The sequence below is a fragment of the Chiloscyllium plagiosum genome, unplaced genomic scaffold, assembly GCF_037043375.1.
Source record: "Chiloscyllium plagiosum isolate Xiang-an unplaced genomic scaffold, Cpla_swu_hap1 HiC_scaffold_17, whole genome shotgun sequence".
Lineage (NCBI taxonomy): Eukaryota > Metazoa > Chordata > Chondrichthyes > Orectolobiformes > Hemiscylliidae > Chiloscyllium > Chiloscyllium plagiosum.
This window is the reverse complement of record NW_028270155.1, coordinates 26,484,899-26,629,077: the sequence shown is the minus strand read 5'-3', so window position 1 is coordinate 26,629,077 and position 144,179 is coordinate 26,484,899. Positions and strand designations below refer to the sequence as shown.

The following is a 144,179-nucleotide window of genomic DNA, read 5'->3' as shown; positions in this document are numbered from 1 at the left end:
TTAGTATGCTAGACATTTCTCTACATAAAATGTTGGAAGCATTAATGTAAATTTATAATCTGTTGTTTGATTTACAATCTTCCCCACATGTGCTTTAATCTTCAGAGTACCCAACTTGTTTTCAACTTGCACCAAATAATGTTTTCAACTACATATTGACTTAAGCTTTGTACTTTGTAAAACTGTTACTTACGTCAGCCAACCTAGACTGAAAGAACATAAAACTGAATACATGTCTTGAAAAGGAACTCATGGCTATCTATAGCCATTGATTAACTCATGCTAATGTATGTTGTGAAGCCACATTTTTGCAGTTGACCCACATTTTCTGAGAATGAAATTAAAAGTGCACAGAGGTATTTATCTTCGGACCATGAACAAGGAGCTAAAGCAAGTGACCTTTACTTTTGTTTAGGCTAAGGTTCACATAAAATCCCAGAGATCCAAGCAAGCAAGGATAACGTTATAAAATAGAAACCAGGACTGTGCAGGCCAAGTGGATTATCCATGGTAGGGTGGGTGGATTTGGGTTTGATGCTGTTCAAAGTGTCAGTGCAGACTCAATGGGCTGAATGGTATCTTTCTGCACTGTAGGTATCCTAAGATTCTATTATTATGTTCTACTGCTGATGACCGTTAAAGAAATAGTCACCAATATTGATTATATTATTTTGGGTGCTAAATAATATCCATACACTCAGCTGCATGCTGGAGGCCTAATCCCTCTGTGCTGGACTTTTTATATACCAGATTTAGTACTATGGTAAGTGAAGCTAATTAAAGGAAATGATTACATTTCTCACCTGCTGATGCTAGATTGCAGGCAATACTTTTATATCATAATGGATTTTATTGTCCCTATAATATGAATGAACGGAAAACTCAACTGGAATAACTCCACATAAGCCGGTATCCTGACTCCATTTTCACTCATGGAGAGTCCTTGACACTAATCCAGCTCCCTCAGAACCAGCTCTCAGAATGCACAGGATGTCTGACACTTTTGTTTTTAGCTGTTAGCCAGGGCTCCCTGATTGGACCAGACTAATAGCCCCAATCAGGGAACTCATATTCTACAAGCTCCACCTGGCTTACCTCATTACAATCCTGAAGAAGGGCTAATGCCCGAAACGTCGATTCTCCTGTTCCCTAGATGCTGCCTGACCTGCTGCGCTTTTCCAGCAACACATTTCCATCTCTGATCTCCAGCATCTGCAGACCTCACTTTCTCCTCATTACAATCACACACCAACAAGTAATTTTTAGCACAGGAAACACAATAGACTGGAATTTACCAAAAGATCAGCTAAGTGTCAATTTCAACAACTTTCATAGAAGGTTTCTCTCTGTAAGCTCTAGCAAGTTATCACATGCAATTTTCAGCAGTTTATTTTATTGTGCATGAACCATGCCTCAATAACACCAGTCTCGTGTGTTCTTGAAATCAGCAGATGTTGAAAGGACTCACTGTTCCCAGGAGCTTCCAGGGTTCATTCCACCGGTACAATATTTAAACCCCAGTTGTATACCAGCTGCAAGCCAGGAACTGCTATCCAAGTTAATCTGTGGGAAGCATTTCCCTGGAAGAGGCAAGATGGTAATCCAATATATTAACAAGAACTTGGAGGTCCTGGTGGAAAAAGTGGTGGAGAGGTGAGCTCTCTTCTTTTCTCAAAACTTCCAAACAAGACCTGCCAACCATGTCTGAAGTTGCCACCTGGGTCAGTGTGTTTTTAATGGTCTGAAGGAATGCCCAGCAATGTAAGAAGAAGCTCCTTGAGGGTAAGAGTCACCTCCTTCTCTCTGAAACCTCAATCTCACTCAATCTCCGCCATTGTGCCCTCTCCCATTGAGTCTAATGGTCTATCACTCTCACAACTATATGCAGTATCTTCTCTCACTCATTTTCTCCCACCCTATTCCTCGCACCCCACATCCCTCTGCACTGCCTACTCACTCGAGATACCGACCACTACTTGTCACCACTTGCACTTGCAGTAAAGCCTGTCCCAGCCACTTTCATCACACTCAATCCTTCCCTTTGTCTCATTCCAGAAGATGGTTACGGAGTGCCCACTATTTCTCTCTCTCCCCTACAAAGAAAGAATCCTCACCTACAAGGAAGATAATCCTGACCACTCATGTGGTGATGATAAGAATTCCATGTCCCAGCCACCAATTTAGATTAATTGTCAAATACTGCACTGCTCTCCCATTACCAACACAGTGAATGTATCTTAACTTGTCTAAACTTCTACCTCAATTTCACAACTCAATCTCTCTCTGGTCTCCTGCAAACACAAGCAACATTCGTATAGTCTCTGCCTCCAAGAGATATGCCCCTCACGGCAACATCTCCCCAGGGCACCATCTCTTCAGGGCATCATCTCCTCAAGATACCATCCTTCCCTCCACCTCTGAGGAAGAAGCCAAACTTTCTTGAGAAGAAGCACCAACAGGCTACCATCCACCAACCCCAACCAGCTCAGATACTGACACCATGTTGGGTATATTAGCTAGATTAGTCAGAGACACATTCTGGTGAGTGTATCATTGCCATGTCCCTTCAGCTGACAGAGGAATGCCGCAGCTTGCTGGCCTTCAGAGATGCCCAATTCCTCCACCTCCACTGACCTTGCACCTCTCAGCCCTGTGGAAGTTTAAGCTGAGTAGGCTGAGCCTGCATCTGGGCAAGATGCCCTCAGCATGTCTGGGTCCTCTAATCACAAAAGTGCCCCAGGTTGCATTGGAATCTCCAAAGTCAATGGGTTTCACTATAGGACCGCCTCCCCCCTTTCATTTGTGGAACCTAGGATTACATATGGTGTAGTGAGAGAGAAAAACAAAATCCTTATAAGGGTACATGGGTAACATAACTGAAACTTTGTTGAAGGTACCTTATCACAATTGTTAATATATGTCCACATTACATCACCATGTCTGCATGTGGCTAATACTTAGCTGCAGCTAAAAGAATGAATGTAGGAAGAGTCACCATTGTTAGCACTGGACAATGTTCTCATCCTATCTGAATGATAGCCATTCTTTCCATAGTACCCACAATAGCTTGAAACTTTGCCATGATTGAATGAGGGATCATCAGAAATTGTGAACACGCCGTCCATTTGGCAGCATAGCATTTAATGAACAACAGGAAAAGCAATAATAAATCAAACAGATAAGCTACATTTGAAGTTGAGATTACACAGGAATGCTGGCCTCTGCAGTACCCCAACACTTACACTAACTGTGAGATATTTTCATGCAAATGGGGTGGGTGGCACAGTGGCTCAGTGGTTACCATTGCAGCCTCACAGCTCCAGGGACCCAGGTTCAATTCCAGCCTCGGGCGACTGTCTGTGTGGAGTTTGCACGTTCTCCTCATGTCTGTGTGGGTTTCCTCCGGGTGCTCAAGTATCCTCCCATAGTCCAAAAATGTGCAGTTCAGGTGAATTGCCCATGCTAAATTGCCCATAGTGTTAGGTGCACTAGTCCAAGGGAAATGGGTCTGGGTGGGTTACTGTTCAGAGGGTCAGTGTGGACTTGTTGGGCCGAAGGGCCTGTTTCCACACTATAGGGATTCTAATATAATCTAAGATGTAGGGAATGTAATCTAGTCTAAAAAAGACTCAGTTCCAGTGAGATTCACGAAGAGTCCTGCCTACATAGCTTTAGCCAACCCTGCTGCATACTACTGTGGCTTCTGGTCTTACTCTGAAAAGTGCTAGGACACTCCCAGATCCTCATTCTCCACCACATAGCTTCAGATGGACATTCTTCAACTGCCTGTTGCAAAGAATCAAAAGATTACATGTAGTCCCTGCTTATAATGTACTGCAATGGACCCTCAGACTTTACCTGAATGGAAACCACATATGAAAGAGAGATCATATTACTGAGGGGCTGCTTTGTTTCTGATATTGTCCACATCTGCCACCTTCTTGCAGACTTGCTTAACTTGTCTAAACCCCTCTGAAGGCTGTTTTTCTTATCCTCACCACTTGCCTTTCTACCTATTTTTGTGCCATCCACAAACTTTCCCATTACATATTCACTTTCCCCATCCAAGTCATTAATATATACTATAAATATGGAAACATATAAATAGCAAGAAGAAACACAGATCAATATCTAGAATGATGATAACAGCAATTCTTAGACTGCATCCGTTCCAATATTTCTTCTCTCATGGTTCAAACCAACATAAGTATAAATATCAGAGGGTTAAATGGAACAATCTAGTTACAATCTATAACCATCACATAAAAATAATGCTGCTAACATAAAATAATCTGACTTTAAAACAAATACATTGTTCTGTTATAAATGTGTTGACTAGCATAATTACCATATGAGGATGGGTGAATCAGCGATTCAGGTCTGTGATTCCATTTTAAAGGATTATCTCTTCACACTTCAGTTGTACATTTCTCCTTTAAATTTTGAACCCCGTACTTTGAGATTTTGAAATTTCCTGCCTGAGACAGCACCCCCTTAGAACATCAGCTCAGCAAAATAAGGTCTCCAAGGCAAATCAAATGCCGTATGCCTGTCTCCTGGAAGTCCAAAGGACTTTTACATTGACTCATATATTATACATATTATACAGGTCTAAGTCACCACTTTCCCCTCAGTAGAAAACACAAGAGACATTTGTGACTTTTAGTAAATCAGGAAAGTGGATTAAATTGTGCTAACTTGCATTTCAATTATGTACAAGAAGACAGTTAAACAAGTCAATGAGTTTCTCACTGCTAACAGGCGAGTATCCTGCTTTGTACCTTCTATTCGTTGACTTAATCACTGACTAGTTTCTTGCCACCAGAGGTCTGGTGTGCACCCTCTCGTACAATTCTCTCTGCAAGTCCATCATCCCAGCAAACTCCGCAATTTCCTCCTCTTTGTCCTGAACCAAACAGAACCTACCTGAATGAACTTGAGTACAATGAAATTAAAGTGAGATATGTTGTGTCATGTCTCACAGCAGATGTGTGATATACCTTTAACAGACATGCTCAAAATATCATTGCATATCATGCATGGCATGTGACATAATGGTAGAAAGCTGTCAATCTCCATTGTAGTGAACTCGGTTCAGTTGCAGTATGACATGCTGAGAGAAGTGTGCTGTAGTACGTATGAATTGCTTGGTTTGAGTCCAGACATGCAAATGCTTGACACTGTAACACATGTATGCAAGTACCAGAAGCTGGAATAAAAGTTCATTGAATTCTTCAGCTTTACATGACCCATGTTGCACATTTATGTTACAGAGCTAAAATAGGTATCATAGTGGAACAGTTGCGGATCATCAGCTATCATGCCTTGCATTCATGTCAAGGTGAATTAAAAATAATATCTTATTGCATGCATCCCACATAATGTACAATTTGTTACCTGTCAAAATGGCCTGCCATTTGCATTCACAAACACAAATTGAAACACAAATAGGAGGGTATTACTTTAAGGAAACTGACATGAAGCCATACCGCTGCAATTTCAATATTCAAGCATGTACTGAGTTTGCATGCATTTAATTTCCACATAATAAACTTTGTTTCATGCCAATTTGTACTTCAAAAAGATGATAACCTTTACCAGGACCTTGTGCATTTCTTGTAGAGATGGCATTCAAGAAGTTATGTTGTTTTGGTAATTCCTTTGATGATGTATGTGTAGATGACCTGGAGGAGAATTTTGAGGTTTATGGTCTTCTTAACATCTGTGCAATGACCTGAATTAGACTTTGAGAAACAGCAGATTAAAATTTTCCACTCAGAACGTCTGTCTAAAATTGCTTGTAACCTCTTCTGCAATGCTTGTTGCATTATATTTTGGTCTCACCATGATTAAAGATAAGGATATTGATGAAGCACTAATTCAGATGGTAGTCTTGTTCTCTACTGTCATGTTGGTATGATGCATTATGTCTAGAGAGTCTTAGAGTCGTACAGCAGAGAAGAGAACCCTTCAGCCCATTGAGTCTGCCTTGACTTCGCTATACTAGAACTTTGCTCAAACCCATTCAATTTTATTCCAAAATAATAATTCAGATCATCACTCAAGAATTTCTCAGAGTCATATAGTTACAACAACGCAATCATGAATAATTTGCAACACTTGCATATGATTTCTAACTTGTTGAATACCCAAATGTCTAAAGAGACTAAATAGTCGAAATGTCTAACTCTCTGCAGAAGCTGTCTAACCTGCTAAATGGTTTTAGTATTTCTTGCTTAAATTGTTTTCTTTTTAAATTGTTAGTAACTTATTTCAAAAACTGAAGAAAATTTCTAAAAAATCTGTTTTAATAATTGAGTTAACTTATTAGAATCTGGCATACGGACAAAAAACAATTAGTGATTTTGAAAAGATTCATTTTAAATGGTGCATTTTCACTTCAGAAGGAATCCCGCTTGGGGATCGTAAATGCTACTGATATAAAAGGTAATGTAAATTGCAATATTTTAAAGTAAATATATTATATGGTGCATACCAACAGCAGGGTTCTGGAATATATCATGAAAACAATTGTGAGAGTTTAATTCATGGAACAATTACACTAAAAATACGCAGGATGGACTTTTAGAAATACTCCAATGCTTGAAAAAGTTTAATGATGTAATTGTGCTTTGAAAAAAACAAACCAGGACAAAAGTGTCACAATGTTGACATTTCTTTTTCCACGAGTTGACAGTGCTGCTTGTACTTTGTCTCCAGTGGATTTATAATTGCTTTTGTTTAGCATCAGATTACCCCTGAAGGGGACTGGAAATATAACAATTTAAGCAGTATTTAACATTCTATGTTGCAGACTGTTGAAGTCAAAATTGTTAATGTACATTAATTTCATCAGAATATGGAAGGTAAAATATTACTTTTTATAATATTTACATATTTCATTGCATTCTAATGCTAATTATAATCTCAAAGACAATAGCGTGAAATTTGCAGTTGATATGGTAACGTAACTGTCAGCACTTGCCATCATTGCTTTGTAAAACTGAGAGCAACTTCTAGTTACTGCACATGTGCAGTTAAACCTCAGAATCAGATGTTGTGATCAGTGATAACTTGCTCCCCTACAGTCTGCACTGTTGCTGTCTCCATTGATACAATTAGCACAGTGTTATGACTGAGGCTGAATTAGGACATTATCTTCCTCTAGTTCCAGTACTCCACCGTTGTTTTAAATTACTCTATCCAGTTTTTGGTAAAGCCAATCATTTTGTTTTCTGTATTAGATTTAGATTAAGTAAATCAATCAGAGCTCTTAACTGAACACAATAATATTAATTTATTAAAAAAACAAAATATTTTTCACAAAAATGCAGAATTGATTATTGTCCACAGTTTGTGCTATGATAATGTACCTAAGTAACACAAAACAAACACATGCATACATCAGGCAAAGGAAGTCAAAATTTATTTCTCACTGAAGAAATGCACTTTAAAACAAAAATTCTGGCTAATAAGTAATAGTACTTGAAGTCAAAATGGATAAGGTTTCAGATAGCTGTGAGTCTGACATTCTGGCACCCAAAGCCAAATGTTGCTGAACACAAGCAGTTGTCACTGGAGACCTTTGCTGGCCTAGACTTTCAGCAAATACCAATGAACGCTTTCAGAGGTTTCTTATGCATGTGCAGCTGGACCAAGGCTCCAGGTACCTCACTGGACCTATATGTAGGCCCAGAAACAGGTGAACTGAACTGTGAAGCTCTTTTCCTTCAGAAGGCTGGTTGCCATTTATTCCTAATAATATCCAAACAGGCACTACAACCTGACAGTCCAAAATCCCATTGTAAAAGCAGTCAGTTTTTTTTCTGAAGTGAGTTAAAATAAATAAAATAAGAAATTTTCTAGAACCATGTCATCTCCAAGAAATGCCTGGTAAGCAAAAGTTATAATCTGTCCTTTCAATGAGCTTTGAAAAAATCCAGGTAACTCCACAATCATTCAAACTGCAGACCAGAAACATATTAAATATGAAGACCTCATAACAAGATTTCACATGAGATTCAGTACTTTTTCCACTCAGTTCTCACTATGAAAGTCGTTAAATGTTAAGCTCTGTTAAATGAGGTGTAATTTTTTTTAAACATGAAAGTATATCATAATTACCAGGAGAAAGTGAGGACTGCAGATGCTGGAGATCAGAGTTGAAAAGTGCGGCGCTAAAGGTCAGGCAGCACCTGAGGAACAGGACAGTCGATATTTTGGGTGTAAGCCCTTCATCAGGAATGGGAGAAGGGATTCCAAGGGGGCTGAGACATAAATGGGAGGGGATAGGGCTGGGGGGAAGGAAGTAAGGCAATAGGTAGATGAAGGTGGGGGATGATGGTGAGAGGTCGTAGGGGAGAGTGGACCGGATGGGTGGAAGGAAGATGGACACGTAGGACAGTTCAAGAGGGCGGTGCCGAGTTGGAGGGTTTGATCTGGGATAAGGTAGGTGGAGGGGTGATGAGGAAACTGGTGAAATCAACGTTGATTCCGTGTGGTTGGAGATGAATTTTGCTTTTAAAGAAGCTCTTACAATCCTGAAGCAAATTTCTGAGATATAATGACAGTACTGGCAAAAAGATTATTGAAAATGGTTCCAAGGTGGAAGATGAGGTTTTGGGTTGGGTTCATGTTGTTGAATTTCTCGAGAATAGACTTCTGGCAGTATGTAACATGTCAATTTGATCCCACTGTCTTCACAAAGTTTGGCTGCAGGGCCTGTTAGTCTTTTGTGAATACATGACATCTCTCTTCCTCACTACATCCTGTATCTCCAGTGCAGTTTTGAAAAGCTCTCTCATTCTTGTACCTTTCCCATGCCAAAATCGCTGTTAGAATCAATCCTAACACCAGCTCCAGCAAGCTGTATGTTATGCTCAAATGTAAAAGCATTAGAATATAGGCCATTTGCCCGTTCTACCATTCATTATAATCAAGGCTGATCATCCAGCTCAGTACCTTGTTCCTGCTTTTGTTCCCCTTAGTCCTACGAACTATATCTACATCTCTCTTGAAAGTCTTCAATGTTTTGACCTCATCAGTTTCCTGTGGCAGTGATTTCCACAGGCTCATTATTCTCTGGATGAAGAAATTTCTCCTCATCCCTGTCCTAAAAGACCTACCCTTTATCTTTAGACTGGGACCCCTGGTCCTTGACTCCTCAATCATAAAAGAACATCTTCTCTGCATCTACCCTGTTGATTCCTGGTAGAACCGCGTCTGGTTTTCATGAGTTCAGGTTGTCTTTAAATCGTGGTAGCTTCTCATGATTTGTGGCCTTGCTTCGGAAGCTGGGTTAAATTAGCTGGCAGGAAGATGTTTGTGTGCTGTCTACTGTGGAAGCAATGGGTAAGGTTCAATCAGGAATTCTGATTTTCAAGCTCCTGTCAGTGGTTAACCAATTCTGCATTCAATGCACGAAAGAAAGATTTTTATAGAACACTTTTCACGTCATCATGATGTCCAAAACCATTTTTACTTCAGTGAAGCATTTTGTCCACAAATAGCAATGAGATAACAATCCAACAGAACAGCATCTCCTCAGTATTTCAGTTCTGGTTGGACCACACTCTCATGATGAACAAGTAAGAATGCTACCATTTTATGTAAAAGTAACAATGTGGTCGAAGAAAAGTATAATGTAAAAAGCCAAACTTCAAACAAGAAAGCGACAAACAACAGGAGTGTCTTTTCTGGAGTATTTTTAAATACACTTTACATTATCAACACAGTCCATAACAAACTCAGTGCTTGTTTTACATGGAAGAGTGACAGATTTGGGACTTTTCCATGTTAATTGATTGAAACTTGCATGACATCTAAATAGCTTAAACAAAACTGAAATGGCTGGAAAAACTCAGCAGGAATGGCAACATCTGTGGGAAGAAAGCAAAGTTAATGTTTCAAGTTCAACTTTATCAGAACTGCTGTTCAACTGATGGAACCATTTTCAAAGGCTGCACAATAATCTTTTTGCCAGTATTGTCATTATATCCCAGAAATTTGCTTCAGGATTGTAAGAGCTTCTTTAAAAGAAAAATTCATAAACTGAATCTACAGAGTAACTTCCATTCAAATCTTCTTAGCTGGGAATTTATGTCCTAGCTTACAGTTTTACCCATAGCCCTTCTCTGTGTATGTGAGATGAAGATCCATTGAAATGAGCACTGTGGGATTTGCATCAATTTAGGTAGACCAAAAGAAAAGGAAATAGATTAAAACTGCATTACCCTTTTTCAGTTCTCTATATGGGATGAATTTTAAATTGACCTAAACATGATTTACACAGCTGCTTCATATATTCCAGGCTTCATGCTCTGAAGTTGTAAGAAATTTATTTTTAATATAACCATTCACATTCCTTAGATTTTAAAAAAAATCCATTTCTAATATTATTGTCACAGGTCATCAAAGTATAGGTACTTCAACATGCTTGTAATGACATGACAAGCAACATATCAAGCACAGCAAAAATGAATGCAGCATTTCAAAGTGGAAACTGGTCACATTTCATTTTGTATAGTTCATCACATAATTATAAAAAGTCAATGAAAGTAAAACCTGCAGTTTCTTCACATCAGTGTTTGTAATGAAATTCTCATGCATCTGAATTCCCTCTAACTATATTAATACAATGCAGAAACTATATTTTTCTCAGTCTAATTTAAGAGTTTATGAACGTGTAAACGGCAATTTAGGTGATGGATAATACAAACATAAAAAAAAGTTCAATTTTGTATGTTAGTTTATTTCTAACCATGAAGTTTAACAGAATTAGAATAAAAATCTGCATAAGACACAACAGATCTCTGGTGATCCATTCCATCATCATCCTGCTATTTTGTAATTCCATTCATTGTACACTTTCCTAAAATGAATCATCACATTTTTAATCACTGATAAATTAACAGCAATGCAGTATTGTGTTTTTTTTTCTGGATTATTAATTGAGAGGCTTGGACTAATGATCTGGAGACATGATTTCAAATCCCATAATGTTAGTTGTGGAAAATAAGTTCAGTTGATTCAATAAATTTGAAATCTTTTTAAAAATTACTAACAGTAAAGATGACCATGAAATGACTGAATTGCTGTAAAGTCCATCTGACTCACCAATATCCTTTAAGGAAGAAAATCTTCAGTCCTTAGCCAATGTGACCAATGTATCACTCCAGACCCACAACACTTTGCTTGGATCTCAATTCTGAAATGGTCCAGTAATATGAAAAGGTTGCATCAACCTTCAGCAAAAGATCAGATCAACCACACTTAGCATTGAATATTGAACTTTGCAAATACAATACCAGTACACTCAACCCTGCAAGATCCCTCTCATCTGGAGGCATGTGCTAAAATTGGGACAGTTGTCCACCGGATTTTCATCAAGTGGCAGTCTTTCAATGCCATACACGTTGGGTAGAATCATAAATGGGCTACATGTACAGGATCACTACAACTCGTCGTCTTAATCTTCAGCTTCCTGTCTTACCAAACACTCCAACTAAGCTAGACTTGGAGACTTCTTGGTACAGACGTCAGAGCAGGTACCTTGTGATGTCAGCTCACCCGCTGGCTGGGAGGAGCCTCCCCGCTGCTCAGCAACAGACATCACCTCATGGTATGATCTCTAGGCACCAGCCACACATATCCAACAGAAACCTGCATCTGGCATTTGCCAATCCCTCACGACCATTATGGTACTTCCCCAATCTGCTTGCAGGCTGCTTAGGCAGCACAGACTTGCATTGCAGAACCCACTGGCTTTGAAAGGCTTATTGCACTCCTAGAGCAGGCTTCATCTTACAGCTGCTTGTATACTCTCTTAGTTCATACTCACTTAGTGCCTACCTGCATGCTCACTGCATCCATACCATGCTGTGCCATGCTGGGCAACACATTGGTACTTCAGCCAGAGCCTATTAGTTGTATTGCTGTGTTGATGTTCTCTTTGTTACAGACACATAGAAAGACTGTTCGTCAGTGGGCATTTGTCAGGGAGAAGATATTTTGCTGTTTAGCATCCAAAGATGTCAACCTAGCACATAAACCATGTGCCAGTTGCCTGTGAAGCAAACACACTGCACTGAGTGGGTGTTGGTCCTCTGTCCAGTCAAGGGATGGCCACTGTCAGTCAGTGATACCAGTCTCATCAGTCACAGGTACGGTCCACATTCAGTCTGGTGGCTTGACCATGGTCATTTATCTGCTTGGACTGCTCATGGTGAGGTGATATGTACGCATGCAGTTCAGGGAGTGGGCAAAGGTTAATCCTGCAGCGCAGGCAGCAGCCAGTGGATCTGTATCATCAGTCAGGGAGTGACAAAGTCAGTAGTCAGAGGCCTGGTCAGTCAACTCTAGCGTTTGTTCATCAAATCAGTCAGAGATCTGAGACAAAGGGGAACCTGTAGACTCTGCAGGGTGATGAGTGTGGGTGTGTGGTTAGGGAAACACTGCCAACAGGATGAGGAAGTCAAGGTTTGAGGGTATAAAGAAGAAGTTTGCAGTGGTAGTGATGGTAAGGGGAAACTCCAAGGTGTACAGAAAGTATGCAGAAGAGTATCAGAATCATGTAAGGCTGAAGGGTGTGGGGTGAGGTGTTTTTGGCAGTTACTACTTCTCTGACCTCCACAAGGACCAGGGTGGGCATCATTACAGGAATAATGTTGAGGCTCAAAAGGCAGGGGGGAGAGTTTGAGTCAAAGTTCAATATGGTGGGTCTCCACATGAGGTGGTGTTGGATGGAAATGGCCTCGTCAAGGTATTATGAGGTTAAATGGGTCATGGAGAACTTGGAGCAACCTGGTGACAGGTAGAGCTGTGCTGATGGTGAACTGTGTTCTGTACCACAATTTGCTGTTCTCTAGATGCAAAATGCATATAGAAATTGACCAGGACAACCCGAGTGATGGACAAAATCAGTATCAGTTTGATGGAAGAAAGTGTGGGATCCACAAGAGGACACTGAAGTATCAAATACAGGAAGCAGAGATTCGAAAACCTCAGCTACATTTAATTTGCAATCATTTCATTTCTCATTTGCAATGCATGCAGAGTGAAGGTGGTGAGAGATTGGATGATGGTCCAAGGTGATTTGCACCATTGCATTGGTGCTTGAAAATTGAACATGGGCATCTTAATGATGGTAAAGATAGCAGCAATTATATAAGAATAGGCCAAAAGCAAACCAATAATATGTAACTTTCAAGGGAGCAGCAAGAGGATGAGGAAAAGGATATTGGGCAGAGGAAGTTCTCATTGTGTATGACCAAGCTTAGCTGCTTCAGGAACGACAAGGCATACAGCATCGGATTGCCATATAGCGATATAGTTATCCATTCTGATAAACTGCTATCTTTCTGATATTCATTGAAATCCTCTTGTCTTCATTTGTTAGACCCCTACCTTTTGGTTATCAGCAAATCATTGGCCTCTCATTCCCAGGTTCAAATCCTCCTTCCAGACAAAATAGAATGAATCAAGCACTGGCCCAAAAATACACAATTCGCATCATACCTTGAGACCAAGCAACATACATTTATTCAAAATCAGGTTGTTATTTACCTGTTAACTCAACTCCTCATCCTTACAATTACAATTTCTTTGACACACTGAAGCACGGTGGCACAGTGGTTAGCACTGCTGCCTCACAGCGCCAGAGACCCGGGTTCAATTCCCGCCTCCGGCGACTAACTGTGTGGAGTTTGCACGTTCTCCCCGTGTCTGCGTGGGTTTCCTCCGGGTGCTCTGGTTTCCTCCCACAGTCCAAAGATGTGCAGTTCAGGTGAACTGGCCATGCTAAATTGCCCGTAGTGTTAGGTAAGGGATAAATGTAGGGGTATGGGTGGGTTGCGCTTCGGCGGGGCGGTGTGGACTTGTTGGGCCGAAGGGCCTGTTTCCACACTGTAAGTAATCTAATCTAATCTAATCTAATCTAATCTAATCTAAAAGCAGATATGATTGGCAGCACGATGGCTCAGTGGTTAGCACTGCTGCCTCACAACACCATGGACCCAGGATGTAATTCCAGCCTTGGGTGACGGTATGTTTGGAGTTTGCACATTCTCCCCGTGTCTGCATGGATTCCCTCCGGGTGCTCTGGTTTCCTCCCACAGTCCAAAGATGTGCAGGTAGGTGAATTGGCCATGCTAAGTTGCCCGTAGTGTTCAGGGATGCGCAGGTTAGGTGCATTAGTCGGGGAAATGTAGAGTGATGGTGGGGGGAATGGAGCTTGTTGGGATATTCTTCAGAGGGTGGATGTGGGCTTGTTGGGCCAGAATGGCCGGTTTCCACACTGTAGGGATTCTATGATTTTAACATAATAAGCAGCATTTGAAAATGTTGGTTAGATCCCATATGATTTAATTCTCCATCAAGGGCAAGAAAGAGAAAATCAAACAGGCTATAAAACAGATTCTAGCTCTCAACCGATTTTGTTTCATGTGGGTTACATTCAAGAAGTGAACTCTTAAGTCTAAGCCTTTTGGAAAGCATTTGAGATGCTGTTACGTGCCATTTGAAAATCCTGACTCACAAACCCCTCAGTATTTCTTGAATTATCTCTTCAATTTGCCAAATGTGATTTGTCTTTAAGAAGTTTGTAATGTTCATCCCTTGTTTAGTCTACCCATGTCCAAAGCTCATTTAATTTTACCTCAAATCATAACATTTTCCAGTAACTCAAACTAGGTGACCAGTTCCGCAGCTTCCCAGTCTAACCCCTCTCCAGTCCTATGGCACATTTTGGGAAAACCAAACTAACGGTCCCCAGTTCTTTTCACAGCCATTCATTTCAACATCCCGGGATGCATGTCACCAGGGTACGAAAAAGCACATAATTTCATGAGAAAAATTTCCTTTCTGTGGTTAATTTGATCAACTTGGATGAGCACTTTCTGTTCACACACAGATTCAAGTAGTTATCTTGCACATCTTGATGTTGTATTTTGTTTGATTATGCATTTGTGAAGTATTGTGAGATGTTTTACTCCAGTAAAGGTCATAGAATCCCAATAGTGTGGAAGCAGGCCATTTGGTCCATTAAGTCCACACCAACCCCCCGAAGAGCACTACACCCAAACCCACCCAGCCACCCTAGCCAATTTAGCCTAGCCAATCCAACTAACTGCACATCTTTGGACTGTGGGAGGAAACTGGAGCACCTAAATGAAACCCACACTGACACGGGGAGAATGCGCAAACTCCACACAGATAGTTGCCTATGGCTGGATTCAAACCTGGGTCCCTGGTGTTGTAAGGATGCAGTGCTAGCCATTGATCCACCATGTAAGTATTTATATAAATGCTTATTGTTAAGTATAGGTAGCATAGTACCACCACAGTAACATTATTGTTACATCTGCATTCCTGCAATTATCTCCAGCTTGACAATTACAATATCTAGGTCATAAATGTAAACCATTTAATAAAACATGCATGCTCTGTCTGTCAGAGGTCTTGCCATTTTAAATATTAAAATACCAGTTGCTTCAAATATCTGCAGCACAGATATTGATTAAATACAATATATTGTACATATCAACTTTGCTTTTTTGTGCTATTTATGTGTCTCATCCCTAGAAGGATTCTTTTCCTTTAGAAGGAGACCTTTTTTCCATTAAATGCCATTGATACTTAAAAATCAACGTCAAGACACTAAGGCGATATTAGAGCAGATGACATAAAACTTGGTCAAAAGGTAGATTTTGAGAAGATGAAAAGCAATGTCAAAAGGCAATAGTTATGGCAAGAAGTCCCAGAATTGAAGGTATCATTGCCAATAGAGATTACTATAAGGCCAAGTCCAAATATCTCAGGGTTGAAAGAGATTACATAGCCAGGAAAGACCAAACCCAAGGAAGGATTTGAAAAATCTTCCACAACATTTTAAAATATTAGAGCAATTGTAAGACAAAATCATGTCATTGTCCAAATATGAATTAAAGGTGCATGCCATCCTGAGAGCATAAAAGAATCTAGCTAATAGTAGTAAGGCAGAAATATGCTAGGAAATGCAAATTGACCCAAATGACTGAACGCTTTGCATTCAAACAGTAACCAGATCTCACCACAGGATTCAAGAATTTGTTGGATTGGTAACTGTAACATGCACACAGAAAGTTAGAGCAGGGAGTTCATGATATACAAGTCCATGAGACTCCTGTAGTGCCACTCAACATTACCAGTTCAGAAAATGAACATATGAAACAATGGAGGCTGACTCATGCTGACAGTCACTTGGTCCTAGCAATTTTAAAATCATGTGTTCCCTTTCTCTCAATTCAATCCTTCTTTCCATCTCTTTACTTTCCTTTTTGTACCCCGTTTAATTCAAATTCCTTCTCCATCATTTGCCATTATTTTCACTATCCTTTAATTTTATTTGCGATAGATAGGGGTCAATGCTCCATTTACCTCATTGTGCAGTGGTCAAGAACATTTGAAGGAATTTGCAAAGCAAAATTAATCAGAGTTGAAGGGGAGAGGAAAAGATCCAATATACACGACTCTATGACACAGTTAATGCAAAATGCTGCGTTCCAGCTAATTCTAGGCCATTATGTCACTGCCTTATCAAGGTGTGTATCCATGTGAATGGAGTATTACGAGAAAAGCAGCCAAAGGATAACAAAACATTACTGATGATTTATGATCACTATCAAATGCAGTTCAGGCAAGAAAGGATATTAAAGTAATACACAATATCAACTTGTATAAACACACACAGTATAAACTGCAATAAATCTACATTATTTTCAAATGTTCACTTCTCTGAGAAATCCCATCAGGAGACCAAATTTTTTTTCAGTACTTCAGTAATGGAGCTAGATTATAACCAGCACACAGAAGTAAAAACTCTCATCTGCATTAACTTTCCTAATTTAATTTCAATGGATGTAATTTAGAGAATTCTGTTATTTATTAGCAAGTATCTACAGCATCCTCGAATGGTAATGATATTTGTGGATGCCAAGATGAAGAGGAAGGACAAAGGGGAAATTACTCATTCACCAAGCATTATCCATCAAATGAATAATTTTCTTCTGCTATCTTGGGAAAATTTTATATTGAAGCAGGTTTAAATGCAGGGTCTCAAGCTATGTTGTTTTTCATTTCTCTTGCCCCTGAAGAATCTGAAATTTTACACATTCTTAAGGGACTTTGCCTTAACAGGACTCATAAAATTTGTTTATATTTTACAAAGGTTCCTCCAAACACCTCCTTTAATTAGTTTTGCATGGAATGGTGGGGGAAGAGACAATAGGGATTTGGATCAAATCAAGTAACTTAAAGAAATTACTTTATTGCATTCAGTGGAATACAATCTTCATAATTGAATGCAAACCAAAAAAAAAGTCAGAAAAAATTTGTTTTAGTTGTTCCTGAGTTTGAAATGGAATTTTCCCAAAATATCTGACATATATTATTATAAAGTGATGCTGCATTTTAATTTCTTGCAACTCTTTTTCTTGCCACCACTCAAAACATAAAGTAATTCAGATTAGTTCCTGTTTGTCAATATCTGTGTTCATTTCAGTGAACCCGCTTTCATTTCTGTAAATTATTCTGTCTGTGCAACTGTTGCAGACTGCAATTCTATGCCAAAAGGTTTGAAGTCCAATTTCAGTCAGTTCACTGTGTTGGAGTTGGTGAAGTGCGTTATGTAACAGTCTCTTTTGACAATCTCAGCATGGCAATGAATGGAGAAAAGGAAATCACCTCATACACTTTGAAGATTTGGCATTATTGACTGTACTATAGAGTATTTTGGACATTTAAAATTAACAAGCCTGTTAAGTTTGACTTCTGTGTCAAAAGGAGAAGAACCATAGATTTTAAAGCGCAGTCTGAAGCTATTATGTTTACACTGACTGCTTGCTGGAGCAATCCAAAATTCATCTTACTGTCCTGATCTCTCCCCACAGTACAGTATTTTTCAAAATGTTTCCCTTAACACAAATTGTTATTTTTCCCTCAATCATTTTCTGTGGCAAAACATCCCAAAGCCCCAATATCTCTATGTAGAGAAATTTCTTCTAATCACTATTCTCATTCCCGATGAGAAATTTAAATTGATAATTCTTCAGAAATGGTCTCCCCAGCCAAAGCAAGCAGTGTTCCGTGTCAAAATGCTGTACGTAACCAAGGGATTTGTTGATGAATCCACTTTTAAATCTGTTTATTCTTTCAGAAATAATGGTTTTTCACTAACAATTCCTTTCCTGGTATGCCTCATATTCTCACTTCACCCATCAGTTAGTTATTGGCCATACAAATTCTAAACCTACTCTATCGAGACTGCAGTGAAGGAATATCAAGTAATAGAGCTCTCACAAACACTGTCTTCTTAGGACTCCCAGAAAGCTCTTAATAAAGTGCCTCACAGAGGCTTCCTCTTTACAGAATTGGAACCTCATGCCTGAGTGGTGGGGGAAAATGGAGTTGAGGTTGATGAGTTAAGGCCATGATCTCGATGAATGGAGGAGCAATCTCAATGGGCTAAAAGGCCTATTTCTACTTCTTTGTTGTATGGTCTTATTGTGACAATTGCACTGGATTGAAATCCAGCTCAAGGGACAGTAACTGAGGGAGATAGATTTAGGTCTGCTTGGTGGTCCAGAGCCTTAAGAGTTAGGACCTTTACTCATGATCATGATATCAGTGTTGGAGGAATCATCCATAAATTTGTAGCTGATAGAAAATGTGTGTGAAACTCAGGACTATATAATTTTTTTTTAAATTCATTCGTGGGATCTCTGGCTCAGCCAGCATTTATTGCCCATCCAGCTGTTAAGAGTAAACTATGTTGCTGTAAGTCTGGAGTCACAAATAGGCCAGACCGAGTAAGAATGGCAGTTTCCTTCCCTGAGGCACATTAGTGAACCAGATGGGTTTTCCTGACAATCAACAATGGACTCATGGACATCATTGACCCATAGTTCCAGATCTTTATTAAATTCAATCCACCCTGGTGAGATTCTAACCTGGGTGCCCAGAAAATTACCTCGGTTCCTGGTTTAACAATCCAGTGATAAAACCGTTAGGTCATCATCTCCCCTTTGCTAATCTGTAACATACTCACCAAAATAAGATGCAAGATTAGATTTATGACTGGAAAGTAATGTGTTACCAAGAGAGTTATTGTGCAAGGTTAGATGAATATTTAAGACATGTACACACTTCAGCAAAAGATTTTTAAAAAGCCAGCAGAGTAATGGTTCTCCCTCTCCCGGTAGGTTACATGGATTTTTGATGAGCTGGTAAATAGGACCACAGTTGTGTTGGAGAAGCAGATGCAGCCAGCACTGGGAGCAAATGATCTGACCAGAAATTTATCAAGCACAGACATCACCACATTTTGCCCATCAACTTTGAACAACACCACAACACTTCTGCAAACTACATAAAAGCTAAATACTGTTGATTGCAATTCTGAAACAAATGCAGGGAATGCTGGAGAGACTCAGTAAGAGTGGCAGCAGTAAGTGAACAGAGAAACAGAGTTAATGTTTTGAGACTGGGACGAGTCTGCTTTAGAAAACTCTGAAACTACAACTTCTACAAACTACGCCCAGGCCAGTAGAAACAATCAGCAATTAATCAGAAGGGAGCTAATCATCCCTTTAAATAGTGCTACTAGCATTTGCAAAGCGGAGGGAGAGGATTGAGTAAGGGATTTGAACTTCTCAAATATTAATTTGGATAGACAAAGTGTGAAAGGTTTAGCAGGTGTGGAATTCTGAAAATGTGTCCAGGACAGCTTTTAAGCCAGTGTGTAAAAAGGCCATGAACAGACAGGGCAATGCCGGACCTTAATTAGATCATGACTGATCTGATCATCTTCAACTCCAGTATCCTGTCCTTTCCACATAACCCTTAACTTTCTCACTGATTAAAAATATGTCAGTCTCAGCCTTGAACATACTTAATGCCCCAACCTTAAAAAAAAAGGACCAGAAATCAATGTTCTGAATTGGGAGAAGGCTGATTTCAATATGACGGGGCAGGGCCTAGCCAAAGTGGACTAGGCGCAGTTACATCGGAACAGTGATAGTCTTTCAAAAAGGAAATAGTGAATGTGCAGGTCTAGCCTGTTACTGCAAAGGTGAAGTTGTAGATTTAAAGTTCCAGAGAACGTTCGGTATTGAAGAATGTAGAGGATTGACTTTGGAACAAAAGGATAGTTTATGATAGACATTGAGGGCTCAGAACACCAGGAGTCCTGAAGGCAGATGGAAAGTGCGGAGGCTTAATTAAAAAAATAAATTAGGAAAGTTAAAAGGGGGCATGAAAAATCCCTGGTGGGAAAATAAAGGAAAATCCAAAGATATAACTATATCAGGGACAAAAGGATAATCAGGAAAAGAGTGGGACCTAAGTGGAAAACTGCATGTGGAGACAGAACATATTTTTAAAAAAGAACTTTACATCTATATTCATGACAGAGAAGAACAGTGTCTGGATAAAAATCAGGGAAGTTGACTGTAATGCTTCTGAACAAATTACAGTTGAGATGAAGAAGATGGTAACAGTTTTAGCCGGCTTAAAATTGGATAAGTCACAAGGTACAAGGCTTTCTCAAGGGAAGCAAGGGAAGAGATTGCAAGGGCCCTGATATTCATTTTCAAATCCTCTCTGGACACAGAGAGGTGCCAGTGGACTGCAGCACAGCTAATGTGGTACCAGTAGTAAAGGAGAGCAATAGGAATAAACCAGGGACCAATAGGTCAGTGAGTAGGGAACTGAATAGAAAAATGAGTAAAGGACAGTATTAATCTCCACTTGGCAAGAAAAGAGTTAATTTTCCTGTCTGTCCATCTTTCTTCCCACCTATCCACTCCACCCTCCGCTCCAACCTACCACCAACACCCTCTCACCTTCATCTACCTATCACCTTCCAAGCTACCTTCCCCCAGCCCCACCCCCTTCCCATTTATCTCTCACCCCCCTTGTGCCCCCTCCTCATACTTGCCTGATGAAGGGCTTAAGCCTGAAATGTTGACTCTCCAGCTCCTCAATGCCACCTGACCTGCTGTGCTTTTCCAGCGCCACTCTTTTTGACTCTTACTCAAGGATAGTCAGCATGGCTTTGACAGGAAGAGATCATATGTCACAGGTTTGATTGAGTTTTTCGAGAAGATGCCTTAATGTGCGAATGAGGGTAGCACAATGGATATAGTGTACATATACTTTGGTAAAGCTTTTAGCAAGGTCTCATATGAGAGACTAGTCAAGAAGATAAGAACCAATGGGATCCAGAGCAATTTGGCAAATTCGGATCCAAAATTGGTTAGTCGCAGGAGGCAGAGAATGATGGCCAAAGGATGATTTTGCAGCATTTTATGACTAGCATCCTCTATCCAGAGGATTTGAAAATGAATAGTGCTGGGTCCTTTGTTGTATGTTGTGTACATAATGACCTACACATGAAATAAAGTTTCTTTATCAGTATTTTGGCAGGTGACACAAAAAATTGATAAATAGTGACGAGGAAAGGTTTAGACTACAGGACAATATTGATTGGCTGATCAGCTGAGCAGAACAATGGTAAATGGGATTTAATCCTAAAAAGTGTGAGGTGGTGCATTTTGGGAGGACTAACAAGGCAAGGGGGTGCATGGTCAATGGTAGGAACTACAGAGAATTAGAGAGACTTTGGTGTGCATATCCACAAATCTTTGAAGCCAACATGACAGATGCATATGTTGGTTAAGAAGACAGATGAGGTATTTACCTTTATTTACCTTTATTAGTCAAGGCATTGCAGGAAGGTTATGATGGAATTATATACAATGTAATTTTGACCACAGTCGGAGAACTATGTGCGGTTCTGCTTGCCACACAATAGGAAGGATGTGATTGCACTAGAGAGGATGTACAGAAGATTCACGAGGATATTGCCTGGGCTGGAGCAGTTCAGCTATGAGATAGGCTGGGGATTTCTTTTGAGCAAAGAAGGCTGTGGGGGAAGGCGAGGAGGAGGCTGATTGAGGTGTACAAAATTATGAGGAGAATTGATCAGGTCAACAGAAAGAAATTTTTCCCTAAATGAACCTCCCCAGCATTTTCTGTTTTTTTTTCAGATATCCAGTCCCTGCAGGTTTTTGTTTTATTCCACTATTACTGACAGCTGGGATTATAATAATAGCAATGTGACTGACAGTTGACAAGGTAAAACATAACTTCGCAAAACATATGTAAAACTTCCAGTAATAAATTTATGTTCTTAATTAAAATCAAATTGAATCAATGCAAATAAGTAAAACTAAAATAAACCATTTCAAGTTGACAATTCCCACAAGAAAGTTTTTGTCAGTGTGATGCATTGTCTAATGGAATATATTATAAAACAGTCACTTTTCAATTCATACATTTCCTTGGTGCGAAGCAAAATCTGTCAAATTCTAACAAGGAGGTCACTGTGATGCTGCACGGACATCCATTTCACACATGGGCCCAGACTTCCCAGTCTCCTGAGGGTCTGGACATACATGGGATTTCTGCTAAAATCCTGACACAGTGAGACCCTCAGTATTGCCTGAGAACTTTACTCCCTGTAACCTTCCAGGATTGGGATTTAGCGTTGGATATTTTGGAGAATTCATACTTACTTGTCCAGGTAGTTATCCAGGAAATATTAGATAGTAAAATCCCAGTTAAACTCAACTGACCACCCCAATCACTCAGACTAACCCGAGTCCCCCGAAGGTACCCCAACTCTCCCTCTGGCCCCTAACTTTCCACTGATCTTCCACCTCCATCCCAATCCTGACACGTCACTTCCTGCCCCAACACCAACCCCCAACTCCCCTGACATTCCACTAAACTTGATCCCCAACTCTCTCCCTTCCAAGATGGCAGCAGAGTAGGAGGTTGAGGGGGTGCTGAGCCTGGGCCTCTCTGCTCCCATCAGCTTCCTTTGTTTATTTTTCTTCTTTTCACTTTTGCTCTTTTTTATCTTCATTTTCTGGAGAGTGGTGGGTGAAGGAGGAAGTCTCTAGCAGCAACACCGGAATGAGCCAGGAATGCCTCCAGTCCAGCACAGGGTATACTGCCAAGTGAGAAGCAGGTCCCGGACTGACTCTCCAGGCTAGGCCAAGGCTCCAGGTCCATTGCTTAGCCTGAATGTCTGAAGGAGGAGAAAGGTAGTCTTGTCCTGGTGTGGCGCTTTCGTTCCAGCTGTTCCTTCAGGATATTTCATCGTTTCTTAATCTGCTTTCCCCAAACCCAGGAGCTGTCAGTTGAACTATGAAGAACTCTGTTTTAACTTTACTTTTCTTTATTATTATGCAGACTTCTGTCATTGAAGTAAGCGCTGTGGTGGAGAGTTATGAAACTTTTCACTACATTTTTAATGTAAAAATACATGTGGCAATACATTTCCTATCCTCTGATCTCTAACACTGTTACCCCAACTACCTCCCAAAAGCCCAATAACCCACCTGACCCTTCAATACCCTTCCAATGACCCCAGACCCCTCTATCCCTCGTTGAATTTCCCCAGAACGCACCTGAACTAATCCGGCCTGACCTCACTACCTGACCTTCCAATTCCATACACATCTCACCACCTAACCTACCTGCCACCCTATCCTCTTGCCCACTTAACCCACCCTACCCTTTTTTTATGCACTTACACCTCCTATCCTACCCACTTACGTACTCAAACACCGACACACACACACACTGAAACACTGAGAAATTCTCCAATATTTAAACTTGATTCACCAAAATAAAGCAGCCAGTGCAATAATAAAAAGGCACAGCTTCTGCACAGATTCACAATCAGACACATGTTGAATGAAACACACAATTTGGTTTTCAAACTTGCAGCTGAGAAATTAATACCAAAGTCCAAATTAGAGTGGTGCTGGAAAAGCACAACAGGTCAGGCAGCATCTGAGGAGCAGGAAAATCGACGTTTCGGGCAAAAGCCCTTCATTTGTGATGAAGGGCTTTTGCTTGAAACGTCGATTTTCCTGTTCTTTGGATGCTGCTTGACCTGCTGTGCTTTTCCAGCACCATTCTAATCTAGACTCTGATTTCCAGCATCTGCAGTCCTCACTTTTGCCAAATTAATATCAAATCCTCATCAATCCAACTATGTGCCTACTCACCAGATTAGCTCATGTTATGTATCAAAATCAAGTTTAAGAGCAAATCACTGCAAAGGCAGGAATCTATACTGAAAACAACAAATGCTATTGATCACAGCAGGTCAGGCAGCATCTATGGAGAGAGAGAGAGAGAGCATGCTAACGTTTTGAGTCTAGATGACTCTTCATCAGAGCCAAAGCTCTAATGGAGAGTCACCAAGACTCAAAACACCTCTTCAAATTCCCTCCTAATATTTTGCAAATGCCCCATCACCTGGAATGTCGAGCAGTCAATCCTACCCCAACTCTCAGTCAGGTTTCAGCTGCAATATCAGTGCAGTCTGTACGTCAGTGAGGATACTCTAATCCAATTGCTACCGCTTGCAGTTAATTGGATAAAAGAAAAAAGCTGCCGCAGTTCCCTCAATCCAGTTGAATTAAAAAACAACAAGGAGCAAAGAACAACACAGCACAGGATCAGGCCCTTCAGCCCTCCAACCCTGTGCTGACACACTTTGCCCTTCCATATAAAAATGAACTTTACTTACCGGACCCATATCCTTCTATTCCCTTCCTAGTCATGTATTCAAATTTGTGGAATTCGAATGAACATCTGCGTAACAAATCTGTAAAACTATATATGGCTGTCTGACCCTAAGTACCTGATCTGCATATACTGTCTCCAAAACATAATAAATGTCTAAGCTAGTTTATGTTGTGAAACTGTAGTAATTTCCAGACGTTTTTCCATTAGATCTTACTTGGTAAACGTACAGCAGCTTTCTTCTTGATCTTTGCCCTTTGTGTGCCTTTGTGTATAAATTATCTTTAAACTCCTGGCAGAATTGTGAAACTCAAACAGAATTGTTCGCTGATTTTTTACTGTTTTGTGAACAAATGCTTCCAAATGCTGATGTTGTGTGGCTTAGAGGAGAACTTGCAGGTGCTGGTGTTCACTTTTATGTGTTGTCCTTTACCTTCTCGCCCGTAGAAGTTGAAGGTTTGGAAGGTGCTTTTAGCTGAACCTTGGAAACTTGCCACAGTGCATCTTGTAAATATTGCACAATGTGCATCTTCAGTGGAGGGAATAAGTGTTTAAAGTGGTATTAGTCAAGCAGAATACCAGCTATGGGGCTTCATTATATTCTGTCTGGCAAATTCGGTAAAATAATTAAATAGTGAACACAGTATTTGTATATGATGTGATAGCTCATGATCTGCAACTGTCACACTATGATATTTGGATTAGTCCCAATAATGTAAATATGAGATATAGGTAACTTAGTGCTGAAACGTTCAATGAACTTTGACGACAGCTCCTTGTATTTGAATGTGTGCACCATAATCATAGGCACTTGCATGTCTGGGCCGAAGCAAAGCACTACAGCATGCGTCATTCAGCATGTAATGCTGCAAGAGGACAGAGCTCAGTAAGATGGCGATCGGGAGCTTTATACCATTAAGTCAAAAGTCATAGTACAGCGACGACATCATGAGCGTGTCCCTTAAAGTTCGATCTCAAATCTGCTGTGTGCCATTACACAACAGTAAAAAGATCCTCCACCTATTAAAAATATTAAGGCTGACTAGAAAATAATCAAGTTTGGTTTTGCATGCTCTGGAGAAATCAAGTTTTATAAACGATTGAAGGACATCAAACCACCTAAGAACTGCTTTCAGCAGCAAAGTCAGTTTTCTATAGCAAGATCACTCTTGGTGGGTTCTTTCAAGACAACAGCTCATTTCCACACACCTGACCAGACTTTATCCCCATCCTTATTTCCAAATGTTGGGTCATGGACTTACAATAAACTGGTCCATGCTTATGGGTGAAATACTGCAGATTTGGCCTTCTAAACGTTCAGTACAATTTCGGTGAGGTCTCAATCTGTGCAAGGAGGCTGTTTCTCACAACAGTCAAACCAAAATTTATCATTAAGAAGAGAATTTGAAAGCTGGTATCGGGCAGTGGGTACATTTGTGGTACAAGCAAAAGCATTCCTGCTGAAAGATGATTCAAACCATTTTCTGGATTAGCCTCTGGCAGCGCCTTCAAGAGAACATTCCAGCTATTTTTCTGCAGTAGTACCTGGCGTATTTCAGGTGGCCAATGTGTGTGCTTATTGTAGATTCGTATGTCAATGAGTTGTCCAAGTGAAGCCTTAGGTGCTACATTCCTGCTGCTGTCCCACTGTCAGCCAATTATTATCCACAATGGAAAAGGCTGATCTGCATCTGAAAAGCACCTTCAACGCCTTCCATAATGAAGTATCACGCCCCTGTGCTGTTGATTCACTAGGCTGTACTTCTGTAAGATAAAATCAGCCACAGATGTACTGGGTGAATTTTAAGAATACTAAACAAATAAGCAGTGTGGACAATACAAAGGTTTCTTTTTTAACCTTCAACATTTATGTTTTCTCATTCATTAACAGAACAGAATGTCTCTGAAGTGATGTTACATTGGACTGTGTCCCAGAAGCATTGCACAATAGAAACTGGTGAAATACTGTAAATATAAACTGTGTTTGCTAATCTTATTGCCAGTTCTGAGGTTTGTTCATTCTTTATTAAGAAATTGTTCAAACTAACTTTTTCTGCAGTTTAAAATGAGACGCCACCTTTCTAACAAAAGTCAAGTAGGCTACGTGAAGGTCTATCACATATTCATTAAGATATAACATTTAAGTTAACAAATGATCCATTGTTTTATATACAGAAAAGTTGTACAAACAATGTTATCAATAATGCTAACTATCACAAACATTTCCCTAATGTCCCCAGGAATACTAAATAAATTTAGAGCATACTATCAGGATATCATTTGAAAATATAAACATTTTGTTCTACAGATTTTGATAATTAACCAAGTCAGTTTGACAAACAAAATCCTACTCTAAATACACAATGTTTAAAGACAGCTGTCATACTCAACTGAGGCTACTAAATTCAAACTTCTTAACTATTTACTTAAAGCTGACAAATAAACTGAATAAAATTAAAACAGATACAATAGTATAAATAAAACAAAGAAATGCGGAGGGTGGAAATCTGAAACAAAAACAGAAATGTATCTGATTCAATCCTCTCCCTCTCAAACTATAGAGTGAATTCTATCACATTATGGTCATTGGTCCCTTGAGGTTCCTTCACCTTCAGCACCCTAATCATGTCTGCCTCATTACACATTACTAAATCCAGAATTACTGTTCCCTATTGGGGTCTATCACAAGCTGCTCAAAAACCCATCTCATAGACAGTTCATGAATTTCTTTCCTTGAGATCTGCTCCAAACCTGATTTTTCCCAGTTCACCGGCATATTAAAGATGTTGTGATTATAATATTTGTGCCTTTCTTGCATGGTTTTTCTACCTCCTGTTTATTTTCTTCCCCACATCCTGACTATTGCTATAAGAATGTGCACAATTCCCGGTGTGGCCTTTTCTCCTTTTAGCATGAACATTTCGTGTCCAGTTCTGATGAACCATCACTGGACTTGAAACATAAATCTGCTACCTTCCCACAGATGCTGCCAGCCCTGCTGAGTGTCGCCAGCAGTTTATGCTTTTGTTTCATAATTGCTTAAATCCAGACACTTTGGCACCTTTAAGACCGTTTAAACCAGTAAGACCAGTTAAGCAGCTGGCTATTAACCAATTTACTAGCAGAAATGCAAATTCTTTGAAAATGTCGCAAAGACAGAATCCTAAAATGTTAATTCAAATGCCCAAATTAACAGTGTTAAAATCTTACAGTAGAGAGTGTTCATTGGTTTCACATTTGTACTGGGAGGTGGGGGGGAGAGAGGAAGTGGAGTTACAAGATCCAAGACTGGAAAAGGAGAAGGATGTCTTTACGAATTCATGCATATTTACTGTGCAGGGGCCATGCATTTGAATTTTACAACATAGTCATAGAGACCCTTCGGTCCAATGCGTCCAGGCCAACCATGAGCAATTCAGTCAAGAACTTAAAGTGCCTTGACATCCACGCTGACAGAAATTAAAGGAATTCTGCTTTCCATATTGGGATACTGATCATGATGGGTCTGAGCAATCTGCTGAAGAGGAATAGAATATGTTAAACAATAAATATTAAAACAGTGAAACATGAAAATAAATAAAGGGTACTTTTCCTGCACATCAATTGCATTTGAACAAGTTATTCATTTAGGCCTTCCATGAATTAAACAGAATACTAAAGTATTAAGCAAATTGCTCATGAAAGCAGCAACTAACTTTGGCTTACTCTGCTTGTGACAAAAAACAAAGTTGATAAGTCAAGTGATAAGTAATGAGAAGGAAAATCTAAAAATGCTGGATATCTCAATCAAGAGGTCTAAAATGCCAAAAATAACAAAAAAAAACATCAATTGATAACAATCAAGCAGCCTCATCTTTCAGTTTGAACTTTTATCAGAAATGGAAACTGGAAAACACAGTGTCTTCGTGTTTGGGGCTCAAAATGTGGGAGAAGCAACAATGGGAGAAATGTGTTTGGAATGTTCATCTTAGAATGGCTACAGAACATAAAGATGTCATCCAACGCATCATGATCCTGCCATTCTCTAGAAGAGAAATTAAGTTAGTCCCAACTCCCTTCTCTTCACTGTAATCATCTTTTCGCTTCAGGTGATTATTTGGGGTTGAATGGTCAAATATGGTTAGCTCAAAATAAAAGCAAAGTACTACACATGGTGGACATTTGAAATAAAACCGGTAAGTGCTGGAAATATTTCTTGAACAGGAGTCATACTGGACTCGAAACTTTAACTCTGTTTCTTCCTCCAAAAAATGTTGCGGGACTTGCCAATTTTCTCCAAACTTTTCTGTGATTCAAAATTCCAGCATTGGCAATAATTTGCTTTTGTTTGAGACAGTTTGATTCTTGATGAGTGGGGAAATGGAATGTTATGGGGAAATGGCAGGAAAATGGATGTGAGGAGTGCTGAATTAGCCATGATGCTGGCAGCATAGGCTCGAGGGGCCAAACAGCCTACTCTGTTCCCATTTTTAGGATTGTATGTAGATTAGTTTAACAAGTGAAAACTGCTCAATGGTACAAAAGGATTGTCAATAAGATGTGCCACACATCTCCAGCACTCCTGCTTCCAAACATATGGTCAATGTTTGTACTGCACACTTTGGAAAGCTGAGAATCAGAGACTTGGTTGGAAGCTATGTGCTGGCATCTGCACCAATCAACCAAACCGCCCCGTGGCTCAACATTTCAACTCCCCCTCCCACTCTGCCGAGGACATGGAGGCCCTGGGCCTCCTTCACCGCCGCTCCCTCACCACCAGACGCCTGGAGGAAGAACGCCTCATCTTCCGCCTCGGAACACTTCAACTCCAGGGCATCAATGTGGACTTCAACAGCTTCCTCATTTCCCCTTCCCCCACCTCATCCTAGTTTCTAACCTCCAGCAAAACTGTCCCCTTGACTTGTCCGGACTTGTCCGATCTGCCTAGCTCCTTTTCCACCTATCCACTCCACCCTCTCCTCCCTGACCTATCACCTTCATCTCCTCCCTCACTCACCCATTGTACTCTATTCTACTCTATCCCCACCCCCACCCTCCTCTAGCTTATCTCTCCACGCTTCAGGCTCTCTGCCTTTATTCCTGATAAAGACAGAAACGTTGATTTCGAAGCTCCTCAGATGCTGCCTGAATTGCTGGGCTCTTCCAGCACCACTGATCCAGAATCTGGTTTCCAGCATCTGCAGTCATTGTTTTTACCACCTTGGCCTCTGGCGATCAGACGCAGTTCTTATATCTGTCACCAGAGGGCAGCGCTGAATGCTCCACGCAGCCTATGCCCCGCAGCGTGCCGCGGGCTTAGGTGTCCGGGCTCCCAGCCGTCCCGTCAGACGTCAACCTCCGGGTAGTTCCCAACACCCCGCACCAAAGGTTCCGGCCGGCGGCGACATGGCGTTGACAGAGTCGGGGGCGAACGCTCTGCAAAACGCCATGAAGTTGGCGAGAGCCGCGATCCAGTTGGACACGGAGAGCAGGCAGAAGGTAAGAGGGTGGGGGAGGAAGTCAGGTGGAGGCCGTGTCCGGGGATGGGGTGGCGAGGCCTAGACAGAGCGGGAGCCGGAGTGAATCCCCGGGCTCGAGTTGATATGAGGGGCGGGGGCGGGGGCCTGGGGCGGGCTCGGCAGCTGCAGCGTCAACCCCGTCCCCGGGAAGAAGGTCAAAGGTTTGATGTCTCTCCATCCTTTTAATCTTTAATATTAGAAAGCCGAGACTTTAGAACACAATCCATATTTAAATTGTCAGCCCTAACTGCACCAAAGTTGACATCTTTCAATAATTTTATGTGGCGATGACCAGTGTTCGACTTATTTTTTTTAAAAAAAGCTATGGGTTAATGTTGGTCATGTTGGCCTCACTCCCTGTGACAGGTCTTCTCCCACCCAGGGGAATGTGGATGCTCAATGGAAGACAAACCCAGGGAAGTCTGTTGGCTGAGTTCAGTTCATCTTGTTCAGCTGACAGGCTGCAGAGCTTTAGGATCTCAGCTCGAATCATCAGGTATCACGGTTCTGCAGAAGGAGGCCATTCGGCCCATTGTGCCTGCACTGGCTCCATGAGGTCTTGTGCCAACCTCCTGTCCTTTCCACATATCCCTGCACGCTGTTATTATCCAAAAGAAAATCCAATGACCCCCCCTCCCCTTAAATGCGTCAATCAAACTGGTCTCCATCACATTTCCGTACCCTCAGAACTTGCTGCGTGGGAACATTCTCTCTCACATTACTCTCACTTTGTTTGCACGTCACTTGACTGGTAGATCTTGAGCAATGACTATTTTGACTATTTAATCCCAGCCTACGTATGTTTTCACAGATGCTCCTTCTTGAAGCTACAATAACCCTGTAAACTCTCCAGAATGCTTGGGACCGTGACATTTATGGATTTTGCAACCTACTAGATAATCAATTAGGGTAGAATTCTGCAGCTCGAGAATGTGAATCCGAAAACAGTGTAGATATAAACATTTACCTGACACACTGCACTTTGATGAAACATATAGTAGTTAAAAAAGTTCAAAATATTGTAATTTATATCTTCAAGATAATTTACTAAAAAAATGCCAGGAGTTGCTAGGATCTGCTGAAACAAATTCTGGACAAGTGAATTTTCTGAACAGTATATTTCCAGAGTGGAGGGGTTACATCTGCAGTATTTTTCTTTTATCATCTTTAGTTGTAGAATGAGACACCATGGGTAACTGGATTGAAATATGAAATGTACTTAAGATCCAGTGGTACACTTTTAGTGCTCTTACTTTTATATTTCCATTATAGTTTCCTGTGTCCTTACTTATAATGGAAATTGCCTATGTCAACTTATCACTCCGTAAAGAACAAAAAAATTCTTGAAATGTTCAATAACTTCTCTGCCCATTCCATGAACATTAATGTTAACATCACTAAAGTAAACGTTTCCAAATCTCTGTTCCTGAAAGATTAAATACCTGTTCTCTCCACAGAAACTCTGTCTTGTGATGTAGAATTTTTAGGGTTTTTTATTTCAGATTTGCACCATGTGAGGTCTAGTATCTTGTGTTCTATGAGACATTAAATCTTTCCCTCATTGGTGGTAGGTATACTTCTACTGAGGGAGATTGTATGTAGAGGTCTTTAGGGTGGAGTGGGGTGGAAGTCCAGTTATATTTGCAGTTTGACAAGCTAACATGGCTGCTTTCATTGCAAGTATGGGCCAAGAATGGTGTAATGGTCGGATATTCAGTGCAGATACAAGAATTTTAATATGAATTCAATATGCATGTTTTTAAATGCCAAAATACAAAGGTTTTGAGTTTTGCCAAAATTGAAAAGCAATAATTGACTTTTTTTGAGAAAAGTACAATAATCTGAGTTAGTCCATAGTCAAATAATGCAGAAAACGTGAGGTAAAAGAACTACTTTCACAACAGGAGGTAATTTGAAGCAGATTTAGAATCTTTTGACACGATTGGTCAGAAATAGAGAACTTCTCCTTTAGCATTCCAGGTATTACAGAGCTCACTTGCAGCTGTCTCCAGGAATGCAAACAGCATTGTGAAAATTTTAGAAAACTTGAACTTTAACTTTCAACTAAAAGTAAACCAAATGTTTAAGTAGGAAGATCAGTGACAAATGTAAAGAATTGAAGTAGAATATCTGTTTGTACTCAGAACAGAAGGTTACTGATCATCGTCATTACACTTATTATTCAGAATAGGTTCAGAGTGAGATCAGGAAGGAGAGATCCCAGCTCAAGTGAGAATGTAGTTCGGTGAATTCAGTGGCAATGCAGGAATTCGGTGTGGAGGTGCTGTTTGGTTGCTTTTTTTGGTTCATAGATTGTAAGGTTTTTTAACAGGATAAGTTGAATACCAGGTTCTGGGGCCCAGCACAGAAGAATGGCATCACAGATAAACCATAATTTCATTGTTTGGTAATAGATATCAACCTGACTATCAGAATAAAAATAAATTGGAGAAATATTTACAGACCATTAGGAAATGTTCAAAAATCATTAAAGTCATTAAAATAGATGATTTGATTTATTGTAGTTACGTTCACCTAAGTACAGTGAAAACTTTTGTTTTTCAAGCAGTACAGGCAGATTATAGCAAACAAGGACATATGGATCATAAGGTGCTTAGGCTGACTGAGGCATATTAGGTTACAGCTGCACAGGAGGTGCACAGAGCAAGGTCAATCTTATTTAAAGTTAGAGAGGTCCATTCAGCAGTCTGATAACTGCAGGGAAGAAGCTGTTCTTGAAAGTGTTGATATGTGTTAAAGCTTCTGTATCTTCTGCTTGACAGAAGAGGTTGAAAGAGAGCATGACCTCGTTGAGAGGGGTCTTTGATGACGTTGGCAGTCTTTCTGCAGCCAACAGAAATAGAGCCCATGGATGGGAGGTTGGCTTCTGTGTTAGTCTGTGCTGTGCAGACAACTTTCTGCAGTTTCTTACGGTCCTGGGCAGAGCAGTTGCCATTACCAGGCTGTTATGCAACCAGTTAGAATGCTTTCTATGTTACATGTATAAAAGTTGGTGAGGCTCCTTATGGAGATGCTGAATTTCCTAAGCCGCCTGAGGAAGAAGAGGAATTGTTGAGCGGCCCTGACTGTTGCATCCCTGGGAGCGTTCCAAGACAGATTGTTGGTTATTCTCACTCCTAGGAACTTGACGCTCTTGACCCTCTCCACTCAGCTCTGTTCATGTAGATAGGGGCATGTGGAGGTGTTGAGCCAGGCAATCTGTTGTACCTGCATGATGTGGGAGCTGGGGGGCCCTATTAGTGATCACATCCGTAGTATTGATTGCTTGTGGAGGGTTGTTTTTCAGGCTGGAGGCCTGTGACCAGTGGAGTGCCACAAGGATCGGTGCTGGGACCTCTACTTTTTGTCATTTATATAAAGGATTTGGATGCGAGCATTAGAGGTACAGTTAGTAAGTTTGCAGATGACACCAAAATTGGAGGTGTAGTGGACAGCGAAGAGGGTTACCTCAGATTACAACAGGATCTTGACCAGATGGGCCAATGAGACGTGGCAGATGGAGTTTAATTCAGATAAATGTGAGGTGCTGCATTTTGGAAAGCAAATCTTAGCAGGACGTATACACTTAATGGTAAGGTCCTAGGGAGTGTGGCTAAACAAAGAGACCTTGGAGTATAGGTTCATAGCTCCTTGAAAGTGGAGTCACAGGTAGATAGGATAGTGCAGGAGGCATTTGGAATGCTTTCCTTTATTAGTCAGAGTATTGAGTACAGAAGTTGGGAGGTCATGTTGTGGCTTTACAGGACATTGGCTAGGTCACTGTTGGAATATTGCGTTCAATTCTGGTCTCCTTCCTATTGGAAAGATGTTGTGAAACTTGAAAGGGTTCAGAAAAGATTTACAAGGATGTTACCAGGGTTAGAGGATTTAAGCTAAAGGGAGAGGCTGAACAGGCTGGGGCTGTTTTCCCTGTACCTTCGGAGACTGAGGGGTGACCTTATAGAGGTTTACAAAATTATGAGGGTCATGGATGGGGTAAATAGGCAAAGTCTTTTCCTTAGGGTCGGGGAGTCCAAAACTAGAGGGCAAAGGTTTAGGGTGAGAGGGGAAAGTTTACGAGGCAACTTTTTCATGCAGAGGGTGGTACATGTATGAAATGAGCTGCCAGAGGAAATGGTGGAGGCTGGTACAATTGCAATATTTAAGAGGTATATTGAATAGGAAGGGTTTGGAGGGATATGGACCGGGTGCTGGCTGGTGGGACTGGATTCGGTTGGGATAACCGGTCAGCATGGACGGGTTGGACCGAAGGGCCTGTTTCCATGCTGTACACCTCAATGACTCTATGACGACTGGTATCTGAGCTTTGATGCCTGTGACACATCAGGGAGGGGGGAAGTTACCTGGATGCTGAGTGAAAAGAGGCAGTCACACCCCTTAGATTAATGAGCTCGAATTCAATCAATGGTCAGGAACAGGAGGATGTGACCACAAGCGAAGCAGATGGAGGATCTGGGAGGTAGTGCTGAAGGAGCTTCAGCCCTTGTGTTTGTCTAACAGATTTGAGATTCTTGCTCCCTGTGTGGATGAGAGTGAGGGCTGTAGGGAGGATCAACAAAATGACCATAGCACTATGTTACAAGGAGCCATTTAAGAGGAGGGAGAAAAGAGAAAAGTGGTTGTAATCAGGGATAGTATAATCAGGGGAATAGAAAATTTTCTGTGGCTAGGATTGAGAATCCCGAAGGCTGTGTTACCTGCCTAATGCCTGACTTCAGGATACCTCATCTGAGACGCAGAGGAACTTGGAGTGGGAGGGGAAAGATCCAGTTGTCGTAGTCCACATAGATACCAATGATACAGGTAGAAAGAGGAAAGAGATCCTGCTGAGGGATTATGAGCAACTAAAGGCTAAAGTAAAAAAACAGAACCCAAAAGGTAATCATCTCTGGATTACCACCTGAGCCACAAGAAAACTGGAACAAAATTAATAGATTAAAGATTAATGTGGGTGAATTCATGGGAATTGGCATCAATACTGGGGAAGGAGGGAGCTGTTCCAATGAGACAGGCTCCACCTGAATCACGCTGGGACCAGAGTCCTGACAAATTGCATAACTTGGGCTTTGGATAAGGCTTTAAAGTAAATAATGAGGGGGTGGGTTTAGTTGCATGGAAACTTATGGAAAAGGTTGAAGGGGAGGGAGGGCTCAGTAGCAGTTGAAGTTTCCAGAATAAGTGATAGGACAGAATGTATGGAAAGGATCAGGAACCACAAAATGAGAGAATTCACCCTGCAGTTTAAGAGGGAAAAGCTGGAATCAGATGTAATGGTATTACCATTGAGTAAAAGTAACTAAGAAGACAGGAGGGAAGAGCTGGCCAGAATTGATTGGAAGGGGAACCTAGCAGAGGAGACAGTGGAGCAGCAATGACAGGAGTGTTTGGGGGTAATTCAGGAGGCACAGCAGAAATTCATCCCAGGGAAGAAAAAACATGCTAAGGAGTAGAAGAGGCACCCATGGCTGACAAAGGAAGTCAGCGACAGCATAAACATGAAAGATCAGACATACAATGTAGTGAAGGTTAGAGGGAAGCCTGAGAAGACTTTAAATACCAGCAGAGGCCAACTAAAAAAGTAGTAAGCGAGGAAAAGATGAAATATGAGAGTAAGCTTGCAGATAATACAAAAGTCAATTGCAAAAAAAAATTTTGATATCTGAAAAGTAAGAGTGAGGCAAGGGTGGATATAGCATCGCTGGAAAATGAAGTTGAAGAAGTAGTAACCATAGAATCTCTAAAGTGCAGATAGAGACCATTGGTCCATTGCATCTGCACCGACTCTCCAAAGAGCAACCCCCACCCTATCGCTGTAATCCCACATTATTATGTCTAATCCACCTCACCTGTACAGGTTAGGCCTTTATCATAAAGGGCTTGTCTTTCTGAGGGGTAGTTGAGAACTCGGAGTCTGTATTCGAGGGAGTTTAGAAGGATGAGGGGCCTAAATAAAATGGACATGGAGAAAATGTTTCCACTAACTGGAGATAGTTGGACCCAAGTGCATAACCTCAGAGTGAAGGGACGACCCTTTAGAACTTAGATGAGGAGGGATTTCCTCAGCCAGGTGGTGGTGAATCTGTGGAACTCATCACCACAAAAGGCTGTGGAGGCTGAGTCAAATTGTGTATTAGAAACAGAGATACATAGTTTCTTGATTGGTAAGGGGATTAAGGGTGACAGGAGAAGGCAGGAGCATGGGATTGAGAAACATATCAGTCATACTCAAATATTGGAGAAGACCTGGTGGGTTGAATGGCTTAGATCTATTATTTCTTATGGTTATACACGTCAAAATAAATTATCATTTTGAACTAATGTATCTGAGAATCTGCTAAATTATTCTACACTCAACCGTGGTCTTAGTGGTCTATTCAGTTTGTGAGTTTCAGTTAGATCCTGTTGATTTGCCTCATGTAAATCAACATTGCAAGTTAATTTGGAAAAGCTTCTCTTTCAGTGCCTTCACCAGCTATGTGAACTGCATTGAAACAAAATTATATTCTAAAATCAGTATGCCATGGTTCATTTTCTTTTGTCATTAACAGGAAGCTTATTGCGAATACCTGAAGAGCATAAACTTTATTTCACAAGCGTTATTAGAAGATGCCCAATCAAAAGGTAACGGTGCTTGTCAGATTTGCAAATTGCACATTTTCTTTATGATTTTCTTTGAAAGATATACCTCCCAGTTAAAGGCTACATCGGTATTGTTCTTTGTGAATACAAAACACCCAAATAAAGCAAATGCTGAGGTATTTAAAATTAATCATTTGTTGCAGGTGAGATGGAGCTGGTAACACCTGAAGTGCAAAAGATGCTGAAATTGGCTGATCAGTGCTTGGAAAGAGTTAAGACCACTGCTGCTAAACTCGGTGTGTATTATATTTTACACTTCATGCATATTTCTGTTAAAGGAGCTAAACAACTTCATTGCCACAATGTCATAAAACAGCAAATTGAATCAACATAGTGACGTTAACATCAAAAAATATCCCGAAGTTCTTCTGAGGCACTAAAGACATAAATGGCAAGAAAAAGATCAGGAAGTGATCAAAAGCATGAGAACAGGGAATTTCAAGGAGGATCTTACTGGAGTTTGGAGCACAAAAGTGAGTTATATTTTCAGGAAGGATTTGCAGGATGTGGGAATCTAAGTGCCAGTCACTGATGGTAGCCAATGATAGAGTGAAAAGTAAACCACAAATAAAACAGAGCGTTTGTAGGAAAGGTTTGTAAGGAAGGAGCAAGTCATGGAGATGACCTGTGGTTGGACCATTAAAGCTGGAAGAAAATTTAAAATTTGGAGTAATTGAGGACGAGGGGTCAGTATTAATCATTGACAGTACAGGTGAGTGGGTCTGACTGTGGGATGAAATAATGTGGCAGTTGATTGATCAGTTTGGAAGGTGTATGGGAATATTGGAATTCTTGAGTCTGGAAGTGACAAAGGCACAGGTGAGAGTCTCAGTGTCAGGGATTAGTGTTGTTATAGTGAGGGAAGTAGGTCATCCTTGTGACTAAGCAGCATTAAAGAAGTCTCCCTCCTTTACTGTTGCTAATTTAATATAGAATTGTGAAAGTTACAAAAAAGTTATTGTGCCAAGAAACAAACTTTGCATTGTATTCTGTTAATCCTGTTTGAGTTAGGATTACTAAAAAGACAATAGGCACTAATCTGTGTTTCCTTCACTTACAAGCCTTTCAGACCATTAAAAACCACCATTAAAAATTGCAAATATTTACTTAATAGTGTTTAAAAAAAGTGTTCAGTTTTAAAAATCAAACAATAAAACACTGTTTTTAAGACTGTGTTCCAAAATCTTTTTAAACATTTATTTCAATAAAGAATGAGGTAATGTTACAGTTTGAGTGCAGAGGGAAAATTTGAAAAGGAAGATATTTAAAAGACATTTGGACAGGTGCATGGATAGGAAAGGTTTAGAGGGATAGGGGCCAAATGCAGGCAAATGGGACTAATTCAGTTTAGGAAACCTGGTTGGCGTGGACAAGTTGAGCTGAATGGTCTGTTTCCATGCTTATGACTATGATTTTCTGGGCATTTCTCCTCATACTTTCAAGTCATGTTCACAGCAAAAGATTCCATTAGCAGAGCAAGTTTCCTGTGAGCCAAAGTCCGTTGTCTTTGCATGGGCGGCACGGTGGCTCAGTGGTGAGCACTGCTGCCTCACAAAACCAGGGTCCCAGGTTCAATACCAGCCTCAGGCAACTGTCTGTGTGCAGTTTGCACATTCTCCCTGTGTCTGCTCTGGTTTCCTCCCACAGTCCAAAGATGTGCAGGGCAGGTGACTTGTTAAAATTGCCCATAGTGTTAGGTGCATTAGTCAGAGGGAAATGGGTCTGGATGGGTTACTCTTCGGAGGGTTGGTGTGAACTTGTTGGGCCGAAGGGCCTGTTTCCGCACTTAGGGAATCTAATCTAATCGTATTCCTGAAATGGACTAACGTGCTATCTGATCACTAATTGACTTTAAAATACTGTATATTGCACCAGGAAGTGACAGATACCCACAACATGAACTTTCTGTCAAAAGCCGGTAAGTACTACAGAACCGTCCAAAATGTTCACCTGAAGGGTCTATGCCCAAAATGCTGATTCTCCTGTTCCTCAAATGCTGCCTGATCTGCTGTGTTTTTCCAGCACCACATTTTTCGACTCTGACCTCCACCATCTGCAATCCTTACTTTCTCCTTTGTTTTAAATACAACAAACAACCAGAGAGTAAAATAATAGATCTGTACACTTTATACATTATTTTACAACAAAGAAGATGCTGGAAACCTGAAAAAACAGAAGAGTTTGCAGACAGAGAAACAAATCTAACATTTCGAATTGTCACTGGGTTTGAAACGGGTTAACTCTATTTTTCAGTCTTGCAGATGCTGCCAGACTTGCTGAGTTTCTGTTTTTGTTTCAAATATTTTCTGATGTATAAAATCTCTGAGAGATGTTATGTCAATAATGATTCCATGGACTGCTCTTAGTGTCCTCATGTGCTGCAGGTGATTCACAGCAGTCAGCTGAATAACATGGAATGGAGTTTGCTTCATGTCAAGGCATAATCCATCTGTCATGCAGTCCAAGCAAATCAGGTTCAATGCTCGTGCATTTCAATGTTTTTAAATTGTGTGGAATCTGAGTTTCTCTTGGAAGAAAATTCTCTGAATAATTCAATTATTTAGGATATGAAGAAAGCTGCAATTTTTCACAACCAGAAATTTCAAAGCACTTTAAGGTCAAAAAGGTGATTTTAAAGTGTAGTCACTCGAACGAAACGTGGTAGTCACTTTGCACACAGCAAGCTCCCACAAGTGATCATGACTTATATAGCCATGTGATCATGACAATATAAGTATTTGACAGGTAAGTTGGCCAAGATGCCAGAAAACTTCTCCCGTCTCACATCTGCATAGTGCCCTGGGATATTTTATATCCATCTGAGAGGGTAGTTGAGGACTCTGTTTAAGATCTCATCCTAGGCATCTCCAATAATACTGCATTTCTTCAATAATGCACAGGAGTATCATACTTGATTTTTGTGCTCAAGTCCTGAACTTTGTCACTCATTTATCTGCAAGTTTCCATACCCGCCAGCAATTAAATCTTCGAGTCCAATTGAGGTGAACTGGAGTTGGCATGCATAATACCTATTATTCAAAGTTAAAAATCACACAAAACCAGGTTATAGTCCAACAGGTTTAATTGGAAGCATTAGCTTTCGGAGCACTGCTCCTTCATCAGGTGGCTGTGGAGTACACAATAGTAAGGCACAGAATTTATAGCAAAAGTTTACAGTGTGATATAAGTGAAATTATACATTGAAAATACCTTGATTGTTTGTTGAGTCTTTCATCTGTTCAAATAAATACCATGATAGTTTCACTTCTTTCATGTGTAAATCGCAAAATTTTTTTAAAAAGTTGCATTCTCAGGTTAACTGTAACAATTGGTGTTAGCTAGACAATATGTTGAAGGTATTCGCCCCCTGTGTTCTCTGTCTGTGTCATTATGTTTAGACTGATTCTAATCTAAAAAGCAAGTTAACAGAGTCTTACATGAATTAATGCAGTTTATTAGCAAAGTACAATGTAACTCTGCAAGTACAAATTCACCCGACAAACGTATATGTATATGTGTGCGTGTGGGTCTGTGTGTGTGTGTGTCTGTCTGTCTGTCTGGGTTGGGGGGTTGTGAGAGTGACTGTATATGTGTGTTTATGTGAGTGTAGAGTGTCTTAAGTCTGTGAGGGGGTGCATGTGTGAGTGTGTGTGTCTGTAGGAGTGTGTGTGTCTGGGGTGGGGGGTTGTGAGTGTCTGTGAGAGAGAGTGTATATGTATGTGCATGAGTGTACAGTCTTCTAAGTCTGTGAGAGGATGCATGTGGGAGTGTGCGTGTCTGTAAGGGTGTGTGAGAGTGTCTGTGTGCATGTCTGTGTATACATGTGTCCATGTGTATGTGTGTGTATAGGAGTGCCTGTGTGGGTCTGTGTGTGTCTGTCTGGGTTGTGGGGTTGTAAGTGTGAGAGAGAGTGTATATGTGTGTGTATGTGAGTGTAGAGTGTCTTAAGTCTGTGAGGGTGTGTGTATCTGGGGTGGGAAGTTGAGAGTGTCTGAGAATGTAGAGTGGTCAAAGACTGTTAGAGGATGCATGTATGAGTGTGGGAGTGTGTGTGTGTCTGTAAGGGTGTGTGTGAGTGTGTGTGTGTCTGTGTATACATGTGTATGTGTGTATATAGGAGTGTGTGTGTGTGTATGGTGCAATGGTGGTCACCTGTAGTGTGACATGAACCCAAGGTCCCGGTTCCAGACCTTGGGTTCATGTCACACTACAGGTGACCACCATTGCACTCTACACACACAGACACACACAGGCAATCCTATACACACATGCACACGGACACATGTATACACAGACACTCTCACACACCCTTACAGACATGCACACTCCCACACGCATCCTCTCACAGACTTAGACGACTGTACACTCACGCACATACATATACACTCTCTCTCACAGGCACTCACAACCCCCCACCCCAGACACACACACACTCCTACAGACACACACACTCACACATGCACCCCCTCACAGACTTAAGACACTCTACACTCACATAAACACACATATACACTCTCTCTCACACTCACAACCCCCCAACCCAGACAGACACACACAGACCCATATGCACACACATACATATACGTTTGTCAGGTGAATTTGTACTTGCAGAGTTACATTGTACTTTGCTAATAAACTGCATGAATTCATGTAAGACTCTGTTTTAGATTTTTAGATTAGAATCTGTCTAAACATAATGGCACAGACAGAGAACACAGTGGGCTAACACCTTCAACATATTGTCTAGCTAACACCAATTGTTATAGTTAACCTGAGAATGCAACTTTTTTAAAAACGTTTTGTGATTTACACATGAAAGAAGTGAAACTATCATGGTATTTATTTGAACAGATGAAAGACTCAACAAATAATCAAGGTATTTTTCAATGTATAATTTCAGTAACATCACACTGTAAACTTTTGCTATAAATTCTTACAATTGTGTCCTCCACAACCACCTCCGACGCTCCGAAAGCTAGTGCTTCCAATTAAACCTGTTGGACTATAACCTGGTGTTGTGTGGTTTTTAACTTTGTACACCCCAGTCCGGCTGAGGATCCTGGGATTGTATTCATTGGAGTTTAGAAGATTAAGGGGAGATCTAATAGAAACTTGCAAGATAATACATGGCTTGGAAAGGGTGGACGCTAGGAAATTGTTTCCGTTAGGCGAGGAGACTAGGACTCGTGGACACAGCCTTAGAATTAGACGGGGTAAATTCAGAACAGAAATGTGGAGACATTTCTTCAGCCAGAGAGTGGTGGGCCTGTGGAATTCATTGCCGCAGACTGCAGTGGAGGCCGGGATGCTAAATGTTTTCAAGGCAGAGATTGATAAGTTCGTGATGTCACAAGGAATTAAGGGCTAAGGGGAGAATGCGGATAAGTGGAATTGAAATGCCCATCAGCCATGATTGAATGGCGGAGTGGACTCGATGGGCCGAATGGCCTTACTTCCACTCCTATGTCTTCTGGTCTTATAGTCCAACACTGGCATCTCCAAATCATATCATTTAAAGGATCAACAGTTTGTTTAGCAGCAAAAGCAAAGTTTGTTTTTCATCCAGGCTCACCTTATAGCTGAGAAAAGCGTGTGTGTGTTCTGTGGGATTGATGAATGGTTGAATTTTTAGGTTGAATGTTATAGACTTCAGTTGTTTCAAAGTTGTATAGAAAAAAATAAAAACTTCTTATTGCTCAAGGCAGCATCAAAATTCTGCCTCCAATTTAAATGCCAAAGTATGATTTGTCATTTTTCAATTTTAGCACGTTGACAAAATGAAACCTTTCCTCCGGTCATGTGTACACACATTGTCAGTTATGTTGATACTTCAAAAACTTGTTGATTTTGCGTTTTTACATGATTTTTGTCTGTGATAGAATGTAAATTTATGCCATACATAAAATAATTTTATGCATTCTTATTAGCAGTAAGTAGCAGTTTTGTTAAAAGATTTTCTTTAATTTAGTATACAGAGAAAGATGTACCCTACAGTGAATTGTTGAAATTCCTGATTGCCATTTGCTATGTCTCATAGGTAAAATGGAAAATAAGCCTGCAGCAAGCCAAGACATCAAACCTTCATACGTGCCAAGTCATCGTAGAGTTGCCTCTGATGGAGGAGGAAATAGTGCATCACTTTTACCTCCTGAAAGCTTAAAAAAAATGCAGACTGCAGAAACGCTGATAACCAAAAGGTTAGAGTGAGTAAGTAGAGATCCCACATTCTTAACAGGGTTTCCACACCCAGACGGAAGTAGTTCAGAGCCTGAGTCTCTGAGGGATGTTTATGGAAGATGACTCCGTGGACTGCTCTTAAGTACCCATCACTCCAGAGTCTGCAGCTTAAATGCCCGCTGAATATGATTCCTGCTGTCATGTTACTCCATGGCTAATATTCATATTTTGATTGAAAGTGTAGGATATTATTTGAACGCAAGTTAATAGTGCTTTAAAATCACCTTCGCGTATTTTATCATAAAATCAAATGCTTCACCTAATGAATGGCAATGAACTAGCCCTTCATCTTATGATTCAGGAGGGGAATTATTGGTGACTTGTTTTCTTCAAATCTTCATGGCAAGAAAATGTTATGGTTTCACTGTGAGACTATCTGAATGTGAACCATACTACAGTCGTCGGGGGTCTGTCCACTACAGTTCAACCCAGCTCACAGCCGAATGTTTCATTTGTGTTGCCAAGCTAAGCTCAAATTAATATCACTCAACTGCAAAGATCAAGTTACTGTTTGAAATAGGAATCCAGTCTTTGGATTTGTTACAAGAATCCTCAGTCCACTCAACTTCGTGGAACTATTGTTTAATAAAAGAAAGAACTCGGATGCTGGCGATCTGAAACAAACAAAACCAGAAATTGCTGGTGAAACACAGCAAGTCTGGCAGCATTTCTGGAGAGAAAATAAAGTTGATATTTTGAGTCTAGTGATGAGTGTGGTGCTGGAAAAGCACAGCAGGTCAGGCAGCATCCGAGGAGCAGGAGAATCAATATTTCGGGAATAAGCCCTTCATCAGGAAGGCACTTATGCCTGAAACGTCGATTCTCCTGCTCCTTGGATGCTGCCTGAACTACTGTGCTTTTCCAGCACCACACTCTCGACTCTGATCTCCAGCATCTGCAGTCCACACTCTCTCCATTTTGCATCCAGTGACCCTTGTTCATAATTAGAAGCAACTAGGAAATGATGTTATCTGCGCCAATAACAGGGTGGGGCTTGAGGAAAGGATTGGTGGCGAAAAATTCCAGAGAGAGAGAGAAAAAGAAATGGTAGTCAAACAAAGAGATGACTGATAATAAGCCAGGGATGAAGATAAGCAAGCTGGAGAAACAATACCTCAGCTTCCACTTTAGAACCATACAGCTTTAAGGACTCAACATTGGTTTAACAGAGCACAAACTTGCATGTCCGTTATTGACCTCCACACCCCAGCTCCTGTCATGACATAGATTGCTCTTAGCACAGCCAAACCATTTTCAAATACACATAGCCCCCTTCATTACTAATCTACATATTTCACTGCCTACTCTCAACAATTCCTTTATCTGCCTATCATTTTTCCTGCCTTTCCCTAGGCTCCCTCTCTTCCTATCCAAGCTCTCCTTCACGCATCCCCACCCTACCAGAAAACCACAATTTCTGTTTGTTTGTTTTGAGACCAATGTTCGCCAGCTTAAGTATGAATACTTAACTGGTTAAAGATATAAATTTATTGGATCTGGCAAAGCTGTGAGATAGTTAAAGAAATAATCTGAATTTCTGGCTACTTTTCAATTTCCTACAAATTTCCTAGAGTTTGAATTTTTTTAGAGAACATGTTGAGAATTCCCTCCTGTTTATAATTATATGATGACAATATATGGGAGATGGTGACATAGGTGGTTAAATAATTTTTTAAAAAAACTTGTGTGGAAGTGATTGCTGTGAAAGTTGACCCATGATCTTTTTTTGTTTGGGAAAAAAAGTTTTTTTAAATATATCCCTGAAAAATTGACCATACATTTTTCAAGAATTAACTTCAGAACCAAAGTACAAACTCCACAATTACTTCAAAAACCTTAGTCCATTTTATAGTTAAATGTGACATTTACCATATTTCCTCCAGTTCCTACTTGTCAGCAGAGTCAAGAAGATGTAAATCGATTTGATTTTTGGCTGGAGGGGCAAATTACAGAATAGTGACAAACAGCTCGTATGAAACGGGATGCAGGGCCTAACTTCAGACCAAATTTAGAATAAATCAAGACCTGAGTCTTGTGTCCTTGATTGTCGCTTTCAGTCTTTGTGGGGAGGGGCGACTCAGTCCTTGCCAAGTGGGATTCAGTAAAATATCCACAGGTCAAGTATTAGGTCAAGGTCTGGGAACCTGTACTGTGACATTCTCCAGTTGTGCAGCCAGTTCCTTCTGTTCTGGCTCCTGAGCAGCATTGAAATTGCTGACCAAGCTGATGTTATGTCTTCATCTTCTGGGGTCTGGGGGAGGCACTTTAATAAAACAGACAGACAATAAGCGGTTGATGTGTGGGCGTTGCTTCCTCAATTGTCTGTGGGTTCCTTCGAGAACCATGTGGGTGAGTCTGATGTATGTGTTTTGGTTGAAAGTAAGCCCTGCAAAAACTACCCCTGCAGAAATTGCTTTACCTGAATATAAAGAGTAAAACTTGGAAATATTGCAATTTTAAACAAATCAGGTTAATTTTTGTGACCGAGTATTCAATGAAGATGCTTTAAAGATCTGCCAAAGGCGTATCTGGTATAGATAGGGTGGCAGATTCTGAAACGATTACAAGTGGCTGATAGATGTTGATATAGTTCTAAGCAGTGGAAAAGTTGTCCACATATGAAGCTTAATTGTTTAAAGAATCCAGTACTGACCAAACATAGCACATATTGTCATTTTAATTGTGTCCACCTTGGTTTAATCAGGTTTCATTAATTTAAGCAAAGTAGAATAAGAACTTTATTTAAAAATCATATATTAACTTGCTACCTTGTGTGGTTAGTTGCATTAAATTACTAGCTTTGTTTTCAATTGCTAGAAAATGTATTGTTTTCGAATGAAGACAGGAGGTTTGCAAAGTATTCTTGTCTTCTCCTGCTAAGAATTGAAAGGCTGCTTCACTGTTTTACTTATTTGTAACATTTTAGAGAACTTACTCCATTGGAAGAAGCATCGCGACAGAACCAGAAATTAAAGGCTGCTTATGAGGCACGGATGGCACGGCTGCATCCTAAGCAGAGCATGCAGAAAACTTCACTGGTGAGTGGAATTAAGTACAAAACATTCAAAAAGTATAAAAAGATTCACATTCCTACAATGTGTTTTGGTTGAAGTGGATTTCTAGGAATTGCTATTTTCAGAAACTTTGAGTATTTCAATTTTGTGGTCCTTTCTGCATCATTTTTCTTTATCTATTCATTGATGTAGTCTCAATAAATCTTGTCTTAGAAAAATCTTAAACAGGGTATACCAATAAATAAAGGCACTTGTCTAAGTAAAATTAAATGTTTTGATTTAATTGCAGTTTTTCCCACTAGCACACTGGTACCAAAATATTAACTGAATTGCATGGTCCAGCAGGTTGAAAAATATTGTAGTTTAAAAGGTGGATAATAGACAAACTTACATGAGTTTCAAACATTTCTTTTCTGTTAATAACATGCAGTACTGGACATACCTGCAGTCTATTATTATTTCTCCCAAATTTGACTGTTTGTGTCAGGAGGAATTGAGTAGAACCATGAGTCATTCTAATAGTTGTACACTTGTGATTTGAGCTTAATATTTAACCCTGTATGTAGATTTGCTTCATGTCAATTATGCTGGAGGACAGTCCGTCACTAAATTCTAATCTTTTTATAAATTATAAACAATATACAAATTATTGTTCACGATGTAACTGTGAAACCGTAGAAGTAAAAAATATGAGGAACCTGCTCAATCCATTGTGATTATGCCAGTTCTTGTCTACAGCAGTTCAAAACTAACCACCATCTACCTTCGCTTCAATCATTCCATACACAGAGTCATCCGTGTTATGGAGGTCCACAACCCCCACCTCATGTAATTCAATGGCACTGATCTTTTTGAAATATCTGTTTCCATTCAAAGTCAATAATTCAGGTTCACTCATTTGACTCTCACAAATTTATTCTACTTCTAATGCCATCTTAATTTAATTATGGTGCTTATAAGATCTAGTCTTAAATTAAGAGACCAGGATTTAAATTATACTTTTGATATTGTGTTGAAAATTGTTACTTACATTTGTTTGCTATATTGAAATTCAAAAATATGATAAATGTAGTAATTCTTAAAAAGTCTGATTTGAAGCATGCACTTCCATCTGTTTCTCATGTGAAGTGTCGGTATACAATCTGAAAGGCAACAGGTTAACTAATTATTTGCAATAAGAAAAGTTAAAAATAATTTCAGAACTTTTAAAACATCATGGCTTGCATATATTTTAGTGTGTTTGCAGTTCTTTCAAACTCATTTTCAAAATGTAACATTTCACTCATTTTGTATATTATATTATTCAAATGTTTGGCTATTGAATTAACTTACTAATGTTTTAGTTGATAATGTCATTATCTGATGCAACACTGTCAGATTATTCAGAACTTTTCAATAACCTTTAAGCATCTAATTAGATCAAGGTATTGACATAATTTACTCTCAACCAGTTAAAACAGTGTAAGAGTATTTTTTTAGAGGGATTAGAGAACAGCACTCTGCTGGCTGTTTACTGAGAAGGATCTTGTTACAATGCTATAACTCCAGTCAGCTTTAGTATCTTCAAACTTGCTCCAGCCCAACAGACCTTTTATTTAGCTTGGTTTATTATGTTGTGTGTAAAATGTTTTTTTTTTGCTACCTTTTCTCCATTTTGTGATCACTCGAAGAGGTTAAAAGCAGGTAAAGTTAGATCGGCATTGATAGATGATTTTAAGTCAACCTTCTTACTAACTATCAATAATTGAAATTGCCTTTTTTCAGCTTGCATTATGTTAATTTGTATCACTTAACATTTTGATGTACTTTTTGCCATTTGTAGTCTTACCTCAATATGTAAACAATACTTCTTACAGTGGTGTTGGTTACAAATTAATTTTGTACCTTTTGGTCATGAACAATTGGAGCTAATTGAATGGAAAATTGAAAGTTAAGTCATTCAACATTTGAAAGCCTTCCAGTGATCAGTTTAAAATCAGCAATGAGACAGTTATGAAGATATTGGATATTTTCTCAGTGAAGGGAGGATAGGGAGGAGAAAGGAAAAGCTGAGAAAACAATTTAATGACGAATGAGATTGAAATTTTACGATGGTGTTCTTGTACGTCACATTTTTTTTTAAGTTTTATATATGGTTAGCATTCTCTATATCTCACAAACTAACTACTAGCTACCACTAAAGAAACGTTTCCTGTTAGGGCTCTTTGCTGTTGATTTTTTGACCCTTTCTTCCATTTTTCAGCATAGGGAGAATGTCTGCCTGTGTAGTTGGCAAGTTCATTCCCACTCTCTACATGTCTTTAATTGCAAACAATCATTTCTGCAGGACACTGAAAAAACTGGAGGTTTTTAAATTGATTCACAGAATATGGGCTTAATAGCTCGGTCAACAGTTATTGCTTGTCTCTGTTTGTCCTTGAGAAGCACAAAAGCCTTTATAAAAAAGATACTCACAGAGTGCTGTTGGATGGGGAGTTAGAACAGTCATTGCATTTTTTTATTAGCTGTGATATGCTCAAGGATGTCCTTGGGTTTTGAAAGGTGTAGTGTAACTGAAGTTTCTTAATTTCTGTACATCTTTTGACTTCGTTACAATGCATGATCCCATGTTTCAAAAGCTTTTCTGCATTGTTAGCCAGAAAGATCTTTATTATAAACCCAAAGAGGAAAACTCTCAAAATGGAAAATTTTATTTTTTGCATTTTTGTCCAGTTTCCCGTTTCTTCAGTTGAATTGTCTGTGAACATGAGTGATTTCTTTACCCCATATCTTTTCAAAAACTAACTTGACATTTTAAGTTTATTTTGATTTGATGGATAATGATTTTCAAAACTAATATTGGTAGGTGAGAGTTAAAAGTAATGAATAACCTTTCCAAAATCCAATGAATTTGGACTGGATTCATTTTCATCTTTCAAAATGTTTGCATTTATTTTGGAGTTGGATTTGCATAACTCTGAACCCCAAAGCTAACTTTCAATAAGGAATATAAAAATAAACGATGATACTTTTTTTTTGTGAACTGAGATGTTAGTTTGCAGGACTGGAAAAAAGATTTGCTTCCTGTAACTGGTTTTTAGGTGAATCGTGAAAACAAACTGCCGAGTAACTAAACACAGTGAGCCAAGTCAGATAAAAGTGAAGCTATCACCCTCACAGATGGAAATACATTTCACTTGTGACTTTTGTTAAAATATCTATCTCCTAAGCATAAGCATTTTGACATTGAATTTTCTTGTCAAAACGTGTTTTCATTTTCAGAGATTGTCTCTTCAGCGACAGATGATGGAGAACTTGATCATTGCACAGGCAAGGCAGGCGGCTGTATCCTTTTACTATAGTGACATACTTCAGTGCAAATAACTACTGGAGAAATTTAGGGTTGGTCAGGTTTCATTTTGAACTTTAGCAAAGTATTTATAATGATAGCTGTGCATCAGTGGTATATGTTTTAGAATTTCCTGTTTAATAAGTGTAATAAGTGGGCGGCACGGTGGCACAGTGGTTAGCATTGTTGCCTCACAGCGCCAGAGACCCGGGTTCAATTCCCGCCTCAGGCGACTGACTACGTGGAGTTTGCACATTCTCCCCGTGTCTGCGTGGGTTTCCTCCCACAATCCAAAAGTGTGCAGGTTAGGTGAATTGGCCATGCTAAATTGCCTGTAGTGTTAGGCGAAGGGGTAAATGTAGGGGAATGGGTCTGGGTGGGTTGTGCTTCAGCAGGTTGGTGTGGACTTGTTGGGCCGAAGGGCCTGTTTCCACACTGTAAGTAATCTAATCTAATCATATAATACCACTTGCATTCCCATGAGTAGGTCACTGCGATGTACATGACTTTGAAGTAATTACCCTTGGCAAGCATTGCTGAGATGCCAGCAGTTGTTTCATCTTGCATTAAGAAATTGGTGGAATTCAGAAATCGCTTATTCCAGTAAAACGCTATCATCACTTTGCTTTGTGCATTTATTCTTTGTCCATCTGTGTAGGATGATCCTTTCTTGTTTTAATAATTGCCTACCTCATACCAACTCTAATAATGGTTTTTGATTCCACCCTGCATCTTTATCTCTGAAATCTCCCAAGAATTATCCTTGACCTCCTGCTATTTCTGCTATCTATGTGCTATTTGCAGCACTATTCAAAGATATGGTGACATGTTTCTCATGAATACAATGTTACACAGCCTGTATCATTCCAACAAAGCACTCACCCCTTCATATGACAAACTGTGTTTGTTAACATGACAAGCTGTGCCAGCTGATCTAAAACTCCTTCCCGTTAAACATTGGAAAGGACAAAGCCATTGTCTAACCCTTGCCACATTCTGCATACCTTCCTTTTATGCAACTGTGGGCATTGTCATTAGTTGATTTTAACTATTGACAATTTCAGTGTTCCGTTTGATCCTAAACTTAAATTCTGGCACTTTTTGCTCCATCTTACAAATATTTCGTACTCTTCTGAAGAAGTGTCATACTAAACATGAAGTATTAACTGTTTACCTATCCACAGATAGTGCCAGACTTGCTGAGTTTCTACAGCATTCTCTGTGTTTGTTACCTACTTTCATCCCTGTAACATCAGTCAACCAGACACCATTTTGTCTGGTGCATTTACCACATCGAACACTCCTAGCTGACCTCTTACTCTCACCGTTTATACACTTCTGCTTACCTAAAGCTCTGCCTGTATCCAAAGACACACCAAGTGTTTCTTGTCTGAAGTCCCTCTTCTCATGGCTTTACATTTGGTCTGGTATTCAAAATTCTCATATTCAACCTATTTCATGTCTTTTTTTCCCATCTCTGTCTCTGCACCCTCCTTCCAGCCTCAGTAATTACATCGTTAGTAAGGTTATTCACTTTGAGTTTTTTTAAAAAGTAATTGTCTCACATAACACTTCTAGTGCTTTGGAACAAATCCCTTTATTGAATGCAGCAATGTGCAAACATTAGCCTTGTTTCCATTTAGAGAGGTTGACCCTGCTTTGGAGAGGGTCAACAATTGATTTAGGGCCTATGATAAGAAACCTGACTAGATGCGTAAACTCTTCCACACCTTTTTCTACAGTCCTACCTTTCAAAAAATGCAGACTAATGTTTACCATCTTGAATAGTTAACTTCTGGGAGTTTAAGGTTATTTGTTTTTCATTTAAGAAAGAAAAGAGGTAATCGTGCATTTTTAAAGTGGTATTTATTCCTTTACGTTCTGCGTAACTTTAAATATTCAGGGAACCATGTTGCTTTAAAGTTATACCAGTTGAGCAAATATCCATAACAGTGTACTGTACAGCTGCAAAGAAAGATGGAAGAACGGAGAGTGAGACTTCAAGAAGAAGCCAACAGGTGATAAAGTCTTAAAGTTGCAACATCAGTGATTTTCCAGCATGGCATATAATTGGTCATCTACTATCCACAAGTAAAACTTTTTTGACACAATGGTTAATGCCCTGCCTCTAAGCCAAAAGCTTAGGATTCAAGTCCTACTCCACGTCTTGATGGCCATGGGAGATGCATCCATAACCTGGTCACCAGGTTGTTTATCAAACTGAGAATCCTTCCAAGAATCTGTGACACATGGCCAGAGCATGACAACTCATGGTGAGTCATGCTTGGAACGGAGTGGTGCCCATTAGGCTATATACTCTGGCAACAGTGGAGCATCCTGTGTCAGGAAACTTCGCAAAAAAAGGCATAAACCCATATTTTGTCTGCCTCATGTTGCTGGGCATGGGACGGGGACAAAAGAAGAAGAATTGATAACTACACTCCTTTTGTGTATTTTTAAGAAACTTGTCTAGAAAATATTAAATATTAGCAAAAATGTACTGGCAAGAGAACATGAATGGAGACTAGATCAAAAGATTTTAACTCTTGTTAACTCAATGAGAATATCTGTTTGCGGTTCAGATTTGTTACTTTTGAGCCGCATTTGAATGATGTTTGTCAGGAAATCAGCCCCTGACCGGGTTCGGTGAATGAACAATACAGGGTTGATACCCTGCCTCCTGGGACTAAGTTTGACAGCAGCAATCTAATCTGTGGACATTGAGGACCTTGCAGCTGAGGAAAAGGTCGGAGATCCTAAGTAAGCAGAACCTCGGCTTCCTTGTGGGGCCCTTGCTCTCCTGTGTCCCACAAAATAACTTTTCTTTTAACTTTCCTTAGAGGGTTTAAAGATTTAGCTGAGAGTGTGGCTGTGATAAATACCCACAATGGATTAAAGTTCCATTAAAATCCCACATACATTGTCTGTTGGACACAAGGAGCTTTTGGAGATTACTGAAAAGTGCTAAGGTAAACTTTCAGTGCATTACTGATAGTGATGGCTGCTATTTTCTGTGCAGCTTTGTTCTCCCACTCCCAAAACTCATTTTCCACTGTTACCCTTCCTCATCAACCCAAGTCTCCTTGTGCTCTTAGTTCTGCAAAGAATCCTCTACATTTTGTCATCTTCTCCACTTCAATCAGCATGTTGCCTGCAATCACTCCTTTAGCACTGTCTGGTCATTGACTTGATTTGAGCGAGGCCTGAAATTGCTCCCCTTGGTGACAGAATCATACTATCACCATCTCATCAGAAGTTGTTCAAAACAAAAAATGAACATAGCTTGCATGGGAGCATATATTTTGTTCATTCCTATGTGTTCCTATTCTTCTTCCATTCTTTCAATCTGTCAAGTTGATGATTTCTACCTAAAGAGTACATTTTGGGTTTTGTTCATATACACGTGACACGTAAGTCCATTTTAGTTTGCTTATTGAGCCAGAATTTGGCTTAGAAATAATGCAAGTTACAATATCAACAAAAAGTTCTATTTACACTGCATCTTTAACAAAAGAAAGCACCTCTGGAACATTATCAAGCAAAATCTGATATTGAAACAGATAAAGAAATATTAGCATAGATGGCAAAAGTTTGGTAAAAGAGGCATTTTTAAGGAGCATCTTAAAGATGAATAGAGACATACTGGCAGTTAAAGAGGTTTTAGGAAGCAAATTCCAAAATTCAAGACCGAAGTAGCTAAAGATATTGCCATAAATGAGGCGCTTGTGCAAGAAGCCAGAATTGGAACAGTGCAGAGATCTTGAAGGGTGTAAGACTAGAGGGAGCTACAAAATTGGAAGAGGCATGGCCATGGAATGCTTAGAAAACAAAAGTAAGAATTTTACAAATAAGGTGCTATCAGTCCAATATTATCAGATAAATCAACTAGAAGTTAGAGCATGAGCGAAGTGCTGGCAAATGGACGAGATTAGGTTGGGATACCTGGTCGGCATGGACGAGTTGGACTTGAAGGGTCTGTTTCTCTGCTGTACATCTCTATGACTCTATAACAGAGTATTGGACTGACTTAAATTTAAGAAAGCCAACAGCTTTCACTGATAAATCAAAAAGCAGCTTCCCACAACGACACACATGCAGTTATAAGTGAAGATCCTGAAGCTGCTGACTTGCCCTACTTTTTCACAAGCTTCACCATAGTTATACCTTGCAGAGAGACTTCATGTTGAAACATGTGAAATGCAAAACATTGTTTTGCTTTGATGATTGATACATGTTAAACTTGTGAAATAAAGTTTGAGCTTGTTTATTCCGGTGTAAGTCAATATTTATTGATGCAATAAACCTTACTCTTTGCAACTTGACTTGTTTGGCATTGAACATGTTCTTTTATAAATGTGGAGATAATTGTCAAATCTTTAATTTTCACAAATTTATAGAGTTGTAAAATAAATCTTTATTTTTTTGTTTCTTTTATTTGTTTCTAATCCAGTATTTTCACTTTTTATATTTGGATTCTATACAAGATTTGGTATTGTATTCACTATTCTAACTGCCACTTTCTCATTCTGACCCGACACTGCTTATTAGTGATTCTTCAGTTTGATTGCGAAAGGAGATAGACAGTTGTATGCCTTGTTCACATGGGTCCCAGCTTCTCTGTAGAGGTTGCTGTACTGAATGATGTCTCTAATTGTAGTAAGTTCCTGCTCAAAATTCCATAGAAAATAGTTAAAAATCACACAACACCAGGTTATACTCCAACAAGTTTATTTGGAAGCCCTAGTTTTTGAAGCGCCACTCCTTCATCACGTGTTTGAAGCTCCAAAAGCTAGTACTTTCAAATACACCTGTTGGACTATAACTAGGTGTTGTATGATTTTTAACTTTGTCCACCCCAGTTCAACACTAACACCTGTAAGCCTATAGGAAATATGTAGAAAAGTACAAGTGTTTGGCACACTACTTTGGGAGCTTTGTAGCTTTTTAGCGAATGTTGCAAAGAACTAAAAATGTTAGTTTGCAGATGTTGTAAGTGTTTCAGAAGTCTGCTTTTTTGGATTTCTTCCACATCTTATATATCAGTTTGGTGGTGACAATACAAATTTTTTGAAGACTTTGTGTAGCAATTATTATCTATAATGTCATAATCAGAAGGTATTGCATCTGATGCATTTGATTCCTTGTTAAGGAGATTTTCAAGCAGTGCCACACTGACCCCTGAAGAAGAGGAACAGAGAAATATATACACCAGCATTTTAGAGTTTGAGCAAGACCATGTAAGTACCAGCAGAAAAACATGCCATTCTGTTCAAATGTACTGAAACACAATAAGAGTTTAACGTTTCCAATATACTGTAGAACAAATTAATTAAAAAAACTTACTTTCAAAGGTTTAGTATAATCTTGACTATTTAGTAACTACTCAATTCTTCCACACACTAGTCCCTTATGTTATATTTTTAATATTTTCTAAACAATTCAGTGACATTCTGACACACCTGAAGCAGGTGGCACTTGAACCTGACTTTCTGGCTCAGAGATAGGGTCAATATCACTGTGCCACAGAGCCCCTTTATGTTCTGTCTTTATATTTATTCAATCAATTCACCCCAATAACCCATTAAACTACATCTTATGGTAAGACTGAATGCAACTTTATGCATTTTACAACTGCAAAATTTGTTGTAAAAGCATTGAAATAAAATATGCCATTTGTGTCGAGACTCAATTTTTCTACATTAATTTTATTCAGTTGTTAGTTTTAAAATAATAGACATTATTCTATACAAGATGTGCATACGCAATAGACTTTTAAATGAAGCAAGTTTAGTATTTAGCTTTTATTCATCGATTGTATAGTTTAACAGACAACAGTTTATTATTATAGTTGTCGTAAAAATTCTTTTGACCTCTATTGAATGCCAACAGCAATTGAAAAGCTTTTCAAAATGAATGATAATTATACTTTAAATTTTTTTCTGTAGGAATGGCCCAAACAATGGAAAATGAAGTTAAGGTCGCAACCTAATGACCATGTTCTGGTAGCTGGCCTTTTATCCCAAATACTGAGGTAAAGATTTTATTTAGAAGTGGGTGAGTTGATAGAATCCCAGTGAAGATGTTGCAAATGTGGCAGTTCTTTTAATTAGTCAATTTTTTTCGAATTGACTGTAGAAGATTAAGGAAAGTTATAATTTCTTATTATAACTAGCCTGTAACTGCAAGATTACTCCAATGATGGTGCTGAGGTGGAGATAGTTGAGACCGTCAAGTTCCTGGGAGTGATAATCACCAACAATCTGTCCTGATCCACCCATGTTGACACTACAGTGTCTACTTTCTCAGGAGGCTAGGGAAATTCGGTGTGTCCATAAAGACTCATGAAAACTTTTACAGATGCACCAATGAAAGCACCCTATCTGGAAGCATCACAGCTTGGTGTGGCAACTGCTCTTCCCAAGACTGCAAGAAACTACAGAAAGTTGTGAACACAGCCCACTTCAACGCACAAACCATCCTCCATTCATTGACTTCATCTGTATTTCCCACTGTATCGGGAAAGCAACTAACACAGTCAAAGACACCCCCCCCCCCCCCCCACCACCACCACCATAATTCAGCTTTAGTCTTCATGCTTGATCCTGTCTCGTGCAACCTTCCAAGCTCCAAAAATGAGTTTACACCTTCAGTCACTCGTTGCCATATATAGCAAGACAGTGTGAACCTCACTGCAAGCCAGTTCATTTTGAATTTTGTTTTTGCATTGGTCTGTTCTCAGGCAAACCACTAGATGGAGTACCACAAGAGCTCAGTATTGTCCTGCAAATGCCCATGAGCATTTACTAATTTATTATTATTGAGATTTCTTTTGTTGCATGATGGATTTATTACAAAGCTTTCTTCTAACTGATTTTCGTGACTTGTTACAACCAACAAATTTTGCGCCAAAATGCTGCAGAAATCTTGTTATCTATCAGCTGTATTTAAAAGGTTTGCATTTCTTTTTCTTTTTATTTCCAGATATCTTTCTTTGCCTTCTTTTTCTTGCCATCCAAATAAACGTAGGAGTACTCCAGACTAGAGTAACAACAGGGCACTACATAAATGAAGAACAACTTAATATGTAAAGAATCTTATAGGAATAAAAACAGAAAGTGCTGGAGAAAATCAGCAAGTCAGGCAACACCCATGGCAAGAGAAACAGAGTTAATGTTTCCAGTTCAGCCTAAGTGTCATTGAACTTGAAACGTTAACTCTGTTTCTCTCTCTGCAGATGTTCCCAGGTCATGCTGAACTCCTCTCTACCATGAACTGTTTTTATTTCAGATTTTCACCATCTGCAGTTTTTTTACATTAGTTTTACATCCTTTCTCGTTGAGTTGGTAAAACTGGACCCCAGAATGAACTGATACATTAAGAAAGGAGGGAGAAACTTAAACATATGGCAGTATCTGAAAAATATTGTTACATTTGTACCATGATGTTTTTCAAAATATATTTCTTCTGTGTGGTCACATATAAGAGCAAACTTTTGAGGGCCTTGTGCTCTAATTTCTGAAATATAACATCCTCTGTCAAAGAAGAAAATGTATTTTTTTAATTGGCAAGAAAATAAAGTGCCAGTGAGTCACCCAGTGTAGAAGATCTCTGAAATCTGATTAGTTCAGAATTGTGTGATCCTCTGTAACTCTCTTTTTAAAAGGTACAAAAGTAATGTTGTCATATACCACAGGGCAACTTTCTGGGAGTCGATTGGTGATGGTTTAACCTGAGGGTCACCACACCTCTGGCAAAGGGCAGGGTTGGGAAGACTCCTCTTTTATGGTCTCCTCAGCCGGTGCAAGAATTGAACTCAAACTGTTGGCAACATTCTGCATCACAAACCAGTCATCCAACTAACTGAGCTATCCTTTAAAGTATGGAGGCAACAAGTTAAAATGCTTTGGAGGTGCCGGTGTTGGACTGGGGTGTACAAAGTTAAAAATCACACAACATCAGGTTATAGTCCAACAGGTTTAGTGGGCGGCACAGTGGTTAGCACCATTGCCTCACAGCGCCAGAGACCCATGTTCAATTCCCACCTCAGGCGACTGACTGTGTGGAGTTTGCACATTCTCCCCCTGTCTGCGTGGGTTTCCTCTGGGTGTTCCGGTTTCCTCCCACAGTCCAAAAATGTGCAGGTTAGGTGAATTGGCCATGCTAAATTGCCCGTAGTGTTAGGTGAAGGGGTAAAATGTAGGGGAATGGGTCTGGGTGGGTTGCGCTTTGGTGGATTGGTGTGGACTTGTTGGGCCGAAGGGCCTGTTTCCACACTGTAACTAAGTAAGGTTTAATTGGAAGCACTAGCTTTTGGAGCACTGCTACTGGACGCAACCACCTGATGAAGGAGCTGCGCTCCGAAAGCTTGTGCTTCCAATTAAACCTCTTGGACTATAACCTGGTGTTGTGTGATTTTTTTAACTAAAGTTACACTGCAATTGCCATTCTTTTTTACCTTATCTTAAAAGTGTTTGGGTGTAGAAAGAGGGCAATAAGTCAATTGTGTGTACACTCCCCTCCAAATAAGCAGCATGACTCGGTGCCAGTGCCTCTTCCAAATCTATCTTGTCAAGTGAAATAATTAATGATTCTACAATATTTTAGACATCTCAAGATGTGCATAATTTAAGCCTCGTGCTCCAGTTCAAAATGTACATTTTTCAAATCTTTTCCACCTTGCCTTTGGCTCTTACTGGAATTCTGACGGTCTATGATATCTCACCTTAACAGCAAACTGTTCAATAATAACAGATTGTTAGTGGCAAGCCCACCTTTATCTTTAACTCCTACAAATACATACATGTCTACTAGTAAAGTTCACCCAGTACTGATCAGAAACAAGATTCCAAATGAAATTTCTCCCTTTGAATGTAGCAGCCTTGCAAACTATTTGCATGTTAATTCATTTAATAAGAATTGGATTTTAATGCACAAGTATATCTGAAACCACTCTCAGCATCAGTAATGATCAAATAAAATTAACAGCTTTTCAGGTGTATGCAAACAGTACTCCAAAAATGAATTACTTAATTTGTGGGACTTGCTGAACAAAACTCCTAAATATTTTGCGAAACAATAATAGATGGAGGGATTTGTTGCATTAGTCTACAAGCTGTGTTATGGTTTCCATAAATATTTGCATAGTGTTGTCATTGTGGCCGACAGTGCTATCATCTTGCATAATTGTTCCCTGCTTTGCAAATGCTAGTCATTCATTTTGTAATTGTACTGAGGATTGCTAAGAACTAGCTTTAAAGTTTCAATTTGCTAACACTGCTTAGTGTTATCCACATCCAAATTTGAGTAAAACTGTCCTTGCTGCAAGAATGTTTATGTAATTCTGCTCAGCATAGAAGTCAGTTGTTTGAAACTGCATGACTCATATTATTTATAAGTATATTGTCATATGTTGACACTGATTTATTTTAAGGTTAAAGATGAGCCACATTTGTCCATCTGTTTACCCGTGACTATATGAAAATATTCAGTGATTCAGATTTGTTCTCACACGTTCACCTTTGTATAGAAAATGAAATATCACAATAATAATACCACAGAATTCACTACTTTGGACACTGTTGCATTACTACAAAAAACATATCTCTGAGAAATCTAAACAACTTTAAAATATATTGAGACATAATACACCCACTCCACAAATTATATTGCTGTATTTTTAAACTTATCATTAATAATTATTGAAGGAGCAAATGGATTTTTAAAGTTATGTAGATGGGTGACAAAAAAAATCAATTTCTATTTCCATTAATGTAATCCATACGAAGTCAAATGTGATTTAATTCAAAGTTTTAATATTTGTTTTTCATGTAAATTTAACGTTTGAATAATCATAAGGGTTCAGGATTTTGCAACGTGGGATTTAGGCAGTGACTGAATTTAGGTCAGGTATATATTTTCCCTTGTCCTCATCAGTTGTGAATTAATTTTGTTTTTGGTTAATCTGTTTCATTCCCTAGTTGCTCAGAATATCCAATCTCCCAACTCCTGAAGAAACTGCAGTGCAAGATCTACAGCAAGCTTTATCCGATTGTGAACAAACATTTTTTAGACCTGGCTAGCGTCAATGAGCTCGATGCAGGCACCGGATTGTATTCATCCCTTTCACAGTATTCTCTGAATACAGACGTGATACCTTCACTCAACAGAGGAAGCAGGTTAAAGTCTTCCAAAAGTGCATGCTGCTTGCAATCTGTTCAAGATCACAATAAAATAAATAATAGTGGATTAAGACACAGTTCTTCTGTTAGCTCATTTGCATTTGCTGAACATCAAAATGCAAATTCAGATATTAGAGATCAGAGTGGACTGGCTCAAAATATTACAGGTCAACAAATCAGTTCAACTTCAATTGTTACGCCAAATTTGATGGCTGATAAGGATAGCCCTTTTGAAGATTTGGAACATTATGTGATGAAGTTTGAGCAACAACCAGGAAGCATTACAGATAGTCTGATGCAGATGACAAACTCTGATCATCTTCATCAAATGGAAGATATTTCATTGCAAAATCTTCTGAAGAATATTGTAACAGATGTACATAATTCAATAGGTAATGTACTCATTCCCTTCACAACTTTGAATAAATGTAATTATTCTGTAATACCAGTAAATGCTGTGTGGAGAAGACATTTGCTGGCCAAAATAGGGAAAGTTGCTGTGAATTCTTGCTCAAGGTAATACTAGCATAGATATTTGAATTGTTATTGGTGCAATGTGTAAGAATTATATCATTTTCATAATCTACAATTGAAGTGGAGCAATGTGCATTAAGCCAAAATGGGTCACATTTAAAATTAGACTGCCCATTTATTCCTAATTTTGCTGCCTTTCTGCCATGTCCTGATTTATACTGGTCAATTCCTCTCCACCTCATTGTGCTCAAAGCCTTCTACCTTATGCCCAGAGTCTTACTCACCTGTACTCTCACCCGCTACTCCACCATTTATTGTCAAGGCTCACTTTCACAATTTCAAGGTTCACTTGAGAGCTGGCAGCACATTATCTGATGTTAGAGATGCTACCTTTATAATAGATCAGAAAACCCGTGTGCCCATTTTCCCTGTCAGGCAAACATAGAAGATTCCAAAGCATGATTCAGGGATGAGCAGAGGACTTCTATTATCCATCAATCAACAGAAACATGAACTGGTTATTTTTTCTCATGTCCAGGTTTGAGACCCTGCTGTGTAAATTTACCTGCTGAGCTTATTTATAGCAGCTTCAATTAAAATATGCCTTTTTGACTCAGGCACTTTATGCTTTCCTGAAATTGTGAAAGTTGCATAATTAAATGTAATATAGTTACTTTGCATCCTTATTCGTTCTCTCCTTTTCTCTGTCTTTGTTCTTATTTTTCCTCATTAATTCCTCCTTTCCACTTTCCTATGTATTATTGAATTTTCTGGACACCTCTACATCAGGTGTAATTGCCACCTTGTTAAGCTTTTAACCTTCATTAACTGAATTAGTCAGAAATCACCTGCACACTTCCATTTTACAACTAAGGTAGGTAACAATTCAAATGCAATTTCATGCATTTTTCTAGAGATCTGAGAAATTCATGTCTTACTGATCTATTGTACTAAAGGTATGAGATACATTTCTTGTCATCTAGATGAATGTAAGTTTGTTTTGAATTATGCGAGGGAGGTAAGATTTTCAAGTTAATGAGTCATATTTTTCTAGCATTATGGGGACATACTTGGGTCGTTGGCACCAATTAGGGAATGTGACAATAAGAGAATATGACGTATGTTAGATAAACTCAATCGAAATGTAGTCCAATCTTTGACTTGATACTGAAAATTCAAAAATCGTTTGTGACATTAAAATTAATTAGAACACAGCTGTATTTTCTTACAAGTAACTTTTATTTAAATCAGAAGAATTAGGGTTTAAAATTTTTTTTCAATGTGCCAGTATTAATAAAAGCTCGGTTTGTAGGTGATATTTCAGTCAGATACAAAATGAATGAATGTTCTGAGGAAACACAATGTTATAAATGAAATGAGAAACAAAAGTAGCCACTAGATGTCAGTATGCTTTAATGATCAGGATTTAAATTAAATTATAAATCTGGTCTGAATTGTTTGTCGGGAGGCAGTCACTGTTGATTGTGGCTCCATTCCTACATTTTTGCGCCGTGACCATGATCTCTAGTTCTGATTGGGATTTCTGATGGTAGCATCTTCAGAAATTCAGAACACAGTTTAAATCAGAATCCTTCACAGTCATGGATCATCTGGGGAAGCCAAGCTGTGTCTGCCTTTTATGGCACTAGCCACTGTCTTCTGCTAAGAATACATTCACTAACACATTAAAAAGCTTTGGGATATTTAAACATCTTTTCAGTGAGTGACTAAATGAACGTGGATGAGGTTAATGGGCTTGGATAGCAGCTGAGTAGGGAGGCAGACATGTCGTCAAGTCAGTTTCAGAGGTGTTCGCAGATCAGGAATAGTAAATTCATGTTGGGGGGATGATGAGTTGGATGGTTGGGTCACGGGAATCAGATGGTGAGGTCAAGTTTGGTTGGACAAAAATTGGGGGCGGGGGGGGGACCAAAAGCAATTCAGGGGTCAGCTATTTAGGTACCTGCGAACTAGACATGTTTTAACCTATTCAGTATTCCTGGGAAAACAATCCAAGTCAGTCATTCAATCAGAACTGTTCAACTATAGTTCAGGTTTTGGCTGTCAAATTCACACTTTTCAGGTAGATCCTACAGAATCGGTGCATATCGTCTTCCGAGGGGGTCCTGATGTTTATTCTCTGGTTATGTGTCTAGTCTTAGACTGTCCAAAGACCCCGAATATTTGGGCGTATATTTTATAAAACAAACCTGGAAGAAGGGCATTCAGACACCTGCACTATATTCATTCAGTAAGATTATCTGGGTATTCCTCTTCCCCCTTCTTTATTCAGTTGTTTCTCAAATAATTCCAAAAAGTCTGCACTTGCAATAGAATAACCAGTGCAATCAAATTGATCACATTTCTGTATGAAGAATTCCCTAATATGAGTCCAAAATTTACCATTCATTTGATTGAACTTGCTTTTATTCACTATTGGTAAGTTTAAAGTAACTATCTAGATGTTGTTTCTGTACTGTTCTCTGTCTTAATGCCACCTTAAGATCACCTTCTTCCTCACCTGTAAAATCCAATGTTCTGCATCTTTTTTCATTGCTTGGCCTTCAGATTTGAGGGATCAGCCTCATGAGTTTCTCTGAATTATTAAGGGATTGGACCAGCATTGGACATGGTCAGCAGGGTCAGCCTGCTATTTTGGTTATACAGTGCATTTTTTTTCTGCTTCATCCTTGCACATGTTTTTACACTGAATCTATTAGAAACTAATTTTCTTTTAGCCAAATTCTTAAATACATTGACAACATTTAATATTTATGCTGCCGGTTTTAGTCTTCCTATTCCTCATGATAGACTGATGAAGAAAGTGAAGTTGCATGGGGTCCAGGGCGTACTAGCTGGATGGATAGAGAACTGGCTGGGCAGCAGGAGACAGAGTAGTAATGGAAGGCAGTATCTCAAACTGAAGAACTGTGACCAGTGGTGTTCCACAGGGATCCGTGTTGGGACCACTGTTGTTTGTGATATACTTAAATGATCTGGAGGAAGGTACAGGTAGTCTGATTAGCAAGTTTGCACTAAGATTGGTGGAGTAGCAGAGAGTGAAGGGGACTGTCAGAGAATGCAGCAGAATATAGACAGATTGGAGAGTTGGGTGGAGAAATGACAGTTGGAGTTCAATCAGGGCAAATGCGTGGTGATGCATTTTGGAAAATCCAATTCAAGAGTGAACTATACAATAAATGGAAAAGTCCTGTAGAGAATTGATGTCCAGAGAGATCTGGGAGTTCAGGTCCATTGTACCCTGAAGATGGCAACACAGATCAATAGAGTGGTCAAGAAGGCATACGGCATGCTTTCCTTCATTGGACGGGGTATTAAGTACAAAAATTGGCATGTCATGTTACAGTTGTATAGAACTTTGGTTTGGCCACATTTGGAATACTGCATACAGTTCTGGTCACCACATTACCTAAAGGATTTAAATGCTTTGGAGAGGGTGCAGAGAAGATTCGCCAAGATGTTGCCTAGAATGAAGGGCTCTGGCTATGAAGAGAGGTTGAATAGATTAGGATTATTTTCATTAGAAAGTCAGAGGTTGAGGGGGAACCTGATTGAGGTAACAAAATTATGAGAGTTATAGACAGGGTGGATAGCAGGAAGCTTTTTCCCAGAGTGGGGGACTCGATTACTAGGGTTCATGAGTTCAAGGTGAGAAGGCAAACGTTTAGGGAGATATGGTGAATAGTTCTTTACGCAGAGGGTAGGGGGGGCCTGGAATGTCTTGCCAGCGGAGGTGGTAGTGACGGGCATGTTAGCATCATTTAAGATGTATCTAGACAGATGCATGAATGGACGGGGAGCAGAGGGATCTAGATCTTTAGAAAATAGGCGACAGGTTTAGTTGGTGGATCTGGATCAGCGCAGGTTTGGAGGGCTGAAAGGCCTGGTTCTGTGCTGTAATTTTCTTTATTCTTTGTATTACACTGCACTGATCTATGTTAATTTACGTATTTAATAATGCATGATTTGCATTATAGGTTTCTGTACACAAGTTGCTTGTGTAAAGGAGGAAAATAGAGCAACTTCTGCAGTCTTAGAATAGTCTAAACGTTTTCTAATACCCAATTTATGAACAGTGTGCCTCAAAGGTTTGGGAGACAAATGACCAGTCTATCTTAGTGCTGCTGATGAAGAATAAATATTCTATACACATATTATTTCCCTGATTTTCTTCAAATAATGTTGTGAAATCACATACAGCCACCTGAAAGTACAGATGGGGCTTTAGTTTAATGCCTCATTAATGATAGGTATTCATGGTGAGGTACTGCTTCAGTACTGATTGGAGTGCCTCGATTACGTATTTCAATCTCTGCATTTAATCCACAACACTAATATTATTGAGTTAAGATATGAAATAGTGCAGTGTTATCATGATGTCACGACAGCCCTCTCGCTATCGTGCATGTTTTATCCACTGCCATGCTTTGAGCTTGACTAATAGCCATTTCCCCTGGAATCTATGAAGATATTTTTTAATTGAAGCACCCAGTAGTCCTCATGTCATGGGAAAGTTTTCTATATTAAAAGCACAGTGCAAATATAACACTTATAGGCACCTTTGCAGAGACAGTGACATTGTGGTAATGTGCTGGACTACTGGTATTTCTAGTTTAACAACCTCAAAGTTCAGACTAATGCTTTCCAAATACAGATTCAGATCCCAACCTGGCAATGGGTGGAATTTGCTTTCAGTTACTATATCTTGAATATGAAGCTAGTCTATACAATGATGACCAAGGCAACCATATTCTCATATCAGCTGATGGTGATACTGGACATATCAGATTCTAGAATGGAACATGGCTTAATTGACTGTAGATTTTATGTTTTCAATTTGTTTACTATGGTGGTTTGTCACTGAGCATATTCACATGAAGCTACCAAATAAAAGAACAAAAATAGGGGACGACCCAAAAATGAGGAACAATCAACCTTACAAATGGGATATAGATAGGTTAGGAGAGTGGGTCAAAGATGTGGCAGATGGAGTTTACCGTGGATAACTGTGAGATCATGCATTTTGGTTGAAAAAAATGGGAAGGTGACCTATTATCTAAATGGGGAGAGACTTCGGGGTGCTCCAGTGCAGAGGGATCTGGGTGCCCTCATTCATGAGTCATAGAAAACTAGTGTGCAGGTACAGCAGATAATAAAGCGAATGGAATTTTAGCATTTATATCTAAAGGAGTAGCATATAAAGGTAAGGAAGTATTGTTGCAACACTACAAGGCATTGGTGAGAGTATTATACACAGTTTTGGTCCTCTTATTTGAGGTAAGACGTAGTGGCAGAGGAGGTTCACTCGAATGATCCCAGAGATGAAGGGTTTGTCATATGAAGTGAGATTGAATAGATTCGGCATATACTCTGAGGAGTTTAGAAGAATGAGGGGAGATCAAATTGAGATATTCAGGATTATAAAAGTTACGGACGAAATAGACATGGAGCAGATGCTTCCTCTTAGGTGGCATTCTCAGACAGGAGGTCAGAGTCTTAGGATAAGGGGTAGCAAATGTACAACAGGGTTGAGGAGAAACTACTTCTCCCAAAGAGTTGTGAATTTGTGGAATTCGTTACCCCAAAATGCGGTGGATGCTGGGACAGTGAGTAAATTTAAGGAGGAATTGCAGATTTTTAATTGGTAATGGGTTGAAGGGTCAAGGGAAGAATGCAGGAAAATGGAGGTGAAGAGCATATCAACCATGATCGAATGGCGTAGCAATCTCAATGGGCCGAATGGCCTAATTCTGCTCCTATATCTAATGACCTTATGAACATAAGTCTATTGCAGAAAAGAAAACCAAAACATAAAGGACAAGTTAGTAAGGTCAAAACTTGAACAACAAAAAAGAAAGATTCACTCCTTTCTCCCAGCAATATCCTTCATCGACACTCAACCCCAGTGTAGTATCACTCCTGTCTTAATTCAATTTTTCTGAACCAACCAGGTTGTCAGCATTTGCTATTGGAATTTCTGCACATTCACCAGATATGATTCTCTTAATTACTGTCTCTTCCTCAGGTGTACAAACATTGACTATTTCACTGACTCTCCAAATTGAAGATTAGAAAAAAGCTCGCTGTCTACTTGAATTCCAAAAACAATTTAAGACTTCTTTCCTGCTTTGATAGCCTTAGAGACTTCCACACAATCAAACATCCTTTTACTGGCATGAATCATCATCTTAGCTGAAACTTGATTGTGGCACCAGCCATATGTCTTTCTTTATGTTAAAAAAATTCAATTTTGCATGCTCTTCACTTAATTCCTCATGTTGCTCATCATTTTGCTTATGCCACATGCTTTCTTGAAAAGGCTGCTTTGAACTCCATGTTTAAAAAAGAATCACTTTCTTACCTTTTCCTTAAATAATCCTTTTCGCAGACTTAAAACCGAAAACTCATTTACCTCTACTTTAGAATCTGAAATCCCAAACAATGAAAAACCACAAACCAACATCACAACATCACAAACCAACATCACATATTGAATTTTATGAAAACCTGTCTAGTTTACCTCAGTAATATTCTTTAATGAACAAAATCTGCTGATTTTTGTGTGGTCTGGCTTACATGTGACTCTAGACCCACAGCTATATGGTTAACTCTTAATTGCCCTCTGGGATAGCCTAACAAACTACTCCGTTCATGAGCAGTTGGGTAACACATACTCGCTTTAGCCAGCAACACCTATATCCCATCAAAGAAAATGAAAATGTACAGTAATGTCATTGCACAACAAAATTTATAGAAATGAATATTGTTCTAATAAGTGTCATATTTATTATCAGTTATTTATACCTTGATTAGAATCATAGATCTAATTACCATTGGATGCTGATGGTGTGATGACCTTTGATGTGCAAGCAATATAGTAAGGAAAAGTTATAATTTCTTAAAATGATCTGTGGACATTATTTATAAGAACATTTGGAAAGGGCTTTTATGTGTTTCCATTATTGAATCGTAAATGCTGATCTATGCAACTTGGTTACACTTGACCTGGATGCACCTCTATCAAGAAAGAAATTAAGAATGAATCTGTGTCGCAGACAGGCACAAAGAGAATCTGCAACCATAAAGGAGCTGGAGGGTATTGACAATCAGCCTATTAATACATAGACCAAGAGAAAGCAGTCACAGACAAAAAAAAAGAGGAAAGCAGAAACCATGTAAGGAGAAGAAAAAGCAACTCCTTCAGAAAGAGACCAGTTTTTCAGTTTTGCAGAAAAGGTAACAGGAGCTCCCTAAAAACTGGATGCACCAGCTGAAAAGGTATTTTACCGGATACATCTAAACCATAATCCGAGTGTTATTAGTTGGCTGTTTATGGATTCTGGAAAGCTACACCATCCAAACTATCATAATTGAAGAGTGTGGACTGACAGGTGTATGTGTTGTGCTGATGACAATCATAACTGTGAAACTCTGACGAAAGCTGTTGTCGAACCTGACTCTTACCCACCCCGTGTGAGTAAAGAAATGTGAATCGTGTAGCTGCATAGTGCTACATGTCAATAGGGAGTAATAACAATATTTTTGTTGTGTAAGATATATCTTTGTTGCATTGACTATTGCCTGTTCATTTATATTTAATTTGTGTTATTTCTGATTCATGTTAAAATAAGTGCTGCAAAAACTGAAAGCATATTGCTTTTTATCATTTGGGAGTCAATTAATTGTTGATTCTTGTTTATGGATTCCACCATGTGGATTGTAAGGATAGCATGAATAAGCAAATTAGAATGTTTGGAATTGCACATAAATCAGATATTGTAACTCTTATAACATTTAAGCAGCAGTTAGATATTCATTTATATTGCTATAATCTCCAGCTTATGAATCAAAAGCAGGAAAGTAATTAGATGAGTGTAATTAGACCTGTGGTGACTGCTAAGACAAATTGGACCGAATGGCCCCCTGTGTTGTCAACGTCTGTCCTTTCAGATTGTCTCGAAGTATTTTCGCATTTTTACTTAACATTCTTGTCTCTGTTTTATTTATTATAGATAGGCTGCTGTCCTTGTGTATTCTTGCCTTTGAACCTCTCAACACTGCGACTGGAAAAGATCAATGTTTGGCCAGCATTGAGGAAGCTTTGTTCCGGCCTATCTGGGTGTTCCTTTTGACGCTGTTTAGGTAATGTATTATATGTAAATTTTACAAGAAATGGAAACCTGAGTTTTTAATTGGGAGAAAAAAGTTAGGTTTGTAGTAAACAGCATTTTTTCTAAGTTTGAAAGTAGTGTTGAAAAATTACCAAAATTGATTCCCTGTTAAAATACTATGTACTAATGCTTGCTGTGGAAGTTGAAGATGTGATTGTTTTTCAACGAATCAAAGTAACATGTACGCTGAATGCGTGATCAAAACAGCTGGCCTTGGGAAGAGGAGGTACCACTGAGAACCAAATACCTGTCCTCCTCCTGAACTCCCAATCTTGTCCCACCTTAACCCATACGGCCCCCAGCCCGTCCTCGCTTATCTGTGGCCTGGATTCCTCGATAATAGTGGGCCACTGAGTGGATGCTTTGTCAACTGCGACCGTCACCTGCAAAAATGGGGCCGGGCCTCTGATTAGCCGGCACCTTTTGTCATCCTAGTTATGAAGTTTCCATGCTTGCTGTTGGCAAAGCTGCATTTCAGGCTGTAGAGAGTACACATCGGAACGAATGTGTGCCGATTGTTCAGTCTAGTCTAGTTGATTTACTGTTATGTCAAGTGTCTAGTAGACTAAACTCTCCTTTGAATTCCAAATGGAGTTTCTCATGAATCTCAAATTCTGTGTGTGTTATATACTGCTACATTTTCCTTACTCAAATGGTAGTGGCTGTCATTGTGATCTGCTTACTTCGAGATGTTTCGAAAATATCAAAAATAAGCATGGGGAGAATTTTAACTTTTGTTCAATGTCTGATATTAAAATTTTCAAAGTATCAGACCTGACTGCAACCTGAATTTAACAAAAGCTGGACTAGGAAGCAGATTGGCAGTTTAAATATTTGACTTAAATAACTTTGCAGGTCTAATGGAGGACACCCAGAATTTTGGAAGTCAGGAAATTTAAGGGATGAATAGAAGCATAGGTTTAAGTTGAAGTTGGGTGTATCCACATCATCGTACTCCACTGCCAGCTAACCTGACCCCAGCACCCAGGTTATAGAGAAGACCTTCTTGTTCCTGTGACGTACTCTGTATTCCTCCCTGCCTGCAGAGAAGCCTAGTCAGTCAATCAGATGGATTGCCATGCAGGCACCCTACTAAGCAAAAGGTGTTGCATGCTTTGAAGATAAAACTGCACTGCATGCAAGAAGTTCTGGATTTCCCATTAACATCCAGGTCATGATGTAAGAATCAGACAAAGCTCAAAATACATTGGCTTCCTTCCTAGAATAGTGTGAGAAACAAAGGAGGTTCAGCATTCAATTGATAAATAATGTATAATATTCATTGTTTTCTTTCAGAAAAGTGAATATACAGAGGGAACTAGCTCTTGAAAAGAGCATGAAATTGTACAAGAATGTTGTCCCAGCAGATATTGGTGTTGCAGCTAAGCTTTTCCCCACGGAATCTTCAAATAATTCCTATCCTTATGAAGTGGCAGTGCAGGAGTTAAGGTTAATAACCAAAGAATATTGTCCACAAAAGAAGCTTGAATGTATTGGTAAGCATATTTACTAAAATTCATGGAATTTAATTCTCTTACTTAATAGCTCTCCTTGAGGTAGTTAGATTAGATTGATCTTGCCATTATCTGTGTTCTGTATTCACTAAAGTTTTCACTTTGGTCCTTTGAAAATGCAAATTAGCTGTTTATAAAACACTCAGCTGTTACAACACAATCTGAGGTAACCAGTTAACAAGATGTTTTATGGATTCGGTAGGCAGAAGGAGAAAAGCTAAAAACTAGAAGATCTTCCAGATCAATAGGACAAAACAACGAGGAGCGAGGAAAAGACATGAACACATGGGGAAAGGAATAGAATAATTGTGTTTAAAGAAAAGCAGGAGTTAGTTAAACAAGTGTGGTAAGAGAAATTGGAGAAATAAACGATGCTTATAGAAAATTATGTGCAAGTCAATAATGGGATGAGAGGTAATCATGTATAAGGGAAACATGAGAGACAAATTTTAATGGCCTGCTTTTAATTGTTTATCAATTTGCTGTTTAGTTCAAGTAGTGGTCATTAATTGGAGAATTCAATTGCAGGAATAGCTAAGAGCAGAATGAAACTGAGGTTTTTGGGATCAAGATATATAGTGTGTCTTTGTAAATAAAAGCTTGCATGTACTATGTATAAAACTTGACTCCAGTTCTATCTTTCAGTAAGTGGCCGTAAGAAAAATAAGCTTATAATTCACTTACTGTTTCAAAAACACTGGGCACCAGCAAAGAGATTTTTAAAAATTTCCACAGCTCATGACATTGATTTTCAAATTTGAGCTTGTTTGTGTTTCTCGTGAAGGATAAATTAAAAGCATATGTGGTAGCATATTTTTCTTTGTTTGAGTCATTGACTCTGACAGAGGTAAACTATCCCTCATTCTTCTCAATCTGTCCACAGTCTTTAATGTTGTTGACCAACCGTTTTCTTCCAACATGTCTGCACTGTTATTCAACTAAATGGAACTGCTCTCATCTGTTTCCATTCATTTCTATGCAATTGAAATCAAAGACTCACCTGCACCGATAACTTGGATGCATTCCCTCCCCACCTCCTTTGGAGTCCAATCCCTTCTATTTCTTGTCCAAATGCAGCCCTTGGCATCCTGAGCCAAAAACACAGCATCCGTTTCCACTTGCCGGCTGACAAGCAGCCTGCTTCTCTTTCACCACCTTCCTTCTCAACAATTGTCTTCCTACAATTTGTTAGACTCTTTATCCAGCATCCAGTACTCGATGCGCACACATTTACTCCAACTCTTTATTGGGAAGACCGAAGTCATTGGGCTGAATTTTACCACAGGCTTTTGCCATGACCTCACAAGAGAAAGCAGATCCAGAGTGCACACATGCTGGCAGTGAGACCAGCTGGGGGAGGTTTGCTATGTTCAGCCCCCTCATTGGCTGCCTATGGTTTACCTTCATTCATACATCAATTACATGCAGATGATTGCAATGGACTCCTTCATGCTAGGCCATCTTTTACCTTCTGTATATTTGACATCATCAAGAACTCTGATGTCATAACTTGCACCATTAAGCAATATCTCAGTTTTAAAATCCTTATCATTTTTGCACATCTCCTCTTGGTCGCTCCCTATTTCTGAATTTTCTTCCAAACTCGAAACCCTCAATTCCTGTTCTCAACTCTGGCTTCTTGTAAACCTCCAATCTACTGTTGTCATTGGGAGCAGTGCCTTCAGTTACCAAAACCCTTGAATTGCCACCAAACGTCCCTTCCTTTACTACTTCAAAGTGTTCTCCAAAACTTGCCTGCAATCTTCTATTTATCTACCCTAATATTTGCTTGCATGGTTCAGTGTCAAATTTTGCTTAAAACTTCTGTAACGCACTTTGGGACATTTTGCAATATCAGTAATGCTAGATAAATTCAAGCTGTTGTATCTCCCATCTAATACAAAGTTTGTGAATGGTTTAAATGTAATTTATAATACTATTGTATCATATTGCTACAGTACGAACACTGCGTCTTATCTGCGAGTGTGCTGAACATTACTGCAATTCTAAGGAGGCTGGTACCCTGCATGTTGCTTCTGCAATGTAAGTACTGTGTTTGCAGTTAAGTAGACTTTATTAAGCAGCCCATTCCCTAGAAATAAATTGATATTTAACAATCTTCCAAAAATAATTCTCGTTCTAGTTACCTCACAGCTTCCTAGTGATTAATTTGAATGTTACAGGGTTTATTTTGTCAAAGCTTCCTCGGCTATCTCTAGTTTTGATCCTACTTCATGTTTTGTGCCTTTGTTTAGCCAATTCACAAATCTATAAAGTTCCCAAGAATACCTGTACAGTGCTTAATACATTTCTCTTCATCTCTTTTCTCAATATTCCAATGGTTGTAACTGGCCTAATAAGGCAGATCAAACCTTGTTCACTGCTGCCAAGTTCTCTGGAAACTTCTAAATTTCCTTCGTAAAACTTTAGACATTCCCTACCTTGCTTACCACTCCAGCCTGTTTCCCTGCCCTCTTCAACTGTTACCAAGAGCTTCATGTCTCTGTTGAAATCACCTAAGGAACTGAAGCCTTTATGTATAACACTACAAATGCAAAAAAAAACATGATTTACTCACCACATTCAATAGTTTATACGCATTTTAGAAGAACTTTCAACAATTGTTTTATATGCAATACCTATATTTCAAACTTGTGACATGTATTTGTCACCTTTTTCCATTGCAAGTGTAAACATTGGAACTTATAATGAACGTATCAAAACTAATGACAGAATGTATGATTTCAAATTCCCAATTATCATCTCCCCTTACTTGTCTGAGGTCACTCTTTTGCTCTCCCATGGGGAGATCAGAAATAAAAATATTAAACAGTGTTCTATAAAACTTGCCTCCAAAATCTATTTATCTGCCCTAATACTTGCTTGCATGGTTCAGTGTCAAATGTTTGGTCACCTTTCAGGTAAAAATGCTTCTGTCTATTTTAAAATGAATTATAACACGACAAGCATGCACTGATAAAAATACTTCTGTCCATTTTTATCATTGTAAGCTTGTCATGTTATAATTACATCCCCTGACCAATGTGGGTGCTCCAGTGAAATAAAGTATGCTGTTCAGTTGCTGAAAATGGTAGCTTACTTCTGCCATTCGTTTAACTGGGCAAGATAAACAAAGGCATAATCTCAAATTGAGAATTGTACTCAGCAATTTTATATGGATCAAGGTTTTGGACATTTTTTGTTACAAATCACTCATATTGATTTTGCTAGAAACTCCATCTTGTTGAGGTTGCATGTAAAAGTTTGCAGCACTGAAACAAATCATTCTGCTCAACAGGTTTGTGCCAGTGTTTATTTTATATAAGCCTTCTCCTACTTTAGTTTATTGTACCCCATCAACATAGTTTTCTATTCTTGACTTCCTTTATGCGAAAAGTGCAGTTTTGATTATCCCTTTCAGATCTAATAATTGTTTTAATTTCAACTCCTAAAGTAAAAGTGGACATACTGCCAAAATCTATTAGCAAATCCGTAACCACCCACTGAATTAATAGTCTTGCTTTTGTTGTCTGAACTTGTTCCTTTTTTTCTTTGGAAACATGTACAAAATAGCAGAATTAATGAAGGCATAATTTCAAATTGAGAATTGTACTCAATAATTTGACATGGAGGGAGCTTTTGTGTAATTTTTCATAATAATTTATTCATATTGATGTTGCTACAAATTCCGCCATATTGATGTTATTATGTAAAATTTTAGAGCACTGAAATAAATAATTTTCATCAGGTCTGTATAAATATTCATGCACCGCACAAACATTGTGAATTAGGCTTGTGTAAGAGCTGTATTGTAATCTGTCAGTTAAGCACAAAATGATTTTATGGTGATATAGACCTGAGAATAGAGTAGCCAAATATAGAGTTGTGACCAGTTGCAGATTAGCTAAAACATCTCGCTCCTATAACGGGGCCCCAATAAACCTAGTAAGTTTTAAAAGTAAAGTTCAGGATTAGTGTTGCAATTGTATTTGAATTTGAGTTCTTTTTGCTGAGCTTTCATTATTCTTCCATTTTGAAGGCATTTGTTTATTGTTGGAGTACAGTTCCAAAGCTGCTAGCCATCCTCCTGTGTCTTGCCATGTTTAAGCTATGCTGAAGAATGTCGACAGGTCTTTGGACTGTAAGACGTATCCCTGGCTGTTATCAGTGCATTGGCTGTTATCAATACATAGCCTATTTCCAAAAAGTTAAAGGATAGCAATCAGCAAGCTTCAGTTTTTTGTTTAAGTTCATGTTCAGCAGAAGCATTGAGGCCAGTGGTAATACCCTGGCTAGTTCATTAAACTGTTAGTAAAGTGGTTTAAGGTGAAGGAAATGAACGTAGAAACATCAAAAACATCTATAATACTAGCAGAAGTAGGCCTTTCAGCCCTTCAAGTCTGCTTCACCATTCCTTATAAATGGCTGATCAAGTACCCAGATGTCAAATTCTGGTGAATCTGTTGAGACTTTAAAATTAAACCAGCATATCTGATGCTCAGTCACTTCTACTGCATAGATAGGAGCTATGCAATGCAACTCTGCCGAATCCACATCTTCACAGGAATTGTTCGTGAAGTTGATACTTATAGTCGATTCCTCTGCACACTGAGCACTACAAAAGTATCAGTTTAAATAAGAGAATTCAATGTTCTGCTGCCCAAGAAATGTCTTCATTGTGATTGGCACTCCTTGCATGTTGCAGCCCTCATCTGTTTTAACTTTTTGGTAGATCTTTGCAATGCAAAATGTTAATGTGTCTTTTTGGTCAAACTGAATTTCGCACACTTTTGATTTTCAATTTTAGTTTTGACCATGTTGCACATTTCAATTAATACTACTCACCTTTTCCTTCTCCCACACTTCTATTCCTAATATTCCATTCTCCAACCAGTGAGCTGTCAGTTGTCACCATCCACTACCATCAAACCCCCAAACTCTCTGCATTCACAATTTTTTACATACCTGGATGTGCTTTTTTTTTGTGTGAGGTAAGGATGTGTTTTTATATATCTCTGTCATGTAAATTAACCTCTCTATATTGCTTTATGTCAGAAAACGTTTCACAGAAAAGAAAAACTTTTTAAAGAATTGAAATGGATCAATTTGGCTGCATTTCTAAAGTTAGTTGTCAGCCAGAGGTAAAATTTAGTTGTGGTTACCAGCTCCATGCAGATCGTCTGGTAGAATAAGCAGCTGAGCCATACCCGGCTATCTCCCTCATTCAGTACATCGTTGTTGTATGCATTCTATCAGCAGTGGTTACCTCTTAATGTTAGAGCAATTGACAGTATCCATTTTTCAACACCATTCATGTCATGAAGTGTTTAAGAGAGCCAACAAACTCACTTAGCTCTTTTCCAAGTCTGGCTGTGCACCACAGTGGAATTATTGTCAACCTCTGGTGAAACATAAGGAAGATGAGACTGACCTTCTGGACAGTTCTTGTATAAATTAACTTTAAAGCACTTCTGCACCCTAAATTGCACAACAGTTTTTGTGAAGATCTCATCTCCTTGATACAGAAATCGCAGTACAAAATACAACTTAATGTGAAGATTTTCAAAATTTCACAGCTGAAAATGTAATCTGTTGTTCCAGGAACTTTCACATTTATTGAGAGTCACACTTCATAAAGAAAATTTAGCCTCATTCATTATCTAGTCAGGGAACTGTCAGAGCTCATGACATTTTTTTCTACAATATTGATTGGGTTGATGAAATATATCTTTGTTATGCCTCCTATGATTCACCACTGAGAGGACACGAGTTACGTTTCAGCCCATCGAAGGAAGCTGCTTCAGCCAGTAATGCACAGAAAAAATGGGAGGGCTGATCTATCTTCAACATGTGGGGTCAGTGGGTAAAAGTAATGGGAAGAAACTGAAGATTTGGTGACACTTCATTGGGTGAGTGGATCGCTACCTTTTTAGTTCTCAGCGTGGAATTCACAAAGACTTTCTACAACATTCATAGAGTTGACTTGATTTGATTCATTATTTTAGCTTAAAAATGTGTTGCTGGAAAAGCGCAGCAGGTCAGGCAGCATCAAAGGAGCAGGAGAATCGACGTTTCGGGCATAAGCCCTTCTTCAGGGCTGCCTTGATGCTGCCTGACCTGCTGTGCTTTTCCAGCAACACATTTTTAAGCTCTGATCTCCAGCATCTGCAGTCCTCACTTTTTCCCAGTTTGATTCATTATTGTCATATGTACCTAAATACAGTGAAAAGTTTTGGTTGTGTGCAGTACAGGCAGATCAAATCATGTGGAGATAATAGGGTGCTGGAATTATAAAGAAGATTACATAAAAAGCAAGATCACTGTTAGATTTGAAATTTGAGAGGTCCATTCAGAAGTCTAATAACTGCCGGAAAGAAGCTGTTCTTGAACTTGCTGGCAGGTGTGTTTAAGCTTTTGTATCTTCTGCCTGATGGAAGAGATTGGAAGAAATTATAACCAGGGAGCCTATTAGAGGCAAAAAGGCAACCTGTGCATGAGGCTAGAGGCCATGGTTGAGGTTTTGTATTAATATTTCTTAACTGCATTCACAGAGGAGAAGAATGTTGTAGCTGGGGATTTCAGATGGATTGGTGAGGTTCTTGAGTGTTAAGATTAATTAGGAGGAGGTATTTGATCCTTTTGTGAGTGTAAAGGTGCATATTTATCCTGGACTGCTATGGAAGGCAATTGCTGGAGCCCTGGTGGAGGTATTTAATACTTCAGCAGCCACAGGTGAATTACCAGATAAGTGGTTCTTTTGTTCAAGACGAGCAGCAGGGATAGGCCACATAATTACAGGCCAGTTAGTCTGACATCACTGTAGGGAAAGTATTCGAAAAATTCTGAGATTCAGGTTTAATCAACAATTGGAAAAGGAGGGATTGATCATGGATAGTCAACGTAGAGTTGTTAGAGAATATCCTTTCTGATTAATTTAATTGAGCTTTTTTTAAAACATAACCAAATATTAATGAGGGCAATGCAGTTGAAGAGGTTTATATAGACTTTAGTAAGGCCTTTGACAAGGTCTCACATGGAAGGCTGGTCCGAAAGATAAGAGCCCATGAAATCCAAGGCAAGTTGGCAAATTGGATCCAAATTAGCTTACACAAATGGTGATGGTAGGCGGTTGATTTTGTGATTGGAAACCTGTGACCAGCGGTGTACCACAGAATTGATCCTGGGACCCTTGCTGTTTGTCATGTATACTAACAACTTAGATGAGAATGTAGATGGTGTAATTAGTAAGTTTGCAGTTGACACGAAATTTGTTGGTGCTTTTGGTAAGATAATGGTCTCAGGTTGCAATCTAATATCAGCTGGTAAATTGAGCAGAGCAATAATAATCCTGATAAGTGTCAGGTATTTTGGGAGGTCTAAAATGGGAAACTGAAACACAGTGAATGGTAGAGCCCTGGGAGTATTGAAGAACAAAGAGACCTTTGTGTACAAGTCCATAGATCCCTGAAGGTGTCCACACAGGTGGACAGGGCAGTGAAGAAGGCATACGGGATACATGACTCCATTAGTTATCGTTTTCAACAACTGGAAGAAAGTGAGGACTGCAGGTGTTAGACAGTTAGAGTTGGAAAGTGTGGCACTGCAAAAGCACAGCAGGTGAGGCAGCATTGGAAGAGTAGGAGAATCGATGTTTTGGGTAAAGGGCTTTTGCCTGAAAAGTCAAGTCTGCTGCTCCTCGGATGCAGCCTAACCTGTTGTACTTTTCCAGCGCCACACTTTTCAACTTCGTTAGCCATGATGTAGAATATAGGAGCAAGGAAATCTTGTTACTACTTCATAAAACAATGGTTTGGCCACAGACGGAATATTGTGTGCATTTTTGGTCCTCACACTCTCGACAAGACGTGATTGTACTGAAGAGGGTGCAGAGGAGATTTACCAGGATGTTACTTGGGATGACAAAACTCAGTTATGAAGAGAGACTGGATAGGCTGGGTTTGTTTTTCTTGGAACAGAGGAGGCTGAGCAGTGATTTGCTTGAGGCATACAAAATTATGAGTGGCATAGACAGCGTAGATGTCAGAATCCTTTCACCATGGCAGGCATGGCTAAGACCAAAGGGCACAAACTTAAAGTAAAGAGTAGGTAGTTTAGAGGAGATCTGAAAAAAAAAATTACCCAGAGGAGTGTAGGAATATGAGACATGGTGGAGGTAGGTAACTTACAACATTTTAGAATCATTTGGATGAGCATTTAAAATGCCAGGGCATAATAGGCTTTAAGCAAGCGCAGATAAATGGGATTAGTGTAGTTCGGCATAAACATGCTGTATGACTCTATGACTCTTAAGTCAGCATAAGTAAAAGGCTTGCTCTGCCTCTCCCTGTCCAACTCTTATGGTTCTCTGTTACTATGCCCATGCTCTCTGTTGCCTATGGTGTGCTGTATTACAGCTATTTTTTTTTTGTATTTGGCTTTATTCCTCCTCATCTAACAGCAGGAAGCCGCTGATGATCTGAGCCAGAACCTTGTTCCTCAGTGTCTTCAGAACATGCTCAGCCTTTTGTTAGCAGTTCTTGCTTCTTGAGTCTGGGATCAGGATTCTGCATAGATTCATGGGCATGATTCTTTCTTTAAATCATTTGTAAAGAATTTTAGGTATAGTTTATAAAAATACAACACTGCAGATTCTGGAAATTTGAAATAAAACAGAAAATGACAAGTGTTCCAGGTCTGGCAGAATATGTGGAGAGAAAGCAGTTTACGGATGATCTTTCATCAGATGAAAAGTTACAGATCTGACTGTTTGTCTCTCCATGGATGCTGCCAACCCTACTGAATATTTCCAGCATTTTCTGTTCTTATTTTAGATGCAGTATTACAGTTTTATACCGAACTCTGACTTATTACAAAGTAAATAATCCTTTAATGAGGGTTATAAATCAACTGTGAATCTCATATGTATTGCTGTTTGAATAAAGCATCTACTTACGATTTGCACAACCAGCCTATTAGTGGAGTTGTCCCTTGATTTGTAAGATGTTAGTGTTATCATGACTGGGGTTAGCGAGTATGCCAGTGCTTACTCAGGCCAAATACATTTTGAGAAGCTCCTTTTTGTCTGAGATCTGCAGCAATTTCTTCTTCGTTTTTAAGAAATCTAAACGATATTATACTTTGTTATTCGTATATACCTTACACTGATTTTTCCAATTGGAAATTAGACCTGCTTTGTTCTTTTCTCTAATCTTTTGAGGTGAAATGTATTTTACTCTTATCTATTCAGTAAACTGTAGTTAGTTGGAATGGATGACTAAGAAGGTAGTAACTAAAAAACTAAGAAAGAAATTTGCATCCTTCTGATCTATTTAAATCCTACAAAAAGATTCTGAAAGTATTTCAATCAATCTAGGAGGTATTGTGTATGTGATAAGTGATGGATGGAATGTGTATATTCTCCAAAGATGTAACTGTCAACAAGTTAGTAACTTTGCATTCAATGAATATCTAGATTGAAGTAATTTTAATGTGTGGTTTAGATTACAGCAGTCTCAATTACGCAGCTGTCATTTCTTTCAACAGCCGATAATTTTCTTAAACTATTTTCATTATTTGAGCTGTGCGAAAAAACAAACATTTTGCAGGAAAAGCATGTTAGTGGTGAGTCAAGTAGCATCATGCTCCATTTTTGACTTGTCATCTGTATATCGATGATTCTCACATCAGATATGGTACAAGTTGGAGCCACAGTGAAGGCATGCTCAACCATTTCCATACCAGATATGTAAATTAATCTCAAACCTTGGGATTCCAACCAGTTAGTACCACTAATGTTTCCCAGTGCTGGCAATGCTGAACTAATTTCAGGTGCGAGAAGTTTAGTAGCCAGTTGCTGCATCTCGAACACAATTTCAGGAAAGTTTCAGTTACAGATATTTGTGATCAATAATCAGGCAATTTAATAGTTTGTTCAAATATGCAGACCTACTTTTATTTACAGAATGATTTATACAAATCAAAATAAAATATATTTTTATAATGTTCAGCTCTCAACAAAACATCCCATCTACCAAGTCAATCCATTGTTGCAAATCATTGCTCTTGTGACTTCAGAAACAAACTTCAATTCCATTCACTGGTGGTTCATTTTTAAAAGTCTTAAAATCTGTACCTATGGAGTCAATGAAGTCAAAATCAGCTAGACTGAATAAGGATATCAGGTTTCTTTTTTCTGGGAAATAATGAGTCCATTGGGTTTTTAGGAAAGCTGACTTACTGGTTAGTTTCCGCTGACAACAATTATCTGCATGAATATTTTTTTAAATTCTAACTCAATGGCATTGTGCAATGTGGGCACTTTCTTTTGGTTATTAATCCAGCTCTCTAGATTACCACTTCAATAACATAATCATTGCACAATACAAGGATTTAGATTATTGTGGCTGTAGTGATGGTGAAACTGCCAGTGTTTGCACCGTACTCTGGAAACTAACAGCAGCCTCTGCTGCCTGCAAATGTGAAAGTGAAATACGGAAATCCAAAAGTTATTGCCAGTGATTCTATGATGTTGAAATCTCCAGAAATTATCACTGAGATCAGCCTAATGGCTGGCACTCGTTGCCCAATTTTTAAGAATTGAAGTAACCAGAAAATTTTATAGCATTTCTGAAGAGACACAGGAGTTAGTTTAACATTTGTCAATATTTAATGGAAGTTGCATTCTACTGGCAAGAGACTTTTGTATGAAAGAAATTTAGACAAATTGACTTGGATATTCAAATATCCTTTTTTTTACATTTATATGACTTCCAAACATTTCGTCATTTATTGGAATTTCTTGGAGAGGAAACCTGAGAGGGAGAAAGATGCCTTGTCTACTCAGTCACAATGTTCTAAGCTTTGTACGTAATGTGAGCCTGACATGGAACAATAAGGGGGGAATCCATGCCTGTGTGTTGACCTGAAGAAACTTGTTTCCATCCCATTCAGATGATCTTTTGCGATGATGTCAGAGGGGTTATGTGTAGGAACTAAGAAAGAGTCAATCATCCAGAAACATGGTTAGAACACAATTGCCATCTCATGCAAGTATCAAATACATTTTAGATCGTAAGGTATCAAAAAGCATTATCTGAAAAAGAAACATAATAAATCATCTTCAGATCTTGCAAATTTTAATGGAGGCTTTCAGCCACGCTGTTATTCCAAACTGCCTTGTCTGTGGCTGTGCAGGTAACTACTGCATTCATGATTTTGCGTGTTATTTGAATCAAGTACTGGAAAGGCTAGTATTTAATAAGCCATAGATGTCATAATCCATCAGGCTTTGTATTAATGAACTTTTGGCATGCTGCAGCACAGCAAAGGAAGGGGTCACTCAGATTACATAGGATTTCTGGCTTCCTCAAAGTGCTTGAGCCCTGTGACGGAATCCAAAGCCCAATTGAAAGCACTGATTGGTTTACCTGTTAAATAAGTAAGAAGGGATTGTATTCATTGTGATCTTTCGTTATACTCACATTGTGATCCTTTGTTTTTCTCACCTGCAGATCTTGAATATCAGTGTAAGTACATAAACCCAGAACAGCTAATACCAAACTTACATTGCACCCTTAGTTGATTGCATCAAAGATCTAGATGTACATTAAGCAGCAAGGTCTAGCTGCTGACGCCTGCTAATGGCACCCGACCACAAGACTAATATTGAAGCACAGATACTGGTGATTCTACATACCAGTGCACATACAAGTAGAAGATGTAGAAGTGCTGAAATTATATTTGCCAGTGGCTGGACAAGTTTTAACAGCATTCACTTGTCAAATTAGTGAGGATTCTTGGAAACAGATAGTCCTCATAAAATTCCCAGATGATGTTCTGCCTGATAAGACCCTCAAGTAATCAATTAGTAGGAACATATCAGCCATATCTCCTCAGGCCTTACTGTTCTAACCTTGGGCAGGAGAGATGAGGAGGACAAACTCCGTCATTTGTCTGTACTCCAGATCAGATGCATGCATGTACCCTGCCCCTCTCCACTTCTTGATGTCCTTGTCATAATGATGCACAGCCCCATCATATGTGGAAAGACCCCAGATTGCCTTCCTGGTGCCAGGGTTAAAGACATCACAGACAGAATGCTGGAAATCCTCAAGGACGAAGGTGAAGAGCCAGAGGTGGTGGTACATGTCGACACAAATGATGTTGGGAAGAAGAGGAGGAACATACTACAGTGGGACTTCGGAGAATAGGAAGAAGGCTGAAAAGCAGGACATCCAGGGTGGTTATCTCCGGTTTGCTTCAAGTTCCTCGGGCTGGTGAGGCCAGAAACAGGGAGATAATGGACTTGAACATGTGGCTGGGGAACTGGTGCAGGAAGCAAGGATTTAAATTCTTGGATCACTGGGGTATGTTTTGTGGTAAGCATAAATTATACAAGAAAACGGAGGACTGGGAAGCTTTTAAAGAACAACAGAGGATTACTAAAAAGGAAATACGCAAAGAAAAAATGAGGTACGAAGGTAAACTGGCCAAAAATATAAAGGAGGATAGTAAAAGCTTTTTTAGGTATGTGAAAGGCAAAAAAATGGTTAAGACTAAAATTGGACCCTTGAAGACAGAAACAGGGGAATATATTACAGGGAACAAAGAAATGGCAGAAGAATTGAATTGGTACTTCAGATCTGGGTTCACTGGGGAAGACACAAGCAATCTCCCTGAGGTAACAGTGGCTGAAGGATCTGAACTGAAGGGAATTTATATTTGCCAGGAATTGGTGTTGGAGAGACTGTTAGGTCTGATGGTTGATAAGTCCCCGGGGCCTGATGGTCTACATCCCAGGGTACTGAAGGAGGTGGCTCGAGAAATCTCGGATGCATTGCTGATTATTTTCCAGAGTTCGATTGATTCGGGATCAGTTCCTGCGGATTGGAGGGTGGCCAATGTTGTACTACTTTTTAAGAAAGGTGGGAGAGAGAAAGCAGGAAATTATAGACCAGTTAGTCTGACCTCAGTGGTGGGAAAGATGCTGGAGTCTGTTCTAAAGGATGAAATTACGACACATCTGGATAGCAGTAACAGGATAGGTCAGAGTCAGCATGGATTTATGAAGGGGAAATCATGCTTGACTAATCTTCTGGAATTTTTTGAGGATGTAACTCTGAAGATGGATGAGGGAGATCCAGTAGATGTAGTGTACCTGGACTTTCAGAAAGCTTTTGATAAAGTCCCACATAGGAGATTAGTGAGCAAAATTAGGACGCATGGTATTGGGGGCAAAGTACTAACTTGGATTGACAGGGAACAAAGAGTAGTGATAAACGGCTCCATTTCAGAATGGCAGGCAGTGACCAGTGGGGTACCGCAGGGATCAGTGCTGGGACCGCAGCTTTTTACCATATATATTAATGATATAGAAGATGGTATTAGTAATAACATTAGCAGATTTGCTGATGATATTAAGCTGGGTGGCAGGGTGAAATGTGACGAGGATGTTAGGAGATTACAGGGTGGCCTGGACAGGTTAGGTGAGTGGTCAGATGCATGGCAGATGCAGTTTAATGTGGATAAATGTATGATTATCGACTTTGGTGGCAAGAACAGGAAGGCAGATTACTACCTAAATGGAATCAATTTAGGTAAAGGGGCAGTACAAAGAGATCTGGGTGTTCTTGCACACCAGTAAATGAAGGTAAGCATGCAGGTACAGCAGGTAGTGAAGAAGGCTAATAGCATGTTGGCCTTCATAACAAGACGGATTGAGTATAGAAGCAAAGAGGTTCTTCTGCAGCTGTACAGGGCCCTGGTGAGACCACACCTGGAGTATTGTGCAGTTCTGGTCTCCAAATTTGAGGAAAAACATTCTGGCTATTGAGGGAGTGCAGCGTAGGTTCACGAGGTCAGTTCCTGGAATGGCGGGACTAACTTACGCTGAAAGACTGGAGCGACTGGGCTTGTATACCCTTGAGTTTAGAAGACTGAGAGGGGATCTGATTGAGACATATAAGATTATTAAAGGATTGGACACTCTGGAGGCAGGAAATATGTTTCCGCTGATGGGTGAGTGCCGAACCAGAGGACACAGCTTAAAAATATGGGGTAGACTGTTTAGGACAGAGATGAGGAAAAACTTCTTCACCCAGAGGGTGGTGGCTGTGTGGAATACTCTGCCCCAGAGGACAGTGGAGGCCCAGTCTCTGGATTCATTTAAGAAAGAGTTGGATAGAGCTCTCAAGGATAGTGAAATCAAGGGTTATGGAGATAAGGCAGGAACAGGATACTAATTAAGGATGATCATATTGAATGGTGGTGCAGGCTCAAAGGGCAGAATGGCCTACTCCTGCACCTATTGTCTATTTATTTTATGTTGTGGGCTCCAGTCCAGACTTGGGAACTATTTGTATTCCCAGCAGCGACCTGTGGTACCTCTGGGCCTACTGCATGATTTAATTGACTCTTTGTGAATTCATTCTTGGAATGCGGATGTTCAGACCAGGTAAGAATGGTAGGTTTCCTTCCATAAAGGGGAATGTGATCCAGATGGATTTTCACAACAGTTGACAATGGCCACATTTTAGTGAATTTAAATTTCACCATCTGCCATGGTGGAACTTCAAACCAAGTTCCCAGAACATTGGCCTGGGGTTTTGATTGCTACACTAATGAGATTACCACTATGACATTGCCTCCCCTTACTGGCACCTTTCTGAGGCAGAACTTTGTTTACAGAGACGGGCGAAAGTCCTCCCAATGGCCTCCCAATTACGTTCCATGTTATGTTAAATGAGTGCAGGGCTGCCTTATTAGGGATTCATTCTTCACTGACTTTTCATGAAAGTTCGACATCCAAAAAAAGAGAAATAAAAGCAGAAAATGCTGGAGAAATTCAGAAGATCTGGCAGCATCGATGGAGCGTGAAACAGGGTTAAGATTTCAAGTATGATATGATTCTTCAGATACTGTTTTAAAGATGAGCAGTGGTCATGGTAGGCACCTGGATTGTCTTTCCTCAATTATAAGACTTCTGCCAAATGCAAAAGTGCTGGTAAATGGCACTTTTATTTTGAGTAATCTGAATCTTGATTGGACTGTTGTGCCTATCATTTCTGGCAGCAGACATCCTGTAGTCTCTGAGCATGTGTTTTTGCATTGTATGACATTTTCTTTGAGTGTTGAAATCCATTTTGTTTGGAGAAAACTGCAGATATGTTTCTGTGAAGTGTGGCTAATATGAAATAATGTTAGCCAATTATAATGTTGATGAGTGACCTTTTAATTAATATCTTGTTGGATTGCTAATTCTGTAGAAAATTATTGTTACCTTTGCTCAAACATAAAGCTTTACCAGGTTCACATGCATTTTTAGGTATACGTGGTGTTGCTCCTGGCCTGCCCTCTTACACTCTTCATTGAGCTGCACTGTACAGTAACTCCCCAAATCTCATAATATGTGTGCTGATTCTTTGTTGACAATCTAGATATTTGTATGGTTGCAGGAAAGAATCTGAACTTTGTGTATGAAATACTGGGTAAAGGTCAAGCAGGTTTAAAGTCGTATTGTTAAGAGTTCCTTTCTCCTTTAATACAACATTTAGTGAAATTAAATTTTGAGAAGTGGCTGACACGTTGAGTTATCTTCAACCCCATAAAACCTTTTTACAAATCCAGTGTAGGCTGATGAAGTCAAATGTAAACTTCAAATTAACATGTTATGTTTTTGCCTCCATCCAGCATTGATTCATGCTGGAATGCAGCAACATAAGTACAAGTAATCTCTTGTTGTTTTTTATTGGCACTAGTTATTCATCATGCAACGAGATAGTCAGTGCCAGCAGACAATTTACTCATGCAAAGTGTCACAGCACTGATCTTATCCTCACCCAACGTCTGTGCACATTTTTCAGTTGGATTACTGTTTAGTGATCATTAATAATAATAAATCAGATTTTTCTTCAATAGCTTTAAGAGTGATTGTAGCATATTGTGATGTATGTTCTTTGCTTGGATATTTTCAGTAGTCTTTAAGTGAGATATATAAATTGATTTATCATAGTATAAGACTTGAAATGGTTTTGCTTCAGACCTCTGCTTGCATGATACAATGCAAATGGGTGTTTGCGTGAGTAACTAGTTAACCACAACTTAAAATAGAAATGTAAAACCTTCGCCCTCAGTCACGCATAGCTATTGTTGTCATTGTTTCTCAATATTTTCTTATCAAGCATCTGTGCTTCTAAGCCTAAGTACTTTGGCTGCTGCAATAATTATACTTTATTAGCTATTAGATTACTTGGCACAGTTCTCCTGCAACAAGGGAATCATACCTAACCTTAAGTCCATGAGCAAACTTCCACAAATTCTCAAGAAATCTGCATAAGTTTAAAGGCAAGTTAGATCTGGTTCATTAAACTGCAATCTTTTCCATCTTGCTACTATTTACTGTATTTTGCAAAGGAAAGTGCCATTTTGAAAAAAAAATCATGTTAACATCCACACCTTTCCTCCCTAAATTATATTTATTCATAAGATGTTGATGTTGCCAGTTCAGCCAGCCTTTAATGCCCATCTCCTAATTTCCTTTGAGAAGCAGATGGTTAGCTGCCTTCTTGAGCCACTGAACAATCACAGTGCTGATGAAAGGGAGTTACAAGATTTTGACTTGCAAGACTGAAGGAATGCTGACATAGTTTCAAGTACCACAAAATTTGCAGATGGTACTGTTTCTTATGCACCTATCACTGTTGCTATTTTAGGTTTTTTAGGTTACAGATTTAGAAACCTATTGCTTTCTGTCTTTTCTGGGGACCTTATTTATGTAAGATTTTTCTCCATTCCCTCCATCTCAGAAAGTTCTACAATAGATTGAGATGAAGGAAATCTTATTGATTCTAATGGCCAATGCTTGCTGATCCTCTTGCCATGTTTGAATGCCTGTCTCCGTTTGATTGTTCATCAAAGATAGCATTTATTTTGTTTTGTCTGAAGAACTGCCGAATTTAAGTTAAAAATTAAGTGTGAAATTGGCAGCTTGATTTTTAGAAGGGGTAGGGCATTAATTCAAGAATGTGTTCTTTCAGTGGTACATAGGTTTTTGGAAAGTACAAAATGTACATTCAGAACTTTGAAAACATATGACCAGGTTTTAAATATGAGAAGAATATTGTGTAAAATGAAATAAATTTAGCCTTTTTATTGAGATACCATGTTAAACTGTCTAGCCTGTTAAAACTTACATATCTTTTTACTCAATCCAAATTTGACTTTCATCAGAGATCATCGTATTAGCATTGGGGCTTTCTAAGTATCGTGGATTTTTAGACTCTCTATTGTTAGTTCATAAAAAATGTCTGGAAAATTAAGTACTTCATTCATGCTTCATAGCAATTTGCAGTCTCTAATTATTTCCCCTCAAACGTTGTACAGTACTCCTCTCTCCTTAACATCCTAATTGCTCTCTTCAAACGTGCAATATTAAATGAAAGAACGTTAAGTGAATTAGATTTTCCAGTGTAAAAGCTGTAAAGTTCTGTAGATCCTTTCTATTCAAAGATTACCTTATATACCTTATATATTGAAATACTGTACAAACAAATGATTAAAATAAATTTTAAGGCATAAAAAGAAACTAACTATTTCTCCTGAAATCCAACTTATTAATCCTTCTGTGTACCAATCAGGCAAATGGGAAGATAGGGTATTAGGATGGGTGGTAAGTAGGAGAGTCGAAAATGAGAACAGGCGGCTTGAGGAGCATGATTGCCACGGAGTGAGTGGGCTGTCGATCCATATAGACCCTGCCTCAATCAGATCATGTGACACTATATCAGCCTAGTGTAATGCAACATTAAAATGATATTCCCAAAGGAAAAGTGCCAATTATAATTGACTTTAAATTTAGATTTAGGTTATATTGTCACATGTACTGAAGTAGAGGTATAAGAGTACAGTGATAAGTCTACAATGTACACATGGTGCCATCTTAGGTACAAAATCTTAGTTACAGATGTAGAAAAATAGGCAAATAAGTTACAAAGTTTAGCACAACAGTCTTCTTCGTATAAAAGTTGAAAAATAAAAAAAATTATACATTACAGTCTTTTAATAAGTCATATGCCTGCAAATGCCTCAAGCTGGTCTTTCCCCTACAGGGCTCGCTGTCCCCCACGATGGGCTAAGATCAATCTAAGCTCGCTAGCAATATTCACAGCCAGCGGCCACTGCTGACCTCCGTCAGGTGTGCCAGGCCTCGCTACTGCTTGCAAGGCTTGGGTCCCAACCGACACTGCTACCATCCTTTGCGACTGATTGCCACTGGCACCGCTGCCTCATTGCTGACTGCCACAACAGCCTTCCTTCACCACTGCCTCGCTGCTGCCACCATCTGGGCTCACGCTGGGCCCCAGCCACTGCCACCCTTCATTGCGCTATTAGCCGCCTTGCTGCAAAGTCCTGTTCTTGTACTGCTCCGGGCACAATGAAGCCACGATGCTGTCGACTGCAACCAGCCGTTTCATGACCGACTGTTTTGAATGGAAACAAGACATTGAAGCATAGCAACATAAATGAGGCAACTGAAAATAGGGACTGATTTGATATATTGCTGCATTTTAGCCCATCATCCCATATGTGTTAAGTTTACAACATTGTAAAAATGATATTCCCATTCTTGTAGTAAATTCACTTTTTAATCAAATTCAGATTCGGAGCTTCAATTATTTTTCTATATCAAGAAATAATATTCTAAGTTTTATTCACCAACTGCTGTCTCGGGTTAAATATAGGTAATTTCAGCAAAATATTCCCAATAGTTGTTCTTTTGTTATGTTCCAAATAATTTATTTCTAAGTCTATCATTGTCAGATCACTGATCAGGAATCAGATCCCACTTGATTTCAATTATACGTACTTTCAGTCAGTCTTTGACATGCCTCTTGTCAGTTTACAGAAGTAGATAAAATGAAATACATTGTTATTTTGACTGCTTTTCCACCCCTGAGTTTTGTAGATGTCATATGCCACTTTCATCTCCATTTTGTGCATTGATAAATATCATTCAAAAGTAATGTATTTTGTTTTGATTACATTACCTATGGTTTACACCCCAGACTGTTACCTTTGATGGTTCCCCATCAGTTTTCTCATGTATGCTGACAATACCCAGCTCTGTCAACCCACCTTTCTTATTCTTTCTACTGTTTCTAACGGTCAGTCAAACCTCTGGTCCAACAATCAATAGTGGACATGTAGAAATTTCCTGCAGCTAGGTTGTGAGAAAAGAAAAGCCATGTCTTTGTTATTTATTTAATGATTTTAGTATACTCTAACTAACCTCCCTAGTTTTATCGACCTCAAATTGAGAATGTCCAAAACTCTGCTGCCTGTATCCTAACCTGCACCAAGCTTTTTTTTTCACAGTGCAATGAAGTGTTGTGGTATATTTGCCAAGAGGTTAGTGGCATTCATATTTCTTTGCAGAATTTGCTTGCACTGGTGTCAGGGCCTATAATATGGTTGAAATTGGGAAGTGTAACCAAATATTTGATCGTATAAATGCCAGAAGAAAAAAGCTTGAGAAAACTAGTCATCTAAAAGAGATTTTGAAGCAATGAGGTAAATTATAATTAGTATTCTTATTGCTTGTCCAAGCTAAACTTCATAATTTCAGATTAGATTGGGTGCCACATTTTTGGGGTCATATATCAATCATGTGGCCATATATTCAAAGAGGAGCTTTACTCTGTTGCATTCAGAGGCAATTTACATCTGACTAAAAACAGTAAGTTAGCACAGACATTTATGATTACTCTATCATTATTTGAGGAGTAACTACAAATGGTTTAGTAGCATCAATCAACCTTTTTGTTATGGTTGGATCGGTTGTTAGACAGGCAGTAGCTTGATGGATACAGCCAGGAATTGAACTAGAGATCTTCCTAGTTTCTATTGCTCAGTTACTCTCTTTAAAAACTGATTTGGGAAGCCTATGATTTTTTTTAAAGATCTCAAATATCAGCAAGGTGTGTTCTTTTCATAAGTAATGTAAAACAAACTGTGACAACTTGTGAAGATAAATTGTCTAACCTATCTTACATTCTCAAAGGTTCATGCTCCTGAATGTCTTCCTAGAACCAGGATATATTTGACACTTGAACAGCTGAGTATAGCTGCTCTAAGTAGGATCTCAACCATTTTCATACCTATTGAAGGTATTAACTTCTTTTTGCATCAAATAAAACTTTGTTGTAGGTGTAGACAGGAATGGAGGAGAACAGCTTTGACTACTGCTGGGCTCCTCATATTTAAGATTTTAAATATTGTGGGGAACAGTTCATTTAAAGGACAACGAAGGGAAACAATTCCAATCAATCAGGTTTAATATTTATGAAAATTCTTCTTATTGATCTGTTTTATATCAGTAATGTATTTTGTCTGTCTTGTAATCTGTTGTAGCGGTGCCGATGATCTACTACCTATTTTGTCTTATGTGGTACTGAAGAGCAACTTAACGCAACTCATATCGGAGTGTGCAGCTTTGGAAGAATTTATTCATGAAGGGTAAGACTCTAATGAAGCAACTGCACTCATGCTAAAAACCGTAGATTTTTTTCTTAAATTAACGTGTTGTTTCAACTGTTCTAAAGTCTACAAATGGTGGAGGGTATTTTGCAATTTCTCCTAATTCAACAGCATCAACGCTAATTATAGCATCCCTTAATATTTTGCTCAGCTGACACCAGCCAAAATGCCAGTCTTTCAGGGGTCAAATCTCGAACTTCATTGATCTACATGATATCACTATTTACCAATTTCAACCAGCTCAGTGAAGTTTAACTTAATGCCTTTGTAATGCTATATAAAAAGTAACACTACATGGAGCTTTAGCTCCTATGCTCCTGTCTTGTGCACATGCAGCAGATGCCAGAAGGTAGTGCTGTTGCTTTTTAAATATATTTTAATGTCCTAAAAATAGGAATTTACTATGTAGTTTTCCTTTGATGTGCTGTATATTTCTGGTTTAAAAAGGTGAAGTGTAAAGCAGCACATATTTTCAGCCTAATTTTAGGTGATGCTATGAACTTTTCAAAAATGTACAAGGCTGCCGAGTATTTTGAGTGCAACTTAGAAACCCAACGACGTTAGATAAATAGCAGGAGTAATATTAATGCTGAAAAGAAATTAGATGTTACACATCAGTTTGCTGTCCGATGTGTTTATTGCTGAAAGAGATGTTCTTAAAATAGGCATATTTTAAAGAAATATGTTCAGACAAAATGAATGATGTTTCTCACAATAACTGTTAGTTGCATATTAATCGAGTGTTTAATTGTATTCTGGGCACAAACTCGGAATTCACTTGTATTTGGATTTTTAGGAGCGGACTGAAATCTTGGCTTTTGCATTTGAAAGTGGTCATGTTCTGCATACCTCTATAAATAAATGTTTGTATAGAGTGTCTAAAGGTTAAGTTCCAGTTATATGTTTTACTACTTTTCCAGAATAGAATACCAATCTTTCTTACTTGTCCTGCTCTTGAATTTCTGCTGTACTTTAGTTTGATTATCTGAAATCAAATGACTTGAAACTGGACAAATGTGAGGTGATGAATTTTGGAAGATCTAATGTAGGGAGGAAGCATACAGTAAATGGCAGAACCCTTCGAAGCATTAACATACTGAAGATCTAGGCACATAGGTCCCTGATAATGGCAACACCAGTGGTTAAAGTGGTAAAGAAGGCATATGGCATGCTTGCATTCAACGGTCAGAGTACAGAGTATAAAAATTGGTAAGTCATGTTGCAGTTTTGTAGTACTTGAGTTAGGCTATATTTGGAATATTGCATTCATTTCTGGTCTACCAGAAAGATATGGAGGCTTTGGAGAGAGTACAGAAGAGGTTTACCAGAATGCTATCTGTTCTGGAGGGGAGAGATATTGGACAAACTTAGTTTGGTTTCACTTGAACTTCAGAGTCTGTGAGGCAACCTGATTGAATTATGACAGGCATGGATAGTCGGAGTCTTTCTCCCAGCGTAGAAATATCAATTAATAGGGGACACAATTTTGAGTTAAAAGGGGAAAGTTTAAAGGAGATATGAGAGGAAAATGCTTTTACACAGAGGGTGATAAGTGGCTGGAATGCACTACCAGAGGAGGTAGTAGAAGCACTTATAATAGCAATGTCTAACAGGCATCTTGACAGATACATGAATAGGCAGGGAGTAGAGGGATGTGGACTATCCAGAGGCAAAAGACTTTTAATTTATAAAGGCATCATCTGTCAGCGCAGGATTGGTGGGCTGAAGGGCCTGTTCTTGTGTTGTATTGTTCTTTGTTCTTTATTTCTAAAACCATACCACTTGAAATAAAATACTTCCCTTTTTAGTTTGGGATTGTTTTGAAGGTCAGATGAACTACAATTATGTCTGATATTTGTTTTCATTTTTTAGGTCTCACAATTAGTGGTGAATTAGCCAACTCCACAGAAAATAGCTTGGCAACTGAATTCAGACTCCAACAATAGTATCTGTCTGACCATGACTTCTGCTGTGTGCTCCAGTTACTGTCTTGTTTGATCTGTTGGAGGAGAGTACTTTCTTTTAAACATTAGAACTTCTATGGTCCTTTGACAAAATTATCCTTCTTAAGCTTGAAAAAGCAGGTGAATTTCATTGTTCATAAATGTAAAATATTATCTTAGAAAAGAAAATCATCTATAAACTTTGAAAGTGCACTATTTATGAGCTCAAATATGGAAGTTTGTTTTGTTGTCAGACTTTGATACCAAACCCAGACTGGGCGTAGTGCTAAAACCAGAAAATCCAGGAAGTATTCAGTGTCTTGGAGAGAGGGACAGAGTTAATTTTTCAGGTTGATAACCTTTTGTCATTTACTGGAGGTGGAAACCCTCATCACATTTGAAACGTAACTTGGGTATGCACTTCAAGTGTCAGAACCTCCCAAGCTATAGACCCAGAGCTGAAAAATAGAATTAAGCTGGATTTCCTTTTTGGCTAGCACAGAAATGGTGAGCCCAATTGTTTCCAATTGTGCCGTAAATTGCTATGATCGACGTTTGTGAATTGAGTATGTAAAGTTTTGGCTTCTCAAAATGAACAGTACAGTGTTGCATGTTGAATTTAAGGATAATGTGCTGATAGTTCAAAGTATTTCTGTCAATTTTTGTTTGTAAATAAGCCTATGAACTTTGTCAGTTTATTTTGAAGCTTATGATCACATTTAATGATGTAGTGATCTGTGCATATTTTGTTAATTTTCCATAATTATGATTTAACTTTTTCCTACAAGTCTTCGAACAATATTTGTAATTTACAACCTGACTATATTTATGATTCAAAATCCAAAATGCATGATGACAGTTGTGGCAGGGATGCTGTTGTCTTGCCAAGTTGAGCTGTACTCAAGCCCAAATGTCAATTGTTCATCTCTGTGATGGATTTATGTGTTAGGGCACATAAAAATGTTAATTTAAGGGAAGAGAAGCGCAACTGTCAGTGAAACTTAAAATCAATCACTTTGGAGTCTGAGTTTGAAACTGGCAAAGATCAAAGGCAGCAAAATTCCATTAATGCCTGAAGGATGACAGCTGAACCGAAACCAGCAGCAATCCATCAGATTTCTAGTGAATATAAACCCCAGTTCACCGTTGGCATTTGTGTTCCAACACATTCCAAACTGAGACTTGAAAGAATGGATATGCCATTCAGATGATGGATAAGAAGTTTTTCCAGCATGTAATAGTCTAGCGTAGTACAAAGGGTACAGTATTTATAATTCATGCTTGTATATTTGGAGTGTTTCTGCCGTGTTTGAGTTGTGCACTGTCATAGCTATCTTGAATCTGACCATGGGATATAAATTATAGAGCAGTGTGTGTTCTGAAGCAGAAGCCAGAAGTTTTCCACTGGTCCACTTTTTGCTGCAATTTTTCTTCACCATTTCTTTAACTTCCACTTACCCAGCTATACTTTTTTTACACTGCAGAATGTTTTGCTCTTTTAAATGAATCACAAGAATATCAATTTTCAGGGTAACAACAAATGTTTGGCAAAATCCAATTATGAAAACCAGCCATGGTGAAGATGTTAGTTTTAGTATTATCACTTACAGACTGATTGAATGGGCTGCACCAAGACGTTATTTTCAAAACAATTTTTTTATTTGTTGAGGGTATAAGACTTGTGTCGTTTCTGGTTATGTCCTTATCAACAAAAGATTCTTTATAATTGTTCAGTATATTTTGAACAGTTGGAGTAGTACTTTTCAGTAATATTTTTAGTATGATAATGCAAACCCAATGACAAGTTTGGGCTCTTCTGTTTATAAGTTGATCTCTGAACGGCAGACAGAATGATTTGTAGAGAGTGTGGTGCTGGAAAAGCACAGTAGGTCAGGCAGCATCCCAGGAGCCCGAGAATCAACGCTTCAAGCAAAAGCTCTTCACCAGGTTGACTCTAATCACCAGCATCTACAGTCCTCACTTGCGCCCAGAATGATTTGTAGTTCAGCTTTCAAGCAGGAGGTTGAAAGTTCTCAAGCAGCTAAAATCTCACTAATACTTCAATTAAGTTGTGACTCAATTTGTTCCATTTCTGTCCAGTCCAGCTTTCATCTTGCACCTTGTACCTCCCGTCTTCCATAAACATGAGCTCATCCAAGCCTCTACTGATTGTGTCCTAACTCGTACTAAGTACTGTTGGTCATCGCCACTGTGCTGGTTGACCTACATTGGCTCAGAGTACCTGAGTGTTTCAAAGTTTAAAAGAATTCTTACCATCATATTCCATTCTCTCCATGGCTTCACTCCTTCCTGTATCTGTAACCTCCTCTAGCCCTACAACCGTCAAAGAGCACTGTGTTTCTTGAATGCTACCATTGTGCTTGTGCCCAACTTCATTAACCACACCATTGTTCATTGTACCTTCATCCATCTAAAACCTAATCTAGCTGTTTTGGGAGGAATGTATAATTCCTAATTCTTCCTCCAGGTGTGTTATTTTTCTGTTTCCTGTTCCTGGCTCAAGTTAAAAATCTCACAACACCAAGTTATAGTCCAACAGGTTTATTTAGAAGCACTAGCTTTCAGAGTGCTGCTCCTTTATTACAACTACCTGATGAAGGAGTAGCGCTCCAAAAGCAAGTACTTCCAACTAAACCTGTTGGATTATAACCTGGTGTTGTGTGATTTTTAACTTTGTCCACCCCAGTCCAACACCGGCACCTCCACATCATCGCTCAAGTTAAGCATCTAATTTTATCCATATTTATATCAGACTCTCAAAGTTTTGAAATTAGTTCTCCCTCTGCCTTTAATCTCTGCTTCAAGAAAAGATAGTTTGCTTTGTATCACTTTCACTGTTTCTTCATTGTGCCAAGTTCCAAAATCATCATTAATCCTTATATTGAATTTCTACCCAAGAAAGAGAGCCTGAAATTGTAATCAGGGCACAACCTCAGACAAGTAGTACCCTTTAAAATTCTGAACTGCATATTCATATCTGTTGGCCTCACACTCTCAACCACAACTTATTCAGAGTTTGTTCAAGAAAATACTTGTTTCAGAGTAAGCAAAAATGCAGAGCAACAATTATAATATTTGTTCAATTAATACAAATACGCCATAATAATTCAAAATAATGAACATCAATTAAAATGAGTCCAAGGCTAGATTTGTGCTTAAATTCTAACCAACTGAATGCTCGTGTCTTTTTAAACTCATCGTGTTCTAGTACAAAAGAGAGAGTCTAACCCAGCCCACCACTGTTGACTGTCAGTAATAGGAACCTCCCAACGCAATTGGTGTGAGGTGTTTGTCAGTTATTGCTTGTTTAACAGTTACAATATTTGGGGAAATAGATTCAAAATCTCATTGGCAGTTGTCTGTTAAGCTGGCATATTTGTGCATTGCTGATGAAGAGGTAATGCTCGAAACGTCAACTCTCCTGCTCTCTGGATGCTGTGCTTTTCCAGCACGACATTTTTTGACTCTTGTATTTGTGCATTGTATTTGTTTCTGAGGATATGTTATATTATCCTTTTGGACAGTCTGAATTTCTCAAGCTTGATGGAATCATCGAACTTCTGTTATAAGTGAAGAGTTATAACGTTGCTAATTAGAGAGTAAATATATATTTCTACTTTAGATTCTGACCTTAAAACTGAAATGTTGGATCAGTTTGTTCTTAAAAATATGCCATGAGCAGTGTTTGTCCTAGGAGTTTCTAATATAAATATTTTGTGGAAGACAGCAAGTATTCATTAAACAGAGTTAATAAGAAATTGAATTCTGTCCAAAGAAATAAGCAAATTATCTGTGCACAGCTGTCATAAAAGATCTTGCAAACACTTTGTCTGGTAGAGTAGGCTAGCTTTTGTAGCTTTACAATTATTGATTTTTATCTCAAATTATTGGGAACCAATACTTTATGTAGTAGTTGAACCCGTTTCAATTGAATTAAGGCTGCAATGCAGTGGAAATTTCCATATGTACAACATAGTTTAGTGCAAATTTAGAAACATCTGACTTATGAATGCTCATTACTTACAAATGGAACCTCATACAGGGGTTTAATTTTAAATGGGAACATTTCTTATACTTACAAGTGACTCGTTTATGTTGTCCTGCATTGTGTTCTGACTTGCAGAAAAACTGCAGAACAGAACCTATTCTCAACTCAGGGAGTGCCTATAACATTGTAACTTCATGACATAAGAAAATTGCATACCATGCTAGGAAGGGTGAGATTAGGTAAGATAAACAAACATTGGTTAAACAAGTTTATCTTGAGGGAATATTTACAAAGTGAAGATTGAAGTAGAAAGGTTCTGGGAAGAAATTCCACACAAACAGGAAATCTGTTCAATGGACCTGGGTGATGAAAGGTTGAGTCTATAATAGAGGATGAGGTACAAAAGGCCAAAATTGGATAAAGAGAACACTCAGGCAAGTGATAAAGCATGACAGATGATATAAGGGTACAATGTGGCAGAGCTGTGGAGGAATTTAGGCTCAGGACAAAGATTTTAAATTGAGTTTGTTAGAAGATAGGGATTTAATGAGGTCTGCAAAAATTAGAATGATCAGGGATTACTACAGTACATGATGGACTTTGAGATACTAGTGCAGTGCTGAGATGTTACCAATGTAATGTAACTCCAAGAAATGGTCCACAAAATACCAAATAAAGTTATTTTTTCACTCTCGTCTTCCTTCTCCTCCACTTCTACTCCTTGTCCACATCTTCTACTCCTCCTCCTCCTCCTCCACCACACCCCACTCCCCCCAACCACCACCACCACATCAGTGCTGCATCTGGACATGCATATTAATAACTGTTCACCATTCTTATAACATTATGATAAAGAAAGATGTCTTGTAATTTTCAATATCTGATTAATTTCTATTCTTCCCCCAACTGAATAGATTATAGATACCTGAACTATCATTAATATTGGCACACCACTGCATAAATAAAATCAATTGTTTGGATTGCTCATCACTAAACCACATGATAGGTTTTCTCAATCGCTGTTTTCTCTCGTGGAGTTGTCTCCTTCCATGCCCTCTGAACTTGTGCATTTGCCAAAGAAATATGAAGTAAATGAGCAAAACAGAATTTCAATTTAATAAACCAGACAATACTTGGCAGTAAAATATGCACTTGGATCTTGAACTAATTATTTCATAAGCTCACGCAATGTTAAAGTTTCCAGTGTTTCCAAGCCACATTTGTCATGATATCAGTTAGAAGATCCTTAAATGACTACTCGCGTGTCTGTTGTTCATTCACTTATGAAACAGGAGAAACATTGATACTTCTGGACACGCTACTTATTCCAAGCTGGCCTTTTTATCCATTTGATTATGGTTGCCTTAGTGTGGATTTCATTTCTCTTTGAAGTTTTACTTCTTTTAAATTTCCCATTTTGTCCTCTTTTTCAGAGTTCGTTGAATAAATATTTTGCATACAAACAAAGCTTAAAGGTGTTGGGCAATTAACACGAGAGACATTCATAATTTTCCCTTTCTCTTCAATTATCCCATACTAAATGCATGAATCACTTTTTTTTCCTTCTTGATGACAGTTGGCTGATTCCAATTCCTCGCACATTGTTTTATCTTTGGTGCCAGCCCACTGCTTAGTAGGGTTCTGGAGCAATTATGGGTTAGTAATAGATGTAGCAACTGTGCCTAGTAGCAACTGGGCTGTTAACTCTTTAGCTGAGAATTTATTTGCAGGTAATTCAAAATCAATGTACACAGAAAATATGATGTAAGCAAGCAAAAAAATTCAAAGATCATTGCCTGGAGGTAATCCCTCAAATATAATTTGAGGTCAAGATAATATTTGGCTTGGAGGGGATTCTTTACAAGAGTGTATTTACCTTGTTATTCTGCATAGTAGAAGTCACAGATTCAGGAAATGCTATTCAAGGACCCTTGGCAAGTTGATTTACTCAGATCAAGGGTGGCAAGTGCCTTTGCACTCATGAATAGACATTCAAGAGTGAAATGCAGATTACTGTTCTCTCAGCAGACTCCAAAGGGATGGTGGTGAGTGGGGAATGAGGAAGATTATAGACACTAGCCCACAACAGGTAAACTGGATTGATATATCAATGAAAAAGAGGAATGCTATATTGAATAAAGTTAAGGAGGTGCAGTAATAAGGCATATTTCAAAAGTCGCTGAAAATGTGTTGCTGGAAAAGCACAGCAGGTCAGGCAGCATCCAAGGAGCAGGAGATTCGACGTTTCGGGCATGAGCCCTTCTTTCCTGAAGAAGGGCTCATGCCCGAAACGTCGATTCTCCTGCTCCTTGGATGCTGCCTGACCTGCTGCGCTTTTCCAGCAACACATTTTCAGCTCTGATCTCCAGCATCTGCAGTCCTCACTTTCTCCTAGAATATTTCAAAAGTCCCCAACTTCATTCGTTCCCCATGCTGCAAACTGAAAATGTTAGTTTCATTGTTTCAGATTATCAACTTTGAGGAGTGTATAGATCAAGTTTGAGTATTTTCTAATACAATGAATACATTCTAACTTTCACACAGAAATGGTATCTTAGCTTTAGCTCAGAAACTACATTACTGTCGTGTATTTCACGATATATGGACCAAAATAATGGTGAAAACTTGAACAATGAAATCAATTTGAGCAAATGAATGGCTATCAAATAAGTAATTAGGTTTGCAAAATGTTTCTGTTAATAATCATAACTGTTTATGACTTTATTAAGCTTGTTCTTGTAGAAGTATGCTTAGCATAACCAAAATGCTTCCAAAGTTATGAATTATCTAATCTGTGGTTTTTGATGATAATTAAATTGCAGAATTCCACTTCCTTATCTGCAAAATGACATAATAAAGATAATAGCTATTCTGCAGCATGATAGAAAAGTCAGTGCTGGCCTCATTAGCTGTCACTAACTGTTGTCAGAAAACAATCTTCAGTTAATTATTGGGTTGTGTCAGCATCTAGAATACATTCAGTGATATTTGTACGTCATAGGTTACTACTTTCTCATAAAGTTTGTCATACAATTCACTGCTACTTTCTAATGGAATGCTCCTGTGTTCATTTATAACTAAGTTATTCATAAAATTTAAGTCATCACATAGACTAGGGCACAGTTTGCCCTGAGGAGCTGTCTGCCATATCCTATCTTCAGCAGGATGAAAAGTGATCTTATCCTAGCCTTCCCAGGTCCAACTATGTTATCGTCGTTAATTACAACTGAAGTACTACTTACCATGCTGTACCTTTCTCAAAACAAATAGAATGTTTAGTGCTTTTATTAACAAGGTTTCTTTGTCTTTGTAAATCATTTGCATGCACTATGGTTTCACATGGACTGTACACTATGTTTAAATCAATAAACCCACCAATTTGAATATATCTCAAGCAGCAATTATTAAGAGAGTCTGGTTTTGATTTAGCGTGTATTGAGATTTTTCAAAATAACTATGCTGATGAGCTTCAAGGCAGAATGTGTTCAGTATCAGTGCATACTGAACTTCATCACTTAAAATTGGAATTTCATATTCTGGGGACCAACGGATTGAGTATGGTCCACAGTCATAGTTTGGATAGCAATAGGCCATCCATTTTTGCACCGTAGCATGTGAAAAGCATTTTTATTCGTTATTTTATAGACTACAAAATAAATGAAATGTTCAGTAAATGTCCCTGAGGAGGTAAAAGGTACTTCGTGGTCACAGACTCAAGTTTGTCTTTTATCTCACCCTGATGCATGAATGTTGCATGAAAACTTGAAAGGATCTTGGTTTGAAGCAAATCTCACTGGGAAATTTTACTGTTTCATGTAGCTTTTAAATACATGGTCTTAAGAAATGCTAACTCCAACTTTTATTTCTTTAGATATTTAATTGGTGAAGAAGGCTACTGTCTGACATCTATGCAGAGCGCTCTCTCATATGTGGAATCTCTATCCAAAGGATGATACTACAGTTTACATCCATGTATTCACTATGGGGAATGTTCAAAAATTACTACTTGTTACACTTAGTAAATGTTTACTTTTGTATTAAATTCACTGGAGCCAAGGCACTGTTCTTCATGGTTGCGTAAAATAAATTGAAGCATTACAGTACTTAGGACAATCATTCTGCTGTTGCACAAAATAACTCACTATAAAATTAACCTCTGTGTATGAGATTGTTAGGCTATAATATTGTGGTTGTTTGAGAGTAATGATCTAAGACTGCATTGAGGAAGCTAAAAGATTTGATTTGGTCAATTAATACTAGAGAATGCTAATACACACTGGGCATTGGAGCTAAACAAGTGCATACTCAATCCTGCACTCAGTGTAAATATTGCATTTTCTTCAGAGTTTTGATCTAAGATACAACCAGTTTTTTAAGAGGTTATTTCATTTTATATTATATTAAGTTCTAAGTTGATAGAATTGTTTATTTTTGATTTTGTCAGTTATTTAAAAGTCAAAGAACACTTAACTGAAACCTTATCCCAGACTTATAGCATTCTACCTTTCAATGCTACTTTGTAGAATTTTGAATGCTTGTCTGAGAAAGTGGAAGGTTGTTAGTAAGAACACAAAGATTTCTAATGTTCCTATGAATAATTCCTGCTTTGTTTCTGATAGTTTTTAAATAATTTTCATTTTTTTAAGACCTTGTTTCATATATTATTAATGCATGTTATGTGCATGCCTGAGTAGGTGTACATGAGTGCATGTAAGGTTGATGCCAATATAGAAATAAACTATTCAGTAACTTTGGAAATAAAAATTCAATGGATAGTATGGGGACAGGAGACAAATTGTCAAATGACATTCTGCTGCATGTGTCCGATGACATGACCAAAATTAGACCAACTAGGAATTAAAGAGCTTCCACCTGGAACCCTGAATATGATGTTTCCACTGAAATGAGGTACACTGAAGGAAGTACACTTAGCAAACTCTCCCTAGAAAGCAAGATCACAGCTACAAAGTTACTCAGTAACTCATGTTGTAAATCACCTTCAAACCCAGCTGTCTCTTAGATTATCAATCATTCATAAGTGACATCTTGCTAACAGGAGCAGAGCGATTACATACAACAATACAGGAGCAAGTCATTAGACCTAGCTAGTCTTTGTTCGTGTTTGTATTCTATTGCAGGCGTCCTCTAATTCTTCTTTACTCCAGAAAAAAAACACTATTTGTTCAGTCTTTCCTGGTAGCCATAATTATTCAGTTCTGGTACCTGTAAAAATTTCCTGCACATTTTCCAGCCTGCTTTACATCTTTTTATAGTACATAGCTCAAATCAATGTAGCCTGAACAAGACGTTCGACACTACAAGTTTAACATAACTTCAGTACCTCTTAGATGCTTAGAAATAAATCCCAATGCCTTTTTAGTGTTTTTCATTGTTTTACCCTCTAAACAGATAAATCTGCAAGCATTCTGACATCTTCTTGTACTATATTGCATTCTCCCTCTTTGTTAGCCTTAGTTTGGAGTGGAAAACAGCTGATGATTTCTTCAAACTTGAGGCACTTCATAAGAAATTATCTTTTCCTACTGAAAGAAGCTTGTGCACTATTTAGTGGATACTGTGAAAGCATATTGAATAAGAAACTCTATCTTAATTTTAGTGAAAAATACGTTTTAAAACTTCAGTGGAAGGATGCTTTATTTATTGTCATTTATGTGAATTTGAAACTTGTAATTCAAGTTTCGCAACTCCATAGAGGGATTAATAAAATACTAATTTGTGATATGTTCTGATCTTCAGTCAATTGTGAACTAATTAATGAATATATCATGCACATTTCAAATATTATGAATGATATTTTACTTATTCACTATCAACATTACAAGTAAATAAAAAAATATAGTATTTGAATGCAAAAGGAATTTACTGTGAAAAATTCCAGAAATTTATGACCACTTTGAGGTATCTGTACATGGTATGGCAATAATTTGATAAATGACAACTGTCCTGCTGTAGCCTGGAGAATGAATTTAAAAGACATGTTTAAATGATGTCATCAGACATCAGAGACAAGGTAATTGAGGTAATTTGAAAAACATTAAAATCCACTGACATTTGGAACTGCGTTTTACTGTCTGTTTTCTGAATCCCACTAAATTGAATTATTGCTATAAAAAGAATTAGTTGCATAATTTATTGATCAGTATAGCTAAGACCAGTCATTTGTTATGCCCTGGTCAAGTGCTAATCCTAAATCAAGACTGGCACATCGGACTTTGGAGCCCTTTAGTCAGAGAGAGTTGTTCAGCAGCTTTCCCGTTGTCTTTCTCATTGTTTTTAATCTTCAAATTACTTTTCTTAAGGGGAATCAATATCATTACTAAAGAATCCTACTTCACCTTTACGTTAGGCACCTTCACCGATTGGTCACAGGTATCCCTGCTGCACAACATCTAATATTTACAGCTAATGTTCCAGTCTTCACCTGAGCTGTCTGTGGGTCCTGAGCCCAACCCTTCAGACTGTACTGTGAATACGCCCACTGTTCTGGGATTCATGTGCCTTACTGGACATCAACCTGGGATTTTAAAACTATTTTTTGGTCTCCATTACAGCAGAACTGTCTAGTTACAGCCATAAACCATTTGTCCTTTTCCTCAGAGGTAGAAATGGTGACACTGAATCAAAGAATCACTAAGGTATCTCTAAAGCTTAGAAATTAAACTGTTGAGCTTAGTTTCTTGAACAAGATATCAGAAAAATCTGTATTTAGCAGATGCCAAAGGTATTTCAGGTTTTTTTTATTAGGGAGCCTCTCAGAAGATCAGTCAACCATTGTCACTTTAGTCCCACTTCAGAAAATGGTGAGCTCAGGTTATGACTTTTGTATTCTGAAGTGTGCAAAAGCTTTGTTTCATAGCCTATTTTCTTGTCTTAGTTATTTGTCTTGAATTATTTCATACTATTATTGACAGCATTTATGTGTTATTTATGAATGTGCAAATGCTAGGTAGTAGTGAATAGACAAAATGAAGTTGATATTTTTGAATGTATGATACACTTTTTGTACTATGAAATGCAACATCTATAACAATAATCCTTGTGACCTAGGTTATCAAAAGGGGTAGGTAGTGAGAAAAGATTGAAGTGCCTTGTGGAGATCTAAAAAAAATTGGGCTAAGTCCTAATGTAGTTCATATAGGTGTTAGTTGCATCATGTCAATCATTCGAAGTAGTTATGGGTTTGCTGTATTAGACTTAAAATAAAACTTGAATTTTAGATCTTTGTGTGGTATTTATATTTGAAAGTTCAAAGGAATACATATATAGATGATTAAATTACTGTCAATTTTGAAGTGCAAGTCTGATAAATTTTTGACCTACGTCTGACTTAGCCATTAAAATAAAGCCAGAATAAATTCTAACTGTTACTTTCACAATTCAGCTTTTAAAACGTAAGTTTCTGTGACTTGCTAATAACATGGAATTTGCATAAAGGTCAGTTTTAAAGTTTCGACTTCATAAAAGGGAAGTTTTTTTTTATACCCAATAAATACAAGCTCTATTTTCAAATGAGTCTCTAACTAGACATGTTATTGTACAAAGTTTGAGAAGGTCAAGTGGTAGGATTAGTGAAACTGCATATATTTGTACAAAGTTGAGTTTTTCTTTCTTTTTAGCCTGTGGTTGTGAAAAAGTTCTTTCTTTTTACCCCTCTAGCCCATGGATCTTCGAGTGATGAAAAAATCTTGCTTTTGTTCCTAGTGGAGATGTACTATTTAAATTAGTGGAGTTCTGTGGTAACTGTTCAATGATTTTAGTATCTTCAGAACTTAGGTTTAATTATTTTTCAATTGTGTACTTTAAGTTTATCTACTAAAATATACGAAAGGACCAGAGAATTAAGTTGTTGATTCTTCTGTTAAAAGTCATTTTTTTTAATAAAAAGAGAATGTTTTCCTTGATTTACATATTTATTCAATTGTTGAAGTGCAATCTTATGAATGTATACCTAGACATGATGAATCTATAGATTATTGTGAGTTTTTTTGAAAAGTAAAAATAAATGTACATGATAAGAAAATACTGTCTTTGAACTATATTGAACACAGCAAAGTCACTTTAAACCAGGTTCTGTATTTTTACTCTGAGTTTTAGGCTTTGTTGTGTAATGACACATTTGTAAGTCACAATGTTTATGAGAAATAAAACTTAATTGACCAATGATGGCACCTGTTATTTAGGCTAATTGAAGTATTTTGTCAAATTGGTACGTGTTACGATTTAGAAATAGCGCAGCACTCCAGTATATCCTTGAACCGCATGTTTTGTGAGATTCAATTGATATGGGACACCTTGAGAAGGGAGGATGGTTTGGTGAATGAGAGGTGGAATTGTGGTCGAGGAGGTAGGAGGAGGTGTCAGTGAGTTAGCATCTGGCTTCGGTGAGAATGTTTCTGCGCATTTGTGTTTTAACATTACCACTGGAAGCCTATCTAAGTGACACTTGATCGGCTGTAAATGGTCTGGTTCAGGCTCCTGTCCATTCCTGTGTTTTAATGTGTAGTTGTTCTGTTGTATTAAGCTATAGTATGAATTTCTACCTTGTTATTTTATGATTTTGTGTTGCTTGCTCTCTGTTCCAGTATTTTACAGGAAGAGAAATTGGAAATGTGATGCTGTATGACCTGTATCAGTAGTATTTGGGGAATCAAGTAAGTGAAACATATTAAGTCACATTGCTAGGATAGTGCAAAAACTGGTAGGAACCAGAAGGATACATCTGTTAAATAGGTTATGCAGACAAGAACTAAATATATCCAAATGGATTTCAGGGTAAGAACTTGTGATGTCTCATTAATCCAGATGCCAGTTAAAACTCATGTACGTATGAACAGATTATTTGTGTGAACAAAAAGAAATCTCGTGGAGTGAAAGAATAAATAGTCATACAGCTTACAAATTGCTGAACCTGTTTTTATTAACCAAGGCGTAGAATACAAGAACAAGGAGATCATGCTGGAACTGTTTGGGGAAAAAATATATTGGTCAGACCACCACCAGAATACTGCATGGAGTCTGCTTGCCACACTATTGGAAGGATGTGATTGAACTAGAGAAGGTGCAGAGGATTTTTACTAGGATGTTGCCTAGGCTGGAGGATTGGAGATGGCAGGAAAGGTTGGATAGATTGAGGTTATTTTCTTTGGAGCAGCAATGGTTTGTGGAGCGCGCAAAATAGAAATGTACAAGATTAGGAGGGGCATGGATGGGGTGGACAGGAAAACACGTTCTTCCCTATTAGTAGAGGGGTCAATAACCAGGAGGCATAAATTTTAAGATAAAGAGGTAGAAAGCTGAGAGGAGAGTTGAAGAAACGTTTCTTCTAAGGGCAGTGGGAGTCTGGAACTCTGTCTGAAGTGATGGTTGTGTCAGAAACTCTTGTAACATGTAAACTGTATTTAGATATTCTCTTGCATTACTTTTGCATGCAGGGCTATGAGCCAGTATCTGGAAAATGGAATTCGTGTAGTCAGAATGTTTTTTTACTTACATGAACATAATGGGCTAAATGCTGTTCTGTAAACCTCTATGTATTGCATAGAAAATATAAGCACAAGTAGGTCATTCAGCCCTTCAAGCCTGCTTCATCATTCGCTGTCATTGCAGCTGATCATCTAATCTTATTCCCGCTTTCACTCCAAACCTTTTGAACCCTTTAGTCTGAAGAATTGTACCTACATCTTTCTTGAAAGTCTCAAAGTTTTGGCCTTGACAGTTTCCTGGTGCAGATAATTCTACAGGTTTACTACACTCAAGGTAAAGAAAGAAATTTCTCCTCATCTGTGTCCTACAAGGCCTGCCACTTATCCTTAGACTGTGACTCCCTGGTCATTGAGAACAGCCTTTCTGAATCCATCCTGCCTAATCCTGTTAGAATTTGTAGGTTTCTACAAGATTCTACCACCAATCTCGAACATTGTTCTCGATGTTGTGATATAACCCTAACCAATACTGCCTCTCCGCATGCATTAATCCCAACATCCCAGGTATGCGAATTATGATTGTTTGAAAATAGCTTATTTCATGAATTTCTAAAATAGTAATGGAGCATTCGATAGCAGAGATGTGACTTAGTAACATGGCAGGTCTACTTACTGTTCGTCTAGGAGAAAGTGAGGATTGCAGATGCTGGAGATCAGAGTGTGGCGCTGGAAAAGCACAGCTGGTCAGGCAGCATCCGAGGAGCAGGAGAGTCGACGTTCCAAGCATAAGATAAGCTTATACTCGAAATGTCGGCTCTCCTGCTCCTCAGATGTTGCCTGACAGGTTGTGCTCTTCCAGCACCACACTTCGACCCTGTTACTGTTCGTGGAAAATTTGAGATGGGGTGTAATATTCCTAAGTCAGTTAACACAGATGGATTAATTCCTTAGTTCAGACATTTATAAGGTAATTCTAATAAGAGTATTAAGTATGCATACATCACCACTAAATTCTGGCTAAAATGGAAGAAAACACATCGTACAGACAATGTTGTCAAATGATGGGGCAGCCACGATTGTGCATCATTTAACAGCTGGGGCTTAGAAGGAAGGTTACCCTAGTTGACATTCCAAGGTGTCCTCAACATACCCACATATGTAGAAGGAAGCCCACCTGGCTTTCTGCTGTTCAGATTCCAAAGCAAGTTCCCCACAAGATTTAGTTACTCTAGTAATTTTAGCGACATATATTTTGCAAGTCTAACCAGGGAAAGAAGTCATCTTGTGCTGTCATATGGCAGCACTTAAGAATCCCAGAACACCAACAAACGAAATCACAAGTAGCACCAAGTAGCAGTATTAAAAGCGTCTCAGTTATGCTTTCATTGAAGAATGTAACTGACGGTAATTAATGAATAAAGTCTACATTTTAGTTCATTTTTACTTTTACATTTTAAATGGAGCTGCAGGAAATAAATAGGCTGTGAGAAGGAACAGACAAGATGCCTTCAATTTGTTATCTGCTAAAACTGACCTTGAGTCTTAAAATCACTGGCGCACATATGGATAGAGCCTATGGTGGAGATTTTACAGCACGGAAAAAGGCCCTTCAGCCTGCACCAGTCATCAAGCAGCTTTCTACTCTGGTCCCATTTTCTAGCACTTGCTCTGTAGCTCCATATGTTACGGCATTTCAAGTGCTCGTCTAAGTACTACTTCAATATCTTGAATGATCCTGCCTCCACCACTCTTAGGTGCAGTTACAGGTATTCACAAGCATTGGTAATTTTTTGGATGTGTTGCCTGGAGGTTTGTGCACTTTGCTGATACCTCGATGTCAGAGTCCTAATCTTTCACAGTATGCATAATGTTTTCATTCTTGCATTATTAACCCTCTGCCTATTTCAATAGAGACCTTCTGGTCCTGCCCAACCCACAGCTGGAGTAATACAATGCAAATGGAAAGAAATTTACAGCTGATCTGCATTTTTTTTTGTCTAAGCAGTTGCCACCATTGTTTTGGTCATATTATCACTTTCTTTCAGTTATAAAAATATTTTAGGTTAGCCACTGGAACTTGCTTTGAGTGGAAGCAAAAGCAAGGTGATATTATAGTGCTAACTCTGCCTGGCTTTTCAGTTAAATGTTAGAGCCATTGATTCACTCTTATCCCCCTGCACCCCTGTCCAAGTTGAATTTCAATTCTGTTGTTAATTATAGATCAGTTTTAAAAAGGAATTTCTACTTTCAGGCAGGCAAAAGTGAGGACTGCAGATGCTGAAAATCAGAGTCTCGATTAGAAAAAGGGCTTTTGCCCGAAACATCGATTTTCCTGCTCCTCAGATGCTGCCTGACTGGCTGTGCTTTTCCAGCATCACTCTAATCTAGACTCCAATTTCTACTTTCAGTTTGGCCTTTAGTTAACAAATTGGAATCATTTTTGTTTGGTCTAAAGGGAGGAAACATTTAGTCATTAACCTTTTCTGCTTTGAACTTTTTCTGCATTTATTTTTCAGAAAATGCTGGTTAATTTATCATACAATTCAAAATGACATTTATAATAAAATGTTCTAATAATGTTGATAAATTGGATTTTTAATTACCAATGATGACTTCTGAACACAATGCTATTATAAAGTAACTCTAATACTTTTTGCCTCGAGGTTTTGGTGCTACAATAAAGGCAAACTCAGCAAAGCTATATTCTTGAGGTATGGCTTTGTTGCACAGGTGCATACAACTAGGTTTATAATCTTTTCTCTGGGAATTATTATTTCTGCCACATCTTCCCTCCAAAAAGATAGTCGTGCTGATTTGGCCATGTAACCCCCATTGGATAGTCTGACCCAATTTAGCTTATTTTTAATGCCTATTTTTGGCCTCACCTTCATTTGCTAGCCATCAGTGATTCTAAAACCATCACATTGCTGGTGTGTGCTGCAATCCCATCATCATTTACTCTGAGAACATCACTATCTGGCCTAAAAGACGATTTTGGTAATTCCTGTCTTAACTTGCATCTGGGCCTTGTGTTTTTGAAATGTAGAATTTGATTGCTTTATTAGCTCAGCCCGTTTTGTTTACTTTCCAATGCACAAAGATATCAGACTGCAATATACATTCTAAAGAAAACACTGAAGTAAAAACGAATACAGTAGATGCTGAAAATCTGATATAAAATCAAGGTAGTGGAAATTAGTCGGCAGGTCTGACAGCATGTTTTTTGATGTTTCAGGTTGAATATTTGATTTGACTTATTACTGTCATGTACAAAGGTACAGTGAAATGTGTTGTCTTACGTGCTTTATAGGCAGATCTTACTATAGAGGTGCATCAGGGTAACAGAAGAGAATGCAGGATACAGTATTACTGCCGCCGAGAAGGTGTAGAGAGAGATCAACATTAACATTTGAGAGATCCATTCAAAAGAAACTGTTTTTGAATCTGTTCCTATGTGTATTCAAACTTCTTTATTTTCTGCCCGATAGAAGATGGTGGAAGAGAGTATAATTGGGGTGGGAGGAGTCTTTGATCATGCTGGTTGCTTTCCTGATGCAGCAGGCCGTATAGATGAGCTCAATAGATGAGAGGCTGTTTTACGTGATAGACTGGGCTGTATTCATGACTCGAGTCTCTTGCAGCCTTGCAAAGAGTAGTTGCCATACCACACTGTGATGCATCCAGATAGGATGCTTTTTATGCTGCATGTATAAAACATTTTAAGAGTTTTTATGGACATGCCAAATTTCTTTAGCCTCCTGAAGTGGTAGAGGTGTTGTTGTCCTTTCTTGACTGTCGTGTCAACGTGGGTAGACCAGGACAGATTGTTGGTGATCATCGCCCCCAGGAACTTGATGCTCTTGACTATCTCCTCTTCACCATTGATTCAGACAGGGTGTGCCCTACTCTCCACTCCCTGAAGTCAGTGATCAGCTCCTTCGTTTTGTTGACGTTGATGAAGAGATTGTTGTCTTTGCACCATGCTGCCAAGCACTCAATCTCTTTCCTGCACTCCATCTTATCATAGTTTGAGATCCAACCTATAACTGTGGTTAAACATGACTCATTTGTTCTTTTAAAATCAATGTGTTTATTTTTCTCCACACAGACCTGTTGAGTGTTTCCAGCACTTTGATTTTAGTTCTGGACTAAACAGCCCATTTTTTTTCTTATACTTTTCAAAACTATCATGAGAATGGCTAGAAGCTCCAAAAAAGGCATTAGATTATATGTTGCCTTGAGGGTTAGACATTGCTTTGCATGGTAAATGTTTAGTCTATGTGTCCATAAGCAGTTATTTCTTCCCTTCTCCCATGTGTGGTGAGCACTAGGATATACACCACACCTTTTGATATTTCACATGGCAGAAGGTTTGAATCAAACATGTGGGAATGGATTCCAGCAATTTTGGTGTTTAGTTTGCTCACATTCTGATGCTTGATTGTCTTACCAAGAATTTTCTTCTGAACTGAGCACATTGTCAAATGTTTGTTCTTGACTGAGTGGGTAGCAATAGGCAGCCTTGGTAGGGCAGTGGCTTCCAAATGTATTCACCATCAGCTGTTCCTCAATTCAAGGACATTGTCTTCTCACGGTCGCCACTTTCTGCCATGGGTCTTCATGTGACTGAATAGGCAGATTTTTGATCCAGAGATCTTTGGACACATGGGCCCAGAAGTCCCTTGAGGTACTGGGATTTGCTTCCTTTTCTTTGTACTCCACCTGTTGAGTGTGCTTGGATTCTTAAGAATGATGCAGTTTGATGGGCAAGTTATCACCATTCTGAACAAGTTATGGTTTGCACCTCTCAGTTATTAATGTCAATGCTGTTAGGAGAGCTGCAGCGTATTGATTTTCTTTGTCCTCTTATAGAATGCTTCTCAGTTGAGATTTGTGACAACACAACCTGGCGGGGAGATTATTTTTGACCATCCAGATAAGGGGTCACTCAAACAATGTTGACTTTGCATGAATTTTGCTTTGAAGCTTATGACCCTAGCTTCAAGAAACAGTGGAAAGACAATGGTCTTCCATATAATCAGAGAGATTCAGTGGAGGCATTGTTGATAGGATTTCTCTCTCACTCTTTATGTGGTGTTGATATCTAGTCCAGGTCTCATTGTTGTACAGAAGCATACTGACGCCAGCTGCTTTATACTATCAACTGTGTTTTGTAGAGATATTTGTTGTCAGACTTTCATGACTACAGTTTGTAAAAAGCTATACTAACAGTCTCTGGTGTTGGATCTTGGGTGACTCCAGTGTTGCTGTCCTCTCAAAACCAAATTTCCAAACTGCTCTCACTTTTTTTAAAATTCAAGAAATTAACACTGTCCAAAAAATACCTGAACCTGAAATCCTGTTTATATTTTTAAGTTTCATGTTTTAAAAGTCATTATGCTGTAAATTTCGACCAGAGATAAGTAGTTAGAGAGTTACAGGAAAGTACAATAAAGTTCAGAATATCCCCAGTTTGATTCACGTGACCGTCTTGGCCTAAATCCAGAAGAAAAGCACTTTATTAGCACAAGATGCTGACCAGATTTGATAGCTAATGTAAGCATGTAGTGCCCCTGATAATTGCAAACATGGCAGCCAGACAGGACGTCCAGCCAGATTGTCAAAATCCCATCAACAATACAGTAAACATGCCAAAAACTAAATAAACCACCTACGATATATGTTGAAGGAGAGGCTCTGGAAAATGAACACTGGGATACTTACACAGCAACTTCTCTTAAAAGGCTGCAAAGGTATTCAAGTGCAAACCTGGTACAAGAAGGGGACATTTCCACAAACTGACCCCCTGTAGAAATTCACACCTTTTTGTCTGTAACATCCTTATATCAACCAAATAAAAGATTGTGAGATGGAATCCTGACACATTTGAATCAGCTTATAAAATGTTTTATTGTAGTTATTTCAAGACTTTACTCACAAGCATCAAACTATTTAGTGAGTTGATATTTGAATGTAGAATTAGATGGGAGAAAAAATGGTGCTGAACAAAAACTTCCACATCTTTTGATGTGAAATCCTGTTAGCTCAATAAGGTTCTGTAACAAGCTGTTTTCTGGTTAAACTTTATTTGAATGTGTTTTAGGTTTGAACCATGGATTTGAATGCTAATTATTATACCAGGACATTGACAAATCTTTTAGCACACATAATCTTGTACAGCTTTAAACATTTATTTCTCTAGTGTCAAAAATAAACACATTTCAGAAATGGTTGGAAGCATTACAGTTGTCATGCTGTTTTGCTTAATAGTAAATACTGTCCATCTTGTAGCTAGTGATTACTCACAGTTAATTTACGTTCAAAAAACATTTCACTTCTCTGCTTTGGAACTGGAGTGCTTACATCTGTTTCAATGAGATTTGCCTGAGCTGGGGATGACTTAATGTAGAGTAATTGTAGATATTTTCTTTTGCAGACAAGAATCTGAAATCCTTAGTTCTGTTTGATTGTTTCATGTTTTAAAAATCCTTGTACTGTAAATGCAACCAAAAGTAACAACTAAGAAGGTTACTCGAAAGCACAATAAAGTTGAGAGTATCCTCAGTTTGATTCATATGAGAGTCTTGGCTTGAAGCCAAAAGAAAAGCACTTTATTAGCACAAGATGCTGACCAGATCTGATAGCTATGAAAGCATGTAGTGCCCCTGATAATTGCAAACATGTCAGCCAGACAGTGCGTCCAGCCGGATTGTCAAAATCCCATCAACAATGGAGTAAACATGCCAGGCTGCATCATGTACAGAAGACTGAATAATCAAAAAACATTTAAATATGCATTTAGTGTCGACATTTCAATTGCTTATTTTCTATTTATGCCTAACTCTGAGACAAACTGATCTAGTTAGACTATTTGTGATTATTTTTAATGCAGATAACTTTGAACACTAATATTCTTCAAAAGTTTAAAAAAATATTTTGCCATTTGAAAATTGAAATTAAACTCAATTATTCTGGCCATTGTCCAAAAGTGAAGATACGCCCAAATGTAGTTTCTTTTAACATAGCTTGTTAGTTCATCTATTCTGCAGGAACATTGAATTGAATGTGTTGAATGTCTGTAACTGTACTTAAAGTTTGTTTTGGAACAAACTTTATCACATCATTAATTCTAAGAAAGCAGCATCATTATTAATATTGTATGACCTATTTAGAATTAATCAGCAGCTAAAACTTGGTTTGTTTTATAAAGCAAAATTATAACCTGAATTCTTTTGTTCACTGGTATAGATATCCTTATTTAACAGTTTACCCCAAAATGAGTCTTTGAAACCGCTTTATTTTTAATCATTTTGTGGTGGAAGTAGAAACTAATCATAGCTATAGGATGCGTTGCCCAAGTCACAAAGCCATCTGATTCTGTTTGTAACACTTGTGGTTTATTAAATATTTCCCTTTTCAAGAATAAACCTCAGTAATATTATGTGTCCTCAGTTGACAGTGACTGGGGCACGGCAGTAAAGCTTTGCGTGAGATTATTACACACTTTTCTAATTTATTCCTGTTGTGGCTGTGTGCAAATAAAATCCTGGCTCCACCTGTCTTTCTTGGTTCTGTAACTTTTTAAATTTATGCTAAACAAAATATGTAATTTTCCATTTTGAAAATTTTAATTGTTGTCCAGCGTCAGTAGCTTTTACAATTTTGTTTTAAAACTTTGGTCCCAGTGACAGTTTCACTCTAGCAACCCTTTCAACACCTTTAATCATCTGAAAAACTTCTCTTACATGCCTTCCTTACTCTTATATTCTCAAACCTAATATAAGCCTACTTTATTAAATTGGTCTTCACCACTCACTGAACCTATCATTGTCCTGTGTTATGATTGCTGTGAAAGTGGACAATCAATAGTCAACTTTCATCATTTGACTTCAGTACCTGAGATTTTTTGGACTGAAAAATGGTTTTTAAAAAGTGACAGCTGATCTAAAATTGTGCTGTGATCACCTGACACACTCAGGCATCCTACATTGAGATAAACAAAACCAAATGCATTGGAATTACTATTTTAATTAAGAGGCAATAAAACTTAATGAGGCGTCAGAAAAATTGCATCTCTTGGTTTACTGTATGAATTGAAAGATGCTGCCCACAAAAATCCAACCTGAAATGAATCTACTGGGCTTGTATTTGCTGGAATTTAGAAGAATGACGAGGAATCTCATAGAAACATATAAAATCCTGATGTGACTGGACAGGCTAGATGTGTGAAGAATGTTCCCAATGTTAGGAATGTCCAGAACAAGGAGTCACAGTCGAATAAGGTGTAAGCCATTCATGACTGAGATGATGAAGAAATTCTTCATTCAGAGAGTTGTGAATCCTCTACCACAGGAAGCAGTTGGGACCAGTTCATTAGATATATTCAAGAAGGAGCTGTGCGCAGCCCTTATTGCTAAAAGGACTAAGGGGGTATCAGGAGAGGGTGGGAATGGGATACTGAGGTTGCATGATTAGCCATGGCCATATTGAATGGTAGCACAGGCTCGAATGGCACTTGTTTTCTATGTTTCCATGAAATGGTACAATGGTACAAACACTAAACACTACAAAGAAATGGCAGCCTTTGAACAAAGGAGAGCGAAATAAACATCATTTCATAACAGCAAGGATAGGAGAAGCTCTTCCCCCTGTCAAACTCGGTCTCAATAGTAGAACCCAGCCCTGGTGAAATAACTTGGAAAAATCACTGTTCACTGAGAACTCAAAATCTGCAAACTTTACCTGGGGTAAAGAAACAGGACAAGAGCTAAACACTGATACTCGGGACATTTCATTCTCATAACCCAAGCGACTCAAGATTTGTATCTGCATTTACTTTCATTTTCCTGTGAGTACATTAAGAGACCCCTCTCCACCAATTCATTGCAAGATGGTTACTTGTACTTGTGTGTGTGTTATTTCTATTGTGGTTTTTGTTTTGAGAATAGTGGATTTGGCTCTCCTTCATTTTTGATTTGCTAACATGTTGAAATGTGATAGTAACATGCTAAAAGTAAAACATTTTTTAAAAATCATCTGGAGTGGCCAAGAGGGGTTTTAAAAACCCTCCTCATCTGGTCATCATAATTTTGGGTGCTTGGTCAGTGACAAACTTCATGAAAATATTGGAAAGGGGAAATAAATTATTGCTTCAAAAGCTGCTTGGAAGAAAACTAAAAGATTTTCTTGAGTCTATTATTAAAAATGCTAAGATGCCTATGTTTGTAGCTAATGCTTTTACAAGGAGGTTAAAATAAGTTACGAACTAAAAGCGTTATCTTTGGAAGAATTAAAAGGGATAGTTAAATATGCAGTTCCACACAAAGCCAGGAAAACATAAATTTGAAAATGGGATGTAAAATGTGGACCTAGAAACTGAGGATAATAAGGCAGATAGATTGAATTCCAAAAGAGGAAAGAGAAATCTAAGTATTGAAGGAATAGAATTATAGAATCCCTATGGTGCAAAAAGAGGGCATTTGGACCACCAGGTCCATGTCAACCCACCAAAGAGTGTCCCATCCAGATCTAGACCCATAACCCTGCTTTTGCCATGACTAACCCATGTAACCTGGACAGCCCTGGACTCTACAGGGCAATTTAGCATAGCCAATCCACCTAACCTGCATATCTTTGGACTGTAAGGGAAAATCCAAGTCTGTGGGGCAGAAACACAGACATGCAGAGAACATGCGATCTCCACACAATCACCCCAGGCTGGAATCAAATCCAGGCCCCTCGCACTATGAGGCAGTAGTGCTAACTACTAAGCCACTGTGTTGCCCAAAGAGAAGGAGAGAGTGAGAGAGAGGTATGAGAACGTAGATCAGGAGGAAATTCAAAGCAAGGGAGAAAACTGAGAAAGGGAATTTAAATTGAAACAATGCATGCTAAGAATCAGTCTTACCAGACACACACCTAAACTATGAACTCATTTTTTTACCAGCTGATATAGGCACTTTAGAATTGATGACACCAACATAAACTTTTGTGAGGTCATTCTCCTTTAATTCTAAAGTGTTATACTCTTTCCAATTTGGTCTTATAGTGTGAATTAGAAAGTGAACTGTGGCCCAAAATGGCAGAAATTCTGGCTGATGACTATGAATTAACACTCAGATCCATAAACTTGGGAAAGATGAAGAGTAACATTTTCACACTGGGTGGTGTTTATACAGAAGGAGTTACCAAAGAAAGTGGTGGAGATGGATACAATTACAACATTTAAAAGGCATTAGATGGACACATAAATAGGAAGGGTTTAGAAGGATATGGGTCAAATGCTGGCAAATGGGACTAGGTCAGAATGGAATGTCTGGTCAGCATGGATGAGTTGAGCCAGAGAGCCTGTTTCCATTGCTGTATGATTCTATGACAAAGACTTTATGTGTCATGAAGTTGTCACAGCTCAGAGACAGATTAGGGTGAAGTACTGCAGAGATGAGCTGTAGAAATAAGGCCAGTCAGAGAATGCAGGATTGCCTCTGGCTGTTAAAAGAAGTTAGTCAGATGGAAGTCAAGTGGAAAACTGCCTCAAGTGCTTACGCTGCAAGAAACCAACAAATGTAAAGGAAAATTGTTGAATTCAGCTTGCCCCAGAAATTAAACCTACAAATCCAATGTCTGTAATGTTCAGGGTAGTCAGTGCCTGTTCAGACATAACTGTACACTAACATGGATCTCAGGAATTTATATCACAAGGAATGGTGATCATAGACGGCTTAAAGCATCCAGAGAAAGAAACCAGCATTCTCTAAGACTCTGGGTATTCACAGAACTTACAAGTGGAGAAAATACAATTTTCTATCTGGAAGCAAATTAAATTCCATGGTGCTGATAAAAGGGCTAATGGAAAAGAGTATAAAGGAGCCACTGATCAATATTTATTTAGAAAGTGAACTTGTTCTGAGTCTGGTAAGAGTGGTATCGTCCAATGCCAGGGATAAATATGCTATTGTGGAATGACTTGGCCATTTGAAAAACATATCTCTCAAACAGTAAAGGGACAGCATAGAGAAGCTGGGAAGGCTGGAGGAACCCAGCAGCAAGTAGCAGCAAAGCAAGGAACTGAAACAGATTCAGATGCCCTGCAAGGGCTACAGGGTTTGAAGCAGCCTGGAAATGGTCATATGATTTAAACAGGGCTGAATTCAAGCAAGACATGCCTGTAACATCAGCACCCTGTTTAACTCCACCAACCTTCAGGGATGCCATTAAATTACTCTGAATCCCTAAAGATTGCAAGTCCAAGGTTAAACTGTACAGTGTCTTCACAATTAGCCACAAATATACTCTCTAACTGATGTGGAGGTGCCAGAGTTGAACTGGGTTAGGCAAGGTCAAAAATCATGTGACATCAGGTTATAGTCCAACAGGTTTATTTGAAAATATAAGCTTTTGAATCCTCGCTCCTTATTCAGGTGCTAGTGACAGAGGCAGCAGCTCTCCCTCACTAGCACCTGAAAAAGGAATGAGACTCCAAAAGCTTGTGTTTTCAAATAAACCTATTGGGCTATAATCTGATGGTGTGTGATTTTTGACATTATAACTAAGTTATTCACACCAATATTTGCTTAAGTCTCTCACGTGAGTTAAAATATCTTAATTCTCTATCACTTGGAAAACTTGTTTATTTCTTCTTCAAATCACAATGTGATTGTATTACATGATAAGCTTAAATGTGGAAAGTATTTTTCTCATACTCTCATTTAAGACATTTTTATTGTGTCATGCTATAGGAAGGATATTATTAAATTGAAGAGGGTTCAGAAAAAATTGCCAGGAATGGAGGGTTTGAGTTAAAACAAAATAGGCTAGGACCTTTTTCACTGGAGTGTGGAGGTTGAGGGGTGACCTTATAAAGGTTTATAAAATCTGGGGCATAGATAAGATGAATGACAAGGGTCTTTTCCCTGGGACAGGGAGTCAAAAGTAGGGGGCATATTTTTTGAGATGAGAAGAGAAAGGCTTAAAAAGGACATGAGGAGCAACCTTTTTTCCACAGGGAGTGGTTTGTGTGTGGAATGAACTGCCAGACGAAGTGGTGGATGCAGGTACAGATACAACATTTAGAAGATATTTGGATAAGTTCATGAATGGGAAAGGTTTGGAGGGATATGGACTAAACGCAGATAAGTGAGACAAGTTTAGTTTTGAAACATGATTGGCATAAATTAGTTGGACCGGAGGGTCTGTTTCCATGCTGTATGACGCTATAACTCTATGTGAGTAAAGGTGAAGTAAGATCTGAAAGGAGTTAAAAGAGCCAAAGTTAGTTTCAAAAACAATAAGGTAAGATCAGAAAAGGTGAGGAAGGATGTCAAACCGAAGCCTAACATCTGGTTAACAGATACCTACATGGTAAAATTTCAAGAAGGCCAATAAAGGTCTCAAACAGGCAAGGCTAACATAAAAGTGAAGCCTCACTTAGTGGAAAAGCTTACAGGAGGCTATAGCAGAAGTTGAACATTCATCTGATGGAACATTCATTCTTCCCCACCAGGGAAGGTGGAATAGGTTAGGGGAAAATCCATTCACAAAATAAAGGGAAAGGTGAAGGGAACACATCCCAGCAGATCTCACTGTCAAAGAGTACCAAGGCATATCAGTGATTTAAACACATAATTACCGAATAGGGAAATCAAGCAACAGAATGGAATCTCAGAACCCAACTTATCAAGTTGAGTAACTTAAAGAAGTGTAAGTGCGTCCATCAATTTTGGTAAAAAATATACCAAAGCCCTGTACATGGAATGTAGAATTGGGCAGTGAAAGATTAAAACTTTGGAATACAAGATAGTGAAGAAGTCTGACTGCTAACACCAAAGCAAGTGGTGAACCCAAGTTAAGACAACGAGAGTGAAAGCATGATGTCTGTGTTTTTACCCCATGTTTTTGTATTGATGTTTTTTATTTTGACCCTGTAATGGAATGCTAGCCATAAACATATGGCAGAATATTGTTCATGTCCTTACTTCTTGGTGGAGGGATTTACGACTACAGTGAAAATAGATTACGGTGACAATACAATGGCTTCAAAAGGTGTATTTTGCCTGGGTTTATTTTTATGGAGAAAGTTTGAGATAGAGGTAAAGAGCAGTCTGCTCCAAAGCTAATAGAGTAAACAGCTTGTGAGGCCTTGGTTTTTATTTAAATTGGAACAATAGAAGCAGCCTGAATGGGTGGGGTCAAGCTCCCACAGAACCAGGATTTTTACTTTCAGCAGTTGCTGGGGTCTTGAAGCTGGATATGAAGCTCTTGTTCCTCTCTCTATTACAGCTAAAAGCTGGGGTTCTCATCCTGCTCCTAGAATTGCATGTGAGACAATCTATTTTACTGAATGTGTCTTTGGCATGAGTATGTTTATGGGATGGTACTATGTTGGAAAAGTTATTTAGTAGCAGTTAATATACATTATTTTGTTAAGCATTTCAATAGAGTAACAGCCAATCCTTTTAATTGTAATGTATGAATAAAGTGCGTTTTGTTTCAAGCCTGGTAGTTTGACCATTCGAATTGCATCTGGAACACGATGCCTTACACTTACCTTTAAAATAAGAAAAAGTTAGGGTCTAGGCTATCTTCTTAATTTATTTATTGTGTGGGTCAATAACATTACCAATTTTATCAGTTGACCTTAATATCTGAGATATCTGTGAACTCAAAATGTTTTCTATAAAAGGGCAATGCTGTCCAAAAATGGCTGCTGTGATCACCTGACAGGACAAGCAACCCACATAGAATATATAAAACCAACAGCCTTAGAAGTATCATCTTAATTAAAAGGCATTGAAACTTGGTGCGGATGAATTTGCATATCTCGTTTTACTTACAATTGCATGATAAGTTCACATGATGAGAGATGAAAAGTTATCTACAATTGTCCAGCTTTTGGCACAGATACGAGAAACTACAAAAGAACTGCATGTGAACCATTGAGCAAAAAGAAAGGGAAAGCAACATGATCTGATGCTGGAGACTCTTGTCTCTCTCACTCTCAGTTTCATTCCTAATCATAAAAACCAGCATCAGTATCAAAACAACCTGGAAAAATCACTGTTCAATGAGAGCTCAAGATGTATGAACTTCACCACTGTTAAAGAAACAGGACAGCAGCTAAACTCGGATCTTTGCATTCTCATAACCAAGTGAACCTTAATTCCTGTGACTGCATTTGCTTTTACCCTCCTTTTTGTATTGGGCCTTCCTCCACATTGCCTTTCTTTGTACCTCTACTTTTTTATGTCATAGAGTCACAGAGATGTACAGCATGGAAACAGACCCTTCATTCCAACTGGTCAATACCAACCAGGTATCCTACCTAATCTAGTCCCATTTGCCAGCACTTGGCCCATATCCTTCTAAATCCTTCCTATTCATATATCCAACAAAGATGCCTTTTAATTGTAATTGTACCAGCCTCCACCATTTCTTCTGGCAGTTCATTCCATACACACACCACTCTCTGCACAAAAAGGTTGCCCCTTAGGTCCCTTTTAAATTTTTCCCCTCTCACTCTAAACATATGCCCTCTAGTTCTGGACTCCCCCAACCCTGAGAAAAGACCTTGTCTACTTATCCTATCCATGCCCCTCATGATTTTTTAAACCTCTATAAGGTCACCCCTCAGCCTTTGATGCTCCAGGGAAAACAGCTCCTACCAATTCAGCCTCTCCCTGTAGCTCAAATCCTCCAACTCTGACAACATCCCTGTAAATCTTTTCTGAACCCTTTCTAGTTTCACAACTTCCTTTCAATAGGAGGGAGACCAGAGTTGAACACAATATTCCAAAAGTGTGTTTAGTGCAGCATTTTCTTTAGGATACTAGGTAACAAAACCCCACTTGCTTTCACTCAGGAAAATCTTTGGCATTGTTTCCTCATTTCTGATCTGGTTGTTTGTATTTCGTTGATGTGTGATAGTTTTTCATTTAAAAAATTTAAAAGTTGTGACAATCTGAGAAGGGGTTAAAAAGAGAGGAGCCATACCCCCCCCCCACCCCAGTCCCCACTCCAACCCCCAACTCCTCAGCTGATCCTAACACCCCTGTGAATTTCTGCCCTTTTTCATATCTGGCCTACATTGGATGTATGAATCCTGATTTCTCCACCTCAGCCCTTTAGCAATATGGTTAAAATATGGAGACCCAGTAAAAATCCCTGCATGGGGTACTAGTTACAACCCTCTAATTTGTTTCCATAGACATTATCATTACGTTTGGCCTCCCAACTCCAAAGAAACTCCTGACCCTTGAGGGAATCTGTGGAACCAAAACTGATAGATTGCAGACCAGGAATATGGGATTCCTTTGAACTGCAGCATAAAATGATTTTAATAGAGACAGCCAATTTCAAGATATCTGATTAGAAAGTGTTGGGTTTGTGTTCTGAAGCAGTACTTTGCACATTCTGGGTAGTCATGTATGTTCCTGCCATTTATAAAAACAGCTCACAATAACCAATTAAATGTGTGTGTGTGTGTGTGTGTGTGGGCGGGTGGGGGTTGGGGAGGGGGAAAATATGGCTGAAAATAAAGAATCTGATAAAAAGGTTAACAAAGGCAATGTTTCATTTTCGACCCAGTCATCAATCCTTGAATGATCTGAGGGCCTGGCATCAGGTACTGTATATTTTTATCATTAACCATAATTTGCATATTTCTTCAAACCCGTCAAGGCAAGTGTGCTTTGTTGTGCAGACATCTGTTGTTGAATAAGGGTGGATCCCGCATGACTGACAAAGTATAAATACAACTCACTTTTATATCTTGTCTAATCCTCAGATATAGGTTTGTTATTGCATTGGATCACTAAGAATTATCATCTACAAAAACAAAAATCTTCAGGGTTTTTTTCATGCCTTCACTACGGGTGTATCTACATTTTTGTTCCTGGGGAAACCAACATCTACCAAGGCCTACCCAGAAAAGTTTAATTGAGCTGACCCATAAAAACTCTTGCTGGACTTTTAACTCTCTTCGTCACATTAGTATTAGCTTATTTAACCAAATGGAATTCTGACTCAACCACTGCTGGCTTAGCACAGCATCTGCTGCATAAACTCAAAAAACCCTGCCTTTGTTTTTTTTCATATTAATCATGGGGTGTGGGCATTCTTAACTTGGCCAACATTCAGTGCCCATCCCTAATGGTGTTCCCATGTATCTGCTGCCCTTGTCCTTCTATCTGACTAAGGTCATGGGTTTAGAAAGTGTTGTCTGAGGGAGTCTGGGTGTGTTGTTCCCGAGCATCTTGCAGCTGGTATATCTTGTTGTCACTGTGCTTTAGTGGTGGAGGGAGTGAATATTGAAGGTGGTGGATTGGGTGCCAATCAAGTGGGCTTCTTCATCCCAAATAATGTCAAGCTTTTTGAGTGTAGTCCTGCAAAGGAGTGTAATCCAGGAAAATGGAAGATATTCCATCACATTCCTGACTAGTGCCTTGTAGTTGGTGGATAGACATTGTGGAGTCAGGAATTGTGCTTCAGGATTTCCAGCTTCTGACCTATTCATCTCATCACATTAATTATAAAGCTGGTCCAGTTGTTTTTCTGGTCAGTGATATTCCCTGGGACATTGATAGTAGAGAAAGGTGTGTGGAGTGTAATAGTTTGCTGGTTGACTATTGAGTTAGGTTTGTTTGATGGAAAGGACAAGAAGGCATAAAGTTTCTGTTGGAGGAGTTACACAGTAGTTTACACTTATCTTAGATGCAGTGAGCATTGATGACTCTGTGGTGGGCCTCTCTAGTATCCAGGTATGTGGGTGGAGGACATATAAGCACTGGCTCCTCCTCCAACCTTCAAACACCCTCTCCGTGGGAGCTGCCTATGTAGCAATGAAGGCCTCGAGCAAGTTGACATGCTCCAAGTCGTGAAAGTAACTCCAAAATGTTGTACTTTTCATTCAAGGTAGTGTTTTCAAGATGACTGGAGTAACCACATATGCAAAATTCTTTCAATTGTGTCGAAAAAACAAGCTTGCAGATTTCAGTGTTTGAAGATACTCCAGCATATGAACTCAATAACCAACCGGATTCAACCCGACCATCGACCAACCTGTGCCCACATATCCCCACCTCACCACCCTGCCCTGCCATCCCCTTTATCTGCAGCTCCTTTTACACTCAGCCCCAGTCCTGAAGAAAGGTTACACCCAAAACATTGACTCCTCCACCTCCCGATGCTGCCTCCTGTATGTCTACTTTGCATTCCAGCATCTGCAGTTTTTATGTCTCCTGCTAAAGCCAAATGTCAGATTTAGAAACAGGCTTATTTGGATCTTTCAATATTCTAATTATATTCCTGACAGTTTAATCTCTCCTTGCTGCCAAATCTAGGCTATGGTGAAACACAAAAATGGGGAGGGCATAAAGTTTCCAACCAGATGTAGGTTACTGGGGATTTCACCCAATGCCTACAGCTGTGACAATTTTCCTTTTCCTGTTAGAATTTTTCCTTTGTTATTCAAGCATGTGAAACAATACAACTTTAATCAATGCAACTCTCACCTCAGGTAAATCTGTGGAGGTGAGGCTAGCTGAAAACAGCCAGGTATGGGAGCCTGACTGATTGTCATGTTTCCAGATTAGGTAACTTTCTGTAAGTTCCCCTTGGAACCTTATCACTGTTCCTTCACTGTCACTGAGTCAAAATCCTGAAACTCTCATCCTAACAGCAATATGGGTGCCCTTATACCATATTGACTCAGCAGTTCAATAAGTCAACTCATCATCAGCTTCTCCAGGATAATTAGGGATGGGTATTAAATGGACAATGATGCCAACAACCTGTGAATGAAAAGAAATCCAAGCCTGGTGAAAGCATTCACCATGAAGTGACAGCTCCAAATGAATGCTGGATATAATGAAGTCAGGGTTGTGAGCATAAGGAGCTCAGGTAAAGTCACCAATTCATTGGATGAAGGGCTTATGCCTGAAATGTCGACGCTCCTGTCCCTCGGATGCTACCTGACCTGCTGTGCTTTTCCAGCATCATACTCTCAACTCTGATCTCCAGCATCTGCAGTCCTCACTTTCTCCTACTTGATTTTAACCTTATTGTGAAGTCTCTTCCAAGGATGCCTACCTTGAAGAAGTTCTACTCCTTGCTCCACAAGGACCTCAGTGAGTCTGTCTTTCTCACCGCAACCCCTGGGTCATCTCCTTTGCCCTGAAGCTCTTCAGCCACGTCCTGAAGCAGACTCGCTACCACAGCCACATCTCCTTCCTCAGTGCTTTCCTATGGAACCAACTGATTCCACATGGACTTCAGACTACATTCAGACCATCACAATATGGACCTGAACAGGACAACCAGTACCTACTACAAATCCAAAACCTCCAGAAATGGTTCTTCTTCCGGATCCTCCGCTCCACACTCGCAACCGTGTGCCGCCACCTACTCTCTCTACAGTCAGCCCTGTCCCAGCTCAGGTCTACATGGTCATTCCTGATGAAGGGCTTATGCCTGAAACGTTGATTCTCCTACTCCTCGGAGAATCTTTCAAAGCAGCTGCCTGACCTGCTGTGTTTTTCTAGAACCACACTCTCGACACCAACTCATTTGAATAAAGATCATTGTTTGTACAGTATTATTATGAGCACTAAGTAAACATCCTGTATAAGGAAGACAGAGAAGCTGCAGAAAGTAATAAACAAATTAAGTGAATGACCAATAAGATAGTAGTTTGAATATAGTATGGCAAAGTGTGAGTTTATTGATTTGTCAGCAACCCACTCAGATGACAGTGATCACAGTGAGTCACAACAATTCTTTAAAACTCTGATTCCATCAAGACGGGTTTCGGTTCGCCTCTCCCTCAAAACATTCCAACTTAGACTGCCCCGATGACTTCTCCCATTCCAGTACTCCGTTTCCCACTGGATTCACATGGCTGCTTAAAAGTTTCACTGTCCATTCCTGAGCAGACTACTTCCTTTCAGCCCCATGGAGGTGATAAGTGCCCCGGTCCTTCCGTGAGCCTCAGCTGCCCAGCAACATGAAGCCAGCACCATCTACCACTGTTTTAGCTCTCAATGGGTTTCTCTGAGCCCCTGCGCATGGAGCTACCAAATGATCCCAGGATTGCACAGACATTCCAGCCTCCTGGAGCTAATAGCCTATGGAGCTAACCACCTTCTCCTATGCTTGCTCTGATTAAACTGACTGAGCACTGACCCTTGAATTGATCTGTGTGGCTTGTTAAACCCTCCAACAGGTTTCCCCCCCTCCCCTCTTGTTCCTAGGCAGGATCAAATACGTCAACATTCTGAATATTTGGGACTTGAAATGTCACTAGTCTCCAACCAATAACTGTTACTTTCAGCAGCTGCTGGTTTGCTGCACACACAGTCTCCTATTTAAGGAATAATATATTTGTGTTCAAGCTGATGTAGCAAAAGTTCATAAGATTGATGACTATAATGGGAGAGTTGTCTTATGGTGAGAAGCAGAGTAAATTGAATCCATACTCTCAGGAGTTTGGAAGAATGGAAAGTGATTTAATTGCAATATATAAGATTCTGAAACAGTTTGATAGGGTAGACACTGAGAGTGCTATGATCCCTGGGGAAGGGGTTGGGGAGAAATTTGGGTGAGTGTCAGAGAGATTTAGGGTTATAGATTAGAGCGGTGCTGGAAAAGCACAGCAGGTCAGGCAGCATCCGAGGAGCAGGAACATCGACGTTTCTGGCAAAAGCCCTTCATCAGGAATGGAGGCAGGAAGCCTCCAGGGTGGAGAGTAGGGGTGGGGATGAAGGTGATAGGTCAGAGAGGAGGGTGGGGGACGTAGAGTTATAGTCCAGCATCTAAGGAGTGTGTGCTGGCATTTTCAGAGGAGGTTTACAAGAATAATCTCAGGAATGAAGAGCTTGTCTTATGAGGAGCAGTTAAGATCTCTGGGCCTATACTCAATGGAGTTTAGAAGGATAAGTGAGATCTTACTGATTGCAACGTACAAAATACTGAGAGACCTGAATAGAGTGGAAGTGGAGCAGATGTTTCCATTAGTAGTAGAGACCAAGAGACAAGGCATAGCCGTAGAGTGAAGGAATAATCTTTTAGAACTGAAATGAGGAGGAATTTCTTCAGCTAGAGGATAGTGAATCTGTGGCACTCATTGCCATCAAGTGTCTTTGAAACAGAGATAGTTAGGTTCTAGATTAGTAAGGCGATCAAGGGTTACAGGGTGAAGCAAGAGAATGGGGTTGAGAAACATATCAGCCACGATCAGTGGGCCAAATGGCCTAATTCTCCTCCTGTATCTTTTGATCTTAGTCCTCCTCTCTACTTCCCACATTCTCTTCACATCCCTTTCTTGCTTTCCAAAAAGCCATCAATCATTGCCTTAGCCATATTCAATGACTGAGCATCCACAGTTTACCAGGATACAGAATATCAGAGATTCACAATCTGCTGACCGGCAAAGAAGGCCATGCCACTAGCTGAGACTCAACCAAGACAGTAGACCAGGTCAGAGCAGTTTTTTGGGTAAAATGCTACTTCACATTTACAGGGCCAGCTCTCACTCTAATTTTGGTCTAACTCCAGCTACTGACCTCAAAATATGTTTTCTGCAGCTGTAATGATAATATGACAATAGATAGCGCTGCCTAGAGCTACACTTGTTTTTATCTTCTACAAGAGTCCCTTTCACATGACTACTGAAGTCAGGATTCCATTACAGCAAATCTCAGAGGCTAATCTGCATACATCTCTACATTATGAGTATCCAAAATCTCAAAGGCATGATATGTGAACCTACTCTCTGATTCAGATCAGTGCCATTGCAATCCTGTGGAAGGACCTGGAAAATACATCAGCATATATGCAGAAGGACAGTGCCAGGAATAGAAAGATAAAAATCACACAACACCAGGTTATTGTCCAACAGGTTTAATTGGAAGCACACCAGCTTTCGGAGCGACGCTCCTTCATCAGACGATTGACAATCACCTGATGAAGGAGCGTCGCTCTGAAAGCTAGTGTGCTTCCAATTAAACCTGTTGGACTATAACCTGGTGTTGTATGATTTTTAACTTTGTATACCTCAGTCCAACACCGGCATCTCCGAATCATGAGGAATAGAAAGATGTTGATAGGAAGAAAGTCTGGAGAGATTGGGACTATTTCAATTGCAACCAAAATGCCTGACAAATGTGCAGCCACAGGGCGTCGGCGATGGAGGTGATTCATACTGATATGGCTGTTTCCAAATCTATCAAAACCAGTAACAACAGCAAGAGTGCCTAATATTTTAACAGTAGACAAGCAGGAGGCTGGAAGAACACAGCAAGCCAGGCGGCTGTGTTGTTCCAGCGCTGCCTGGCTTGCTGTGTTCTTCCAGCTTCCTGCTTGTCTACCTTGGATTCCAGCATCTGCAGTTCTTTTGTCTCTCACCAAATATTTTAACAGTGCCAGTCACAGGATCATGGAATATTCAATGTTAGGTCTTATGCTCAGTTCCTGTACTGCAAGGAAGCAATTCAAGTCACTCCCGTTGAATGAATAATGGTCATTGCAAACGAGGTAATTTAGATGTGAAAAAAATACAATTTTACAACCATTAGTGTCTTGCTGATCCAGACTTATTAAAGCTTGCACTGGGTAAAGGAAACTTTAGGCGTAATTGTTAGTACCCCTGAACAGTTTCTCTTCTTTGCAAAAAAAAGTATCAGATTTATGTCATATCTGTCTTTATTATTGTTATGGCTTTGAATGTATCAGCGAGAGAAAGGGATATTATGGTTGCAATATGTTATTAACATAAATCTAATGATGATCTTTAACTATCTGTTTGCTCACTTAGATATTTGTACCAACTACATCTAAAGCATGTAATCGGCCTGTTTCAGGCCTGCCAGTTTCCCAGTTTCCATACAATTTGACTCTTGTGCTTTACATTGTCAATTCTTGCATGAGCCAGACAAGAGCAGCCTTCCGTGACTAACTCTGAAATGTGTGTAAAACATAAAAAGGCACCACAGTCCTCATTCTTCTGGCGTCAGCTCACAAGCTTGGCCAAGTTCAAATAGCAACCGACCCACCCTTCAGCAACATTTCTGAATCTCATCCAAAATGCTTTTCATTTTGTTCTTTCCTTCCTAGGCAACAACAATGCTCTATTAATGCTGTCAAAACAGGCATGGTTCAATTGGCGGAAAGTTCTAATGATTTATGATGTCTTATTCAAATCAACTATGAAGAAAGGAACTGATATGTTGATTTTTTGGGGGGACATTTAGACATTTCCTTTCAAAGGGCAGAACTATATATGGTAAGGAGATGGCTAGGGATTGTATCAATGTAAGAGAGGAACTTATTTGCCTTAAATTGCAATTTGTTTCTGTCATCACGGTTGATAATGAAATGCCAAATCAATGCTGAAATTTGTTGTAAACTTTTGATGCATCAGATGTTTTCCCTCCATTAATAATTTCTCTTTTTCTCACGCAATTTGCAACAATGTAAATGTGCATCCCATGATACAACTTCATACTAGTGAACATTTAGAGAAACATAAACGAAATAGGGACAGCTGATATATATCTATAAAAGATTGATCATACCAGACCAACAATTACGTTTTTTTGAAGAAAGCACACAATGTGCACATAAACGGAATATCATGAATGTTGTCCAAGTGGAATTTGAAAAGCTTTTTGACAACGTACCACACGATAGGCTTGTTGCAAAATTAAGACATATGTTTTAAAAATATATATATTCTTTTTATGGATATGGTACTGTAGGGAAGGCCAGCATTTTTCACCCTTCCCTAACTTCTCTTGAATTGAATGGATCATTAGGCCATTTCCAAGGACATATAAGAGTCAACCACATTGGTACCAGCAACATAGGTAGGAAGAGGGTTAAGATCATGAAAGCAGATTCCAGGGAGTTAGGACCTCGAGAGTTAAAAGCAGGACCTCAAGAACCGTAATCTCAGAATTACTCTCAAAGCCACGTGCTGGTGAGTATAAGACCAGGAACTTGAGCAATGGAACATCCACCTGGAGAACACGTGTATGAGGGCAGGTGTCAGATTTCTGAGAGATTGGGACCAATTCTGAGAAGATGGGACCTATCCAGATGGGCAGATTGCACCTTAACAGGACTGGGATGAATATCCTCTCAAGGACATTTGCTAGTGCCTTTAGGGTGGCTTGTCAGAAGGATGGCAACATGAGGGGCTAGCCAAATTAAAAGGAAGTAAAGATAGTAACAGGAAGTCAAAATGATGCCAAGGAGACCATCTGATCCACACCAACCCTCTGAAGAGCATTCCACTCAGACACGAGGGCATAAAGTCAATTCTAACCTGGGGCAACTGTCTGTGTTAGTTTGCAAATTCTACCTTTGTCTAGGAATGTGCAGGCTAGGCGGATTAGCCATGGGAAATGTAGGGTTACAGGGGTAGGGTGGCGTTGGGTTATGCACTTTGGTAAGAAAGATAAAGGCATAAGCTATTATCTAAACTGGGAAAGGCTTTGGAAACCTAAAGCATAAAGGGATTTCAGCCAGAGGGTGGTGAACCTGTGGAACTTAGAGAAGCTAAATGATTTCCGCAGAGGGCTATAGAAGCTTATTCTTCGAGTAAGATAGTGATTGATGGATTTCTCAATACTAGTGGCGTACAGGTGTACCGGGATGGGATGAGTAAAAGACATTGAAGTGTTTCATCAACCATGATCATTTTAAATGGTGGGGGAGCCTTAATGGACTGAATGGCCTAAATCTATTCCAATGTTCAGAGTTTAAGTCATTTATATTTAGCATGTAGGCCAGGTAAAGATGGCAGATTTCCCTCCGTAAAGAATAGTAGTGAACCAGATGAAATTTTACAATAATCAATGACAATTACATGGTTACAATCTCTGAAACTAGTTTTGTATCCCATATTTATTACTAAATATCATTGTGGCTGCAGAGTTGAGCATATGACTAAGGAATAGAAAGCAAAGTGTAGGAATATAAAAATATATTTTTTGAAATTGTAAGTAATGTGTCTCAGCAATATGTCCAGGAGTCCATTTCGTTACTAGAAATTGTTAAAAAAAATAGGCAAGCAAGTGATGTTTTGAGGAAATTGCAGGAGAAAGTAGACAGATTTGCAAAGTAGTCAGCTTAGCTGCAGATGAAGTTCAATGCAGAGAAATGTTAAATAGTCAATTTTGTAGAACAGAACAGAAATGTAGTTATCCTTTAATGAACAATATCAGCTTTTAAGGTTAAAATGTAGGTGTAAAAGTCAAAGGAAATAACCAAGAGAGAAGATTTCACATTTCAGGACTTTTACTCTAGCTTGCAAATAATATCAACATCCAAGAAATGTTACTTAACAAGCAACCATGTTTCACCAAACTAAAGAAAAGGTATTTTTCCATTACCTGATAAACGGTGTTGAAATATGCCATAGATAAAATATTTACTTGATGCCACATTTCAGGTTTATGTGCAACAATGTCAGATGATATCCCAAATTAATCAAAGTTTTCAAACAGTCTTACATCTTCCTGCTGTACTAATTCAGCAAGGAATTAGGATTAGTGTAGATAGGCATCACTGAAAATATAACGCCAGCATTGATGCAATGCAATGGAAAAACTTTCTAAGCTTTAATTTCTATGCTTCTGCGTATTGTAAATACATTTGACAGCAACAAGTTACTGAAACGACACTGTTTCTCCTTCCAATCCTGCAAGTTGCTTCAAATGTGCAGTTGCCTATATTGCAACTGCTCTTTGACAGTCACATTTACTATTGCTCAATTTATGTAGTAGTAGAATTTAATGCTATCTTTTGTCTACATTTTCTTCAACGTAAATGAGATGGGGCAATCAGTACAAAGAGCAGAATGGCGAGAGAGTGATCCATCATTACAGCATGAGTGAAGAACAGCACAGGAATCCTCTCTCTATCTAGGTGTCACTTGAAGTGTGTTAGAATGGAATCAGTCAATTTCAGCTACAGATAAATCTGTCTCAAATATTGGCAAAGTTCTTTAAACAACAGAAATGACATCACTGTCTAGAGTAACACAAGGGCCCTGCTGAGTAAGATAAGGTCCCATGGTGTTAGAAGCAAGGTACTGTCATGGATGAATGTCTGGCAGAAAGCAGAGAGTGGGAATAAAAGTGTCCCATTCAGGATGGCAGCCAGTGACAAGTTATGTTTCGCAAGCATCAGTGTTGGGATTACAACTTTTCACTTTATACATTAATAATCTAGAAGAAGGAACTGGGGGCATTCTGGCTAGTTTGCAGACAACACAAAGATGGGTAGAGGGACAGATAATACTGAGGAGGTGAGAAGGCTGCAGAAAAATTTTGACAGGTTAGGAGAGTGGGCGAAGAAGTGGCAGATGGAGTACAACATGAGAAAGTGTAAGGTCATGCACTTTGGTCGAAGAATAGAGATGTGGACTATTTTCTAAATGGGGTGAAAATTCAGAAGCCTGGAGTGCAAAGAGACTTGGAGTTCTAGTCTAGGATTCTCTCAAGGTAAACTTGCAGGCTGAGTCAGTAGTTAGGAAGCAAATGCAATGTTGGCATTTATTTTGAGAGGACTTGAACATAAAAACAGGGATGTATTTCTGAGACTCTATAAGGGTCTGGTCAGATCACGTTTAGAGTATTGTGCACAGTTTTGGGCCCCATATCTCTGGTCGGATTTAGAGGAGATTCACAAGAAAGGTCAAAGAATGAAAAGCTTAACATATGAGGAAAGTTTGCGAATTCTGGGGCTATACGTGATGGAGTTTAGAAAGATGAGGAGGTATCTAATTGAAACGTACGGAATACTAAATGGCCTGGACAGATTGGATGTTGGGAAGATGTTTCCATTGGTCAGGGAGACTAGGACCTGAGGGCATAGCCTTAGAGTAAAGGGAATACCTTTTTTGAACCGAGCTAAGGAGAAACTTCTTCAGCCAGACCGTGTTGAATCTTTGGAATTCACTACCACAGAAGACTGTGGTAGGCTGGTCATTGAGTATATTTAAGACTGAGATCGATAGGTTCTTGATTGTCAAAGGTATCAAGGGTTATGGAGAGAAAGTGGGAGAATGGGGTTGAGAAACTTATCAGCCACGATTGAATGACAGAGCAGACTCAATGGGCTGAATGGCCTAATTTCTGCTTCTTGACTTACGGTCATAACATCATCTGTTCACACTAAAACCCCTGCCTCTCTGAGATGTGTCTGGATCAGACCAAAGGAAAATGTCTTTTTTCACCTAATTGATCCTGTAAGAACAGAAGGGCCACTGAGTACTAATTATCAGTCTAATGTCTTGGTATTACAGAACTTGAACATTATTAAAAGGGGGCACAAAGTTAAGATTTTGCCTTGCACTCATCAGGGCTGGGACTCGAAAAACCAATCTTAACAAGGGAACATCAATATATACAGGAGAACATCTTCTTCTACTATTACATAAATTGATGTTCCCTTTCTAAGTTTGCTTTCTTGTGTCTCAGTCCTGATGTGCATGGTCAACATTTTGACTCTGTGTCTCTTTTTACCAAAGTGTAAAAACCAATCTCTCTTGGATCAATAACTAGAGTATCATGCATTTTTTGCACTATTCATTAGGCCCAGAGCATACTTTGTTCTCAGTGGATGTAATATCTGCTGTCTATACCAGGATATCTTTAGCATGATACTCAAGGATAGCTCATAAATGACCCTTGAAGCATCTTACAAAACTGCTGCCACACAATAAAGAGGTTGACTGATGGAAGTGTGTCCTCCAGTCCCTCTACTTCAATATTAAGAAATGCTTAAATGGAGAAACAAATCATATTGGTCTGGAGGTTCCACACCAAACTGCTCTAGCCTCTGCACCACATACATCCTCCACCATTTTCCCACCCTCCTTGTTTCCCTGGTTAAAATCAATCACATTCCACATAGTGCAATGAAAATCAGGCAGATTATATATCAGGCAAATCAGACAAATCATTCTGCTCGTTACTGCCTAGGCAATCAGATGGATAAATGATTCAATATATCCTCTTTAGAGAAGAGAAGATTAGAAGTGTTAGGGATTGTGGTATTCAAATCATGAGAGACCTTGACACAGTAAATAAGTAGAAACTGTTCCCAATGCTGGAAAAATCAAGAAGCAAAGGCCACCAATTTAAGATGATTGGCAAAAGAAGAAACAGCAATGAGGAAATAAACAATTATTTGCAGTGAGTGGTTGAATTTGAAAGGCACAACCTAAAAGTATGATGAAGGTAGACTCTCTCCTAGTGTTCAATAGATAATTGAATAATTATCTGATGGGAAAAGGCTTTCAAGGTTACAATGAAAAATGGGTGAATGGAACAAGGTGAGTTGCTCTTGCAAAAAGCCAGCATGGGTATGATGACCTGAATGGCCACTTCTGTGCTGTAGCCATTCATAATTCTTCATTTCTACGCTAGTTGTTACCGCTCTCCAGATCTGATTCTGTTTGACTAGACTGGCCTAATCGCTGTTTGTCTTCTATTTAAGGAGTTAATTTATCTGAACTATCATCTTAAGGACATGAGTACTCAGCATGGACTTGGTTGTTAATGAGAGCAAGAAATGAGAAATGCAAGGTTTTTCTAACAGGCTATGTGAAAGAATGACTTATAACAACTCACGGACAAAGTTACGTTGTGTAGGGTTTCTGGTTTGCGATCAGTAATTTGCTGATTTTTCGGAGATTGAATCACCCCCGGATCCTTGGTTCTTAAACATGGTCTTATTTAGGGAATGTGAAATGAAGGAGGCAGTAGACAGGTATTTCAGGGCAAAAGGATCGCTGCATTTATTTAACGACAAAAAGGTGAGTATAATACAAGAAATAAAAAGGCAAAGGAGAGAAAGCAATGAAATTGACACAATTACAAGGAGAACGGTAATTATATACACTATCAAATTAAACAGAGGTTAAAACACTATTTGAAGTTAAGCAACAGTTTTAATCACAGACACTTTCTTCAGGCCACCTACCCTTACCGCCCCTGTATTTTCACCGCCCACCTTTCCCTCTCTGCTAGCTAGGTTGGAAACTTTGGGGTCTTGCATGTTTCAGTTCACCACTGGGATAAATGCAGTTTTAAATCCAGTTGCTCAGATTCTTGCCGTCCGTTCTTTTGGCTCCAAACAGGCTGGTGTCTGGAAGCTCTTGTTCAGATAGCACTTGGTTGGTTTCCTACCCTCTCGGATGTCCTTTGTTGCGATGATGCTCTTGGTTTGTCTTGCCAATTCAGCTTCCCGGTTCGACCTCTGTGGTTCTTGGTTCCAAAGCTGCTTGTTGGGCCTACAGCCTGTGGGGAAACTGCTTCTGCAGAAGTTTGATGATGGAAAAGGTGCTCTCTCTCTCTCTCTCACACACTTCCTCTCCCTCACCCTCTCTTTCTCTCCCCCTCTCTCTCTCCCCCTCTCCCTCCCGCAGATCATGGCTAGCAGTCACACAGGCCGTGTGCCCTGTTATCTCCACTCAAATCTATGTTGTCATTGTGTTTCTGGTATTCCCTTTGAGGTCAATTGGCTTCATGATAGTTGAGGTGTGAATGTGATTAAGTGGAATGTTGGGTATCACTGTGCATGAATTTTGATAGAAGTTTATCTGCCAAGGCCCCGTTCAGTCAGGGTGAGATGGGGTTTGGGTCTGGTTGATTGTTCTTTTAGAGAAACTGTGTGAATTAGATTTTCACGTTACACAATGGTTCCAAGCAGCCATCTTTGTGTCTGTAATTTTGCAGGATATGGGAAATAACTTTTAGAAGTTACTAGAAAAGTCCTGAATTTTGGTCCAGTGTTTTAGATGATAGAGATTTTTGCTCAGTCCTACAGTTGTCAGTGGTTACATGTTTAAAAGCTAATTTTCCCATTGTTTTATTTAAAACAGGTTGTTAAATAGAGAGGAATTGGCACTTTCCCATGTATTAAGTCTTTATTTCAGAATTTAGAGGTGACATAGCTGACACTGCATGAAATCTGAAAAAATGTGTACATTGTCCAAGCAATCACTTAAGCCTCCTAATTATAATTGCACAAAAAATAACTCTGTTCATAAAATGATGTAAGCAATTTTCTTTTATCTATGATTCATCCACCTAATTGTTATTAGGAGAAAGTAACATTAGTTGCATAAAGACTAGTGCCACCAATAAATTCAGGAATTCCATATTCATCTTTGAACCTGACTGCAATGTTACTTTGATGTTTGAGCTTTAATCCAGTGAAGCTTCAAGCAAATGCGCAAATAAAATTGTTTATCATTCAGCTGAACTTCTGGATAATATGACAGTATTGAGGTTTTTTTTCAGAACTGGGTTTGCAAGATTATTTTTGTTTGGGAAATTTTGAATTTCATTAACACTCTGATTTAGTACATGTTACAATAATCCCTTTCTTCAAGTTATTAAGAATGAAAGTGATGACTTTTTAGCAAAATTGCAGTTTCCCAAACTATCCAATTCCTCAAATGGCATTTGAAGGGTTCCAGTAGTGCTGATCATTTTAGGTCTGAATCAGGGTCATTTGATCAAAGTCACCTCACATGATGTTTCACGTAGTCTCTTGGCTGGTATTCTTGAATGTCTGCCCATATAATGTGTGACATATGCCACCTTCTTCCCTGTCATCACTTACTAGTATCATTAATATTGTGTGTCACACAGTGTATTTGTTCACAGTCACTGAGTAAAACTTGTACAATGGATGTATCTGAAATGATGATTCAGAAAGACAGAGTAAGGGACAGTGTACATTGTGATGCAGTGGTATCCTTGAATTCAGTGAGACCTGATTTAGTTTTCTCTGGCATAGCTCCAAGCGCTTTCTTATCCCACCATTTAGTCTAATCTTTCCCATGATTTTGTGGGGATTCTTCCTCTGGTAACGTTAGAGGATGTATGGTTATGTTCCTTCTCCTGTTGTTATGGGCCATCATCTTCTGCAAAAGGAGCAGAAGTAGTAAAGTGTTTCTATTAAGAAGGCATCCTGTGTTAGCACCTAACCATTACCAACCTTATCCCTCAATTGATGTGCTATATGTTGGAAGTGCCATGCACTGCTTTATCCTCATGAACCTTTTCAAGTCCTGTGCTGATCCGTACCCCATTTATTTAGTAGAATTTCTGAGGCTCACATCTGAGACATTACTGGCCTTAGTTACAGAACTTGATCTCAGGAAAGAAGCTTGGTCATTCAAAAACCTCCAAATCATGACCTTTGTTCCTACTGCTACATTTTCCACCAATGTGTTGCAACCTTGTAACTGGTTTCAATGCCATGTGCTGGATGTAGCTTTTTTTTTGTTCATGATGCTCATTTTGGAGATACAATGTGGGATCAGCACATCATTTCTCCATTCCACTCAACTTCCCCCTGAGTCTTAGCAGAGACCACACAGTCCTGCTTCGAAAGACAACTTGTTGCAATCTGCTAAACTTGTGACAAATGTCACAATCTTTGCAAATAAAAAAGCACCTTCCCTGGGTGACTGGGGAATTTTAAAGACAAAGAAGCTGGATTTTTAAATTTTTACATTCAGTTTTTACCACATTAGTGTGAAATGTAACTATTTTGAATATTTGAATTTGCTTGTATTGTCTTAATATTTTGATGGATCAATTACAGAGATATAACACTATACAATTTCCAAAATTAGTTAATGTAATTAATGGGACAGATTTTCTACTGGTCAGACAGTTATTATTTCAGTGTAGATTTGGGACCCTGCAGAATTCCCATGATGACAAAATTGAATTTTCCCATGGATAATTCCCTGATGCTTGGAACCTTCTGAAAGTCTCCATTTCAATCAGAGACCTTGGATAATTCCAATCAAATTAAGTAAAATACATTCTTAAAGAATGTTAGATTATTAAATACATAGTCTAATCCCTGAGTAAGTATTAAATAGATCCCATACTTAGCTCACATGCTATAAACTACACCTCTTCCAGATCACTTCTAATACTGCCCAGAACCCAAATCCTCTCTTCCCTCCACACCAGACCCAACCCATCCCGTTGCAGAATGGAATTACAGTGCTGCATTTCTAAAGGAGGCCTGATCAGAGTTTCCTGTCTGAAATAAAAAGGCAGGGCTGGTTTAGCCACCTGCATGAGATTATCACTCCACAGATAAACCATTATTCAACAGAAAACAGTGCCAGTTTCACATGAAAAGTTATGGTAATTAATTTAACATTGTGATTGTTGTGCCTTGGACCAAAAAACAACTTAAACATTGATGCTACTTTAAAGCTGATGTTCATTATTCTGTAAAAATAGTGCAGACAGCAGTAGTTACTAAAGTTGTTGTAAAACTTCCTGTGCGTGTGTGGAATATATATGGAATATTTTCTGCAGCATTTTGAAATTCTTGGCTATGCCACCTACATTGCTATTAATTTTTCCAGCATACACTGTAAGCCAGGCACCACAGAACGTCATCCAATTTCTGACACATGCTTCAATATAGTAAATTTATATCACAAAAGGAAATGTAATACCAATATAAGTAATGTCGCGTGCTTCGCTCAGAGTGCCACAAAACCATATCCATCTGCTCTGCAGAGGTTAAGACGATTGTAAAATTGCCAATTCGCTGCTTCAATTTTGTATTACAAAGTTATAATTTCCAGCCGCTCCAGTATAAAGCTAAGGGGAACAAATGTGTCAGTTTTGAGTCATAAGCATACCTCTGAATTGTTTAATAGATCACTGGAAAATATTAAAATTATGCAAGCAATTGTGCAAACTAGAAATACTTTTACCTTGTACTTTTCCAACCTTCCGAGTACTGTCCATGTCAAGACTTGAGCTTTTTCTCTAAAACTGTTAGTTCCATCTGTTTCTTCCAATAACTTTGATCATCTGGAGAACTAGCCATTTGGATACAGAACTGGCTCAAAGGTAGAAGACAGAAGGGGGTGATGGAGGGTTGTTTTTCAGACTGGAGGCCTGTGACCGGTGGAGTGCCACAAGGATCGTTGCTGGGTCCTCTACTTTTTGTCATTTACATAAATTATTTGGACGTGAGCATAAGAGGTACAGTTAGTAAGTTTGCAGATGACACCAAAATTGGAGGTGTAGTGGACAGCGAAGACGGTTACCTCAGATTACAACAGGATCTGTACCAGATGGGCCAATGGGCTGAGAAGTGGCAGATGAAGTTTAATTCAGATAAATGTGAAGTGCTGCATTTTGAGAAAGCAAATCTTAGCAGGATTTATACACTTAATGGTAAGGTCCTAGGGACTGTTGCTGAACAAAAAGACCTTGGAGTGCAGGTTCATAGCTCCTTGAAAGTGGAGTCGCAGGTAGATAGGATAGTGAAGAAGGCGTTTGGTATGCTTTTCTTTATTGGTCAGAGTATTGAGTACAGGAGTTGGGAGGTCATGTTGCAGCTGTACAGGACATTGGTTAGGCCACTGTTTGAATATTGCATACAATTCTGGTCTCCTTCCTATCGGAAAGATGTTGTGAAACTTGAAAGGGTTCAGAAACGATTTACAAGGAGGCTGCCAGGGTTGGAGGATCTGAGCTACATGAAGAGGCTGAACAGGCTGGGGCTGTTTTCCCTGGAGCGTCAGAGGCTCAGGGGTGACCTTAAAGAGGTTTACAAAATTTTGAGGGGCATGGATGGGATAAATAGGCAAAGTCTTTTCCTTGGAGTTGGGGAGTCCAGAACTAGAGGGCATAGGTTTAGAGTGAGAGGGGAAAGATATAAAAGAGACATAAAGGGCAACGTTTTCATGCAGAGGGTGGTACGTGTAGGAATGAGCTGCCAGAGGAAGTGGTGGAGGCTGGTACAATTGCAACATTTAAGAGGCATTTGGATGGGTATATGAATAGGAAGGCTTTGAGGGATATGGGCCGGGCACTGGCAGGTGGGCCTAGATTGGGTTGGGATATCTGGTCGGCATGGACGAGTTGGACTGAAGGGTCTGTTTCCATGCTGTACATCTCTATGACTCTATAACTGCCAGAGCCAAATGTTACCACACAGTGTATTTCTAAACATTATCCAGGTCAGAAAATGTCAAAGAGGTTGAGAATGGCAAGCAATGTCCAGAGATAAATGGGCAGCCCTTAAAGCAGTAGCGTCCACACCACCCCCCTCAACACTTTCCACCACCAATACCCCCTACCCCCTACAATGCTTCACATTACTCAATTCTGTTTTCTCTCATCTGCATTGTGTTGGAAAGAATTAGAGGTCCTCCAATTTATAGTGAGGAGAGTAGCTATGTCTTTACTGACATGGCCTGAAGGATGTGCTAAGGGAACTGATAGTCAGGAGGTATCCTGTCCTCAGCAAACTGGGGTCACAAAAACCTGGGAAGAAGTGGCCATGAAGACCAATGCAATGGCTGCAGGAAGGAAGTTGTGTTCCCAAATAAGTATGATGTTCTACAGCCTGACCAAGATCGATGAGTCCCACGTGCCAACCTACAACTTTGCAAATTCCATTACTAGTCATTCATAGGATGAAGACATTGCTGGCTAGGCGAGCATTTATTGCCCTTCTCTACTTGCCCAGAGGGCAGTTAACTGTATTGCTGTGGGTCTGGAGTCACATGTAGGCCAGATCAGATAAGGATGGCAACTTTCTTCCCTCTAAGACATCAGGAAACCTGATGGGTTTTCAATGCTTTTTCTCTTTCTAATATAAACATGCAATAATCCATAACTATGCATGACACACACATTTTTACTTCTGGTGAGTAAGTCTATTAACATTTTCCTCACCAGCATTCTGCAAGTACTTATGTTATAAAGTGCAATGGTTAATTGCACAGTTTTCGCATCAGTATTCTTTTGAGTGCAGGCCAGGAAGAAGAACTGTCAGAGAAAATCTCAAACTATTGACATGCCTGGGGAGAACTGACCCTGCAAAAATATACCAACATGCCCTCTTTGGCAAAGTTATGCAGATGGCACCTCTACTGGATCTTCCCAGTGGCAAGAATAATTGGGGAAGGCAAAGCCGTTTTTTCCATATGTGCTGTTATCTATTTTCGACAAATTGATTTCAACAGTAGAACATAGAACATAGAACATAGAACATAGAAGAATACAGCGCAGTACAGGCCCTTTGGCCCTCGATGTTGCGCCGATCCAAGCCCACCTAACCTATACTAATCCACTATCCTCCATATACCTATCCAATGCCCGCTTAAATGCCCAGAAAGAGGGAGAGTCCACCACTGCTACTGGCAGGGCATTCCATGAACTTACGACTCGCTGAGTGAAGAACCTACCCCTAACTTCAGTCCTATATCTACCCCCCCTTAATTTAAAGCTATGCCCCCTTGTAATACCCGACTCCATACGCGGGAAAAGGTTCACACTGTCAACCCTATCTAACCCCCTAATCATCTTGTACACCTCAATCAAGTCACCCCTAAACCTTCTTTTCTCTAATGAAAACAGCCCCAAGTGTCTCAGTCTTTCCTCATACGATCTTCCTTCCATACCAGGCAACATCCTGGTAAACCTCCTCTGCACCCGTTCCAGTGCCTCCACATCCTTCCTATAGTATGGCGACCAAAACTGCACACAATATTCCAGATGCGGCCGCACCAGAGTCTTATACAACTGCATCATGACCTCAGGACTCCGGAACTCAATTCCTCTACCAATAAAAGCCAGTACGCCATATGCCTTCCTCACCGCACTATTTACCTGGGTGGCAACTTTCAGAGATCTGTGTACATGGACACCAAGATCCCTCTGCTCATCCACACTACCAAGTATCCGACCATTAGCCCAGTACCCCATCTTTTTGTTATTCTTCCCAAAGTGAATCACCTCACACTTAGCTACATTGAATTCCATTTGCCACCTTTCTGCCCAGCTCTGCAGCTTCTCTATATCCTGCTGTAACCTGCCACATCCTTCCTCACTGTCAACAACTCCTCCGACTTTCGTATCATCCGCAAACTTGCTCACCCAACCTTCTAACCCCTCTTCCAGGTCATTTATAAAAATGACAAACAGCAATGGTCCCAAAACAGATCCTTGCGGAACACCGCTAGTGACGGCACTCCATGAAGAAACTTTGCCATCAACTACTACCCTCTGTCTTCTTCCATCCAGCCAATTCCTAATCCAAACCTCCAACTCACCCTCAATGCCATATCTCCGTATTTTCTGCAGTAGCCTACCATGGGGAACCTTATCAAACGCCTTACTAAAATCCATATATACCACATCTACCGCTTTCCCCTCATCAACCTCCTTCGTCACCTTTTCAAAGAATTCAATAATGTTTGTGAGGCACGACCTGCCCTTCACAAAACCATGCTGACTATCCTTGATCACATTATTCCTATCCAGATGTGCATAAATCCTATCCCTTACAATTCTCTCTAAGACTTTGCCCACAACAGAAGTGAGACTCACCGGCCTATAGTTACTAGGGTTATCCCTACTCCCCTTTTTGAACAAGGGAACCACATTTGCTATCCTCCAGTCTTCTGGCACTACTCCTGTAGACAAAGAGGACATAAAAATCAAGGCCAATGGCTCTGCAATCTCCTCCCTTGCTTCCCAGAGAATCCTAGGATAAATGCCATCAGGCCCAGGGGACTTATCTATTTTCACCTTTTCCAGGATTTCCAACACCTCTTCTCTACATACCTCAAAGCCATCCATTCTACTTATTTGTGACTCAGTATTCACATCGACGACAATGCTCTGTTCCTGAGTAAATACTGAAGAAAAGTATTCATTCAGTGTCTCCCCAATCTCTTCCGCCTCCACACGCAACTTCCCACTACTATCCTTGACTGGACCTATTCCTACCCTAGTCAATCTTTTATTCCTAACATACCTATAGAAAGCCTTAGGGTTTTCCCTAATCCTACCGACTAAGGACCTTTCATGTCCCCTCCTTGCTGCTCTTAGCTCTCTCTTCAGGTCCTTCCTGGCTACCCTATAACTCTCAATCGCCCCAATTGAACCTTCACGTCTCATCTTGAGATAGGCCGCCCTCTTCCATTTAACAAGGGATTCCAATTCCTTATTAAACCACGGCTCCCTCGCACGACCCTTTCCTCCCTGCCTGACAGGTACATAATTATCAAGGACACTCAATAGTTGCTCCTTGAACAAGCTCCACATATCATTTACACTCTTGCCTTGGAGTTTACTTTTCCAAGCCACACATCCTAAGTCATGCCTCACCGCATCATAATTTCCCTGACCCCAGCTATAACTCTTGCCCTGTAGTACACACTTATCCCTCTCCATCACGAGAGTAAAAATCACCGAATTATGGTCACTATCCCCAAAGTGCTCACCTACCTCTAATTCTAACACCTGGCCTGGATCGTTACCCAGAACCAAATCCAGTACGGCCTCACCTCTTGTTGGCCTGTCTACATATTGTGTCAGGAAACTCTCCTGCACACATTGAACAAACACTGACCCATCTAACGAACTTGAGCTATAGCTTTCCCAATCAATATCAGGAAAGTTAAAGTCCCCCATAACAACCACAAGTCCCCCATAACAACCACTTGTAAAGTAAAGACTTGAAACTTCCAAAACAGAGGAAGTAAGAAAAGTACATTCCAAACTTTGTAATCAATAAACAACAGAAAACAATAGAAAAGAAAGCCAAAAATGAATTGACACAATTGCAACACAAAAGGAAATCTGGGATCTATACACTTGCAAGAATGTGTTTTGTCCCAGCTTTTAAATGCCTGGCCTCCTGCAGAATAGACAACACATTGGTAATGCTGGAGAAATATGAGTGCACATCCAATGGGACTATTGCATGATCTATGCCACAGAGGAACATAAGCCTCCTGTCCCTGTAACACAAGATAATTGGAAAGACTTAGTCAATATGGGTACAGCACCTCTACACTTTGTTTAATGGTCCATCCATGCCTAGCATAGACAGGCAGTGCCAAAGGTGAGAATGGAATTTCAATTCCTAACCTGCCAGTGGCTCCAGCTTCTTAAAGTTTACATAGCATCTTACATAATCTCAGGACATCACAACATGTTTTGCAACCAATTAATCACTTTTGAAGTGCAGTCACTGTTTTAACATAAGAAAAAATGACATTGAATTTGCACACAGCAAGCTCCCTCAAGTAGCAATTAAGTAAATTATTTGTTAGATAATTTGTTTTCAATATTAGTCAAGAGATAAACATTAGGCAGTTCTCCAGCAGAGTAGGGTTTTTGTTTCTTGTCCCATTACCATTCCCTTTGGCTTTTATGTTTAGTGAAACACTTTAATATTGATCTTTCAATTTGTTCTTCTTCCCATCTTCTCCCTTTTTCATTTGTTCAAAATCTATTGCATTTCTAACTTTACTCAGTTGTAATGAAAGCTCGCAGACATGAAACTTTAACTCTGTTTCCGTCTAGAAAGCTGTTGCCAAAGTTACCAAATGGTTCCAGCATTCTCTATTTTAATTTCGATTTCCAGCAGCCACAGTATTTTACATCATTTTTTTACAATAGGGCATCACCCTTGCACTTTTTCAAATAATGCAATGGGATCTTGTAGTTCACCCAAGAGGCTTTAATTTTAACATCTCATCTGAAAGACTGAACACCACATGCACATCAAACTATAAATGCAACTTCTCTGCTCAGGGCTCTGGAATTTTACCGACAATGTTCTAGGTCAAAGGAAAGAATCCTATCCATTGGTCTATGCCTCAGTAATCACAGCTATGATATTTCTGACTGTAGCAAGAATCTTAAGACATATATGGAAGAATAAGCATTCATGTCAAAATCATTGAATCAAATAAAATTGATTCCAGTCACATTTGCACAATATAAAGTTTCGGGAGAATTTAGTGTCGATGAGCAGCTGTGCTGAGACAAATGCATTGAAGCATGATGATCCATGGATATAATAATGGTCACAGCAACAGTGGTGTGCACAGCAGGAGATGAATAAAAGATCTGACTGGATTTATCCTAAGGTTTTTGTTTTCATGATTTGTAAAGTTTTATTTCTAAAATCAAAATATTTTAGATCGAACAGCAAGTAGAGGCATGTAGGTGAATGAAGATAATTTTATTCTTTTCTGTCAATGATTCTATGAAGAATGTGGCTGAGGTAGAAGAAAACAAATGCTTACATTTGAACAGATAGAACAGAGCCATCAGGTTGTCATTGACCTGGTTATTCAGGGATGCTTAAATAATCTGAGATTTATTCATCTATTTACTTACTTAAGGGAGTGCAAGAGAGAGGCCCCAAATGATTTTATTGAAAAGCCATTGATTAAATATTTTCACTTTCAGGATGGCATAAACAGGAAGAAAACAGTATTCATAAAGCTGCATTTTACAAAGAAATAAATTGACCCAAGATCATTGTGGTCAGGTTTTCAACTTCCAATAGAAGCAGAAGCTGAAGAATATGAGGAAATCTGATTCAAAGCTGGGAAATGTTCTATTGGCTCTGATATTGTAGCTGAATTTCTGTAATTTCACAAGCATGCTAAAAGGATTGGACAGGCACTGAGTTAAGCTTATTTAAG

The 144,179-nt window shown here is 39.0% G+C and overlaps 1 protein-coding gene across 11 annotated transcripts; it reads left to right on the top strand.

Moving 5' to 3' along the window:
- The first annotated feature begins 29,786 nt into the window (after positions 1 to 29,786).
- vps9d1 (VPS9 domain containing 1) lies at positions 29,787 to 104,412 on the top strand. Of its 11 annotated transcripts, XR_015759922.1 has the most exons (18): positions 29,787 to 30,117; positions 36,707 to 36,779; positions 36,941 to 37,033; positions 42,835 to 42,994; positions 45,961 to 46,072; positions 49,310 to 49,372; positions 51,342 to 51,394; positions 54,526 to 54,613; positions 55,322 to 55,407; positions 59,354 to 59,946; positions 68,062 to 68,191; positions 69,517 to 69,716; positions 71,693 to 71,777; positions 72,966 to 73,032; positions 73,774 to 75,643; positions 89,791 to 89,896; positions 90,141 to 90,245; positions 100,090 to 100,119. XR_015759922.1 is itself a non-coding variant. In XM_043706681.2 (15 exons), exons 1-15 carry the CDS (start codon positions 29,896 to 29,898, stop codon positions 100,169 to 100,171), a joined length of 2,145 nt encoding a protein of 714 aa, XP_043562616.2. In that variant the 5' UTR covers positions 29,797 to 29,895; the 3' UTR covers positions 100,172 to 104,412. The 11 variants fall into 11 exon arrangements, 4 of the variants coding, with proteins under 4 accessions (XP_087851888.1, XP_043562617.2, XP_087851889.1 ...); XR_015759920.1 differs by lacking the exon at positions 89,791 to 89,896 and having other exon boundaries at positions 100,090 to 100,122; XR_015759921.1 differs by lacking the exons at positions 90,141 to 90,245; positions 100,090 to 100,119 and having other exon boundaries at positions 89,791 to 90,134.
- Positions 104,413 to 144,179: the final 39,767 nt, after the last annotated feature.

Coding starts and splice junctions, on each gene's coding strand:
- vps9d1 (XM_043706681.2), top strand. CDS start 29,896: ATGCTCCACGCAGCCTATGCCCCGCAGCGTGCCGCGGGCTTAGGTGTC. Junction 54,614..55,321: donor TAGAGTTTGAGCAAGACCAT/GTAAGTACCAGC, acceptor TTTTTTCTGTAG/GAATGGCCCAAACAATGGAA. Junction 71,778..90,140: donor CTGCATGTTGCTTCTGCAAT/GTAAGTACTGTG, acceptor AATCTGTTGTAG/CGGTGCCGATGATCTACTAC.